Below are 116,141 nucleotides of genomic sequence, written 5' to 3'. Positions count from 1 at the left end.
GGATTAAAATCCTGCAAGGTCCCCCTGCTCAAGCCAGCACATGTCCAGGCCCGTCTGAAGTTTGCCAAAGAACATCTGGATGATCCAGAGGAAGCATGGGAGAAGGTCATGTGGTCAGATGAGACCAAAATAGAACTTTTTGGTATAAACTCCACTCTTACTGAGGGAAGGAGGTTGTTGCCCAAAGAGTATTGAAGATGGGTCTTCCAGCATGACAATGATCCCAAACACACAGCAAGGGCAACTAAGGAGTGGCTCTGTAAGAAGCATTTCAAGGTCCTGGAGTGGCCTAGCCAGTCTCCAGACCTGAACCCAATAGAAAATCTATGGAGGGAGCTGAAACTCCGTGTTGCCCAGCGACAGCCCCAAAACCTGAAAGATCTGGAGAAGACCTGTATGGAGGAGTGGGCCAAAATCCCTCCTGCAGTGTGTGCAAACCTGGTCAAGAACTACAGGAAACGTCTGACCTCTGTAATTGTAAACAAAGGTTTCTGTACCAAATATTAAGGTCTATTTTTCTATTGTATCAAATACTTATTTCATTCAATACAATGGAAATTAATTATTCAAAAATCATACAATGTGATTTTCTGGATTTTTTTTAAATTATATTCTGTCTCTCACAGTTGAGGTGTACCTACAATCAAAATTACAGATCTCTCCATTCTTTGTAAGCGAGAAAACTTGAAAAATCGGCAGTGTATCAAATACTTATTTGCCCCACTATATGTCCCTGATTCATGTAGTATTAGTCTTTTTATTTCCATACATGTTCAGTCATTTATCTTTTTATTTATTATTATTATTAATTTACTTATTTTGCATCAATTTACAGATTTGGTGGGGTTGTAGTACCTTAAATAATTTTAAAACAATGATTGTTTGAGGAAAATAATTCAAATGTGACCCTGGAGCACAAAACCAGTCTTAAGTTGCTGGGGTATATTTCTAGCAATAGCCAAACATATATTGTATGGGTCAAAATTACTGATTTTGCTTTTATGCCAAAAATCATTAGGACATTAAGTAAAGATCATGTTCCATGAAGATATTTTGTAAATTTCTTACCATAAATATATTAAAACTTATTTTTTGATTAGTAATATGCTATAATAGGTTTTGTGGTCCAAGGTCACACATAGTTTCAGAATCAGAAATAGCTCCATATTAAATGTTTGCATGATCAAGCAATCAATTCGGTTGTGTACATTTTGTCTTTTGAACAGATTTTGGGTAACCTAACTCGCTCATGCAAAATGATGACAAAATATAACTGCTGCCTGTTTAATCATCATTTGTGTCTTTCAGTCTTTAGTAATTACTTTGTGCACACACACACACACAAGTTCTTATAGTGAAGATGTAAAGAGGTAATATAATATTTCCCCCCCTAAGGTTGACTTAAAATATTGGTAAAGTCATAATTTAGTATTTCACAACCGTTTTTGTTGTTGGTGTTTCTAAAGACTTCTGTTTTTGAACATCCAATAGGTGTGCTGTAGTTAACGTCTAAGTACAGGTGGGCTGACGTTAAAAACCTGTACTGAATGAGGCCTTTTTGAAGTTTAGTTTCAATAAACTCTAGATTTTGCAGTATGTTTTTATGGTACAATGGAAACAGAAACATTTCATTCCTTAGTTTAAATGTCAACAGCGCTATGAGCTTCGACGGGTTAAACTTCATATCAGGTTGCTGCAGATCTCAGAGAGGAACACCGTGACTTGTGTGTGACTCCAGTAAGGTTCAGAGTGAAACTTATGCCATCACAAAAGCTCTTTGCTTTGGAAAGACGCGCTTTAGGGGATTTTTGTTTTCAACTCCACTCAGAATAGGCTGTATTTCTTCATTCAAGTACTGCAAAACATATTTTGTTCAAAATATTATATAAAACACCCATCAGACCACCACGAGAGCGATGGGTTATCGTGCCTCATGCACCTCAACTGCGACAAAACATTCTTTCCGTCTGTCTTAAAAAATAGCTTTGCGTATTTTGACCACAGCAGGATAAAAAGTACCATTTTAAACTAGACGAACCATCTTTTAGTTATGAGTCATCCAACCAGATCGTAACTTGGGTTGGTATTTAAGGCCTCTTCAAATGTAAGACCACGAAAGAAACTGAAAAAAATAAAAAATAAAAAACACCTAAACGAATAGGAAAAGTACTGCCAATGATGACGGCCGTTCTGCTGAAGTGGACTTGAGTCCCAGCCATCAACGAGGGAGCCCTGATGTCATTAGAGTGTACGCCTCCGTCACCCACTGAGGTAACATTATGTTTTGTTTATTTTTCTGAATGTATGCTTCCCCGCCTGCCCTCTGCGCTTCCTCCTGTCTCTGCAGGAAGTGGGACTGTCCACAGGAAGTCCAGTGTCTCTGGCAGGGTGTAGGTGGTGCTGTGGGACAGGTGCCACAGATTCAGTTCTCCACTTTTACTGGTCCACTGTCTGAAGTCTCGCTCAGTTCGGCCTCTTCAGTGGAAGCCCACGCAGAGGAGTCCTCTCCTCGCACGATTCGTTCCCATTGGGTCAGGTTTTCACTGCAAACACAGAGAGCTCTTCACATTATCACACCAAAAACATAACAGTTGGTCTATAGCTTAAACGTGGCAAAACAATTACAAAAAAAAAACACTAATTAAGTGACTACAGTGAGAAGTAGCATTTTTTCCTTTAACACATTTTCACCTCTGAACATAAAAATGTGTTCCTGCTTATTTTTTTTTTTTTTTTTTTAACATAGCAAAAAATTATAATAAGAAATGTTTATTGAGCATCAAATCAGTATATTAGAATGATTTCTGAAGAATCATGTGACACTGAAGACTGGAGTAATGATGCTGAAAATTCATCTTTGCATCATAGGAATAAACAGCATTTTAATACATATTAAAATAGATTGGTTAATTGGTTAAATAAATGCATATGAGGTGAGGCAAGAGACTTCTTAAAAAAAAAAAAAAAAAAATCTTACCAATCCCTAACTTTTAAAAAGTAGTGACCAATTTTAAATATATATGGCTATTAAAATATATTACAAATATTTTTAGTCAGAATTATTATTGCATTTCTCTGTTGTGCTCTGTTTGGTTATGAAGTATATGGATAGTGGTGATTTGATTAATGTTGCTGTGTTGAACATTTTTACAAAATTTGGTCCCACTTTATAGTAGGTGGCCTTAACTACTATGTACTCACATCAAAAAGTAAGTACAATGTGCTTATTGTGTTCATACTGCATTACACTTTTGCTGCTATTGAGGTGGGATACGGGGAAGGTTAGGGACAGGTTTGATGGTAAGGGTAGGTTTAAGGGTGGGTTAAGGTGTAAGGGATGGGTCAACAGTGTAATTATAAATGTAATTACAGAAATTAATTTCAGATGTAACTACATATGTATTTTTTAAAATATAAGTACAATGAAGTGCATTGTACCAAATGATTAATTTAAATGTAAGTACATAGTAGTTAAGGCGACCTAATATAAAGTGGGACCCACAATTTTAAATATTGAATGTAAATCATGTCAAACATTTAGACAAACTTGAATGATTTTGTTTCTTTTAAAATTTTACAAATGCATTTGTGCTTAAAATCATAATTTTCAAATAAAATATAAAGTGTAACTGTATGAAATTCCTCACAAAAATAGATTTTTTTAATAAAAATGTTTCACTTTATGTCCTTGTTATAGTGTAATTATACATTTAAGTACTGAGTAATATTAATAAACTACATGCATTTACTATGTGGTTAGCGTTAGGATTAGGTTTTGCCTTATGGTTACTTGCATGTAATTATGCATAATTGATTGTTATTATAATAGTAAGTACATGTAACTTGTGTAACAAGGACACCTTAAAATAAATGTTACCAAAAACAAACAAACATGAAAAGTAGCCAAGAAGTGTTGCTGAAATAAAAGACAGCTTTGGTTTGTTTTTTTGTTTTGATTTGTTTTTTGGTAACACTTTATTTTAAGGTGTCCTTGTTTTCACACCGAGAAACTTTTTTCTCGGTCACTACATAATTCTCAAACTTGAATTCATTATTGTTTTTATAATGGATACAACTAACTGTATTTGTATTTTTCATTATTGATTTTTTTTCAAATTTTCTTTATTAGTTGTTACAACCCTAAACATGCCATGTGAAGGCTGTCACTAGAGTAACAGAAGCTATGCTGTCAGGGCGATCTGACCCAGATAGGAAGAAAGCAGATAAACTCAAGGTGGTAAACTCAATTTGTCAACTCAATTTTTTCTGCATTTTTTGTTCCTATTAAGACTCTCCTTTTTCAATTAGTGATGCTGAAGTCATTTATTGGTCCCTCTCTGATCTCAAAATGACCAGGGCTCCGGAGCGTCTGGGCCGGCTGCCCACACATTCCAGTTGGAAACCTGGTGCTGACGCAGTGGCACGGCTTTTCAAATTGCGCCGTCAACTGTGTTTGCATTCCCCACAGATCAAGGTCACAGAGGCTCGCAAGCATTTGACCAGTTTAGGGGCACAGCGGGAGAAGTTTAGACACGGACCCATCCTCACATCAGAACTGGCACAATGGCTACATAATGGAAGCCGGTTAATGCGACCAGAGCAAAGCAGCGCAATTAACTCCAGTTTCAGAGCGGTAAAGAAAATGATGTATTGTACAAAGATGTGCTAAACTTATTGAACGAACAGTAACAAAAGGGAATTATTCTGCTGCTTTTATTCTGAAACCAAACAGGAGCTCTTTGAACATTGTTTAAAATGCAACTTTCATGCCACAGAAAGAGGTCAAAAACCTGCTGATATAACATTACTGTAGCTTTAAATATATATATATACCATATATGATAAAACGGTAACACTTTAGCATAGGGACCAATTCTCACTATTAACTAGTTACTTAGTAGCATGCAAGTGTTTATTAGTACTTATAAAGCACATATTCTGCATGACCATATTCTACATCCTTAATCCTAAACTTAACAACTACCTTACTATTAATAAGCGGCAAATTAGGAGTTTATTGAGACAAATGTCTTTGTTAATAGTGAGAATTGGACCTTAAAATAAAGTCTGACCAATAAAACCAAACGTAATCACAAAAAGATTAAATAAAAATCTAGCATAGTATTAACCTGAATATGCCAGCAACATGCAACTTTTACATGTAGTAATAAGCTTAAAATAGTAGTCAGTTGGTTAAATTTGTTTAATAAAAGTGCTTACGAACACGGATGATTATATCACAGCATTGGAGCATTCATGCAGTCAAACATTGTGTTGAGCGTGTGACAGACCTGCAGGCTGTAAGCAGAGGACTGGAGGGAGGAAACAGCTCTGACAGGGTGGTGTAACAGGGAATAGCCACAGCATTGTAAAACCCCACCTGAGAACATAACAAAAACAGGACTCAGATACTACAGAACATGGAAGGACATAAAAAAATGGCTTCTCAACTCAAATGAGCATTTACTCTACAAGTAAATATCACCGCTAACCTAATGAGCTGCCTACCTAGGCAACTTTAAGGCACACTTGGGATAGGAATAGGAAAAGCAACGTTCTTCTAGGAGCATGATAATGACAGAAAGTTCGGATTTACCTGTCCCTGGGGGACCTCATCCTTTTTATCTCTGTCCATCATAGGGATGGGCTGCATTCCAATCTTCTTCATTTCATCCCCCTATCATTACAAACAAGATGAACAATTTCACTGAATGTCCTTCAGAGGTCTGGCCTGCAATTTGAGATACCGCTCAAAACAATACAGGGACCTGTACAATGATTTACTTTATTACACAATATTGTTACAACAAAAAGATTCATGCTTGGTTTACAATGATTAAAGCTGACCTCAGCCCAGAACTCAGCATAGATGTCATTGGCCGTGAGTTGTGTGACGGACCACAGTTTGGTCACAGAGCAGAGATCACAGGCCGTCATCATCAGACCGATCACACGGTCCCTGCGGTGCACAAATAATCAACCAGCAATTCATCAACGGGATCAGATCAGGCTGTGAATTAATAACACATACTAGGAATTCTCTACATTAAGGTCTATTGCTTTGCTTGAATTAAGTTGTAATATGTTTCAAAAACGGTCATATAGCATTGACAAAGCACCCACACAATAAATGCTGGGACAGAACATTATGTAAGTCTCTTTTTCATTCACAGGTCCAATTTATATATATAAAAAAACGGTAACACTTTATTTTAAGGTGTCCTTGTTACACAAGTTACATGTACTTACTATTATATTAAAAATAAATTATGCATAATTACATGCTAATAACCCCTAAGCCAAACTCTAACACTAACCATATAGAAGTACATGTAGTTAATTAATATTACTCAGTACTTAAATGTATCATTACACTGCAACAAGGACACCTTCAAATAAAGTATAACCAAAAAAACAAACAAACAAGAACAAAAAAAACTTAAAACATCTAAAATTGTAATTTTGTGGGAAATTCATACATACTGCTTTTAATTTATGATGATTTAAGTTAGCAATGTCTGGATGCATTATGATAAAGAGATTTTTTGAAGAAATGTGCTTAATTGAAAATAATGTCACAAATTCACAATGTAAAAAAAAAAAAAAAAAAAAATTATGTAGTAAAAAAAAAAAGTGTGTGTGTGGGGGGGGGGGGGGCAATTATTATTATTATTATTATTTTAACCTGGATATATATTTTATTCCTGGATATACTTTACAACTGACTTACATGTTACATCATGTATGAACTATAGTAATAACAGAATAACAGAAAATTATGCATAATTGAAAGCAGCTAATGCTAAACCAAAACCTACATGCAGTTGGCCTTATGCGCCTCCTGGCACGGAGAGGATTAAGGTAAGATAAGTACATGCAGTTAATTAATATTACTCAGTACTTGTACAATTACACTAAGACAAGCTCACCTTCAAATAAAATGTAACAGTTTTTGTGAGATTCACTCAAGCAGTATGTTACTACTTCAGTTCAACCATAGCCTTTGTCACTGTTCCGGTGGCTCCCTGAAAATATCTCTGAAGCTGAGGTAAGATTTACAAGAGTTCTGTGATAATGGAGGTGAACTATGACCTCTGACCTGTGAGCACGGTTGTTCAGGTCCAGTGCACCTGTGGCCAGCAGTTCAGCCAGTTGCTTGCGGTTGCCAAAGTACAAGGCGAGGTCTGTAGCAATGATGGCCTTCCTGATGATCTCCAGCACCTGCTCATACTCACTGGAAGTCAGGTTGGAGAAAATATTGTGCCCTTCCAGCTATGGGAAAAAAAGAGATCAATAAAAAAGCAAAAGCTCCACTTATGAGGCGTCTGGCTCTGCTGGAGAGTTGCAGCAAAGCCGAAGGGGCATCCAAGAGATGGCTGACAACCAACTGACTCTGCTTAAGATGGGAAATTTCTTAAATATGGGAATGAGAAAAAAATATATATATATTAGCCCACTTTTTCTCTTTTTTTTTTTTTTTTTGTGGTCGACCTAATGCAAACTGCAATCAGCACAAATTCTGGGGGCATGTTTGCATTGATAATATTTATTGATTTATTGACTACCACTTGAATGCTTCCTTGTAATCTCAGTTTCTGTCAATATGAAATTTAAAGACAATGTGATGGTTTTTGCACGCAAGGCACCACAGGCAAAACACTTGTTTTTAGTCAATTTTATGATTTTGGGATATTTGGCTTTTTATAAACTGTTGTTACAGACTAGTAGAAAGAAAACATCAATAATACACTTTTAAGTGTTTATTATTTTATTCATGTTATCCATTTGCTTGATTTTAATTACAATACATATCTTTAAAGGGCAGTTTCTTAAAATGCAGCTTACAGCATTAGGTGTATGTAATTTACTATCTATTCCTATCTATATCTTTATTCTTATCTATATTTTGATATTATAACTGGTCTTAAATAGTGTATGTATTAAGACGTTTTTTCTGGCTGTTGACATTTAGGGAGTGATAAAAAAGATATCCAAAATCCCCTCTGTAAAAACCATTGGCTCATACATGTAGCCTTAGTAATGCAATCAGACTTTTTTTTTTTTTTTTAAATAGCTAGTAAAGTAACATATTACTTCTAAATTTACAAAAAAAATATCTTAGTTGCTTTTTCAAAAAAGTAGTGCAAGTTATTTGTCTTCCCATTGATTTACAGACTCCTCTCCTGTCCTGTGTTCAGATAAATTGGGAGTGATGTGCAGAGGCACCTCCTTTAGGCTGAAGCTTATTAATTGAACTTTTGGAGTGAAAGGGCCTTTATAGTAGCCAAAAATATAACTTTTGGCTTTTTTATTAAAAATATTAAGTAAGTCCAGCAGCTAAAGTTACAAAAAGTAACACAAAGATAACATATTGCAATACTTTCCATAAAAAGTAATGCAGTTAGTTACTTTTTATGGAGTAATGCAATATTGTAATGCATTACATTTAAAAGCAACTTTCCCCCAACACTGGACTCTAATATGCCAACAAAATGAACCATTACTTTTGAAACCGGCTCTATCCAGTGTTCAGATTTCTGTTCTTGGAATGAATGCAAATTAGTGCATTTTTAATTAGATAATGCATTATTTACATATTCAACATTTCAGAAACCTTGCAATACAAAAATGTTTGCAATCCTTAACATCATCAGTCAACTGGGGAACTATAGTGATATCTTTCATTTTTTTAATTTATTTTTTACATTATTCACCTGGGGTGAACAACAACATTTAGCAAGGACTATAGCTTTAAACAACAGGCACTGAAATCATATGACCAGTGCCCACAAGCCAATCTTATACCATAAGTGATATAGTCATTGGAGAATCTAAGGGAGTCTGTGCACATGTTCGTGCCCGTAACGGGTGGGTGTAACTGACCACATTTAGCATGTTTACTATCGTACTGAGCTGGCGCAGAGTGTAGGAGCTTTACCTGCAGGATGGACACCGTCTGTGAGAAGTGATGCTGTTCCATGGTGGATGTGGAATACAGGGCGGCCAGCGGATGGTCAAACTTCTGTAGATAACTGTTACTGTAGCCGCGGTGGTCCAGGTCATGACATAAGCAGGCAATTAGCAAGCCTTTCCTCTGTTTGAGAAGACATAAGCAGGGCAACGGAGTAAGTCACACTTTGGAGCTACTATCTTCTGCTAACTACATTTTTCAGTGACACTAAAGGACCGGTTCACACTAAGAATGATAACGACAAAGATAACTATAATGTTAACTACACACTATATTTTAAGGTCCAATTCTCGCCAATAGCAAACCGTTAACTACGACTTTTGCCTCAAACTCCTAATTTATGTTGTATTGCAAAACACTTTTGCTGCTATTGAGGTGGAATACAGGTAAGGATGTGGTAAGGTTACTTTAAAAGTTGGGTTAAGGGGTAACGGTATAATTATAGATGTAATTACAAAAATTAATTACAGATGTCATTACATGGAGCTATTTCTTTAAATATAACTACAATGTAAAAACATTACGTGCATTGTATTAAAAGTAGAGTGAGTGATTTCGGAGAGGCTGGCAATAGCGACCTAGCTTTGAAAGCATAACATCCCACCCTTCCTGTAAATCACTCTCCAAAGCCACTCCTCCTCCTCCAAAAAAAAAAACGAATGGGCACAGTTGGTGTTTCTTGCGGTTTACTTACAGATGGTCAGCCAGCAAAATAAACCTCTCTTAAATATAATGACTACCCCCCAAAAATGGAGCAATGAATTTAGTAATATAGAATGAATTGTGTAAGTGTATAATAGTTGCTGCAATCTTCAGTTGCTGTAGTTAACTTTTTGTTAGAAGCTCGTAGTTGAAATAACTCACTTTTGTAAGTTCACTGCAAATGCTAATGTGAGAATGACACTGACCTCAAGCTCAGTGAAGATCCCAGTGGTTTTTTGCAGGATGGCATACATGCAGTGTGCCACCGTCACAGCGTGTTTCCAGTTGTGATATGGAACTCGTCTGTAATTTTTCCGCACTGACATAGTGAAGCGACACAGTTTCTCCTGTTCAAAGCTTTAATAACACAAAGAAAGTGTTATTGTAAATCTTTGCCTTGTCACAGCAGTGCCTTAAGTGCCTTAACATGAATGTTTCTTCATTTACAGGCACAATCCAAATGATTGATTTTTATTAAGACAATAGATTTAATCTTATTGTTGAATGAAGATTGTTTATTTTTATTACTTAAATTACTTTTATGTATATATTTTATTGTTAAACCATGGTCCCAGACCTAGTCCTTAAATATGAAAATGATTGTAAAATATTAATTATAACATCATCATTAGTCATAGTTTAAGCAATTTAAACAGTTTAAATAAAAACAAATTATTTAAATATATTTGTATGCAAATGATTTCCCTGTCATTTACACCACCAACAATTTTGCCCAAATATAGATTTTAGTTAGTTTACTAAAATTATGCCAAATGTAAAAATCTGTTTTAATTGGTTGCATTTAGGATAACGCACTCAGTTACTATCGTAACCTCGGTTCCCTGAGATATGGGAACGAGTACTGCATCTGTAAGACGCTTGTATGGGAAAAACTCCTTTTTTCCTCTTCAACTTAAGCCTTTTCAATCATGCAGTTAAACTGCACGTCCATTGGTTCGTGCAGTGCTATAAAATCGAAAGGACCTTCAGCAAGAGGGGGTCCCTCCAACGGGTCAGGGCTGATACACAGGCCCGAGTCACCGTTATGCGACCGTGATGCCAAGCCCCAGATGGAACCCTCTGCTTCTGCATGGTCCACATGTGGAGCTGGCCCAACTGAAGAACTGGCGAAGCTGCTGCCATAAGGCCCAGCGTTTTCTGGAAAGCCTTGAGCGGGTGGACGGTCCCTTCCTTGAAGGAGGCCACGAGGCACTGAATAGTCATGGCTCGTTCCGCTGAGACAGTTGCTGTCATCTGCACTGAGTCGATAACTGTCCCCAGGAATGACACTCGTTGGCCGGGTGATAGTATGCTCTGGGCAAAGTTGACCCTGAGCCCCAGGCAATTAAAGTGGCTGAGGAGGAGGGTCTTGTGCGATGTTGAAACTGCCTCTGACCGGGCCAGAATGAGCCAGTCATTGAGGTAGTAGGGGATGTGGATTCCCATCTGTCGCAGAGGGGAGAGAGCCACATCCATGCATCGCGTAAAAGTGCGGGGAGCTAGGAACAGCCCAAACGGGAGGACCTTGTATTGATATGCCACCCCTTTGAATGCGAATCTCAAGAATCGTGATGGGGGGCTACCTGGATGTGAAAGTACGCATCTTTCAGATCCAGTGACATGAACCAGTCCCCTGGGCATATTTGCGAAAGGATTTGTTTCAATGCGATCATCCTGAACGACCTTTTTTTGCCAGGGCGTGATTCAGGAGTCTGAGATCTAGAATAGGTCACAGGCCACTGTCTTTTTTGGGGATGAGGAAGTAGCGGCTGTAGAAGCCTGACTCGCTCTGGGCTAGAGGAACGATTTCTATGGCTCCCTTTACCAGCAGATTCACCTCTCTGCGTGCAGGACTTGAGCGTCCTCGCTGCGCACTGTGGTGGCGACCACACCGCGGAAGCGTGGTGGTCTTCGAGCAAATTGGAGTGAATAACCTCGTCTTATCGTAGCCATTACCCACTCTGACACACCGGGGATGGCCTGCCAGGCATTTGCCCTCCTGGCAAGAGGTTGAATAGGCTCTTAAGACTGGCTGCGTAAGGGTAGGATGCTTATGGTAGGCAGAAGAGGATATTTGCTCTCTTTTTGAAAATGTATGTTTTATTTTTTCCGTTATCACAGCGGTCGGATGCCCGGGCGCTAGAGCGGGCCTGTGGGGAACCAATAACACACTTCCCTCTGTACCCAGTGCTGAGCGGGGTGACAAGAGGCACATTAGAGGCTGTTTGCGGGGTGGTCCGGCGGTAGCGGTGACAGCCTTCTTCATCACACGGATGAGCTCCTCGTCCGTTCTGGGTCTGGCGCTGCGTGAAGAGGACGGCGGCAAGAGTCACCGAGCCCGATAACTCCTCCGCGTCCGAAGCTGCCAGAGAAAGGCTGTCATCCATTTCGTCGTCACTCCCACCGAACAAGATCATGTTGCTCGCATCTGCAGAGGGACGCTGATCAGGTTGAGTGAAGAGGACCGGCGAATCCTCTCTGAGGTGACGGCAAGGCACGCGGGCACTGAACCGACGTGAGCTCGCTCGTCTCCGGCCACTCGAATCCTCCAGAGGATGGGAGGGGCACGAGGGGCGGAGTCACTTTCTGAAAAGAAAGCTATCCGCGAGCGCAGAGAGGCGAGACTGAAACTCTCGCAATGAGAGCAGTCAGTCCCGCTGAGTGCAGCGTCAGTGTGGGATTTCCCCAAGCATGACACACACTCAGCATGAATGTCATCAGCGTGCAATGTCTGACAATGACGGTACGGCATTTGAAACAACGCCACGGCTCTTTTAGTATTTGCTCTTTTGTGAGGCTCTTTTAGATAGTCGCTGGAAACTGTGAGCTGCGCGCTGCAAAGAGGTCCAATCCGGCTGCTGAGGCGTTTCAATGGCGAATCTCGGCGTCAGCGAAGAGTCAGCGAGGAAGAATCTTCGTCGCTAAAGAGAAGAAATTTGAGATGCGGTGGCGAAGCTTATATAGCCAGAGGTCCTGCCCATTTTGGCGGGCTATGGCGGGCTGCATAGTCATAGGCCATTGGTCCGATTTTATAGCACTGCACGAACCAATAGATGTGCAGTTTCACTGCATGATTGAAAAGGCTTCAGTTGAAGAGGAAAGAGTTTTTCTCTTCCTGGTTCTAGGATACGTTGTGACAAAACACACAGAGCTCTTAGAAATCTATCCTTTCTTACCTGTTTTTTCCACATGAATTGTGAACCATGTATACAAATATTGCAGGCCACAGTTCCTCAAAAGGAGCAATGTCAAAGTGAAACCTTAGAAAGAAATATGACAGAGTTTGTTTGCAATTCAAATCTGCATGGGTGAAATATGAGCCAAAAATGTATTCAATACATCCTGATTACAACTCGTCATGTCCACATGTGAAAATAATACCAAACCAATGCGCACGCTAAGTTTTTGTGGATGATGAAAAATTATAATACAAATATGGTATTAAAACAGTCACACCTACAATAAAAAAAACAAAAAAAACCCCACACTCAATAAGCAACATGAGGCTGTGTGTACTTTTTTGCTTTTAAAAACAAGTAGTTCATTCACCTAACTGTAATAAGACAATTGACGCTGTTAACACTTATTTTACAGATATTCAGAATGACTTGTCCACTCAGATTTTAGAGTTGCAAAATTAACCACTAAGTTACAGAATTACTGAAAGCCATTATGTAACAGTGATCTTCGATGCATGAGAGCGTAAACTCACAGTTCGATCTCTTTATATATGGCTGAAGGGAGGGCGAGTTGTGTGAGGGTCTTCCACTCCTCTGACGTGCAGATGCTGTGGTAAGAAAGCTTCTCCATCGTCACCCGGTAAATGCACTCTGAATGTCTAATCCGGTGATACATCTGCACACAAACACACATACACCCCATGTGTCTACGCAGATGCAAAATATACATGCAAAATAGTCTAACCCTTTGAAAATAATGTGGTTGTATTTATCTAAATGGATATATATCCTTCTATCTATCAGCTATGGTTATTTAGTGTCAACCATTCATGTTAGCAGATCATTTCAGCTACCGTAAAGTGTTAGCATCATAATTAAAGTTTATTCTTCCTTCACTCTACCTCACATAAATCACTGGCAAAATGTGAGGTGTAAATTCTGTCTAAATATAAATCCCATCAGCGGATGGCAGCAGAGCACTCGTGGTCTTTTAAATATTAACAATCCTCAATCATTTTAAAAGCTGCTATGTGAGGAGAATCATTTGTGATCACAGTGTTGCCAGATTGGGTTGACGTCTTCCAGCCCAAAAGCTCCAAAACCTGCCCTCTCCCCACAAAACACACCTAAAACATTAACATTGCGTTTTGTTTGTAAATAATTAAAAAAATTCCAAACTGACCCAAAACATCCAAAAAACCAATTTTGACCCACAACATCAAATTCAAAACCCAGGCACAAACCCGCCCAATCTGGCAACGCTGCGTGATCCCACAGAGGACCAAGTGACTGAAATCTCTGGTAGACAGTCCTCAGCCTGTTTCTTCCAAACATAACCATTCTCTAGGTGTTATTATAACCGACAGATGTTTTATTAGACTCCAGGTCCGCACACTTACATTTGCACAGTGTAAGGCCAAAGCACAGAAGACGGCGAACATCTTAAAGTTGTTCTCATCAGTTTTAGTGAAGGCACTTCCTCCCAGCTTGTTCACCATTTGTACAACACCAATCACAGTCCCGCGGCTGACTATGGGCATGCACAGGATATTCCGCGTCGTGTAGCCAGTGTAGAGATCTACTTCTCTGTAAAAAGCGGAACAGAAGAGAGAGAAATGCACAGACACACACACACACACATACACCGAGATGAACAACCACAGTGTTTGTATATGATTGAGCTAGGGATTGAGTTAAACACACAACGGTTTCAAGTGTTGTCTCATCTAGGCTTAACATAATCATTTTATTGCATCTCATTACTGTACACAAATCCAGAAGCCCTTTTTATATGACATGTCCACTTTAACACCTACAGACCACTGTGTGTCCACATGTCCAAATCAACAATACACCCGTATCATGCATCTGCTTGGTCAATCTCACCAAATGTTTCTCTCTTTCTCATTTTTTTTTTAAATAAATCAACAAATAATGCTATGATGCATACATATTTTAAAATAATATATTATTACTTTAACATTAGTGTAATGAGAATGATTTTTTTAAAATCACGGTATAAGAATTTGTACTTTATTTCTTTGTTTGTTACTTTTTTCTTTGTCTTTTAATTTTGGATTAAAATATGGGTTGTGCCTTAACACTGTAACTTTACAGTTCTAACAGCTGTCTAAAAGAGCTCCACATGTCACACTTCATAATTGTGTATTACTATATATTCAGTCATTCATCCAGCCTTAACTGCTTAATGTGTAATCTGGTTCTTGAAGTTGCTTAAAATAATCTCAGTTGTTTTGAAAATCTTCATTACCTGTTGAAACGGGGGTCTGCATAGGCATCCGGAATATTCAAAACTTCTCCTGTTCTCGCCACCTGACCTGCTATTCCTTTCTCTATAGAAAACCTGGGGGTGAGGATTTAAGATTAGTTACCAATTTATGAAATATGATTAAAATCGGATATTCAGGGGTGAAAACATGTCTGGGTCACATAATTTTTTTTTTTTTTTTGCAGTTTATCACCACTGAGCACATTTTGCCACAAATTGTTAATTACCACACACACACACACACACACACAAATAAATGTAAATAAAGAAATAAAAATGCTGTCCTTATATTTCACTTTTGAGGGTTTTTTAACTCTTTACTCTCATATATATATATATTAATTTGCATAAAATAATACTACCATGATATATAAATAATATACAATTATTATTCACAAAAATTATTTTTTAAAAAACCAAACAAACAAACAAATAAATAAATTCAGCTGGTAGTTTACAAGGATGTAAAGACTCAAATAGTGAGGATTTCTGGATGCTCACCTGATTTCTTTGGTTTTCCTAAAGACAGGTTTCCCTTCATTCTCCTCCCCGATATCAAACAGGTCAGAGTACAGCTCTTTGTTATTGTGATCTACCTGGAAGAGCGCACATCTGTCTGCATTAACCAGGTTTTTTGCATATATCTGAAACACAAATAAACAAGCATATTTCCTTAATGATATTTCCTCAAGACAGAATGCGACATGTTTGTTGAGGAATTAATTTGAAAAAGATTACTATGCAAGTGTGCTTCATCTGCAGTCAGTTTATCTGCATCAATAACAAGAATTAGTTTTGTTATGTATATTAATAGGCCACTAACGGTCGACCACTCCATGTGAGACTAGCAACTGAGGAACTTCTCCTTCCCTCTGGATTTCACAACTTGGTGGCATATTGTGTCTTTTCTCCTCTAAGATAAACTTCTGCTTTATGAAGCTACTGATGAGCGAGAAATCTATTATTCATTAAATATTACCTCCATTTTTGGAAGTATGTGCTTGGAAAAGCCTGAATGAATCCCTGAGAGGGACACCAAGAGCTCAGAGAGATGCTGGAGCGGTGTTAGACAGACTTTCTGTCCTCTCCCTGACCTATTTGCATCACTTCCCGTGCTGCTTTGCTCAACAGGAAGGAGGGGACAGACACACGAGGGGGCCAGAGATCTGATACTTGGAGTGTATGAATATTTGTGCTAGTGTGAGTGAGATCTAGAGAATGCAAACGTACGTAAATGAGAAAAAGAACATTTAACAACAAGCCCAAGGCTGGTGGGTTGAACACAGAACATGGCAAACAAATGAGAGATGGTCTTTCATAGCACACATTTCTCTGGCGTTGATGGTGACACAGATGAACAACAGAAGAACAGCATGTTTGTCCTCATGACCAGGCATGTGACCCTACTGAGAGAAAGGAGAGAACCTACTCACCATGATATGTTCAAGTAGAGAATCTATTGCCACTATGTTGTCAAAGTACGTTCTGTTTGAAATCAAAAATGAGGGAAAGACCTGTCATTTTAAAGGGATATCCATATGATACAAACACAGTATAACATGAATGCATATATATATATTATTCATACATAACATTGGCTATTTATTATAATGTTAAATACCAATAAACATTGAAATATTTCAATATTATGGAGTCTTGGTCATATAGGGGATTCTCAATAAAACATATCCAGTGCACATTTTACCTAAAAATCAAAAAGAAAAATGTAGATATTTTTGCATTGTTACATTCTTTTCATGATTATTTAAGCATTATTTAAGATTATTTATTATTTTTTTTTTTTAACTTTCATGAAAATAATGCTTAATTTTCTTTAGTTTTCTTATGATTTTTGGCATGAAGACCTGGACAAGTGTTTGACACATTTCACGAAATTCCCACAAAATATACTTTTATGCATGAACTCACTTTGAGACATCTAGGAGAAAGTCGTTGAGCTCTGTCTGTTTGGCAAGACCTCTGCAAACCTGTGAACAAAACATGAACAGGAAGCTTTAAGATGGCAATCGATCTTAAATCTTTTAGGAAATGACTCTCCATGTGACTTCTATGTTTAACTGATTATGCTGACCACAAGCCATCAATTCATTTTTTTTGTAAAAAGCTGACTAAGTTATCATATAGATTCAGAAAACATGGTGCATAAGTCATATGGAGTACTTTTACAGGGCTTTTCTGTTTCTGTTACAGTGCTCTTATGTAATTCGAGCAGCATCAGGGTTAAGACGAGGACAAGAGAACTGGCATTTTTGAATGACACCCCATGTAAATAAATAAATAAATCAATCATCATACTTCGCCAGTTGATTGATTACATTAAGAATTGCAACTGCATTTTCGTATTACAAGTTTTCTGAAATGTTATGTTTAAATATGCAAATGAGTCATTATCTAATTAAACGCACTAATTTGCATACCTTTCTATACCAAAAATCTCAACATTGCATGAAGACAGTTTCAAAATTCTTGTTTGATTTTTCTTGTTTGAACTGCTAGAAAAAAATTTATGTGCATCTTTTTTTATGAATTAAATGTTGAATAAAATCAGGGAAAATATATATATGAACAAACCCGTCTGTAAAACCCTTCAGAATATAGATGGAAATAAAACTGTATAGTTTGGTGAAAGTAATTGTGGCTGTAGTGGAAATTCGTGGCTCAGTGCAGCCTTTAAAATATATGTAATCAAAATCTATAGACACAAATAGATAAAGTGCAATAAAAGAAACACTTAAAAGTATGTTTTGGATGTTTTATTTCCAGTAGTCTGAAAAATTACTTTGTGAAAAAGCCCAAAATGTCAAAAATTGACAGATGCATGTAAAATATGTTACTTATGGTCCTCCTTTTCTTCTCATCACGACCATGTTCTGATGGCTCCTAACTTCTGAGAAGGTTTGTGTCCCAGAGTGAAATTTACTCCCAAAGAGCCCCGTGATGCACAGGGACATTAAAACCCAGAGTGGTGTCATTCACAGCGTACAACCGTTTACGTAAAAACAAGACTGCATTGTCATTAATTGCACCTCCTGAGACGAAGGTGTGTTTAATGTGTGGTCTGGTTGCTTACACTGGGCCCACCAGCAGCCTGGTCCATGTACACAGTGGATTACAGAAATCAAAACACGTGTGTTCAACCAAATCTGACATCTTATGCAACTGTCAAGCTGCAACAACAAGCAACGCATTGTTTTTCTTAAATGTACTCACCTGGACTTGGTGTATGGCTACAGATGCCCAGGCCAAATTTGCTGTTGCAACCTAAAAAACAGGGTACACTTAGTCAAAGACACACTGTGAACCTCAAGCACTCGACGAACAAGCAGAACTTCTTAGTCCTGTGTACCTCACCTTACAGCTGAGTTTCTTGTTAGCCAAAGTTTAAATACAATTACAGATTCTTTGTTATTACAATTTTCTACATTTTACAGCAGAAATGGGTAACTCTGGCCCTGGAGGGCCACTGTTCTGTAAAGTTGGGACATTACTGCACAAGCATAGTCCAATGAATTAATTTAGCATGACGCTTACAGTGAATGGGTATTGTCTGGTGGCTAGCCGTTGAGTGTACATCAGTTGATAACATCCACTATGGTTTCGGACACCACTAAATAGCTGTTCTCTGCACTATATAAGGGTATAGGGGGCATTTTTGGACACTTAACACTTAATAAAAGAACTTGAATATTACAGGCAGGAGTGTTTGATTAGGGATGGTGCTAAACTCTGCAGGACAGTGGGGGAAGTTGCCCATCCCTGCTTTACAATAATGGTAAAGTCATTAAAACGATTAAATAACGCAAACATAATTATTCACAGGAATGAATCAAATCCTTTATAATCAGTGTTGGCAATGTTACTTTGGAAATGTAATAGGTTACAGATTCCTAGTTACAAGAAGTGCAACTATTTCGATTAATTCATTTAAAGTAATGTAACTGATTACATTTAATTATTTTTTGATTACTTTGTAAATTTGTAAACAAAAAATTATTTTTTGATTAGTTGAATTTCATGGGCAAAAAAAGGTTAATTGTCTATTGTTAATAATGTAGTGATGCATGAAGCACAGCTCATACAGAAGTCACTTTCAAAACAAGCAGATTTCTGTTGGTCAACGTGGCGAATCCGCAAAAAACCTGCTGCGTGGGAAAATCTTTTTCCCCTGAAATTCCAGATTACATCAATTCTTATTGAAATGACTAGATTTTGCCCCAAAATGGATTTAACTACAGCTAGATAGGAAAGAATTGTCTGACCAATTGCAGATTGTTTTGTTTTTATGGGGAGTTAAGAGGTGGGTTTATCTGAATGGATGGACTAAAATCAGACTCAGTATCAGTCCATTTTTCATTCATACTTATCTTGAAATTAAAAATTATAATAATAAGTTGTAAGTAAGTGTATAGCTCCATGAGAACTTCTCATCTGTCAAATTATGAAATGTGGTAGTTGAGGTGGTAATTGATCCCACAGATGTTGTCCATAGACATTACATTCAACACAACCTAGAATATTCCTTTACTAGTCCTGAGGTCAAAATGCTGCCTGGCTACATAAATTGAGAGCAGAGGCACATGGGTAGATGTGTATCAAATACCAGCACTTTCTCCCTTAGAGTACCTCCTGGTGGCTGAGGTTGAAGGGCTCTCTGCCCAAGTGCCGGTGCAGCTCCAGGATAGCGATGAGGTCTCCGATGGCGGTGAGGATGGGTAGACACAAAGCAGAATGTACACGAATCCCTGAGTCCTGCCCTGTGCCATGAGGGAACCTCTCGTCCTGCAGGAAAAACATGCCAGTCGGATGGGAGGAGTTTATATATATATATATATATATATAAAATCAGTCCTAAAAGTCTTGAAAACACTTTAGTTTAGGGACCAATTCTCACTATTAACTAGGTGCTTATTATCATGCCTATTATATATATGCATACATATATGCATATTAAGGGTCAGTCGTGGTCTAATGGATAGAGAGTTGGATTTGTAACCTGAAGGTCATGGGTTCGAGTCTCAGGTCCAGCAGGGATTGTAGGTGGGGAAGTGAATAACCAACACTCTCTCCACCCTCAATACCACGACTGAGGTGAGACCCTTGAGCAAGGCACCGAACCCCCAACTGCTCCCCGGGTGCCACAGCATTGGCTGCCCACTGCTCCGGGTGTATGTTCACTACTGTGTGTACACTTGGATGGGTTAAATGCAGAGCACAAGTTCTGAGTATGGGTCACCACACACCACTTCCCTTTCCCCCTTTATATTCTGCATGATCATATTCTACATTCCTAATACCTAAACTTAAAAAAAAACTACCTTACTAACTATTAATAAACAGCAAATTAGGAGTTTATTGTGGCAAAAGTCATTGTTAATGGTTTGTTAATAGCGAGAATTGGATAGATAGATAGATAGATAGATAGACAGACAGACAGACAGACAGACAGACAGACAGACAGACAGACAGATAGATAGATAGATAGATTTAAATATATAATTTTTATTATTCATATGGTGGGAAAAATTTTTTTTGCCCACTGACAAAGAAATGATCAGTTTATAATTTTAAGGGTAGGTTTATTTTAACAGTGAGAGACAGAATAATAACAAAACAAATCCAGAAAAACGCATTTAAAAAAAGTTGGTGGCAAATCCCTTGTTGACAATCACAGAGGTCAGAAGTTTCTTGTAGTTGGCCACCAGGTTTGTACACATCTCAGGAGGGATTTTGTCCAACTCCTCGTAGCAGATCCTTTCCAAGTCATTAGGGTTTCGAGGCTGATGTTTGGCAACTCGAACCTTCAGCTCCCTCCACAGATTTTCTATAGGACACTCCAGGACCTTAATGTGCTTCTTCTTGAACCACTCCTTTGTTGCCTTGGTCGTGTGTTTTGGGTCATTGTCATTGGGTCATACCCATCCACGACCCGTTTTCAATGCCCTGGTTGGCTTCAATGCCTTGGCCCTGACGGTACATGACCCTGTCCATCGTTCCTTTGATGTGGTGCAGTTGTCCTGTCCCCTTAGCAGAAAAACACCCCCAAAGCATAATGTTTCCAGCTCCATGTTTGACGGTGGGGATGGTGTTCTAGGGGTCATTCCTCCTCCTCCAAACACGGCTGCACAGTTGAGTGGATGCCAAAGAGCTGGATTTTGGTCTCATCTGACCACAACACTTTCACCCAGTTCTCCTCTGAATCATTGGCAAACTTCAGAGGGGCCTGTACATGTACTTTCTTGAGCAGGGGGACCTTGCGGGCGCTGCAGGGTTTCAGTCTTTCACGGCGTAGTGTGCTACCAATTGTTTTCTTGGTGACTATGGTCCCAGCTCTCTTCAGGTCATTGACCAGGTCCTCCCGTGTAGTTCTGGGCTGATTCCTCACCGTTCTCATGATCATTGAAACTCCACGAGGTGAGATCTTGCATGGAGCCCCAGTCCGAGGGAGATTGACAGTTATTTTTTTGTTTCTTCCATTTGTGAATAATCGCACCAACTGTTGTCACCTTCTCACCAAGCTGCTTGGCGATGGTCTTGTAGCCCATTCCAGCCTTGTGGAGGTCTACAATCTTGTCCCTGGCATCCTTGAACAGCTCTTTGGTCTTGGCCATGGTGGAGAGTTTGGAATCTGATTGATTGATTGCTTCTGTGGACAGGATGTCTTTTATAAAGGGAACAAGCTGAGACTCCCTTTAAGAGAGTGCTCCTAATCTCAGCTCGTTACCTGTATAAAAGACACCTGGGAGCCAGAAATCTTGCTGATTGATAGGGGATCAAATACTTATTTGACTCATTAGAATGCAAATCAATTTATAACTTTTTTTAAATGCGTTTTTCTGGATTTTTTTGTTGTTATTCTGTCTCTCACTGTTCAAATAAACCTACCATTAAAATTATAGACTGATCATTAAAATTATAGACTGAGCAAACGTACAAAATCAGCAGGGGATCAAATAATTTTTTCCTCCACTGTATAAACCAGAAACACATCATAACACACATGCTATTTTTATTTTTTAAAAACTGTACAGCTTCTGCTGCCACTTCCTTTTCTCAATGTGTTACTAATATTTAAAAATCCTGTATATGCATTTATTTTTGATTCTATGAATTTATATATTATTTATTGAAATAACTTCTGACTGTAAATTCAAAGATGGCTTATCATATTTATGGTTCCTGGCCTTCTAATTTAAATTATATTTTATTTTTAACCTATGTATACAACGCTGTAGGAATGTAAGCAATATGTGAAAGATTCATTTGATACTCTTAAACAACTATACTGCCATGCACCAATAGATTTCTTCTGAAAATAAAGTATAAAGGGTTTTTTACAACATATTTTACTGTTGTTTAACTGTTGCTAAAGTACAGCCTCTAGCTTACGGCTGAATGGTGAATGGTGTTAGTGAACATTCAAGATGACGTGACGCTTAATTGCTCCCAGTGTCGGACAAACTGGATCTGGCATGACACATTATTGGTCACTTCCAGTGTAGACATGATGTAAGTGCAGTGAAACATTTCACATACAGTCCTAGCAATTTCATGAACTATACAATATTAAAGCATTTTTTGTGTAGTAGAAATAGCAGAATCAATTTAGTAAAACTTAGATTAATTCTAATAGCGTCATAATGAGCTACAGTGAAATAACTGTGAGGATCTTTGAAAACAGTGAACACAGCAAAACAGCATGCGGCTCACCCCCATGATGTCCTCTACAAGTAGTGTCTTGCGTGTCTTTGCAACGTGAGCGGCGATGGTGGTCCCAAATGTGATGGGACCAGAGGGGATGAGCCCAGGAAGCCCCTCTTTTGCCCCCGTAGGAGTGAACAAACATAAACTCTGTGACAGAGAAAGCAACATCAACAAAACAGCATGATGTTAAGGAAAACGTCCCGATTGGTCACTGTAACTATAATATTTGTCATTCTAGGCTACATTGCAGTTCTCATTATATGTACCTACCACTGCTAACAAATAACACTGCCTGAAAAACATGAATACTATCTTAATATCTAAAATAATTACAGTTAAACTTAGGACAAGCGGTACCCAATAAAACTGGCAGTTATATCAAATGAAAATAGCAAAAATTATAATTAAATAAATAATTATTACAAATAAAAACACCATAGATTGGAGTATCCATTCATTACTTTCCACATAATTACAGATCAGGCAAAAGAGAAGCCTGTGTTATCTGATTGGTCACAATACTTGCCATCCGAGTAAAACTACTCAAGTGGATAACAGAGAGGAAATGAACATAGCAGAGGTCTCAAGCGTTTTAATGCTATAGAAATTCCAGGCCATTTTGAGACAAACAGAACATGTATATGGCCAATCAAAGGTTTGCACTCGAGTTAATATTTGTTTCTCACGATCTAAAGACCTCTAATGCTTCAGTAAGTGCTTAGAAATTAGTTTTGTTGACACAATATAGATTGTTCTTAGTTTAAGCAGTTTAAGTTACTGCATTATTATTTTAAAAATGTGAATAAAGAGCAGCTTTGACTGCTTTTTGAGTGTATTTAACGACTTCAACATCTACTAAACACTTTTCAGCATGTATTAACTCAACCAGATCAGAAACTTACATTGTTGCATTCTCCAAGGAAGTAAAGTGCAAATCCATCAGCTTTTGTGGCTGTGACAAAGAAGAAAATAAATAAATAAAAGTCATGAAAAGTGTCACAGACTGATGTACAGTTTGTTAGACGTGAACATTCAGAATGGGACTGTACAGTCCCAAAACATTTAACTGGACAAAAAAGCACCCATAGATTCCGAGTCTCTTTATGGCATTTCTAGGAAGAAAATAAATAGCAAAGTGCTGAAACATATGGCTAATGGGTAAACAGATATAATGCTACTTGCTTTTGAAGGGGATCCAAAAATCCCAAAGGAACAAAAGAATGCAAAAAAACAACAACAACAAAAAAACTGTGTTCTAATTAAGCTATATCACTAAATTTACAGAAATTATTTTAATTAACTGATTCAATTTGTGAAATAATTTCTGAAATCATGAAATTAATGTATGACATAAATGGACAGAATACAGTGTGCTTCAGTGTTATTTTAACACCATTGGGATATTATTGTAGTTTTTGTTTTTATTTTAATATTTTCTAAAGTTTTAGTAATTTTGTTGTGCTTTTGTCTTTTCCATAGCTTTTTTTAAACACGATCACATTTGTATTTCCATTTTAATTGCTTTACTACATCAAGTTAAACAATGAAATTGAAAAATGTTACCTTGGCAACTAGCTGAAATCATATTTAAATTACATTTTTCAATTGACATTTTATTCAAAGTTAGTTAAATAATTCAAAGTTAAATAATATTTTATTTAAAGCAAGCTTTTTGATGGTTTTAGTTAACTATAATAATAACCCATAGTTTGAAAACAAACAAGGTATCAAATGCCCCTGAAAATCCATATCCAAATATCACTTCTTAATAACAGAAAAGTCCGTTTCTGAAAGTGGTGCGCACATGCTGGAGTCAGGTGTTGGTGTGTGTGAGACATGCAGGGGCCGGACTGAATCCCAGCATCTGCAGTGCTTCAGCATGCAGATGAAGCGTGGGTGGATGGGAAGTGACAGGCTGAGCACTGCTCCATCAGCGTGTGTGCGGAGGAGAGAGATGGGGAACACCCGCCGCACTTAGACCTTTTAACCTGGATTCACTACACCTCCATCTGTAAGGCTCTCTGCAGGCAGCTTTTATGCACTGTTTATGCCGACAGTGTGAACATTTGTTATTATAGTTGCCTAATACACTAATACATTATGTTAATTGCAAGTATGCAAATACTGCGTGGCATTTGATAAATATTTTCAGTAACATTTTACATATACTAAGGTTTGATAATATTAATAAGAACAATTACTTAAAAGTTATTACGTGTTATAAATGGCTGGACTACTGTTGACCTGAAGTGCATAACATATGCTGGTTAATAACACATGTGAGTGTTTGTGGATGAGACCTGTTTTGATGATGTTGCACAACTCATAGAGCAGTAGTTTGTTGTCTCCTCCAGTGTCCAGCCGCTGCTCCATGTAGCTGTTGAGCTCATATACGACGCTTTGCATATTCGTGTCCTGGTACTGCTGGACACAAGAAAGACACACATTCAAATGCACATGCACTGCATAGGCTACTACACAAGACGGACAGACATCCTTCTAATTTGATAGTATTAAGGTTGCTTTTCACTAATATTCTAATAATATGCATGCTAATAAGCAACTAGTTAAGAGACCCTAAAATAAAGTGCTACCAATTTTTATAACAATGTAAAAAACTTTACTATCACTTTTGATAAACTTAATGCATCCTTGCCGAATAAAAATATTATTTTCTGAAAAAACAAAACAAATAAAAACGTTCTGACCCCAAACTTTTGAACGGTAGTGTAGTTATTTTATTTTTCTGCTGACAGTTGAATATTTTTGGATGATCCACTGAATTACATGAAAGGTTCTGTACTTCATCTTTATGAGGTACTCATATTTATCCATCCACGCAGGATACTCAGTTTACCATTTAAATCAATAGAATTTAGCATTAAGTAAAAACACAGCAAGATATATATATCTTACACCCACAAATACTGCCATTTAAGCAGAAAATTGTCTTGCTTCATCCTCCATTCAGGGTGGATCTTTTTCTGACGCAATGCATTGTATAGGACTGCTTTAAAATTTTGGGTAACACGTTAGTTTAGGTAACAATTCACTAACTAGTTGCTTATTAGCATACAAGCATATTGGTTGTATATTAATATGCGAATATTAATGGCTTATTCTGCACTACCATATTTTAGATCCCTTAATCCTACCTCATACCAAAACTTAACAACTATCTTAATAAATACTACAACAAATTAGGAGTTTAATGAGGCAAAAGTCATAGTTAATAATTAGTTAATAGAGATAATTGGTCCCCAAACTAAAGTGTGACCAAATTTTGCCAAAAGAATAACAAAGCCAATCAAAATCACAAACATCCAATAAACTGTTTTTCCTCTCACATGAAATGTGAACAAAGATCACAGAGGCCATGGGAGGTCTGTGTATGATACATAAATCAGTTCTAAATCAAGCTTTTACATATTTTATATGGAGAGTGGCTCAAGCGAGGATGTCTATTTCTGTCCCTGTGTGAAAGGTCAGAGTGGGCCGGTGGATGAGGGGTGTGTGAGGTGCTACCTCATGGGAACAGCTCCCTACACATCCTGTTTATGCAGACAAACATGTGACGTCCCTGCTGTCCTTCCACAAAAAGTCCTTGTTTCCAGAGCCCACCCTCCCAGTCCTCTCAGACCCCGTCCCTGCACACTGTCTCCATCGTGTTCTGCTGTATGTCCCTCTCTGCCGGCCCCGTTTAACTTCTTCATCTCTGTCCCCTAAATCAGCGGGCCTAAGTGCTCGAAGCGGAGTGTGTGCTGGTGCTATATCAGCCCATTAAAGTGGCACTGATCTCATTAACAGGACATTGCCTCTCCTCATATAAATCTGTCACAGGATTTGTGTTCTCTATGCCGTTTGCGATTTAATAGACACCTTCATATTTAGCAGCTGTATGCATGTGTGTGTGTGTGTGTGTGTGTGTGTTGCTGAGAGATTATTAGCAGAAACTTTTCAATGTGAAACGTGTTCCATGAGCGCTTCTCCCTTGATAACTGTCCCCACTTGTGACTCGCTGCCTTTTGGCATTCACACTTTCACTATATACTTTAATAAAGGGGTCACATATTACTTCTAAAAAGAAAAAATCCCCTCCGAGGTCCACTCCATTTGTGACATTGATTTGTCATAATTTGATTGCTTTAAGGTTAAATATATAGAGCTGACGGTATCTTATTTGATGCACATTTCTAAATAATCAACATGTTCAAAACTCTTGTACAAAGTCTTACTTTCACTCTCTGTTGTTTAAAGTGATAATATATAACTTAATTCCAACCATATTTCTGGTATTATCTATCAAACTAATTTGATCGTTTGCATTTTAAAACAGTGAGTGCAGCGCGTTACCATTCGTTAGTCAGTTAGCTTGTCACTCGCGGTTCCATTCGCGTTTCTGTTTGCGCCTATTATTGTTTTATTTTTTCTCGCTCCGTTTTTCACGAGTTCATCAAACAACAGTGGTAAGCGAATCATTCTTCAATCACGGTGAGTAATGGCTTCTTCTCCTGCTATTGTTGTTTGCAGTGTTTGCCACATGTACAGTTTATCTCTCTCTGTCAGCAACGAGGGATTCACATGTGATAAATGCAGGGAAATAGTTAAGCTGACAGAGAAGATTTCAGAATTAGAGAAACGCATCCAAACTTTAGTTGAGGACAGTAAGAATGTGAGGGCTGTAGATACTGCTCTGGATGCGACTAGCTCAGGGAGTCCTGTACATTGTTCGGTTCCGGTAGAGCCCGTGCAGCAGGGCAACTGGGTGACTGTGAGGCGGCCTAGTCGCGGGTCAAAACACCAATCTTCCGTTCCGATCAAAACATCAAACAGGTTCTCCCCACTCAGTGACGCACACACTGAGAAACCTGATGAAAGTGCTCTAGTTATTGCCGATTCTATTGTACGGAACGTGAAAATAGAGACATCAGCCACAATGTCCAATGTTTACCGGGAGCCAGAGCGCCGGTGCCAAGACTTCTTGGCAAATTTAAAAGTGCTGGCTAATGCTAAACATAAATTCAGTAAGATTGTTATTCACGTCGGCGCTAATGATGTTTGACTTCGCTAGTCGGAGATCACTAAATATAATGTTAAAGAGGTGTGTGAAATTGCAAGTACGATGTCAGATACTGTTATATGCTCTGGCCCCCTTCCTGCTTACCGGGGTGATGAGATACATAGACATCCAGCCATTGAGTGACAACAGTCTGCTAAGTGGTGCCCGCAGAATAACATAGGTTTCATAGACAATTGAAAGAATTTTTGGGGCAGACCTGACCTGTTGAAAACAGATGGTCTTCATCTCTTTTGGGGTGGTGCCGCTCTTCTCTCTAGAAATATGGCACATAGTCAGAGTTCGTACTTGACTAACTGGGGCCCAGGTCAGGAAGCAGACAGACTGGCTAAACCGACCGTCTGCTAGCCACCTCACGTCACAGAAGTCAGTTAATTCTTAGCACATAGAGACTCTTTCACCTAGATATCACACTATAGAGACTGTGTCTGTTCCCGAACTAGAAAATACAGAAAACATCCAAACCAAAGTAAGAGTAACAATTTAATTGATGTTCAACAAATAAAAAACAGATATAATACAGACAAAGAAATTATAAAGCTTGGCTTATTGAATATTAGATCCCTTTCTACAAAAGCACTTTTTGTAAATGATATTATCACTGACTATAAACTAGATGTGCTTTGTTTGAGAGAAACCTGGCTAAAACCAGATGACTACATTACTAAAGTGTACCCCCCAAGATTACAGTTACAAACATGAACCGCGTCCAAAAGGTAAAGGGGGAGGTATTGCCACAATTTATAGCAATATTTTCAGTATTTCTCAAAGGTTGGGTTTCAAGTATAATTCCTTCAAAGTAATGGTGCTTCATATAACGTTATCCAAAGAAACAAGTGTTAATGATAAATCCCCTGTGATGTTTGTACTGGCTACTGTATACAGGCCACCAGGGCACCATACAGACTTTATTAAAGAATTTGCTGATTTTCTATCTGAGGTAGTGCTGGCTGCAGATAAAGTCCTAATTGCTGATGATTTTAATATCCATGTTGATAATGAAAGAGATTCGTTGGGATCAGCATTTATAGACATTCTAAACTCCATTGGTGTTAAACAACACGTTTCAGGACCTACTAATTGTCAAAATCATACTCTAGATTTAATACTGTCATATGGAATTGATGTCAGTGGCGCTGAAATATTGCAGCAGAGCGATAATATCTCAGATCATTATCTAGTTTTGTGTATATTCCATATAGCTAAAGCTGTAAAGCCAACTCCTTGTTACAAATATGGTAGAACCATCACTTCTACCACAAAATACTACTTTATAAATAATCTTCCTGACTTATCTCAATTCCTCAGCATATCCAATAGCTCAGAACAACTTGTAGTAACAGTAATAGTAACAGAAACTATTGACTCTCACTTTTCTAGCACTTTAGATACGGTTGCTCCTTTACACTTAAAGAAGATTAAGGAAAAGAGTCCAATGCCGTGGTATAATGAGCACACTCAGGCCCTAAAGAGAGCAGCCTGGAAAATGGAGCGCAGCTGGAGAAAAACAAAATTAGAGGTATTTCATATTGATTGGCAGGAAAGTACCCTATCCTACAGAAAAGCATTAAAAACTGCTAGATCTGCTTACTTTACGTCTCTTTTAGAAGAAAACAAACACAACCCCAAGTATTTATGTAATACAGTGGCTAAACTAACAAAAAATAACATCAGCAGGTGCAGACATTACCCAGCAGCACAGTAGTAATGACTTTATGAACTACTTTACTTCCAAGATCGAAACTATTAGAGATAAAATTGTAACCATGCAGCTGTCAGCCACAGTATCGCATCATACAGTGCACTATAGATCCCCTGAGGAACAATTCCACTCATTCTCATCTATCGGCTCGCGCCATTCATAAGTAAATAACCACGTGAGCCGCGCACACATGGAGACACCCAACATAAACAAAGAGTCAGGAGGTTGCCCATCGCAGCTATACTGTTCATTTCTGGAAGAAGGCGCGCTGAGTAAAGGCTGGATTTCCCTAAAAATATAAACAAGAGTTCATCCAGAAGAGGAGATCGATCTGATGAGTAAGTAATGTTTCTTTTTTGCATTAGTTAATTTGTTATTGTGACAAACTTGAACACGTTTAGTTGGGTTTTTCCTAAACGACAATGTGATGAATGCTACGCATCTACGAATGTTTAGAAGAATGTTTGGTAACACTTTAGAATACTGCTTCTTACTTACTGCATAACTAATAAAGAATTATTGAAGAACTAACAGGTAATTATTCATTAACACTTAAATCACTACTGTTAACTACTAAGGAAGATGTGTTAACTAATCAGTTCTCTCTTCAAAAAGTTAGCAGGCAGAGGGGGACATCACAGCATTATCCGTTGTGCCAGTGGAATGTCAATCTGAATAAATAATCATACCAATCACAAGTGCAGTATGGAGTACCTCAAGGCTCAGTACTTGGCCCCTTACTTTTCACGCTTTACATGTTACCCTTGGGAGATATCATTAGGAAACATGGTGTTAGCTTTCACTGTTATGCTGATGATACCCAGCTCTATATTTCTTCGTGACCTGATGAAACTTACCAATTTGCAAAACTAACGGAATGTATAGTTGATATCAAAAACTGGATGACTAGCAATTTCTTACTGGTAAATTCTGAAAAAACAGAGGTGTTAATTATTGGACCAAAACCCTTTGCATGTAATAACCTAGATCACTGTCTAATACTTGATGGCTGCTCTGTAAATTCTTCGTCATCAGTTAGGAACCTAGGCGTACTTTTTGATAGCAATCTTTCCTTCGAAAAACATGTTTCTAGCATTTTTAAAACTGCATTTTTCCATCTTAAAAATATATCTAAATTACGACCTATGAAAGGGGAAAGGGAAGTGGTGTGTGGCGTCCTATACTCAGAATTTGTGCTCTGCATTTAACCTATCCAAGTTTAACCCACACACAGTAGTGAACATACACCTGGAGCAGTGGGCAGCCAATGCCGCAGCGCCCAGGGAGCAGTTGGGGGTTCGGTGCCTTGCTCAAGGGTCTCACCTCAGTCGTGGTATTGAGGGTGGAGAGAGTGTTGGTTATTCACTCCCCCACCTACAATCCCTGCCGGACCTGAGACTCGAACCCACAAGTCCAACTCTCTATCCATTAGGCCACGACTGCCTGATTCTCTCAATGTCAAATGCAGAAACATTAATTCATGCATTCATGACCTCGAGGCTAGATTATTGTAATGCTTTATTGGGTGGTTATTCTGCACGTTTAATAAACTCTAGCTGGTTCAAAATGCAGCAGCTAGAGTTGTTACTAGAACCAGGAAGTACCACCACATTAGCCCGGTTCTGTCAACACTGCACTGGCTCCTTAATAAACATCGTATAAATTTTAAGATCTTTCTAATTACCTATAAAGCCCTGAATGGTTTAGCACCACAGTATTTGAGTGAGCTCTTATCGCATTATTGTCCTTCAAGTCCGCTGCGATGTCAAAACTCTGGCCATTTGATAATACCTAGCATATCAAAATCAACTGTGGGTGGGAGATCGTTTTCCTATTTAGCGCCCAAACTCTGGAACAATCTACCGAACACTGTTCGGGAAGCAGACACACTCTGTCAGTTTAAATCTAAATTAAAGACCCATCTCTTTAACCCGGCTTATACATAATACACTATCCCATTTCTATAATTCAAATCCGTTAAAGGATTGTTAGGCTGCATTAATTAGGTCAACCGGAACCGGGAACACTTCCCAAAACACCTGATGTACTTGTTACATTGTTAGAAGAATGGCATCTACGCTAATATTAGCCTGTTTCTTTCTTATTCCGAGGTCACCGTAGCCACCCAGATCCAGACTGTATCCAGATCAGATGGTGCATCAGCACCTAGAGATGACCTCTACACCTAGATGAGCCCCAGAGACTGATCCCCAGTGAAGACCCTGTCTCCAAGACGGCCATCGGGACAAGACCACAGGAACCAGATGAGTCCTTTGCACAATCTGACTCTGCTTTAGCCTAGATTTAAACTGCTGATTTTGTCTGGCCAGAGGAGAATTACAATATTTCGACAAACTATTTCCCCGTCTAAATACTGTACTTTATATATATACTTTATATCAAGCCGATGTAAAGCTGCTTTGACACAATTTGCATTGTTAAAAGCGCTATACAAATAATATTGACTTGACTTAATATTTCACGATGAACACATGTTAAAATAATGTATTTTTAACTATATCATACAATATGTGACCTTGGACCACAAAACCAGTCATAAGGGTCAATTTTTCTAAATTTATACATCATCTGAAATCTTTCCATTGATGTATGGTTTGTTATGATAGGACAATATTTGGCCGATATACAACTATTTCAAAATCTGGAATCTGAGGGTGCAAAAAAATCTAAATATTGAGAAAATTGCCTTTAAAGTTGTCAAAATTAAGTTCTTAGCAATGCAATTTACTAATCAAAAATTAAGTTCTGATATATTTAGGGTAGGAAATTTACAAAATATTTTCATGGAACATGATCTTTACTTAAAGTCCTAATGATTTTTGGCATAAAAGAAAAATCTATAATTATGACCCATACAATGTATTTTTGGCTATTATTACAAATATACCCCAGCGACTTAAGACTGGTTTTGTGGTCCAGGGTCACATATGGTCCATAAATCTTGACACATCAAACACATATGCAAAACTCTTTTCTCTTATATATTATCATATTATCATATTTTGGCTAAATGTTCAATAAACTGATCCATTTACAATTATTTCATTTGTTAGGCAGTGTTTAACAGTGTTAAAGAAACACACAAACACAAACTCACACACACAAAAGCGATGCCTCACTTACCCTGCTAACTTCTTTAGCTGAAGATTCATCTGTTGAAATACAAAAGAAAACCAAGTCAAAACTGATGAAGGTGAGCATATACTGTAACACAGTGTCACTTGGATGACTGGACAGAATGTCCGTTCATTTGTATAAAGCTTATATTTGCCTTAGTCTTGTGAATTTTCCTTTTTTTTTATATTTAATTTATGTTTATGTTAGATGAACTAAATTAAATAGAGGAAAAGAAAAGAGAAAACAGTAAAACACAAGAAACAGGATCAAACCCGCATGACCCAAATGAGCAACGGCTCCATACACAAACACACAAACTTCAACTTGATGTGTTGAACTTCAACTTCAACTGAAACTGACTCTAATGTTCAATGTTCTAACTGGATGCCATGCTATACATTTTAACTGTCTGAAAGCAAAAGCTGCTGTATTGCAGTCAGAACAATATACAAAACCCTGAAGAATTCTGGGCCGATGAGAGTCAAACAGAGCAGAATAAGAAACCAAGCAACCAACAAAATGTTCTGACACTTTCCAATTGTCACATTTGCAGCTGATTAAAACAAAAACTGTTTTTTTTTCCCTGCCTGGTTGGAACACAGTGTTAAGGAACATTCAGTGAGTAACTCATGCAGCCAAACTGACAATTTTCCACTTTAGTGATGAGCGTTCTTTCTAAGCTATGCAAGCTTCAAAAATCAAGCTTCAAAGTAAAAAGTATAAAGTTTTTATAAACTGAAACCCAAGCCCTGGCATTTACTTTAAATGCAAGGCTGCAAAAGATACAACGGCTTGCAAAATCTCCATCTACCTACAAACAAATGACATCCGCAGCTATGAACACATGCAGATAAACATTGTGAATATGCCATCTCCTCTTGTTCTCCTGAGAAAACACCTGCATCTGAGGTCAGCGAGTTTGCAGAAACCTGGAGACGTTCAGCAATTCTTCCTCAGTGGCTTCCCTCATTCAGAAAGAAGCGCAGTCAGAGTGTGGAACACAGGAAGTGATGCAGATAAACACTGTCCTCTCAGAGGAGACTGTGCAAGCATTACAGCTCACTCATAACAGCAGGCAATATCACATACATCAGACTGCTCACAGGTACAGTTGTGCTCATAAGTTAAAATAAAATTAGCATGACCCTTAGTAATATTTTGCAGAATCAGCAAGTAGAAGAAAATAAAAAGAAATTGATGGTGCATTTTTTCAGGGAACAATGAAAGACACACTTTGGTATGTTTAAAGTGAAATTTTTTTATGGATGTACAGAGGGGTCAAAATCATTGTAAGTTATTAGTTTCTTGAAACTTATTTAAATCCATGTTTATATATATTTTCCCTACTGCTGTCACCTGATAGAGTTTTGTTGCCTTTGTTGCCTGAACTGAATTGAGCTGGATAATGACACAAACTCTGCAATATGAAACTGAATCAACATTGAAAATTATTTTATTATATATATTTTTTTATATTTTATTACATTACTATATTATATATTATTAAACAAACTGTCATCTTAGATACAGATAAATTTTCTACTAGGCCTACATGTTTGCTTCTTTATCTTTTGCTGGTTTGCGCGGCACACGCACGTTTATTTAGTGAAGTTAAAAAAAAAACTCGCTTAAAGAGTTCTTCGTAATGAAAATGTGCACATTGAATTAATTCAGTCGTGTTCAAATGATCACTAAACGTTTGTCATGACATATCTCTGCTTGTATGAGAATTTTTGGTAACACTTTAGAATAGGGAACACTTATTGACTATTAACTACGACTTTTCCCTAAATAAACTCCTAATTTGCTGCTTATTAATAGTTAGTAAGGAAGTTGTTAAATTTAGGTATTGGGTAGGATTAGGGATGTAGAATAAGGTCATGTAGAATAAGGCATTAATATGTGCTTAATTACTACTAATAAATGGCTAGTAATATTCTAGTAATATGCATGCTAATACGTGACTAGTAAAGAGACCCTAAAATAAATTGTTACAGAATTTTTCTTTTTAGAAATTAATAATTATTTTAGTAATAATTTACGGCATGTTTGTTCACTGATAACTACTAAAAAAAGATAGTCATAACGGTCTTATCAAGTAGGCTAACTGTACGAAGTTCCACCTGTTTTTTTCAGAATACCGATACGAATAATTTTGTGATTGTTACAGATACAAATACAGATACAAATACTGGTTGTTACATGAAAATTTAAATATGTAATATCATAATTATAAAGTTTTGACAATTTATGTATATTATGTAATTGTTACATTAGGCTATGAATTAATAAACGTCTATTGATGAGAACTATTTAATGTCTTTTCATTTACAGTAGCATGAACCACGAGTAACTTGAGAATTTTTTTATAAGAAATCGACAAGCTGAAATCAGTAGTCATGCAACCCCTAGTGTGAATGAACATTTAGACTAGAGGACAGATCAGCAGTTCTAACTCTCATAAGCAGAACCATGCTGGGTGATATGAAAGCAGTTTCTGACTAAGAATGGCAGTGTCTCCTTCTGCCGTTGCTTCTCACAAACCAACTGTAAGGACAATATGGTCGAGTTCCTGGTTTTTTGTCTACTCCCTACATAGGCAGCTTTATTTTTAAGTGAAATAGAGCCACATGAACCAAGTAGTGACTGATTTGGTACACTCCACACAGGCAGCAACTTGCAAGTCAGACAAAAATCCCTTGTGACAACAGATTTCAAAATAGTTTGCTGATAGCATTTTGCTAAGCTAATGATGCAATTCTCTAAATTTAGCTTTAAAGGGGACATCAGAAGCAAAATTCACTTTTACATGGTGTTTGAAAATAAATGTGTGCTGGTAGTGTGTGTACACAACCACTCTATAATGATAATTATTATTATTTTTTTGAAAATCCCCTCAAATCATCATCGTCTCAGATCAAGCTGTTCACAGATTCTTGGCAGAGTGACGTCACACAGACCCAGGCCCCTCCCACGTCTGTTGATGGACACTGCCATTCCATCACAGCTCCGCCCTGAGTGAGCTTTTAACAGTCAGCCATTGTTTTGAAGCCGGAGCAGGGGTAGACAAGAATGTCTCCTAAGCGATTAGATCCAAGATGGCGGCACGGTCAGACGCAGCGGCTACTCTGGGTCCCAAAGACGGTGCTTTTATGTTTTTTAATGTCTTTAATGGAGTCTGTTCATCTCCAAATAGTGTCAGTTTACCGCTAACTCATAAGGAAATCACTCCAAATCTCATCTATGATCGCCAAAGTCTTTTGAATATCGGCAACGCATACAAACCCCAACTCTCACCGGTGGCTACTGAGCAGCTATGAGGCCTTTATTTACTGCTGGAGCCGGACCTCAAGACCGTGGCCTTGTCTACTGACGCTACCCGCACAAGGCAGCGTCGCACGCGGTGTGAGAGAGGACGGAAGCACGGTAAGCATGGAGGTATAAGAGCTAGGCTAAGAGCTAACCCCACAAGACCGGCTCTTCCAACACTCATGCTCTCAAACATTCGCTCTCTGGAAAACAAACTGGACTTAATTCAACTCAGTCGGTCTACACAGCATGAGGCAAGGGATTGTTGTGTGTTTGTTTTCACCGAAACATGGCTAAACGACAACATCCCGGACTCCGCCATTCAGCAGCACGGGCTAACCAGCTACCGAGCGGACAGAGATTCATCACTGTCTGGTAAGACCCGCAGAGGTGGCTTGTGTGTGTATATCAACAAAGGCTGGTGTAACAATGCTGCGGTATTATCAAAACACTGTTCATCGCTGGTGGAGTTTATGTTTGTGAAGTGTCGACCGTTCTATCTGCCGCGGGAGTTTACGGTCTTGTTATTGTCGCGGTCTACATTCCCCCGTGTGCAAACGCTAAGGACGCGCTTCTTTAACTGTACAGCGCCATCAGTGAACAACAAACAAATAACCCTGACGGCTTTTTCATCATAGCCGGTGACTTCAACCACGCAAACTTAAAGACAGTTTTGCCAAAGTTCTACCAACATGTGAACTTTGCAACAAGGGGAAACAACACACTGGACTTTGTTTATACAATAGAGAAAAACACATACAAAGCTGAACCCCGCCCCCACCTCGGGTACTCGGACCACATCACTGTTATGCTAATACCAACATACAGATCACTTCTCAAACTCGCCAAACTGGTTGAAAAGCAGATCACAGTATGGCCAGACTATGCCACCTCAGCACTGCAGGACTGCTTCCAGGACACAGACTGGAACATGTTTAAAGAGGCAGCCACCTACAACAACCACACAGACCTGCAGGAGTACACTGAAACTGTGACTGCTTACATCAAAAAGTGCATAGATGATGTGACAGTCACCAAGACCATTATTACCACACATGCCAACCAGAATCCATGGATGACAGCAGAGGTTCGTGGGCTGCTAAAGACCAGAGATGAAGCATTCAGATCAGGAGACAAAGCAGCCCTCAAAACAGCAAGAGCCAATCTGTCTCATGGCATCAAGAAGTCAAAATAACAATATGCTAAAAAAATCAACAACAACAACTTCACAGAGAGTAAAGACACTCGGTCCCTGTGGCAAGCCATTCAGACCATCACTGACTACAAGCCCCCACCACAGGCCAGTGACGATGACACATCCTTATCAGATGCACGCAACCACTTCTACTCACGATTTGAGATACAGAACGATACATATGCACAGAAACTACTCACATCTCCAAACGACCAGGTACTCTGTCTCTCTCCAGCTGACGTAAGGAAGACCCTGTCCCGGATTAACCCACGAAAGGCTGTGGGCCCTGACAACATACCTGGACGTGTACTGAGAGACTGTGCTGTGCTGTCTTAACCTACGCCCCCATTTTGGGCCTCACAGGTGAAAATAACCTACCTAAATTAAAACGGTAACAGTTCCTGACATAGTGTGCTACACAAACAAATTAGGTATCTTTGGAAAGAAGACACTCTAGGCTTTACTATCCATCATCCAGAGTTGATAATGCTCAAAAAGATAAAAAGTTATAGACACTGACGTGCCTTGAAAAATATTTTTCCACACTGAATGTTTTTTTATTTCATATACAAATACATGAAATAAGTCCTGGAGCAATCCAGAAAAGTAATGGATGAGTTTATATTTCAAATTTGAAGAAGATACCATGACAAATTAGATTCCTGCAATATTTTTTCTGAAACTATTTATAGTCCTCCCACCCCCCCTGTTTGAGGAAAAATAACCACCAAATGTATTGCAGAATTATACAAACTATTTTAGTCATTATACATATTCCTGCATCGTTTTTCAATTATAAAATAATAGACAGAATTTTAGACATCATATAAGTGATTTATTTGAGCACTAAAAAATACAAAAATAATTATTTGAGTAATAAAAAAAGGAAACAAAATAGAAAAAATTGCTTTGTATATAGTATGTATACTGAAGTATATATTCTGATTGCCAGACATGAAGTGATATTGGCAGACATGGGCATATAGTCAGTAATCACACGCTGATGTGCGTCCATACAGATGATAATCATAGAGATGGGCCATATAATCAATAATAGCTGATCATTGAATCACAATGATAGCCGTTATAGAGTCAGTAATAAACACGCTGATGTGCGTCCATACAGATGATAATCATGCAGATATGGCCACATTCCCCACACACACATATAAAAAATTTTGAAAAAAAAAAAAGAGAAAGTTTCTTTATGGAAAAGGCAGATCGCTAAGTTACGCCCCGCTCAGATGACAGCTGCGTCACAGCGTGCGTCACTCAGGAGAGAGCGCCAAATTCAAATAAACTATATTCCGCTTATCTGAGACTTTTTTTTCCCGTGGACGGTCTCATTCTGTTTGTAAAACTGTATGCTACAACACCGTGTTGTTTTTTACCACCAAGACGCTGTTTTTGAGCGTAATTTATTCCATAACGGACGCGAACAATAACTGTCACGAAGAAATGAAATGTAAACAAAGGAATAGTCATCCTTATTACAATGTTATTGTTTCGCTGGACTAAAAGTGCTCGCTGGGATGTTGTTCTGTGGACCCTTACCTCTCTAACTAAACTGGGATTTCAGCAGTGGACGCGTTTGTGACTCGTTATTACAATGAATCTGGAACGTACTGCTTTTTTATTCTGCATGTTTTGATGTGTACTGCTTACACAAATGTAGCAAATACATTCCTTATAAGCTTTCCATCGAAAAACAGCAATCTGTCATCGATGCTTGAGGCTTAGACCTTCAGAATGATATATAGTTTGCCAAAATTAACTTTGTCCCGTTTCATTTATTCTATTAGAAAACAAAGAGCGTTCAGTGCGTCATCGCTCTGGCAAAGGTTAACATGTTAAGTTAAAAAATTAAATAAAAAAAACATTTCAGAGATGCTGCTGAAGGAATAATCTCTATTTCCCTTTCAGTCGGTCACTCCGAGTCACGTCGGATGACCGACGAAATTGGGATCTCACCAGAAGACCAATCCACTTCGAGTGTAACTAAACGAGCCAATGGACATTGGCATGCCATCATTGCATCCAGCTGCAGCTGATCACAGCGTGAGTATAAGAGGCAGCAGGTACACTACAATAATTCATCCGTTCGCTTCAGAGCCGAGCGGTAGTGGTGAAGCTACTGCTCTCCCCTTCCAGAGAGTGTTTCTGTGAGCGAGTACGGGCGTTACGGCACAGCAGCGGTGGTCACGTTGGACGGGAGAAAAATATCGTCTTCCGGCTGACAACCACACTAAGAGTGTGCGGTGGCCAGCTCCCCTGTGTGCTTCAGCACTAAAAGAGCATTTCTCTGAAAGAGCAACTTCTCTAAAAGAGTAACACGGGTGATCGCGTCTTTTTAAAGATGTCTTATCACCCGTGCGTTTCTGGGTGTGGTCGTTTCCTGGCGCCTGAGGATGGTCACGATTGCTGCCTCACGTGTCTGGGCATTCAGCACGCTGAGAAAGCTTTCGTGGATGGTTCATGTTCTTCTTTTGTGGACATGATCATCTCGGAGTTGCGTAATAGACTCCGTTATGTCAAACATGGCGGAGTCCCTCTGCCTCTGCCGCGATCCAGCGTTCGTCCTGGCACCCGGGGTGACGCTGCCTCTTCGGCGACGCTGTCGAGAGCTTTGCCCAGCAGTTCTCTGCAGCACAAAAGCAGACTGAGGCGATCAAACACATCATGCACCGGAGGAAACCTGCTGCTTCCACCCCGGCTGCAGCCCCTCAGCCTGCTCGTTGCCGTGGGCACCCCCCTGCAGACACCCCCGCTCCCGCGCAGCAGCCTTCCACCAGGCAGCGTCGTGGAGCCGGTCACAGGCAGGATGCTCAGCCCGTCCAGGCCCCCGCCAAACCTGGCGGCAAGCGCAAGTGCAAGAGGCCCTGAGACGGGAGACCCAGAGATGGAGGAGACTGCTCATTGGGAGATGGTGACCGCACCACTCCCTCCCCCGGAGGAGGGCCGGGTGGAGAATCTTTTGTTTCGTTTTGCTTTTGTACCCAAAACATCAATAAAAGAGCGATTTCCTCAATCTCTGGGTTTCAAGAGGAGGAGAGTGGTGAACCGTGCATCACGGGATCACTTCCCTCCTCCTCTCTCGGCAGGCAGCGGGTGGTTGCCCAAGAGCACCCCTCCTGCCCATTCGTGGAACCAGGTAAGGGCGGTAGCACTTGAGTCCCCGCTTCAAGTCGTCAAATGCCGGGCTGTCACAAGTCTCAAGCCAGGTTCCTGTGTTTCCTCCCACACGAGGAGGAATCAGGTGAGTGTTACACTACACACCCAGACCCCACCCCCTGCCCTCACATGCCAGGCCGTCACAGGCCCCAGGGCGGGTCCCTGTGTTCCACCTCGCTGCCCCTCCACGGGTACGTCGGTGGCCCTGCTGGTCCCGCTGACTCGGTCTCTCGGAGCCTGGCTAGCGCTCCCCAGTACATCTCGGTGGCTCCTGCGGACCATCAGACTCGGCTACGCGATTCAGTTCGCCCAGCGTCCCCCAAAGTTCAGGGGCATGCGGTTCACTTCAGTCAAGGCTGTCAATGCCCCTGTCTTGCGTGCGGAAATCGCAGTCCTGCTGGCGAAGGACGCGATAGAGCTGGTCCCTCCAGCCGATATGAGGTCGGGGTTTTACAACCCTTACTTCATTGTGCCCAAGAAAAGCGGTGGGTTACGACCGATCTTGGATCTGCGAGTTTTGAACCGTGCACTTCACAAGATGCCATTCAAGATGTTGACGCAGAAACGCATTTTCGGGTGCGTCCGTCCCCTAGATTGGTTTGCAGCGATCGACCTGAAGGACGCGTACTTTCATGTCTCGATTCTCCCGCGACACAGGAGAGCGTAATTTATTCCACGACACAGGCCATTCCTGCGGTTTGCATTCGTGGGTCGGGCAAATCAGTACAAGGTCCTGCCCTTCGGGCTGTCCCTTTCACCTCGCGTCTTCACCAAAGTCGCAGAGGCGGCCCTTGTTCCCCTGAGAGAACGGGGTGTGCGCATCCTCAACTATCTCGACGACTGGCTCATACTTGCACAGTCTCGAGAGCAGTTGTGCGCACACAGGGACCTGGTGCTCAGGCACCTCAGCCAGTTGGGCCTTCGGGTCAGTTGGGAAAAGAGCAAACTCGTGCCAACGCAGAGGATCTCTTTTCTCGGCATGGAGTTGGATTCGGTCAACCAGACATCACGCCTCACCCAGGAACGTGCTCAGTTGGTGCTGAACTGCCTCAAGACTTTATCAGGCAGGGCGGCGGTCCCACTGAAACACTTTCAGAGGCTCCTGGGGCATATGGCTGCAGCTGCGGCCATAGTTCCGCTCGTTCTGCTCCATATGAGACCGCTTCAGCACTGGCTCCATGGCCGAATCCCGAGGTGGGCGTGGAAACGCGGTACTCACTGGGTTCAGATCTGGTGTGAAGCTAGTGCCCATATGAGAGACCCTGTCGGGATCCCATATGTGTGTCCCACGGTATGCTTATTAGAGCCATGTTTCCCCTGGCAGACCACGTTCTGCCATTTCTGATGATGCAGCCTAAGCCATCTCAGAGACTTCCATGTGCTATAGGGCCCCAGTGTTATCCAAGTCCTACTGGTGGGTTGCTCAAGGAACAACAGTAGTTGACCTTCTCTGTGTAGAGCCCAGTCCTATCGTCTGCCTTATAGGAAGGATCAGGAGGCCTACACAGGGCACTGGAAGGGGCAGCTTCTGTGGCGCTTTGGTAGGGATCCCAATTTCGTCGGCCATCTGACGTGACTCGGAGTGACCGACTGAAAGGGAACATCTCGGTTACGTATGTAACCCTCATTCCCTGAAGGAGGGAACGGAGACTTCACGTCCCGTCGCCACAGTCGCTGTACCACCGCTGAGCTGCCGGGTCACCGGCTCGGCTCCTCAGCGAAAGCATAAATTAATGCGGTGCACCTGCTGCCTCTTATGCTCACGCTGTGATCAGCGGCAGCTGCATGCAATGATCGCATGCCAATGTCCATTGGCTCGTTTAGTTACACTCGAAGTGGATTGGTCTCTCTGGCGAGATCCCAATTTCGTTGGTCATCCGACGTGATGTCTCCGTTCCCTCCTTCAGGGAACAAGGGTTACATACGTAACTGAGACGTTCCTTATATTCAACTATATTCAAGTATAGCCTATTCAGTACATTCAGTGAGCCTGCTTTTCACTGCATATCTGTTCAAAGTGAGGCAGCAGCTTTGATATTGCCACTCTTAAGTCATGTTCAATGGTGAGTCTAGATCTGTGCTTGGTCTTCATTGAAGCAACAGCAGAGAACCCTGTTTCGCAGAGATAGGACGTTGCAAAGGGGAGCAGAATTTCAACAGCCTTCTGGTCTATCAGTGGGAACTCCCTCTCCACACCAAGCCAGAATTCACAAAGTGTTTGTGATAGGAACTTTAGCCACATGCTTGAGTCAGACGTCATCTCAATGAACAGCTCTTCTTCTGAGGAACTCAGACCATCAGGTGCTGGAGCAGTGAATGGATCTCTCACCCAGTCAAACTGCACACTGTTGTCAGGGAAGTATTTCTGAAAATGACCTCTCAGAGCAGAGATGTGTTCCAAAAAACATGGGATCACTGTGCTTTCTGTGAGCTTGTTAGTTTTGAAAAAAGTTGTTAGATTTTCAAAAGACTATTCCTTGCTCGACTATTTCCTTGCTCGAATTTCCTGCCCCACATATCCAGTTTTCGGATGAATGAACTGACTTGGTCTGCCAGATGTGGTAGGTATTTGTCTTTGCCCTGCAGCTGGAGGTTTAGATGATTAAACTTGAAGAAAATGTCACTGAGATATGCCAGCTTCATTAGAAATTGTCCATTACCAAATTTGCTGGCAAGCTCGTTCATGCCTTCTTCCTGCAGAAAAATTAGAATTTGCTCCCTGAGCTAAAACACTCTGGACAGCACTTTGGCACAGGAGAGCCATCTCGCTTCATTGTGAAACAGTAGTGTGAGCAGAGCCCATCTCCTCACAGAGCGCAGAAAAAAGTAGTGATTTCAATGGTCTTGTTTTTGTGTAGTTGACCGCGATAACAACCTCAGACAAAACATAATTTATCGTAGGGCTTAACTGCCGTGATGCAAATGCTTCCCAATATATAATGCAGTGCGTCCACTGCGCTTTCGGTGCGACTCTCTTGGTGAGCGCCTGCAATCCTCCCCGTTTCCCCGCCATGGTCTGTGCACTGTCCGTGCAAATTCCCAAGCAGACCTCCCATTTAATCCCAGCCTCTGTCAATTACGAATCAATAATTTTAAAAAGTTCATCAGCCATTGCTCTTTTTGGGATGTATCTGCAAAATAGTAGATCCTCATTCAGTGACTCGAAATCAATAAATCTCACATACGCTATTAACAAACTGTCCTTGTTACTATCAGTGGCCTCGTCGACTTGAAGAGCATTGCACTTTCCTCTCATTTTCTCAATGAGCTGTTTCTCAATGTCATATGCAATATCATGAATTTGTCTTGATATGGTGTCATTCGACACTGTGATAGTCTTTAATTCCGCGACACTCGCCTCATCAAGCATAACTGACACCATATCTATAGCAGTGGGAAGAATGAACTCTTCTGCAATAGTGTGAGATTTCTTGCATTACGCTGCTTCTGTAGTGGCTTTTACAAAACGTAATTAACGTAATACAAAACGTAATACAGAACATAATTCGGCATATAATAATTAAGGAATAGGACACACATGTAGGTCTTTCCTCCTCACCAACGACATTAACAGTGAAGCCGAAAGCAAGATATGCTTTGTCATATTTTCTGCATTTAGCTTTTGAATGACCTGCCTGGGTCTGTGTGACTTCTATGGCTTTTCTCTTCCCCTTTTACAAACCGATCCATCTCCTACTCTACATCTGTTGGCTGTTTACAGTTTTTTTTGTTCTTTTCTTTTTCTGCTGATGGCCTGCGCCCCTCCACATTGATAACCACTGGGCTAAAGTCTAAATAACTGCCTAAAGAACTGCGCATCACCCCACGGAAGAGCGAGGCAGGGTGAGCAGAGTTCATTAGCATTTAAAGGGACATGCACCAAACGGGTCGCTGTGAACAGAGCTGTTTATTTACACGCTAAGAAGGGTGTTGTTTTACACTATCATTGAGAAATGTTAACCAAAGTATGTTATAGAGTTTTCATGAAGACCCTAAATAATCATATGAACTTGTGGAAAATGGGCATCCGATGACCCCTTTCAAGTGTACACTATAAAATTGAATTAGTCATCCTTACTTTAAAAAAGCATGCAAACTGATTGCCTTAAAAAAAAAAATAAGCAAAGTAAAAAAACACTTTTAGTTTCAACAACTAATTAATTCTAAGGTTAACTAATGTAAAATATTGTCGCCACGATAGCCTCGTGGTTTGTGCACCGACATATGGTGCAACTGTTCGCACAGCGACCAGAGTTTCATTGGTGTCTGAGGGTTTTCTGAGTATCAGAGGCACAGTATGCAAATTGTTAAGACTACTAGATTTTTTAAATTAAAATCAACAAATAGTTGTCAATAGTAAAGTCAAATAAAAATGTTAGTTAGGAAATTTGTTAGGTTTTACATTTTTGAACATTTGTACAGACAAATATGAGTGAAAACAGCCCCAACTTTTTAAACTGACATCAGTATCACTTTTAATAATTAATAACACTGCAAATTAACACTTCTGTTGCACTTCTCACAAGTGCAACTTGTCACAATGCATTATGGGATTTTCTTTTATCTGAAAGGTTTCTAGCTTTTAAAAGCAGACCTTTGATGTCTCAAAATGCGGTTACACTTTATTTCAATAGTCCACTTCAGACATTCTACTACAAGTAACTTTGCAACTACTGTATATGTGAACTCAATCTGTAGTTATACTGTATGTCAACTAACTCTCTAGAGTTTTAGTAGACTGAAGAAGTTGACATGTACTTGCAAAGTTACTTATAGTCAGTAGAATGTCTGTTGGGGGATCAAAATGAATTGTTAGCAGATAACAGGCAGACTACTAATACTCTAATGACTGCCAGTTGACACGTAATCCAAAGTTACTTATAGTCAGAAGAATGTCTAAAGTGGACTATCAAAATAAAGTGCTCCCTAAATTCTCTAGGTTTTAGAACAGAGCCTAGAAGTGTCTCTCTTTCCAGGTTCTGCTGGGCAGCTAAGAGAGGGCAATATTCCACTTTGCGCCACAGGCTACCTATGCTCACGTCATACTCCTTCCATTTCTGGTATTCCCAGATGAAAATGTTTGGTAATCAATGCAGGGACTTGCAGATGTGTTGCTGTCCAGCTCTCTGTGGGCAAATATCAGCTCCAGATCCTTTGTGTAAACTGAAATGAAAATTCTCAATTCAGCATGAAAAGTAAAGCAGATATCAGCAGTTTGATCAAAATGTCAATAAGTACCTTATTGTGGTAGTCAAAAATGATGGTTACAATAATGCACCTACAATTAGGTAAGGCATTACCCACAATTTCATATAAATTATTCTCAGTGGCTACAGCATGCCACAGATGCTGTCAGTACAGCTTAACTTGTATTGAACACAGGGCTTTCCTTTCAAAAAAATACTTCCACTTTATCCTAGCTTAATGTGCAGACACAGCTATGTAAGCCATTTACAGACTGATTTTCCTACTGTGACTTTATAGTGCTTTCAGAACATCTTTTTGAGCCAAAGAGGTCTGAACACCTGAATAAAGCTGTCAGCATTCCCATTTATCTCAATGGCTAGTGCATATATCCCCTAAATTACACAACCTAGACACTGGGCACACCGTTACAGAAAAAATAGATAAAAAAAAGGACAAAAAAAAGATAAAACAAAACAACACTACTAGAACAAAGCACACACACACACACACACAACACAACAAAGCAAAACACAAAAAAAAACAAAATGCAACAAAACAAAAAACAACCAAAACAAAGCAAACAAACATTAAGATGTTTGGGAGTCCCATTTGGAAACAATTTACAAAAGCAATTTTGGCATAGAAATTATGCACAGAAGTCAACCATATGTTTATTTAGTTTATTTATTAATTTGATCAGGGACGATACACATTATCATTAGATAACACGTAAAATGTGCCAGATGTAGCCAAATTGGCTAATTTTCAACCGTAGTCCTATTTATTACTATTTATTTTCTCAACAAATAGTAACAATCTTTGAAATGATATCATTTAAGTTCTTTTATTTTTCAACCAACCCTTTGACCAATTTCATCATACAATCAATTTCCGATGGATAAAATCCTGTCTAAGTTTCACATGCAAATTTGTCAATATATGTTATTACGGAAATAATGAAATGCCGTTCCATGTTGAATAATGGATTAATGGTTTAATAATGGAGTGCTGGGCAATGAATCACACTGATCCAATAAAATTACAAAATGGCAAATTCTATTATACCATAACTAATTTGATAAATTAAGTGAATGTATTAATAAATTCTTTGAAGTGTGTCCAGAGGTTCCCTGTCTGGCACCGAGCTGGACAAACTACACATTCAAGCAGCCTCCTCTTCTGTTATTGAATTGCGGCATATTTCAGGATTTTTAGCCGCACGTCATCCCCTGTATGGCTTGGGTCATCAGGGCCACTAGGCTAAAGACAGACTGAATGAGTAGGTCATGAATCATACTGTGCACGTGTGTGTGTGTGTGTGTGTGTGTGTGTGTGTGACAGCGAGGCACAGGATTTGTCCAGATGTAGGATTTCTCTGGAGGCAGAGCGGCGAAAGGTTTGAGATTATCAATTACTCGAAGATCGCATGTGTGTGAGAAGAAAACAGGGCCAGGGGAATGCTAGATGGGAATGAGATGGAGGGAGCTGACGTCACCGGGGCCTTGGGGGTCCTTGTTAGTCTCACAGACACATAATCACATATTGCACACACACTATCACACACACAGTGATGCATCATTAGTAGTGCTCACTAATATTTAGAGTTAGGGATTTGAACAAACCACTACGCGTAAGTATTAAAGGATTAGTCAACCCCAAAATTAGAATTCTGTCATCCTTTATTCACCCTCATGTCATTCCAATCCCATGTTACTTCTTTACGGTCACTCTTTTCCAACAGTGGAACAGAGCTTTAAGGCTTCACAAAAGACACAAAGCACCATAAAGATATGCTAAAGGAAGTATACATGATTTACTGATTTAAAAACAAATAATTTTTAGTAATATTATCGCTTTAACTACATTGATTCTATTGGATGAGAAAAGCAATTTGAACTGAATTAAAGGATTAGTTCACTTTTAAAAAAACTTTTGCTGATAATTTACTCACCCCCATGTCATCCAAGATGTCCATGTCTTTCTTTCTTCAGTCGAAAAGAAATTAAGGTTTTTGATGAAAACATTTCTCCATATAATGGACTTCAATGGGACCCAAACAGTTCAAGGTCCAAATGACAGTTTCAGTGCAGCTTCAAAGGGCTTTAAACGATACCAGACGATGAATAAGGGTCTTATCTAGCGAAACGATCGGTCATTTCAAAAATAAATAAAAAAGTTTAAGTTTTATAAGCACAAATGCTCGCCTTGCTCTGTTCTGTGATGCGCGTTCGTGACGTCACGTTATACGCAATTACGTTGAAAAGGTCACGCTTGATGTAGGCGGAAGTACCGAGTCAGTGTTTACAAATGTGCAGAAGGAGGACCATATACATATATTCAAATGTCTTTGTGTCCGTTTATGGTTTAAAATGCCCATTTCGTGTGCGTATCCTGGGTGTTTTAATATTAAAAAGCCTAAAAGAACATTTTGGATTTTACGTCAACCGTGACCTTTTCAACGTAATTGCGTATTACGTGACGTCACGAACGCGCATCACAGAACAGAGCAAGGCGAGCATTTGTGCTTATAAAACTTAAACTTTTTTATTTATTTTTGAAACGACCGATCGTTTTGCTAGATAAGACCCTTATTCATCGTCTGGTATCGTTTAAAGCCCTTTGAAGCTGCACTGAAACTGTCATTTGGACCTTGAACAGTTTGGGTCCCATTGATGTCCATTATATGGATAAATGTTTTCATCAAAAACCTTAATTTCTTTTCGACTGAAGAAAGACAGACATGGACATCTTGGATGACATGGGGGTGAGTAAATTATCAGCAAAAGTTTTTTTAAAAGTGAACTAATCCTTTAAGCTGGATAGTGACACTAACTTTGCAACACCATTGAACTGAACTGAATCACCACCGACAGGCTTGAACTGAATAATGACACTCAATGCAGAGCTGCTCATGGCTGAATTGAACTTATTTCATAATTGATGAACTTTGCAACATTGACTCAGTTTTTGAACTGAAATGAAACAACACTGAATTAACCTGAGCTGAATAATGACACTATTGTTTTCTCCACAGCTGCTCATAGCTGAATTGAACTTGTGTCATAATTGATGAACTTTGCAACATTGACTCAGTTATTGAACTGAATCGAAACAACATTGAGCTAAATTGAGCTGAATAATGACACTTGTCTTTTTAGAGCTGCTTTACATCTGAAATTGAGTTTATTCCATAACTGATTAATTTGATAAAACTATTGTTTATTTTCAGTTTATTAATGCAAAGCTGTTTTGAAACAATCTGGATTGTATGAAGCATTATATAAATAAATGTGACTTGACCTGCACCCATATTCTAAGTATTCTGAAAGCTTTTCATGATGAACAGACTGAAATTTAAGTCGTTATTATAGTGATAACAGTCCTGCTGAGACTGTATCAGTACAATTTATGAATAAATCTTTCACGCTGCTATACAGTGCTGCTCGACAGTTTGTGAACCCTTTAGAATTTTCTATATTTCTGGATAAATATGACTCAAAACATCATCAGATTTTCATTTAAGTCCTGGAAGTAGACAAAGGGAACCAAATCAAACAAGTGAGATTTTTTATTTTTTTTTGTCATTTATTTATTGAGAAAAATGATCCATTGTTACATAACTGTGCATTGCAAAAGTATGTGAATCTTTGCTTTTAATATCTGGTGTGACCTCCTTTTGCTGCAGTAACTGAACGTAACGTTTCTTGTAAATGCTGATCAGTCCTGCACAATAACATGTAGGAGTTTTAGTCCATTCCTTAGTGCAGAACCACTTAAACTTTGTGATGTTGGTGGGTTTCCTCCTATGAACTGCTTGCTTAGGTCCTTCCACAACATTTTAACTGGATTAAGGTCTGGACTTTGACTCAGCCATTCCAAAACATGAACTTTGTTCTTCTTTAAACATTCTTTGGTAAACTTGTGTGCTTGGGGTTGTTGTCTTGCTGCATGAACCACGTTCTCTTGAGACTCTTTTCTTAAACGGATGTCCTGACGTTTTCCTTTAGAATATGCTGGTATAATTCGGAATTCATTGTTCCATCAATGATGGCAGGCTGTCCTGGCCAAGATGCAGCAAAACAGGCCCAAGCCATGATACTACCACCACCACCATGTTTCACAGATTGGATAAGATTCTTAAACTGGAATGCAGTGTGTTTTTTTATCCGAACATAGTAGCTTCTCATTTAAACCAATAAGTTCTATTCTGGTTTTATCCATCCATTAAACCAATAGTCTCCAATAGTCCTCTGGCTTGTTCACATGATCTTTAGCAAGCAATTTTCTTTTTGGAGAACAGTGGCTTTCTTCTTGCAACTCTGCCATGCACACCATGGTTGCTCAGTGTTCTCCTGATGGTGGGTTCATGAACATTAACATCAGCCAATGTGTGAAAGGCCTTTAGTTGCTTAGAAGTTACCCTGGGAACTTTTGCAGCCTCGCAGACTATTACACGTTCTGCTTTGGAGTGATCTTTGTTGGTCGACCACTTCTCGGGAAGGTAACAGTGGTCTTGAATTTCCTCCATTTGTACACAATCTGTCTGACTGTGGATTTGTGGAGTCCAAACTCTTTAGAGATGGTTTTGTAACCTTTTCTAGCCTGATGAGCAACATCAACTCTTTTTCCGAGGTCTTCAGTAATCTCCTTTGTTCGTGACATGATTCAGTTCCACAAACATGATCAGACTTTGATAGATCCCTGTTCTTTGAATAAAACGGGTCGCACTGAACTGGATCAACATATTACAACATCATTACATTATTATTATAAGATTTATTAAAGCATCATGAGGTTTAGGTATGAGGAACATGAGGTAAAGGAATGACAGAAATACTTCTTTAAACTATGATATCCAACTCATCCTGCACCTTGTGCTACAGACATGTATGTACATGTACATTATTACTTAAAAAAAAAAAAAGTAACCCAACTCATATCTACAGACCAGAATGTCCTATAGAATAAATACACAAAAATATAGACTATTTGTTTAAAACAGCTATCATAAAACTAGTTTGAATAATTTAAAAGTCAACAAAGAGATAAAGGCTAGAGTGTTGGGAATGTGTGCTTCCAGGGTAAAAAGCGTCACAAGACATAAAACATGACCGATCCTGTCTCACAAAAAAAGCTGCACCTTCAACAACAAGCACTTTTCATCCTAAATTTCAAACCAAAGTATAAAAATAAAATAGGATCTACTCAAAAGTGACTTATTGAACAGATGTTGACCTTTGAATTGTAAGTCTAATCATTCTCCGTCACCAGCAACAAGATCCATCCTTGAAGGAGACAGAATTAGAAAATAGCTAGATGTCACCAGTAGGTCTGGTCCTTTAGCCTATTGATTTAACAAATCATTCAGGGTCACATTGTCAGAACTGTTTATGTTGCAAACCTTATTGTTAATTCTGAGGTACTTCAGAAGCTAAGACTACCATATTCAGGATAAGAGACAGAAAATATACACTAGAAATATTCACATGCATATGTATATTAATACATATACAGTAGCCTATATCCTGTATGATGGGTGAGACAATGCTCAAACATACACACACACACACACACACACAAAAAGACTGATGGTACTTTGACTCTAGAATCTTTATTGATTGCAAAGGGGCCTGACATGCTAGAGGTATTACAGGTCACGGTATTTGCAAAAGTTGGAACAGAAAGATATGAAGAGCATCACATGGACTGAAGCCACTGGCCCTGCTGTTAGGCCTGTAATGAGGCTCTCACATTCACAACAACAGAGGAATCATATGATGTCCACAGCTCAAGACAGTGTGGAGCACACCAGATTAGGACAACCTATTATTAAACTTATCAGTGATCTCACAAGTACACTTGTGACCTTTCGAATAAAAGATGTTCAGATTTTACTTTGAATTCTGTGAAAGCTTTGCTTTTGTTTTTCTCTTTGGAAATTTGCCTCTTACTCACTGAATTTCATGAATACAATCATTTAAAAAAAAAAAAAAATCTGTCATCATTTACTGTCATTCCAACTCTCGTGAAAAAAAAAGTTTATGTATGCATGTATGTACAGTCAATGCAGTTTGGTCACCAGCATTCTTCAAAATAGATGTTATTAAGTTCAGCAGAAGACAGAAAGTCATACAGGTTTGAAACAACAAGAGGAACCCATGGAAATGAGAGTTTTAAGACAGATGTTTAACTAGGGTCTCAGATTTAAATCATACAAATTTAGTATGATTCATTTTAATTAACTATCTTTTGCAATGAATCAACATATTGATATTGTGCAAAAGTACATGCAATCATTCTTAATTTTGTTAATTTAGTGAATAACAGTGAAAAACCTTTTACAATTTTGACACCAAACTTCAAAATCTGATATACTGCAAATGGTTTTTGTCATTCTTTGGAAAACAGGGAGAATTATTAGGATTTAAAAGTTGTTGTGCCAAAATGTCAACACAGAAGAGGCGTCTAAGTCAATTATTTAATAAACCTTGAATGTTATAATTTTATTTTTAATCATTATAATTGAAAAAAATATATATGTTTCAGCATAATCCTGACCAATATTCTCAGATACTGCAATATAACTACTACTAGTACTGCACTTGACTGTTTAAAGGACTGTAGCTGCTCACAGACCTTATGTAGCTCCGCCCCTTTTGCTTTTTAGTTTTCCACAGCGTGATGGTAAGATCTTATGGATTTATGAATGATCTGCTAATTTTGGTTTTAATATTTTTATTGATTTTTTCTGATATACATCACATTTAACAATCTCCCAACCCTTACCAACCCCAGAGTAACGCTCATGCTGTCTAATAATTCAAAAAGGAATTACAGGTTTAAAAATAAATAAATAAATAAAAATAATAATAATAATAATGATGATAGTAATTGTAAAAAAGAAAAAACAAATCAGTGCATACATAAATGTCTACATCAGGGAAAAGAGGGAAATAAATAGATAAAATACAAAAAAAACAATGTAAATTCAAATCAATGAAAGGGTATTATTTAAAATTGTCAACATAATCAATAAAGGATTGCCACATCAAGAATTGTTTTCCCAATCCTCTTAATGAGTACCTAATCTTTTCAAGGTATAGACAAAACATCGTTTCTCTAATCCATTGAATGTGTGTGGGTGGGAGAGAATTCTTTTTCTATTTTCATAGAATGGCTCTACGTGCTAACAAAGAGGAGAAGGTAAGAATTTTACACATTGATGCAGACAGCTGTAACTCCTCTGGAGCAACTCCAAACAATGCCACAAGTGATTCTGGTTCTAATCTGCACTGAAGAACCATAGAAAGGGTGTTAAATATTGACAGCCAGAAACGCTCTAGTTTGGGACATGCCCAGAACATGTGAATTAAAGTACCTTCAGCACACTGACATCTACTGCATAAGTACATTTGAGCTAATTTAACTTTGAATATATGAGCTCTGTGTACTACTTTAAACTGAATAAGAGAGTGCCGAGCACACATGGATGACGAATGAACCTGTTTATGTACACAGTTCCATGTGTCATCCAAGAGTGGTCCGCCAAGGTCTTCCTCCCAAGCTCTCTTGATGTTGTCTAAAGAGGAAGATGCCTGATTTATCATTAAATTATAAATTATGGAAATTGAGCTTTTAGCTAATATGTTGCACGAAAGATAGGATTTTCAGGAGGGATCATTGGAAAATCAGATAAAAATTACCTAACGTAATCTCTTACTTGCAAAACTCTAAAGAAATCAGATTTAGTAAGACCAAAGTGTGACACTAACTGTTCAAAAGAAGCAAATAAATTGTCGATAAATAAATCTTTTAAGCATGTTATCCGCTTGTCAGACCAAATCTTAAACCACCCATCCTGCATTGAAGGTAAGAAAAAGTGATTACGGGCAACAGGGCTAAGAAGAGAAGGATCCCTAAAACCAAATGACCTCCTAAATTGAGTCCAAATCCTCAGCGAGTGTTTCGCCACTGGGCAATCGACAAAAGTATAAGAAATTAACTGTAATTTGGTTGCAACAAGTGCTGGTAGGGAAATTTGCTAATGGGCATATAATTCCATGTCCACCCAGGATGGTTTATTAGGTAGAAGGTGATAATGCCACAATACAGTGTATTTCGTATGTTAGCTGCCCAGTAGTAAAATTTTAAATTAGGTAGGGACATACCACCATCTCGTCTAGGCCTCTGAAGGTATAACTTACGCAAGCGAGGATGTTTACCATTCCAAATAAAAGTAGAGATAACCGTGTCCAGAGATTTAAAAAATGACAATGGAATAAATAGAGGTAAACACTGAAAAAGATAAAGAAATTTAGGAAGCACCACCATCTTAATGGAATTAATGCGTCCAATGAGAGAAATCTTTAAAGGAGACCATTTAGAAAGATCCTTCTTAATTCGTTCAAGAACCATACCAAAATTATGTTTAAAAAGATGTTTAGGCTGGCGAGTGATACAGACACCAAGATAAGTACATTTATTTTTGACTATCTTCAGTGGTATGTTGGAGTACTGTAATTGCATATCTACTTTATTAATCGGAAAAAAATCACTCTTTTGCATATTAAGTCTGTAGCCAGAGAGCTGACCAAAATTCTCAAGTAAGGTTAGAGATGCACGCAAAGAAGTCTGCGGGTTAGAAATAAAAAGCAATAGATCATCTGCATATAGTTACTTTATGCACGGCCTCACCACGTGTAATTCCAGTAATCTGCTGACACTCACGTAGACCAATTGCTAAAGGCTCAATAGCAAGGGCAAATAATAATGGGCTCAACAGGCAGCCCTGCGGGGTTCCGCGATGCAAGTTAAAAGGTTGAGAAGATAGACCATTGGTCAGGACTACAGTGGAGGGAGCGCTATAAAGTAATTTAATCCAAGCGAGAAAGGCCGGACCAAATCCAAATTTTTCTAAAACTAAAAAAAGATACTCCCACTCCACCCTGTCGAAGGCCTTTTAGGCGTCCAAAGAGACGACACATTCTGGAACGGACTGATGTTGAAAATAACGATTCTTTATAAACCCAGTATGATCAGGAGAGATGATGGTAGGGAGAACATCTTCAAGCCTTGAGGCAAGCACCTTCGCTAAAATTTTCACATCACAGTTAAGCAAAGAAATGGGCCTATATGAAGCACAATCCAAAGGGTCTTTATCCTTTTTAAGCAATAAAGAGATACATGCTTGATTTAAAGTTGGGGGAAGAGTTCCAGTCTTAAAAAACAGTCGTCAGAAAAGGAGCAAGCTGTACAGAATTTTTTTCATAAAATTCTGACGGAAAGCCGTCAGGTCCTGGGGATTTCCCAGATTGTAGGGAAGTAATGGCAGCTATCACCTCCTCCTGTGAGATTGGTTCTTCTAAAAGGTTACGGACATTAGATGATAAGGTGGGGACATTTAATCGACCAAGAAAATCTTCAACATCCCCCCCACAGAAAAGAGTCAGCCGCATTCAAAGTAAAGTTAAAATCTCTAAACTTTTCATTAATAGTACTTTGATCAGTTGTTATTTCTCTATTATCTAAACGAAGACCACTTATAATTTGTTTTGCCTGGAACCTGTGCAACTGATTAGCCAATACTTTCCCAGATTTCTTCCCACTTTCATAAAAAACACTCCTGGTTCTCCTCAAAAGGCCCTCTATCTTGGTCGAAAGTAAATCGAGCTCCGACTTCAATTTAAGACACTTCTTATACAGATGTGGGAGACTTAGCATATTGTTCATCCAACCTAGAAATCTCATTAGCAACTTCATTAGCAAATTCATTGGCGTTTTCTCTTAAGTCAGAGATGTTTGGGGCTTCCAAGTAAATCCCCTATGTTGTCATGACATAACGTCTCCGTTCCCTCCATCAGGAAATGAGGGTTACGTACGTAACCGAAACGTTAACTCTACAATAAGTAAATACACTTCACCATCTAATTACTCTTCAACAGTGATGCCACAGATATATACAAATTTCAAACAAAATTCTATAGATGGCTCTGGTGCATAAGGTCTATAACAACCAAAGAGAATTAAGCTTGAAACCCCATTATTCCTTAGTATGATGTGGTAAGTAAGCACTGTGCATACACACAGTCAAGTACATGACAGAAGACAGCAGAGGTTTTCAGCTCTCACAAGGAGGGCCTGAAGTTCATTGTTATGGTGGAAGCTGTTCAGAGAGTTTATTGTCTACTAATGACCAGGCCCACACAGAATCTACATCCTCAAAACATGAGAGTGTAGCACTGGCAGTTCCATTGAGAGCAGTTTTTATATGTATTTATATGCAGTTTTTTGTATGTTTACAGAACACCAAAAGTAACCAAAACATTATGAAAACTGTTTTTAAAGCAGTGTTGTGTAAAATCCCCCTTAATTTATTCCACAAAATTCTAGAAAATTATATATTTTTTAATATAAATAGATTATAACTGGAATTTGACTATAAAACTTTTTTTTTTTGCCAACTTATTTTAAATACCATAATCGATGGTCAGTGAAAAAAAAAAAAAAAAAACTTTGAGCATTGACGTGCACAAAGAATTTGAAAGCTAACATGCATGCTAATTCAAAGCACTGCTTGATATGCATCACAGGCCAAGACAGAATCTGGCACACGTGGTTTGTAGAGAGGCTGATGTTGAAATGGTGCCTGAGAAAAATCCTGCTGCCCAGCCGAGGTTAACCATCAGCCGGCAGCCTGTGAGAGAGCTCTGCTGCACTCATGCAGAAAACATTCCCAAAATGCGACACATTCACCCTCCTCCAGTCCCCCTCCCGACCGACTGCATGCCCCTGGAGGTTGGCTCTGACGTCAGTAGCTGTGCTGGGCCGGGCGCCAACCCTGTGGGCCCTTGATGGATGTGATGGGTCGAGTGTAGCAGGCCGCGGCATGAAGCATGCAGAGAAGCCAGTCCCGCTTAAACAACCCTAATGACCCGTAAGGACCCAGCAGGCCCCCTCTCCCATACTTTCACCAGTGCACTAACCCTTTAGCCTTCTGCAATCTTTGCTGCTCAGGTTACATACACACAGACACATGCACAGGAGAAGTGTGCACATCAAGTGGATTGATGTAGTTGGGTTGATGCAATGACTAATGTTACACCAACCAATAATCTAAAACAAAACAGAACTTTATTGTGCCATATAGATTCCTGTCCATATGGAAAATATACAGTATATGGCTATTAGATTAAGATATTAAAATTGAATTGAATTATTACATGTTTTGCCTTAGATGTGTAGAATATTTGTAGTAATGAGCATGTATTACATTTCTGAAATGTACAACCAATATCTATCCATATAGAAATATGCAGTGTGTGTATGTTACTATAAAGAGTAAAAGTTTAATATAACTTTAATTATACATTAATGGTCTCAATCACTAATATGTTCTCAGTTCCTTTAGGATCAGTGTTATTTTAGTATCCCTGATATACTAGTATATTTTTATTAATATTTTAAATTAGTTTTTATTTGTATGTTGTATTTGTATATCTCAATTAATCTTTAAGTTATAATATTTAAAGTATAGTACAGTACCGTGTAGAATATAATAGAATGGAACAGAGTAGTATTTTTGTGTTCTGTAATTTTTATTAGCTATTGTTTTTAAAATGTCTATATATTTCATATTTATTTTAATTTCAGTTTTAGTTTAGTTGTTTTAGTACTAAAATTAAACAAGTGTTGACACAAAACAGTAAAAGTTTACTTTATAAAAGTAAAAGGACAAAAAATGTGCTCTTTAAATTTAATTTTGAAATGCACTGAAATGACCATAAATTGCTGAGGCCCAGCCTAGTACACAGAGCAAACACAGGGCCAGATATTATACTAGTACTAGCCATATTACCAACGGACAGAATTTGTGCCAAAATACCATAGTTTGAGTACACTGTAAAAAAAAAAAACGTTGAGCCAAATTAAAGCAACCAGCTTCAGCAGATTTTTGAGTTTTCTCAACTTGTTGTTTTAGGTTTATACAACAAAAAGTTGAGAATCTCCTACAAAAGTAAGTTGAAAGAACTCAAAAATCTGCTGAAGCTGGCTGCCTTAAAATTTTAAGTTGGCTCAACTATTTTTTTTACAGTGTGGATAAACAACCTCTTAAAAACCGATTTAAAGCATATTATTATATATTTAAGTCAATTCATTTTGATATGTACAATTATACGGCTAGCTGTATTTTATCTCAACTAATTGTTTCATTTTTAGATTGTTTTTTAGGACCAAACCAGGGACCCATCAGCTGAGAACCACTGTTTTATGGTTATATACTTAGCATACAGTATGTTAAGCAGCAAATAAGCATAGAAAGAAAACGCATTCATAATATGTCCATAATATGTCCATCCCCAAAATTAAAGACATTGTCAAAGCAAGTAAACAGCATTATTTGTAGAGCATAGGCCTCTTACTGAAGAATATTGGAGCACACGGCCATGAGTCTGTACCTGCAGGCTGGCTGCTGTTCTTCCGTTTCAGCCATCTGTCTACGGTCTCTGCACTCACGCTCTCCAGCACAAACTCATCCAGCATCTGCGGGTGGAGGGAGAGATAAGCCTTCACTTTCTCATCCGTCAGACCTGCAACAGAGTGATCAAGATTAGTTTCTTCCCCTCACATTCATTCACAAAGAAAGAACATTAGATTAGATTAGATTCAACTTTATTGTCATTGCACATGTAAGGTACAGGGCAACGAAATGCAGTTAGCATCTAACCAGAAGTGCAATAAGCAGAGGTAGAGGATATACAGTGCCTACAATATGTACAGAAATATACAGCTAAGGCAGTACTATGGACATAATTTACAAATTTTAAATACTATCAGTATGATATACAGATGGGTGATATGAACATATTATACAGATGGATTATGTAGTAAATGTATGTACACTATGAGCAAAAACTATGAACATATTTACAAATGGATATGAATAAGCTATACATTAAGATATATAAACACTAGTGCAATGAACACTGAAAGTGCATAGAAAATAAAAATTTCCAGTACATAGTACTCTGTGTGTAGATGGGTTATTTTTTTTTTTTAACCGATTTAGTCATGGGGAGGGGTGGAGAGAGAACATCAGCCCAGTGTGAAAATATCAGGATCTTGTCACTGCATGTCCCTGTCGCGATTCTACATGGTTGCATGTGGTTGCCCATCCATTGTTCTTATTTCTAAAGAGAACATACCCATACTGGCAAAATATATGTATGGGTTTGTTCCATTATCTAGGTTATACAAAGCTGCCATTAAATGAGGGGTGAAATAATAACTGCATTCGAAAAAAAAGGCAGGCTTGATAACTGCATGTATTTTTCCTTGTAAACAACAACAAACAGTGTAACTTAAGTGAGATTCTAATTCACAGAAAGTGTATATAGTCTGCCAGAAGGACACTTGAAATGGCACAGGGAACAAGTTTGCAAAATATCACTTCACTGGAAACGGACATGGAAATGGACAGATGGGCTTGGCATTTTTATTCAGCTTCATTCATGATGAGACTCGAGAGTTGTCACTGGATTGTTGTACTTGACTATATAGGACAGCATACACATGCAAATTACACAAATTAAATTATATTGGCCTGTACTGTATACTGAAACCTGTTGGTGCAGCTGCATGATATTTTTATTTATTAGACTTTTTTGTCTTTTGATCTGTTCATAATAAAGCGATCATATGAGAAGAAGATTTTAAGCTGTTGTTCACATTTAATTTAGCCAGTCAATTAAATTAAGAATTATTTTCATATTTACAATGACGGCCTGGCAGCTAAATATACAGGTAAACATTTATGCAACTTTCTTACTGTTTTTTATTTTATTATTATTTTTTTTTCAGTTTACCTTACTATCTCCTTTAGTTAACATAACAGACGAAAGATGATAATATGGGGAATGGCATGAAAGTCCATGATGACATCTGCATTTTTGAGTGTATCATGACATTTAAGTAAAATTGTCATGTCATTATAATCACGAACAAAACCAATTTGCAGAAGCTAGTATGAAGGAGGTTTAGAGGATTCAGGCTAGTTTGGAAAATGAAAAGATTGAATGAATTGAATAAATCTAATACATGGTTTGGTTATGTGACAGATGCAGGCAAATTTTTTTTAAAATGTACCTGCCTCAATAACTATTTTTAATCACCACTTATGTATTGGGGTGCTGCAAGGCTCTGTGCTGGGACCACTCTTACTATGCAGCGAGTGTGTTTATAGTAATGGAGTCGTCTCCAGCAAGCAAGAAGGCCCTTATAGAGACACAGGAAGAAGATAGACAAGCTGGCGGTGCTTAATAGGCAATTAAGTGTTCGAGAGCTCACTAAGTGCTGTTGTTTATTGTCTTTGTTGTTGGGGCAAACATCCATTTACTAGGCTATTGCTGAAGCCAAGCACATTTCGGTTAGTGAAAAACAAAACAACCCATGCTTTTGTGGGTAGTTCTAGGAGAACCCATTTTATTTTTTTAGGGTCTGCTTGTACCATGCTTAGCCCTTGCAGCCCATGCGCTCCTTCCATAAGTAATATTTAAATGTGTTCTGCTAAATTTAACTTTCTGCTAAATATAAATTGCATTTATTCATAAGCTACAATGGCTAAAACCTCCAGGAAAAACCATATTTTGTATATATTGTTCTCTTAAATTTCTTTCTAGCCTTCATAGACCCACTTCTACAGTCTACATCAGCGATCACAAATTAGTGGTGTCTTATAGAAAATGTATTTACACAGAAATTATGCTGGTTTTCCTGTTTAAGATTTACTATATACTACATTTAAAAAGAATTACGGATGCTAGTTTAAACATAATTCTGAGAAATTATATGTGAAGTTCTTACATCACACACACACACAAAAAGTGCAAGCAATGATTGACTTTGCGTCAGTGGAAATATTAGATACTGGACCTCCAGGAACTTTAATTAAATACCCCTGTTCTACGCATTTATATTTTTGTTTTTTGTAAAATGCCACGATGGACTCAACTAAAACCAAACACTTTAAGCATATGTGTGGCTTGACTTAATGTGCAAACTCGGGGGAAACACAGCTGGGAGGCATGTGTTCCACACTATACATACACATACACACACACACATACGTTAGCAGGAAGATATTGAGACCCAAACTAGCCCACAAGAGCTCCCACAAGCAGACAAAGGGTAGTAAGAGGCTACAGAGTGTTTTGGTGCACAACAACAAAAGACAAAACAGATGAGAATGGCAGAGCCTCCACTCTTTGAACACTAAATCCAAACCAGATGTGTGAAAAATATTCATATCCTTACTCAGCCTCAGACACAAAGAGCTGTATACAGTATCTTGCAGAGGTTGCACAATTATACGTCATTACACGTCAGACTACAACCCTCACCTAATTCCACCGTGGCTTATCCCAGTCTCAAAGCGGAAGGAGTTGAATGCAAAATTTTGAATAATATCTGTCCACAAAGTCTGAGTGTGATGCAGCCTGGAATCATAAAAAAACTGGACAAAGGAGAAATGGTTTTTCACTACTACCGTCACCTGATGGACTTTTGGATGGACTGGGTTGTAAATTATCTGTTAGCTATGTGTTACTTTTCAACAATCACAATATCACAATTATGTGAAAAGGGATTAATTAAATTAAATGTACATTTTAAATCTATTTTGATATTTTCTAACTTCTAATATAAAAACTGCTAATTTATTAATCAAATAATCATAATGTAACACTTTAGAATAGGGACCAATTCTCACTAGTTGCTTATTAGCATGCCTAATAATAATATCATGGCTGTTTATTAGTGCTTATAAAGCACATATTCTGCATGACCATATTATACATCCCTAATCTTACCCAATACCTAAACTTAACAACTTCCTACTAACTATTAATAAGCAGCAATAGGAGTTTATTGAAGAAAAAGTAAAAGTTAATGGTTTGTTAATGGCGAGAATTGGACCTTAAAAATAAAGCGTGACCAATCATAATATATTTTTAGAAGAGTTTTTTCACTTTCCATCTTTTTTTTCTTCCATCCTGTGTTTTGTAATGTAACACCAGAAACTATTAACAATGCATTTGATTAATTAGACTATGTGATGTATTAATTGTATTGTTTCGCTCTATGCATCCTGTTTGACAAAATTACAGAAATGATATTATGAAAATTTTAAAAGTTGTTTAATATTTAAAAACTGAACTTTAATTCTCCATCTTTGCTCACTGAGAAATGGCTAACTTAGCTCTTCATTACTATCCTACATCGTGTTTATTTTCTTGATATTTTGTAAATAATCAAATTGTAATAAGTTCGCATTAGTTAAACAAAATGCCTGAATTTGACCAGATTTTTCTTCTGATCTTTTGGTAAGCCCTTTTACAGAAATACTTTCTTAAATTATAACACAAGCATATTCATATTGCAGAGGCACTTTAAAATGTTATTTTTTTTAAAACTGTCAATTCTAATTCCTATTAGAATTCTTTTACTGTTAGAATGTAAATTAAAAAAACAGAAGCACGGTAAACACTTTATTTTAGCTGTCAAAATGCTGGAAAGCATTTCGAATTATCTGTAAAAAAAATAAAATAAGTTCTGTAAATTAAGGAAAATGTTAGGTTAAAGCAACCTTTGATAGCTAGTTTTAGCTCAAGAGGAAAAAAGCATGGTGATGTATAGAGGCACATGTCTGTATACGCAGAGAGAGAGACAGCAGAAGAAAAAAAACAAAACAGGAGGGGGCTGGGGGCTGCTGCCGACTGACGCTGTCCAGACACGAGACACAGCTCTTCAGCAGCGCAACGCCTCACGAGACTCCCAGAGCCAGTGCTGACGCACATGGGCAGAGAACACTGCTTCATAAATCAGACACTGGAGGGGACACAGACACACAGGCTGAGTGCGAGAAGAGAGAAATTACACTCGCTGGCTTTCTGTGAGGTTTGCTGCAGCATGAACTCACATTACACAGAGAATCACACCAGATAATTGCTGTTTGCGTCTCTCTTCATATTAAAACATATACATGTTGAATGTTTTATGACATATTAATGAGAAGTGAAATACTTTTGGGAAGGCAACTATATGCTATATGGCATGAAATTTCTATGGCTTATTCTTTTACTATTATTTTGCATGCATGTTAACAATGATTTTAACAATGATTACATGGAATACTTGTTCCTTTAAAAATGCATGTCACATCACACCAGAAAGGTGATTAAAATTGGGAAATGTTTTAATTTGTTTCATTTGGCACCAGTAGCAACATAAAATTGATTTATGCAAAACAATGAAACCCTTTACTATTGATTGGCAAAGCCCAAACTTGTGCCATTGGTTAAGCTGATGTCAACATGTTTGGTTGGTAAGGATGCTCAAACTAACAGAGGGATGTTTTAAAAGTGCCACATACTCGAAGTGTTTATGGAAATATAATTCTACAAAACATTTGTTTTTGCATATTAAACAAACAAACAAACTGAAAACATGAACGCATCCGAGCTAGTTCAAGTGAAAATGATTCCATAATTTCTTCCATCATCAATTGTTTCAAACCTGTACAAGTTTCTTTCTTCTGCTGAACACAAAAGAAGACACTTGTTAACCAAACAGTTGCTGGTAGCCATTGACTACTATGGATACCACCCCCCATACTATGGAACTCAATGGCTTCCAGCAACTAGTTACCAAAATTCTTAAAAATATAATATTTCATGTTCAACAGAAGAGAGAAAGTCATACACGTTTGAAGCAACCTGAATGTGAGTAAATAATGACAGAATTTACATTTTTTTTGGGTGAAGACAAATGGAGCACAGTCGCATCACATATTTATGTACACATAATTGTAAATTCTAACCTAAAATCTTGATGTTAAACCCCCATATGAGTCACCACTGCTTATAATAGTTCCTCATTATCCTAGTCCTTTTAAAGGCTGCATAACAGAAAAAGTAGGGCACATATCAGCAGCCCTTTGGCACCCTAATACAACGTCCACCTTGCAGTGTTCCTGTACCATTTTTATTTTTTTATTGTTTGTTGTGCTATGGCAAAAAGAGCTGTAAAAACCTATTAGTGGTCTAATCACATGCAACATCATCAAAGCTTCTGCATGCATCACATGACGCCAGAGATCACGACAGCAAACCAATGCAACAGCCCAAAACCACAAAGCACTCAAGACTCACCACCCTTTCTATCCCTGCATAACACATTAAATGGCCAATAGCGATCACTGGACTGCCGTACCCCATGGGGTTTTTTCTCCACGAAGACAAAAACAACTTTTTCACTTCTCCAAACTGAACTGAACTTTAACGAATGTTATCGTAGCAATACTGGAATGGAAGTCAGCTTTAGTTTCTTGGTTGCACATGTGAAGGTGAAGCCACATTTAAAGAAATACTTAGTGATATTTACTGTACGGTAGTGTATAATTATAATTTTATAGTTATTAGTGGTGTTCGCTTTACTACAACGGCTCACACTGAGGGTTTGGGATTTTACTGCACTCTAAGTATTAGACTTCAGCATCATCCCACAGGAATCGCGCGACAGACATGAATGGAACAATTTACAATTAAAACATGTTGCCTGTTCAGAAGATGTGTGCTAGACATACTTTTCACCTGGCACATTATGAAACTAGGCAAAAGTCCATAGATTTAAACTGAAGGGGGGACCCTAGACATAGGCGATCTTCAGACAGCCAACAAAACCATGTGTTTTTGCACTATTTAAAACTGAATTACAATCGTGAGTTTATATCATGCAATTCTGAGAAAAAAAAGTCAGAAGTGTTAGTTTATATCGCGCAATTCTGACTTTATAACTCGCAATTGCAAGTTTATATCTCACAATTCTGTGCAAAAAATTCAGAATTGTGAGATAAAGTCGCAATAACATTTTTTCTTTTTTTTTCAGTGGCGGAAACGGGCTTCCATAGTTCTGTTCAACACAGATGGAAGTCAAAAAAAAAAATCTAATAATCAGATAGAACTATTAAACAAAGGAATTAAAATGTATACAAAAAAGTATTATAATGATTGCTTAAATATTGTTAGTAATAAAGGCAAACATTATAATTTATATCATTTAAACGACAAATGAACATTTAATTTAAAAAACCTTGCAAACTTAGTCGAATCCAGTTGTGAGATCTTGTGAAGTGTGCATTTATATCCTGCATGATCGCGTGTTCTCTGTGTGACGGTCGGTCCGGATGAATTCAATGCTGACAAGAGGAGAGTTCAGCTTCACTGTATGTTTATTTTACACATTTATTTTTTAATCCATTTTCAAATGATTTCAAATATCTTGAATATTAATTAAAATAAATAAATTAAAATCGGCTTTATATCGGCAATCGGCCACCCTGCTTTCCAAGATATCGGCATTAAAAAAAAAAACTCATATCGTTCGACCACTACAAAACACACAGCTGTCGATCATTCAGGTAACAACACAGTATTAAGAATCAAGTGTATGTAAACTTTTGAATGGTGTCTTTTTTATAAATTCAACTATTATATTCTCTTGTGGACTATATATAAATGTCTTTAATGTGAAATATCTTATTCAGGTCATTCAGGTTATTCATAACATGAATTTTGTATGATCCCTCTTATTTTGGTAAAATAATTAACATTTTGCAGATTCAGCAAGGAGTATGTAAACTTTTGACTTCGACAATATATATATATAAACTATTTAACTATTAACTTTTAAATTTACAGTAATATTATGTTTAGTGAAAAGCACTATACAAATAAAATGGAATTAAATTAAAAAATAATATGCATAATCATAATATTAATAATAATTGAAATTTCAAAGTTGTCCGGCACAAACCTAGCATTAAATAAAATTTCGCTATTGCATGCAAAATTCCGAATCAAATTTAAATTCAACATCCTGTATGGCCAATTCATTTCAAATCTACTGTATAAACTGAAAGGAAGCCAATTCTTAAACTCTGAATTTTGTCCAAGCACCCACAACACTGTTACTGTGAGTTTTTGCAATGCCACCTAAAATATTCTTCATAAAATGTAAAGACATAGCTTTATGTTACTGCACTATTTTCTGCCATATGAAGCCATGGCACACATTATTTATTCATTTGCTAAGAAGATTCACTTATCCAGGGCGGCTGACACTTTTCACACTTTCTCTTGTGTGGCATCTTCCAGACATGGGGAAGTGATCATGGCATAACTTGGACAAAGAAAAGGTTCAAACAAAAGAGCGGCATTCGTTGCGGCCCCTGCCAATGGTTTTTGGAAAGAGCTGGATACACATCAGTCCAGAACATTACTCTTGGGTTGCAAAATCACTTACTTCACACAGTTGAAGTACAAGCAAAGCTCTGGGTCTGTATTTTTTTCACAGTGGGCAAAGAACAAAAACTAGGAGAACTACGATAAAATGATGAGAGGTGATATGTAGACGTAGGCGCTGATAATGTCTCTTAAGCAGCCCACGCTGTCCTTGAACACAAAGAGCATTTGTTCCTAATGAACATTTGAAACTCAAGCAAGCAACTATAAACTGTAGATAAGTGACATGGTGATGTTATGATACCAGAGTTAAGACAGCGATGTGATCTTACAGATATTCGTCTTTCAGTTTGTTCTTTTAAACAACAGTCATAGAAGTGAATTTGTAATATCAACCAAGCCTACATTTTGATAGCAATGTTTTCAAGTACCAGCTAATTTGTGGCTAAGCAGATCTTCCAATTTGAAATTTGATTAGAATTTCCTGAATGAATAGTGTTAGTCAGAGTATATTTAGGCTTCAGACTTTGCCTCTATATCAGTGAAGTGCAGCAGTTGTAGTAGCACAAAGCGTGGCAAATGGTGACAAGAACGGCAAGAACACAAAATGTAAACACAATGTAATTCACATCAATTTGTATAAAAGTGACTGCCAAATGCACAACTGTAAATGCTTTTCTGGTATCATAAGTGTTTTATGATAGAAAAGTTAACCCAACAGTAACATCCAGCGATGCAAGCCACTCAACCTTTTCCTCAAATATGGACATTTTGAAATGAAAACAAGGCATTATTTGTACAATAATTCCTAACTGAAATGTTTTGCATTTTCAACATATTAGGTTTACAAATAAAAGTGCATGTGCGCACGATATTATTTGCAATGTTTTATTTGTAAAATGTTATTTGCAAATTAGTTCAAAATGATTACTTCCCAACTTGAAATAGACCTTCACCGTTCAATTTCTTTATGCTTTAAAGTCTAAATTGACAGAAGTGTAAAACGTTATTAAACTGCATATTATGTACAGTTTGAACATGATTCTAGAGCCTACTGTAAGTTTAATGTTTGACATGATAAATACAGAGCTACTTTGAAAACAATGGAATGAAAAACTTTTTTTTTTTTTTTTGAACTTTAGATCTGGCTTGTGGGAAATCCTTTCAAAGGGATCTGGTTTCATCTGCTGCTTTAGTGACATTTGCTGTTTATTTCATCGACCCAAGATTCCTCCGAGCAGCTCTTCATCTCTTTGCACATGCAATAAGATTACATGTGACGTGATTGAACATCAGACCTCTGGGACCAGTACTATCTCACGGGCTTAAAACAGATGCCTCTCGGCCCACGCGGCTCCCAGCTGATGTGGCCCCTTGCTGCTTGGATCAGAGATGGTACGCATACAGTTGGCCCCTAATTAGGAGACAGACTGCTTTAATGCAGTGAGGTTTAAAGTTCAGCTTTTGTATTTGTTCAAAAATCACTCAGTCAAAAGTGTTCCCACTTGGGATAACGATATGCCTAAATGACGTCACCCTTACTCAGTATCCTTCTGATGAATCAACCCATCGTCAACAATAAGTCATCAAATTATACTGTGGTTGTGACCTAAGAGAGCTGGAACAAGTTACCATGTTTGGAGTGTGTAATAGAGTGTAGACTGGATATTCACAACTGCTGTCTCATCCCCTCAAATAAAAACGTAATTTGTTTATTTAGTGGAAATGGCCGCATGCTTCGATGGATGGGAATATAAATATTTAGTTTCATATTACATGGCTGATACAGGAAGAATATAGATAGAAAATCTATATTAATAGTGACAGATGGTGCTCTCTTTATTTATACACCTCAAAGTAATGTACATATTACGGTAATTTGAGAACTGGAGGGTATATATGACCATAAGTATGTGGAGACCCAAACACCACACCCATATGTGCCTGTTGTGTATTTTATTTGAAAGCCATTGGCAGTAAGGTGCTGGTCCTCCCTAACAGCTTCCACTCTTCTTGGAAGGCATTCTACTAGATGAGGGGCTCCCAAACTTTTCTGCTGCCGGACCCCTTAGATGTAAAATATTGAACCCAGCCTCAGGCTTGTGGTGAAATTTCTGCAGTTTCAAAGTGAAATGTCCAGTGAGTGGCGCTAAAGCCCGTTTTCAATACGTAACCATGGCCACGTTTTAATGACATTTCTTCAGGTACATATTGTGGTGGTTCAGAGTTCAAATGTCTGGGGAGTGTTGCTACCCAAAAATGAAAATTAGCTCATGTTTTACTCACCCTCAAAGCATCCTACAGTAGGTGTATATGACTTTCTTCTAGTCAAATAAAGCATGTACATCTGTAATAAAACGTGCCTCACATGGCTCCGGGGGGTGTATAAATACTTTTTTCCTCACTTCTGCTGACTGTCGTACGTGCAAGCCGTTCTGGCGGATGGTGATTAGTGACGCATGCAGAAGCACGGAGGAGAGACAGCAAAACAAAACACCAGTCACGAATTAGAAGCACAAAATGAGGATTTGTAAAGAAAAATGTTGGAAGATTTCGATATAAGCCAAGAGGAGACTGGTTTTCCTTTGGTAAAATAAGGAAACTTTGCTTCCTGTGCTCCTGTAAACAAACTCGTAAGACAAGTATATCTCAGAGGCGCGCACGCGACACATACGTCCTCCATCACCTGCCCGGAATGGCTTGCAAGTATACTTTTAGTTTACTTTTTATGTACTTCTCAGAAATGGGCTTTATGTACTTCTCAGAAATATACGGTACTTAAATTGACATTTAAGTATACTTGACTTATAATTAGAAAAAGTCTAAATATATTTGAGCTATACTTGTGCTCCTAGAATGTTCACACATCTTCTATACAGAATTTCCAAAAAACCCAAGTGAAGAAGAAAAAGAAACAACAGATGCTTCCACATGTAATCTAACACGGTCATCTAACATTAAACAGCATCAAAACTGTGTAACGTTATGAAATAAATGTCGACCAATGAAGAGGTAATAATGACTGTCAAGCTTTGGAGTGTCGATTGACTCCATCTACGTTTTGATTATCATTCTGAATCCAAGTCATTGTCTTTTTTTAGCTTTTATTTATGAAACGTACCCACATTCAATTGTTTAAAAAAAGGATGCATGAAGCTAGAATAAAATGTTTTTGTTTACAAGCAGATACCCTGTTCTTTCTTTGGATGTTTTGTATGTTCAAATATTCATACAACAAAATATATACAAATTAATACCTAAATAGGGACATAGTAGTATACTTAAAGTATGATGTAAAGTTCACAAAGAAAACTTACGAGTATACTAGCAGTTTAAAACTCCTAAACTGGTAGTTTACTGAGACTTTACTTCAAAAAGTACTAAAAATAATACTACAAGTATTTAATTAGTAAACTATCAGTATACCTATAAATTCACTTTTAGTATAGTTGCAGTACAAGCTAAACACATTGATGTAAATACATTGTGTACTCAAAGTTTACTACTTTTATAAATATACTTAAGTGTATTTTTATATACTAGAAAGTGGGCCAATTTAGTCCCAAGGAGTATTGAAATAGTACACTTACAAGTATACTGCTAGTACACTGATATTAGTATACTTACTGAATAAAGTATACTTAAAATATACTTGAACTTAAGTATACTTAATCAAATTTTAAGTAAGCTTTACTTAAGTAGGATACTTAAGTAAACTTTAAGTATACTACTTTTGGGTAAGGGAGTCAGCAAAAGTGAGGAAAAAAAGGATTTATAACATTTTAATTATATTTTTTCTCACAAAAATGCATTGATTCGCTACAGGAGGCCTTTATGCACCCCTCCGGAGCCATGTGAGGCACGTTTTATTATGGATGCATGCTTTATTTGACTATTTTTGGACTGTTGAACAAAAACACCCACCTATTCCCATTCTAACGCTTGGAAGAGCCAGGATAATTTTTAATATTACTCCGATTGGATTCGTCTGAAAGAAGAAAGTCATACACACCTAGGATGCTTTGAGGGTGAGTAAAACATGGGCTAATTTTCATGGAAAATCTGGCCCTGTAAATTATAAGTTTTAATGCCTCTAGTGTTCATTTCAATTGGAAACTGCAGTGATTCAAATGAATTTGGCTTTCCAATTCATCCTAAAAATGTTCAGGTTTCTTCAGGCCAGTCAAGCTCTTCCAGACCAAGTAAAGCTTTCTTCTGTGCAACAAAAAACAAGATATTTTGTAGAAAGTCCAAGTACCACTTATAATCATTTGTTTCCCTTTGTTCCCTCTTATCTCATTCACACTTACATGAACGGTCACACAAGAGCCAAAAATTAAGTGTCTTTAGCCACCGAATCTGAATATTTGCAAGTGCAAATGAAATATAAGATGGATGACAGTTTGCTGTGGTCCTCAGACGAAGCTACTGTACTGTGTGACTTTGGAAGATTTGGAATACAGGACTATTTTATGGCATTTTCTGTCTTTTTAAGAGTGTGGTATCTGTCTACTTTTTCACTGTATGGATAAGTTGTTTGCCAAACATCTCCCTGGTTCCAAGGAAGCGAGAAAGTCCATACAGGTTTGGAACATGAACTATTACTTTACAACACAACTTTATCTATCATAGATTTTAGGACACTTTTTGCCCCCAGGGACCCTCAGTCTCAGACAGCACCGCCTACAAGCTGCCCACTATCAATTCACTGACCATCTGATGCATACTAGACACAAGCTTTTAAAAAACAACTACTCACTGAATTTGCCAAAGTATGCCAGGTTAGTGGCTTCAAATACAGTATATGAAAGATATTCAGAGTTCTGTCTAAGGCAGACTGATTCAAGTAAACTAGAAATATGTAAGTAGAATTGCAAAGTCTTTTCTTTAAACTTTATGAAACAATCAGTTCAAGTCACAAACATTTTCCACTTTCCCTTTTCTGGAGTCCCATTCATTTGTATTTATTACATTTATTATTGTGGTATCACCTATTTAAGATCAATGCATCCCAGAGCAAAATGTAACAACAAAAACAAAACTGTTTAGTCACTTTACCTGTCGTCACTACACTACACTCATTTGTACAGAGAAGACAGCCATAAGAGTATCTTAAGTACACTGAACATGCAAAAACTGATTAAATATATAAGCACAGTATACCGATTTAGTTTTACAGTAGCACGAATATGCTTGTAAACCCTTAATAATATCTGAATTTCTGGATTGATTAATCATAAAATAACTAATAACACTTTGTGCTTGTTGCCTCAGGGTCTTGACACTTTGCGATCATTAAAGGAACATTGAATTCAAATGTTTATCAAAACATTTTAGAGGAGAATGTCAAGACAGGGGTTCATGATGTCAAGCTTTAGATAAGTTGAGTGATACAACCCAAAGCACACAAGTAGTTCAAAAAAATAAATACAAATATTTGTTCTTAAGCCAGCTGAGATGCAACACTGAAATTTGTGGGGAGGAATGGTCCAAAATTGGCCTAAAGTTTTGCAAGCAGGTACAGGAAATGTTTGGTGGAGGATTTGCCGCTAATGGAGGAACTGAAAATTACTAAATTCAAGGGTTCAGTTATTTTATTCACCCCGTACTGTGAGTGATTGCTTATTGTACTCAATATAATGTGAAAAGTACAGCTGTGAGTTATTAGTTTAGACAGATTGACCACATTTTCTGAGTGATCTGGATATTTTCACAAACTTTTTCTTGCCACTGAATAAAAACAAACTGCATTCATGCCAGATATACTCTGACAGCACACGTCAAGAGATCTGGGAGAGAATCCAGGAGAACTGTTAGTCCCTATGACCGGCTTGATATGCCTGTGGATTACACTATATTCTATCTTGAGGAGCCCTCATTTCCTTTCTGCGTATGTCCTTATTCTATAACGCTGCTCCTTTTACTTTTTTAGATTAGTTCTGCACAGTATCAGATCCCCCTAGACACTTTAATTGCGTCATCCAAGTTTTTTTTCTTCTTTTTTAGTTCTGCTTTGAGTGAAAGAGTAATGCTTCTTGAGAGAGGGACCACGGACATCAGTTATTTACTGTGACATCTGATCTTACTTTACAGTGTCATAATGTTTCATTTATTCAGGTCTGAAATCATGGCTTATATTTGAGTATAGACAATTAGGACATGGCCCTATTCAAAGAAGTGTTAGTAAGTGTTCAAGTTAGTTTTGTTAGGTGAACACAAAACAAAACATGACAAAATAATTAAACTCGACTTGAAATTTTGTTTAGTTCAGTTTCTAATTATATATATATATATATATATATATATATATATATATATATATATATATATATATATATATATATATATATATATATATATATATATATATATATATATATATACACACACACACACAGTCAGGTCCATAAATATTGGGACATCGACACAATTCTCAAATTTTTGGCTCTATACACCACCACAATGGATTTCAAATGAAACGAACAATATGTGCTTTAACTGCAGACTGTCAGCTTTAATTTGAGGGTATTTACATCCAAATCAGGTGAACGGTGTAGGAATTACAACAGTTTGCATATGTGCCTCCCACTTGTTAAGGGACCAAAAGTAATGGGACAATTGGCTTCTCAGCTGTTCCATGGCCAGGTGTGTGTTATTCCCTCATTATCCCAATTACAATGAGCAGATAAAAGGTCCAGAGTTCATTTCAAGTGTGCTATTTGCATGTGGAATCTGTTGCTGTCAACTGTCAAGATGAGATCCAAAGAGCTGTCACTATCAGTGAAGCAAGCCATCATTAGGCTGAAAAAACAAAACAAACCCATCAGAGAGATAGCAAAAACATTAGGCATGGCCAAAACAACTGTTTGGAACATTCTTAAAAAGAAGGAACGCACCGGTGAGCTCAGCAACACCAAAAGACCCGGAAGACCACGGAAAACAACTGTGGTGGATGACCGAAGAATTCTTTCCCTGGTGAAGAAAACACCCTTCACAACAGTTGGCCAGATCAAGAACACTCTCCAGGAGGTAGGTGTATGTGTGTCAAAGTCAACATTCAAGAGAAGACTTCACCAGAGTGAATACAGAGGGTTCACCACAAGATGTAAACCATTGGTGAGCCTCAAAAACAGGAAGGCCAGATTAGAGTTTGCCAAACGACATCTAAAAAAGCCTTCACAGTTCTGGAACAACATCCTATGGACAGATGAGACCAAGATCAACTTGTACCAGAGTGATGGGAAGAGAAGAGTATGGAGAAGGAAAGGAACTGCTCATGATCCTAAGCATACCACCTCATCAGTGAAGCATGGTGGTGGTAGTGTCATGGCGTGGGCATGTATGGCTGCCAGTGGAACTGGTTCTCTTGTATTTATTGATGATGTGACTGCTGACAAAAGCAGCAGGATGAATTCTGAAGTGTTTCGGGCAATATTATCTGCTCATATTCAGCCAAATGCTTCAGAACTCACTGGACGGCGCTTCACAGTGCAGATGGACAATGACACAAAGCATACTGCAAAAGCAACCAAAGAGTTTTTGAAGGGAAAGAAGTGGACTGTTATGCAATGGCCAAGTCAATCACCTGACCTGAATCCGATTGAGCATGCATTTCACTTGCTGAAGACAAAACTAAAGGGAAAATGCCCCAAGAACAAGCAGGAACTGAAGACGGTTGCAGTAGAGGCCTGGCAGAGCATCAACAGGGATGAAACCCAGCGTCTGGTGATGTCTATGCGTTCCAGACTTCAAGCTGTAATTGACTGCAAAGGATTTGCAACCAAGTATTAAAAAGTGAAAGTTTGATTTATGATTATTATTCTGTCCCATTACTTTTGGTCCCTTAACAAGTGGGAGGCACATATGCAAACTGTTGTATTTCCTACACCGTTCACCTGATTTGGATGTAAATACCCTCAAATTAAAGCACATTCGTTTCATTTGAAATCCATTGTGGTGGTGTATAGAGCCAAACATGTTAGAATTGTGTCGATGTCCCAATATTTATGGACCTGACTGTATATGTGTATGTATGCATATACACTCACCTAAAGGATTATTAGGAACACCATACTAATACTGTGTTTGACCCCCTTTCGCCTTCAGAACTGCCTTAATTCTACGTGGCATTGATTCAACAAGGTGCTGAAAGCATTCTTTAGAAATGTTGGCCCATATTGATAGGATAGCATCTTGCAGTTGATGGAGATTTGTGGGATGCACATCCAGGACACAAAGCTCCCGTTCCACCGCATCCCAAAGATGCTCTATTGGGTTGAGATCTGGTGACTGTGGGGGCCATTTTAGTACAGTGAACTCATTGTCATGTTCAAGAAACCAATTTGAAATGATTCGAGCTTTGTGACATGGTGCATTATCCTGCTGGAAGTAGCCATCAGAGGATGGGTACATGGTGGTCATAAAGGGATGGACATGGTCAGAAACAATGCTCAGGTAGGCCGTGGCATTTAAACGATGCCCAATTGGCACTAAGGGGCCTAAAGTGTGCCAAGAAAACATCCCCCACACCATTACACCACCACCACCAGCCTGCACAGTGGTAACAAGGCATGATGGATCCATGTTCTCATTCTGTTTACGCCAAATTCTGACTCTACTATCTGAATGTCTCAACAGAAATCGAGACTCATCAGACCAGGCAACATTTTTCCAGTCTTCAACCGTCCAATTTTGGTGAGCTCGTGCAAATTGTAGCCTCTTTTTCCTATTTGTAGTAGAGATGAGTGGTACCCGGTGGGGTCTTCTGCTGTTGTAGCCCATCCGCCTCAAGGTTGTGCTTGTTGTGGCTTCACAAATGCTTTGCTGCATACCTCGGTTGTAACGAGTGGTTATTTCAGTCAAAGTTGCTCTTCTATCAGCTTGAATCAGTCGGCCCATTCTCCTCTGACCTCTAGCATCAACAAGGCATTTTCGCCCACAGGACTGCCGCATACTGGATGTTTTTCCCTTTTCACACCATTCTTTGTAAACCCTAGAAATGGTTGTGCGTGAAAATCCCAGTAACTGAGCAGATTGTGAAATACTCAGACCGGCCCGTCTGGCACCAACAACCATGCCACGCTCAAAATTGCTTAAATCACCTTTCTTTCCCATTCTGACATTCAGTTTGGAGTTCAGGAGATTGTTTTGACCAGGACCACACCCCTAAATGCATTGAAGCAACTGCCATGTGATTGGTTGATTAGATAATTGCATTAATGAGAAATTGAACAGGTGTTCTTAATAATCCTTTAGGTGAGTGTATGTGTGTGTGTATATATATATATATATATATATATATATATATATATATATATATATATATATATATATATACCTACAGTATAAATTCTGTGAATCTCTTGTTCTTTGAAACCACAATAATGGGGAAGACTGCTGACTTGGCAATGGTCCAGAAGGGTCGCCAAGTAAGACGTGTTCATCTTTTGTTGATCCTGGATCAACATTACTGTCAGAAAATATAGACTTAACCCAATCCCTACCCCTAAACCTAAACCTACCCATAATTTATTCCTAAAATCAGTGTGAAATGATAGCTGATTAACAAGGGTGTAGAAGCACCTAACTCTGATCATAAGCCTAAAACAGATATTTCCTGAAAAGTTATCCCTTAATTCTGATTGATTGGTTGATTGGAATGACGTTCCAGGATCAACAAGGATGTTGATACAGGAACATGCTGTACTTGGTGAAATCACACTCACTGGTCCAGAAGACAATCATTGACACCCTCCACAAAGAGGGTAAGTCACAGAAGGTCATTACTGAAAGGTGTGGCTGTTCACAGAGTGCTGTATCAAAGCATATTAAATGCAAAGTTGACTGAAAGGAAGAATTTGGGTAGGAAAAGGTGCACAATCAACAGGGATGACCGCAAGCTTGAGAATACTGTCAAGCAAAGCTGATTCAAACACTTGGGAGAGCTTCACAAGGAGTGAACTGAAGCTGGAGTCAGTGCATCAAGAGTCACCACGCTCAGACGTCTTCAGGAAGAGGGCTACCAAGCCACTTCTGAAACAGAAACAACACCAGAAGCATCTTACCTGGGCTGTGGAGAAAAAGAACTGGACTGTTGCTCAGTGGTCCAAAGTCTTCTTTTCAGATACAAGTACATTTTGCATTTCATTTGGAAATCAATGTCTGGAGTCTGGAGGAAGACTGGAGAGGCACAGAATCCAATCTGCTTGAAGTCCAGTGTGAAGTTTCCAAAGTCAGAGATGATTTGGGGTGCCATGACGTCTGCTGGTCCATTGTGTTTTATCAAGTCCAAAGTCAATGCAGCCGTCTACCAGGAGATTTTGGAGCACTTTATGCTTCCATCTGCTGACAAGCTTTATGGAGATGCTGATTTCCTTTTCCAGCAGGACTTTAGCACCTGCCCACAGTGCCATGATATTACTGTTCTTGATTGGCCAGCCAACATGCCTGACCTGAACCCCATATGGAATCTATGGGATATTTTCAAGAGAAAGATGAGAAACAGTCGATCCAACAATCCAGACGAGCTGAAGGCTCAATAGTGCCTCAGCAGAGCCACAGGCTGATCGCTTCCATGCCATTCCTCACTGATGCTGGAGTTTGTGCTAAAGGAGCCCCCACCAAGTATTAAGTGCATAAATGAACATACTTTAAAGTACTTGAACTTTTCTGTTTTGCAAATCCTTTTTTTGATTGATTTTAGGAAATATTCTAATATTTTGAGATACTGAATTTTTGACTTTCATGAGCTAAAACAAAAACAATTTTGAAATGCTTTACTTTACATGTAATGAATCTAGAATATATGAAAGTTTCACTTTTATAAATAAGTTACCAAAAAATGAACTTTTTCACGATATTCAAATTTTTTGAGATGCACCTGTAGACCATCAATTAAAATCATAATTGATGGACTGCATCCTTTGTGAACCTTCCCTATGTCTGCCTCAGATAAACTAACAAACAATTTTAAATGGATTGCTGAGGATTATAGGTCACTAATTGTGATATGCTCAAAGATACAGAAATAAAACATAAAAGATACTTCAAAAGCCACTGTCTATTCAGTGATTTATCCATTCATCTCAGTGTGCTAGAATTATCTTCATTTGAGGCTTTTCTGAAAGTCAATTAACAACACAAATCAAAAGAAAACACTCCCGTATCTGAAAAAAAAACCACTCAAACTTTAGTTTACCAGAAGTCTATTCAGTAGGGTGTCCTGCATGGGTCACTGGGAATAGAGAAGGAAACTGGTATTCTTCCTGAATTTAGGCGGCTGCTCAGAGTTAATGTTTAACCAAAGATCACGGCACATTCAGACTCTGCTGGAGGACTTACAGAAAAAGCACATGACTTCATACACACGCTATAAAGAAACTCTCTTATCACTGAAGAATGCAGATGTTTGCTTACAGTAAACAGAATTACAGTTGGCACCTGATTTGTCCTGAAAATGAGTTTTATCTTCAGTTTGACTGCAGTAATAAACATTTTAAAATGAAATCCAAACTATTCTCTCCTTTCTATTCTTACAGGCTGTTGTGAAATAAAACAAACCATAACTTACATCACACCTGGCCGGATTCAAACTTTGGCTGCCCACATGTCTAATACCTGTTCCAGAGAGGCCTATAAACGCATGGGGTCAGCCTCTCACCGCTGGTGTCCAAAGAGTCAGAGCTCTCAAAACCGTACAGTTACCAAAAGCAGCAGAGAGCAAAACCGAAAGATCATCTGAGAGAGAAGAGCTGGTTTATTGTGAACTGCTCTCTTCCTGGAGTGGTGTCAAGGGCAGATGTGGGACCCCTGCCAGAAGTGGGAAGAGTATCTGAGAAAGAGTTTTGGTGTGGCTGGGACAGTGATGGACAAAGGTAGACGGATGGAATACACAGATAGACTGAGAAACAAAAATATTAAATAATAATATAAAAACAATCTTTTTATTTATTTTACATTACAAAAGACTTTGTATTGTGCTCAGCTCATTATAAACACTATAACCTGTCTGATTTAGCTCACTTTAAGGTTTAAATGTGTGCCCAAAGGATATGGTTAAGTAAGTACACATACAAACACAGACAGACAGATGCAGGCACACGCCAGGAAACAAACGCATATAGTAGATTTACAGTAACACCACACACAAACACACAGTAACTTTCATGGAAAGGTAATTTGCATTATTTCCACTCTCCTGGCTTTGGTCATTAGGAGGAAAGGGTACAGGCTATAAATGGCCAGTTAAGATTAAGATAAGTCACTGCTGTAACTGTGTGCTCCCCTAACTAGAGTCCTTTTCGACAGGTTCACAAGGCCTTGCCCTTTATGAATTCACAGCCAGCTTATTGAGAATATGTTACCACTGTAAATCGATCTCTAAACTCTCACGATTGGGAAGCTCTGATGTACCGTGGAGTAAGTTTTCCATCAAATATGATGAGAGTGAGAAATTAACTTTTTGCCCACAGGCAACATTGGCAGTGAAAGCATTTTTTTTTAAAATAGTCGATTCAGATATTTCAATGATGGCCAGTGCTGGGAGTAATGCATTACAAGTAACGTGTGTTACGTAAAGAGATTATTTTCAAGTAACTACTAAAGTAACGTATTACTTTTTCAAATAAGTAACGCAAGCTTTGTTTTACCCATTTATTCACTGACACCTCTTCTGTCCCGTGTTCAGAGAAATTGGGAGTGAGGTGCCGAGGACCAGATTAATTTCCTTTACAGTTGCCAAAAATATAACTTAGTTTTTTTTGTTATTAAAAACAAATAAGCAGGCCCAGCACAGGTGACAAAAAGTAAAGCAAAAGTTGCATAATGGATTACTTTCCATAAAGATTAACTAACACAATTAGTTACTTTTTATGGAGTAACACAATATTGTAATGCATTACTTAAAAAAGTATATTTCCCCAGCACTGATGATAAACACAAATGAGCATTCATACTTCCTCTTGGGGTTTCTTGTCCACTATAGTTTGAGCCGAAGATTAGCTTTTGAGCTGAAGTCATTGTATTAGCTTTCTTGTACAATGTTTTTTTTTTTTAATGTTTTGCCCACTCTGGTTGCAGTGCATAAAGGAGAACAACTTAGTGTCAGAAACATGACCTTTAAACGTCTGTCACCACAGATCGATACAGATCAATATTTTAGCTAACTTTGATTGATGTGTAAATAACACTAGAAGGCACATTGACAAATTATGATGACAAAAACAGACCTTATCAAGTGTTCTGCAATTTCAAGGAACTTTTGTAGGGCCCTATGGTTTCTGTGATATGGGAAATGTGGATGGAATCACAGAATCCAATCATAAAAATGGAATTTATTGTATATCACGGAATGTCACAGAATTTGGCAAAATTCTGATAAATAAATTAAAAGTAGGGCTGTACACTTCATCAAATCATGAAATGGACTACAGCCATTGAATATTGAAGCGCAAAAGACCGCTATTTAAATATGACTGCATGTTTCTCAAGCTGCCTTTCCATTACCCTTCAAATGCGTCAATTTTGCAAAAACTCCCATATATCACAAAAAAGTTTTAACGCTCGCATGTGGTGGTTTTTCGGGCAATTCGAAAAAGGAATATTTAGCAAAACTGCAATGGAAACTGATTTTTTGCATTTACAGGTCACACGGCTTATGTAAAGTCACATGATCATTCTTCACTGTACTATAACATCCAAGAAACACTTCACACACTTCTTGTGTGTCATTTGTTTGGGAACAGAGCATGTTCTGTCAGCACTCAAGGGTGTTTTACAGAAGGGAAGCTCCGCTCCTGCCTGCCTCTCTTCTCAAGGAATGGGATTCAGGCTGCAACCTCGGGTTTGGATCCCACGTTAGCCAAGGCGGCATGTGGATTATGCTTGCAGTTTTAGGTGAGAGTGGGGCATTGCCCTTTTTCTCTCTCTCTGCAGCTACATGCAAACAGTTCCCGACATACAGTGTTTCTACTTAAACTGGTAGAAACATGCACTCAGTATATCCTTCAGAATAGGTAACAACTGGTCTGGTTGATTGTACTGACTGCATTTGAATAGGAGTTAGCAATTGAATATGCATTTGGCTTTGAAGAGCTAAATGTTAGAAATGCATCCAGCTCTGAGCAGTTAGACCTACAGTATGGCGTAGTGGGTATTAATGTTCCATAGTATCAAAAAGGGAACATTTTATGGTTCCCTGAGAAGGGAACGAGACGCTGTGTCTTGTAGCCATACTTTAGTGCATCTTCCTTCAGACAAATTGAAGCTGATGATGGTTTATGTGGACACTCTCCATATTCCAGTGACGCCATATGACTGCCATAGCCAATGGCAGTCATATGTGTCAATAAGTCAATAAGTGTCTTTTCATGTGCCTCACACACTGGCTCACGTGAAGCTTTTCTATAGCGTCAATGGCTTTACGGTGTCACTTCACTTAAATAAATAAAACTATCATCAGATACACAGAAATTCAAAAATCTTCACTACAAAATGCCATAAAAAACGTTTAAATTCAAGAAATCGTGACTTGAAGACATATATAGTAGAATGTACTTCTTAAAATAAATAAATAAATAAAAGCAATATAGTTTATTAAAACATTCTCTTTGTTATTGTCCTCTTGCATTATTTTCCTGTTGAAAATGTAAAGCTACTTTGACACAATCTGTATTGTATAAAGTGCTATATAAATAAAGGTGACTTGACTTGAAGAATATCACAATTTTTCATCCATGTGTTAATTTAAACTGTAAACTCTGTTGTGCAATATTTTGTATCCTGCCTACTTTGTGCATTAATTTCATTACCACCATTTTGGTAATAAATTTGTATTAAAACACAAAAGACAGAATCCAGAAAAAAAAAAAAAAAAAAACAGAATTTGAGAAACAATTAAACAGAATGTGGAGGAAAAAAATTAAACAGATTTCATGGGGCCCTATTTATGAACAACTACCATAGCCAACTTATGTATGACAATAGGTTTCCAAGGTGTTTTGACTGGTTTTTTTTGGTAGGGTGTCAAACGAGCCCACCCACAAGTATGATATTCTGAATGTAAACTTACAGGATATTTCCTATCTATCAGCAAGGCAAAAAAATATAAGCCTGAATTCTTTTGAAAGTAATGTCACACTTCTCAGCAAGCCATATGATTTAAGCAATCACTCATTTCTGTAGCACAAACCATGTGGGGTGAGTTATGTCCCAGATGTTACCATTTAAGGTTAAAGATTTGCTTAAATCCCCAATTCTGAGTATGAGAAACAGTAATAGTGATGTTTGACCTAGCAAACACCCATGAATGCATTTACTAGCCAAAGAGTGCTTTATGACTAAAAAAAAAAAAATTATATAATAAAACATGCTAATTCTTAGCCTTGACAAGGTCATGAACGTATATATAACATATAACTGTATAGTACATACATAGCAGTCGTCATTTACTCCCGACATCTGAGCCTCTGAAGATACAGAGGATTAACGTTACTTTCGTTTCGAAGGGAATGCTATGATCCCCGATCTGCCTAAATGCATCTATGTTCACGCAAATCATTCGTGATCCAGCTTCATCTACAGAAGAAGTGAGTATAAGGGTTTTTATGAATCTTTGCAAATCGCCTTTCTTAATGTTAGCCAGTTTCGCGGCTGAAGTTTACAGTCTGCTCGTCACTCCATGGAAGAGAGGGACGGGGTCAGCAGAGCTCATTACCATTTAAAGCAACATGGACTAGAATGGCTTACTGAAAACAGAGCTGATTTTGACAGGCAAAAAAGGTGTTTTTTACACTACCATTGAGAAATTTTAACCAAAGTATGTTATAGACTTTTAATTAAGACCCTAAAGACTCATATCAACTTGTGGAAAATGGGCGTCCGATGACCCCTTTAAAGAAACTGATTCATTAAGTGGAATCAGAACAAGAATCGTTAAATTTCTCACAATTCCCATCCACACTTCCTATACGCCTCTGTTAAAGTGAGGGGGAGGAGTGTTTGATCTGACAGCGCTGCTCTCGCAGGAGGCCAAAGATGCTGATTTTCACCCGCCACATCTGGAGAACTCCTGTTTCCAGCAGAGCAATGGGACCAAAGGAAATCTCTGATGAGAACAGCAGTCTCGCAATCTGCTTTTGGAGATTCCTAACACAAGGTCATAAAGGAGCGCTGCAGTTCAGTGTCAGCTGACACTATCAGAAGAACAGGCCGCTGAGTAACAGACAGAGTGAGCTCATGCCATGGAAATTTTATATGATGACCCAAGAGTCTATCCAATGAGATTCCTGCTTAAGTTTTCCACATTTCAAATGTTCTTCTACTGTCATCACAATGTAGCTCAAATATATTTGAGGTTTCAACAGTAAGGATGGCCCTGGGCAGATGTGAGAAGTCTTCAGGAATGGAACAGAATGCAGGGGTCCTGAGACATTTTTTTAACTTGACACAAAGTATTAAAAATGGAAAATGTTGACAGTTTGATGAACTTTTACTAACTTGCTCAACAAGATTCTCTTAAAACAGTTGCTCTTCCATGACTGTAGCTGACCTGAAAGAGAGAACTAACCATATAGGAAGAATGTTATCACTTAGCGGCCCTTGTGACAGTGAGAAAACAAGCTCATACTTGCATTGAATTATGTGTTGCACATACACATTGCAACAAAAATAATTACACTTTAGCATAATAGAGTACAAAAATACAATAATTTAAAGAATACACTTATGTGCAAACTGAAATATTATGTTTTTGAGACACTTAATTGCATGTTATGCAAGCAAATAAAAATGTTTAAATATAAATAAATACAATAATAGTTTGAATGCATATTTACATGCAATTGGTTGAATTTAAGAGTGCTTTTTAACTCAATTAAGTAGGACTTAAGTACATCTTTACATGTAATTTCATTGTTACTTCTATTGCCTTTGAAATATGGTTAAAGTGTCCTGCTGAATGTAATGACAGGCACTGAAGGTAAACTAAAATATACTTTAAAGTCATTTTTATTAAACCTTATAAGTCATGCTAAACATATTTGTAAAACATGTAATGATGTTGCAAATAAAATACTTTTGGCCAGTTACCCAACCGCTGGGTTCATCCATATTTTATCCAGCGCTGGGTTATATTTAACCCAGCATTTTTTAGGGTGTAACGTCTATAAACTGAAGTCAGTGGCACTTTTTGTGTATTAAGGCACATCCTAAAGAAACTTCCATACAATGTCTAACAATCCAATGTGTTGTTTTAATGATAAAACCAGCTCAAGTGAGCGTTAAACATAAAAAAAAACAGTAAAAAATGCTGGGTTAAATACAATGGACGAACCCAGCGGTTGGTTACTGCCCAGAAGGTTGGGTTAAACATTTAACCCAACTGTTGGTTGAAAACAACCCAGAATATGCTCTGTCCGATATTTACCCAGCACTGGGTTGTATTTAACCCACCATTTTTTAGAGTGTATTTTTAACTGCTCCATCAGACACCGTTTTTATTCTTTCCACCAAAACGTGAACCAAATCAACAGGATTGTGGGATTTTGCAATTAATAATGCCTTCAAAAGACCAGATAAAGACATCTTAATAGACAGGACATTATGCAAACATTGGATTCAGACATGCCTTAATGTCTTGCTACCTCCATAAATCAAGAAAGAAAAGATACATTTGAAAACTTGTCAAATTGTCCAATTGTCCACTGGCCGATGCTGGACTTTCTAATGAGAATTTCAAAAGTGCCTCTCGACATTCTGTATGTCTGGCAGACAGCTGAATGTATATCACGCGAAGCAGTTTAATTCAGTGAAAGCCCGTTTGAGAAGGGAATTCACTGGGATGATTAAATGACATCCAGCTGGGGGAGGAAGTGTCTTCGATGAGCACTTCCTGCATGACAATGCAGCGTTCTTCATTGAGTTAAGCACTCTGTAGATGGCCTGTCAGATCACATTAGTGCTGACCTGGAGTGGCCTCAAAAACTGCCTCTGTGGAGAGGTCCATCACACACGCTAGGGCAAGGCTGATATAAAATAACACCAGACCACCGGTAGCATGACTCGTCCCAGACATTCCCATAAAATGCCGTCATAAGACCGAACAACTTTTTCAGATCTAATCTGTTGCACGGGTGAGATAACATCTTACTACATACTGACAAATTACATTTTGGTACACATTTGTTTGTTTGGCGCTTTATTCAGCACATTTATTTAACTTTTACAGTGCACTTAGTATTAAAATGTTTTTGAATATAATGCAGGGGTACTATTTTAAAAAATAAAATTAAATAAAATTAAATTCTAACCCCCAAAGTCACCCTTAGAGGGAATCATAAGAAATTATAAATAAATGAATTACATAATATGAATTAAATGATATACTGTATAAATGACTCAAGACTGATTGGTAAGACTTTCTAACTATTTCTTTAAAAGTAACTGGCTCATAAGAATCATTGGTAATCCTTTACAATTAGGTTGTGTTTGTTAACAGTTAACTATATTAGTTAACATGTGCTAACAATGAAAAACACTTCTAAAACGGATTAATCTTACTTAATGTTAATTTCAACATTTATAATATTAAAATCAAAGGTTGTGTGTTAATATTATTTAATGGACCTCAGCTAACATGAACAATCAATAAACAGCTGTATTTTGATTAACTAATGTTAACAAGATAAATACTGTTAACAAATGCATTAACTAACATTCAAAAATGGGACCTTATTGTAAAGTGTTATGGAGTCATTCAATTGTGAATCGGACAAGTAGACTGTGACTAGAGTAGTCGTGATCAATTTGCATGTGAGTGACTCCTTTTGCGTGATTTAACGTGACTTCCAAAAATGTACATTTTGAAAAAAAAAAAGATACCTGCCAAAAAATGCTAAGTAGAAAACAATGCTGTATTCCCATTGTTTGCGTGTGGTGATCTGCTGATATCAGCAGCCTTGCAGACAGCAGCAGGAAGCCCAGACTCAGCACTGCCTCTGAGAGATGCAATGACACACCAGCCGCAAGCTCCCTTCAACACACCGAACATCTTCACCATTACAGTCCTGCACTCTTACCACAGAGCACTGCAGTAACACCAATGTAAAATAATATTTTTTTCCTCCAGAATGAGTCTTTTTATTCCATTACTCCTGACTGATATTGATTTGGAAGGTTTTGCTGGGATTCTCTGTTAATATTTAGTTAAATCATGCTGCCTGTGTCATGTCCCAGTCTCTTTCCCCCTTTTCTCTCCCTCCACATTCCTGTTATTTTAGAATATCCTGTCCAATAAAAACAAAAGTGTCCATACAAATATGCAGTGCAACATCTAAGTATAGTATATAGGTTGTGAATTAAAGTTTATTGTAATCTCTGTCCTGCAAAACAAGAATAAAAATAATATAATACAACAAAAAATAGGCTGGAGGTCTTTTTATTTTTATTTGTGGACTACATGAATAATATAAAATAAACAGGATATCCCATATCTGTACTGCTGATGTCAAAGACCACCAGTCGAATCAAAATCGACAATATTTTGAAAAAAATTAATCTGTCACCAGGTAGAAATTAGCCAAATTCGTGAAGACGCCAACATGGAGAGGTTGCATGACATGCTTGAAAACCATGAGTAAAACTACACAAAGTAAAGAAAAATACAACCCAGACTACAATAAATACTGCTTGACTTGCAACGTGAATAAACATGGTTTGTGCAGACCACAGTGTGTCCTGTGCTGCAGATTATCAGCTGCCGACAGCATGAAACCACCGTAATTCATGAGACATTTGGAGTCCAAAAATATCAGTGTTCCTATTAAGCCTATATCTTGTTATAAGATTTGCATATCGGTAGGCCTGTACAGTTAACTGTAATATTAATAAAGTTTAATGTGTAGATTTCAATACCACTTGATTTAAAACAAGAAATCTGGATTCTGAAGCAAACCAATTAAGACCATTATACTGATTTTTAATATTATAAAGTCTATTTTCTGGAAAATATGATGATAAAGCCCATTAATAAACACATTGTACCTCTTTGCCTCTTGCTGGATGAATGCACATATAGTACTGTATAGATGCATGGTAAATACAGAAGTTTATAGAGAGTTTCTTTTCTGGCCTTTTATGCCTGTTATTTGCCAATAACATTTGAAAGAAAATGTTCTACAATATGAATTGTATGAATTTTGCATTTATCCACTGAGACTGCAATACATTACAGCGTTCCTCAGTAAAGCCTGTGACATTCTTGCTAACCTGTCACCAGTAGCACTGCACACAGCTTACACTGTGCTCTCATGTCAATGCATTCCATGCTAATTCTGTCATGATATCCATCAGAGGAGGTCACCAAAACAACATCTCGACACTATTGTCCTGCACGCACACTTTGAGATACTATGCACTGAGAACAACATCAAATAATTCATCTGCACGTGAAGTCTCTTCCTAAACATTTTCATTCTGATAGATTACTGTGGCATCTGATCAAAGTGTGCAACAGAGAGCACTGATTAAGTGTGACCTTTAACTGTTTATCATCTTTACATTGTGACTACAGGATGGTTCCTTATTTTCCAACTAACTGCTTGGGACTTCTGAGGATTTTTTTATTTTTTAGTGACCGACATAGTTTTCAATGGACTAGGTTACTAAAGCTTTAACTTGGAAAGATTAAGCTTTAGATACATTTACTGCTTAACCTTATAAATAGAATGCATGCAAAAAGAAACAGCTTTGCAACTGCTCAATATGGTTTCTTTCTAAATAATTGTCATTTGTGTATACTTGCATTGAGAGGAACACTCAGTCAAGCTTTATGTCTTTGCATGGTAGCAAAAAATATGTGCATTTGATTTTTTTCTTCCTCCAGCAAATAGGCAAAATGCCACATGAAATTGTAATATCATATATAAAATAAGCAATTAATACAACTGTGGTGAATTTATGGGAACAGTTAGGAGCAACAAATCTCTGAAATAAAAGTGGCTAATTTCAGAATCGTGCATACATTATTATTGCAGCTCATTTATCTCCAAATGTGTATTTCTAGACAGTAGACACTGAGACTAAACCACGTTACATCCAACAAGTCTTGCTTCATCTATAAACATTTTAAAGATCCTTTGTGTGATTTATACTTTCTACATCTGCTTACTATGTGATATAATAGTACTATTAGTAAATGTAGACATATAACAACAAGGTAAATACTGCTACTCTGCCGCTGACTGGTAGCCTAATCAAAGACTAAATTAGCCAGGGGAATTTATTCACTTATTTTTACAAACAGGACCACAGTTTAGTCTCTGCATTTCTTGGCTTGCTCCTGCATATGATTACTTAACAACAAAAAAGAAAGAAAAAGAAAAAAAAAGACACTGGCTTATTTACATTCCAGTGGCCAACAGTTGACACTGTGCGTTTTAAATGAAAGAGGAAATCACAAAAACAAATTCATTCTAACACTTAGTTCAAATGATGAGACATCCCCCTCTCTCACATGCATGTTCCCACCCAGCTACTGCACTAAAAACTTCATCTAAACACACATAACAAGTGATGACAGACAATTATATAAACAACGTATGGGCATAATCATTCACACTATCTTGCAGCCGTTGCGCAAATATTGCCAGCCAAACTTCACGTTGGAAAATAAATTCAAAAGTTTGCCAATATGTAGCCGCAAAGCAGTGCAAGCGCGCAACAAAACGTTACATTTTGCTACACCCTTCCTTACTAGTAGGCAAGGGAAATAATAAGTATACCTACTTGAGCCAAGGAAACAGTCCGTGAACCTTCGGAAACAGCTTGTGGAAGGCGGACCATCTTCCATGTCTGACCGCAAGCGAGGAATGATAACTCTTGATATGATATGCGTCTAGTTTAATGTCGACCCGCTGTTATAAATGAAACGATCCGACCCTGAACCGCCGGATGACATCAAAGCGCGTCAAGTCTGTATGGAGCGCCGTGTTTTACGCGCCCCGTATGCGCGCGGTTGTGTCTAGGTCCAGTGTGCAGACGCGCCCGTCCTCTCCTCCTAGTATAACGTTGGGAAATGAAGGCAAGAGGCGAAGAGGGCTCGTCTCGAGTAGAGCCGGAGAACGGCACTGAGAGCGGCGGCGTTCGCGTATCTCCTCCCCGGCTGCGCCGCACTCTGGCGCAGCTGCTCTGCTCCGGACTGCTGTAGTGTGTTTTCCCACTGCTCAGGGGGGTAATGGGGGCGTCATTTCGCAGGGTTGGACATCCTCTTATGTTATAGTGTCGAGGCAGGACGTCGGGGAATTAATATGAAAGCAGCGTGTAAGGACAAATGGGTGTTTATGAGTTCTTCCACTAGAGGCCATTCTCCGCTATAAAGACATGTTGGTGCATTTACGGTTCTTCTGAGTACATACAGTTTGGATTTGTTTCTTTGGCTTCTAGATCTCACAGTCACCGAGAGTATTTTGACACAGGTAATACCGTTTGTGCGTAAAAATCACGCTGTCAGGAGCCATAAACCACCGCATATAGTGTGATGAGGCAGGCGGCAGAACTGGAGAAATCAACTGTTTGCTGCTGCGGACTGACGCGCTCTGACGTCAGCACGCGTCAATGACTCTGTCTCTCTCTCTGTGTGTGTGTGAGAGAGAGAGCGCACTCGTGTGTGTGTGTGTGAGAGAGAGAGAGAGCGCGCACTCGTGTGTGTGTGTGTGTGTGTGTGTGTGTGAGAGAGAGAGAGCGTGCACTTGTGTGTGTGTGTGTGTGTGTGTGAGAGAGATAGAGGGCGCACTCGTGTGTGTGTGTGTGTGTGTGTGTGTGAGAGAGAGAGCGCACTCGTGTGTGTGTGAGAGAGAGAGAGAGAGAGAGAGAGAGAGAGAGCGCACTCTCTGTGTGTTTGTTCTGTGGGTTGAGGACAAACCTCAGTTTTTCGTTTTGGCACAGCTTACTAATGACAAACTACTCCTGCAGCAACGACGTTTTTCCCCTCCAAAAATGTGTATCTATATGAATATATAAACTTCAAATAGACCACTGTACCATCAGATATTGTATTAATGCTGTACAAACCCTTATCTGCAATTTTTCTGCAAAACTTCAAATTGACATTAAAATACGAATCCCATAATAATAAAGGTAGCACTTTATTTTAGATGTTACTCATGTACATACTATGTTCTTATTTTAGTAATTACAATAACTATAGGTAAAAACTAGGTACTTACCCTGAACCTTGCCCTAAACCTAACCCTACCCCCTGTACTTACCTTATATTGCCAGTACTTTCTTAGATAGGTACACCGTGAGTACACTGTAAGTAAGTACACGTACTGTAAAGTGCAACCATAATAATAATAATTTTATAAATCTGCATAACGTCCAGATGTAATTTTGTTTTCTCAAATGCATAATATGCTGTATTGCTCCTAGTCTACAATTAAAATGCTGTAATTAGCTTGTATAGTGGATCTGAAAAGAGCTAAAACCTTTTTTAAAAATATCACTATAGCTATTATTCCATTACTAAAAATAATTGATATTCATATTTATTTCTATTCATAAGGGGAACAAAGACTGGAAACAGGACAGTTTATGTGATTTCTGTTTGTTTGTACGTTTTTGCTAGAAACCTTAGTGCATTATTAAGTATCACATCACCTCTATATTGTCCAAGCTTATCACAACCAAACAGTATCAATTACAGCACAGAGAATATTTAAACTCCAGCAAGAGTTACTAAATAGCCTTTTGAATATATACCCTATATAAGTTAAAAATCTGTACATTTCTTGATATGTATAGCTTGAAATGCTTTAGGTGCTTCAGGCTACGGAAAGGACAGCATTTAAGATGCAAAAATCATGCATAAAAATAAATATTAAAGCTAAATCTCTGTTTACTCTGGGATTGTTTATATCATCTTGAATCAATAATGCACCTTCACCTTTGTGATGTTTTAGTTCATTGCTCCAGTATGGTATGCACAAGTTTGCAGCACAGTTCTTTGTAATTATTACAGGAGTTGGGTTTCTTTTCCAGAATCCTTTTTTACCCTGAGGTTTATTCAAAGGATTTGCTGTATCATTTTGACGTCCCATTGACGTCTGTTGGACCACACACTTTCCAAAACTTAGAAATATTTCTTCATCTGGTGACTGAGCATTCAGATTCTTGAGTCAGAGAAAATAAGAGCATGCATATTGTTTCTTCAACTAGTAAGAACTAGGCATTTTCAGACATGGTTAATCTATTAGACTTGTAGTTAATTTGTTTAAAAACTTTTAGAAAATTAAAGCTTTTAGGATGCTTTCTGGGTTGTATGTCAATGTGAACATTTCTAGAGCAGTATTTCACAGAAAACGTTCATAACACGTCTGCAAGAATTAAAATTCTATTTGATGCTGATTTGCAATGTTATGTTTGATCTGTGATGGACTGGCCATCTGTCCAGGGATGTGTTCCCAATAACATTATTAGCCAACTCGAGTCATTACCCACATTGATCAATGATTTGGTGTTTCTTGAAACCGTAGTTCCAACATACAATGGCAAACAGAATTGCAAACTTGTGTGGTTAAAACTTGCAGCTCTTGACCTGTGTTTAGAAGTTAGTATGCCATGTGAACTTACATAGAACTTGCTCTTGGGCACAATAAGCAAATCAACATTCTATACCCTCCATTCTGTTCTTCATTAATTCTATGCTATATTTTAGAGTAGTAAGAATCAATGCCATTTCTAAAGAATGCACATGAATGCACATTAGGAAATCCAGGAGAATGAGAGAGAACCTGCAATGAATCAAACATCAAATAAAGCAAAATGCCAGCGAACAAAAATAGTGAAGTAATCCTCAGATACCTTGTTTGTTATAGCAGCATCTCAGAAGAAATATGTCGTGATGAAAGTTGTTGAATGAACCACACAGCTATACAGAGATGTACTGCATGTTCATAAAATAAAAAAATAATATCTTTTTATAAAATAATCTGATATTAGTTATTACCAGCGTTGGGGAAGGTTACTTTGAAAACATTTTTAAACTCCATGAAAAAAGTAACTAATTGTGTCACTGCGTTACTTTTTGTAGAAAGTAATGCATTACATTACTTTTGCGTTACTCAGATATTTTGTTGGAAATTTAAAAGTAATGTGTTACTTTACTAGTTACTTAAAGTAATCAGATTACTTAATCTGATCAGAAACGTAGCAAGGACATCGTTAAAATAATCCACGTGACATCAGGGGTTCAACTGTACTTTTACGAAGCTACGAGAATAGTTTTCGTGCACAAAGAATATAAAAATAACGACTTTATTCAACAATTTGTCTCATCCGCATCACCCTGGCGCCCTTTTGGAGAGTATCCACTGAACGTAAACAGCGTAAACTGTTCTGTGTCAGCTATGCGGATACGTTTTCTGCGTTGTTTGCGCTTTGCTCTGAACAAAAACAATGTATCCATGTGACGCAGCTGACACAGAACAGCATACGCTGTTTACGTTCAGTGGATACTCTCCAAAATGGCGCCAGGGTGACACGCAGGAGAAGAATTGTTGAGTAAAGTTTTTTTTTTGCGCACAAGAAGTATTCTCGTAGCTTCGTAAAATTATGGTTGAACCTCTGATGTCACATGAATTATCTTACCGATGTCCTTGCTACGTTTCTGGACCTTGATCGTGGCAATTACATTACTGTCTATGGAGGGTCAGAATGCTCTCGGATTTCATCAAAAATATCTTAATTTGTGTTCCGAAGATGAACGAAGGTCTTACAGGTTTGGAACGACACGAGGGCGAGCAATTAATGACAGAATTTCCATTTTTGGGTGAACTATCTCTTTAACAGCAGTCCTATATATTGTTGAACCAACATGGTTCAAATGATGGGCATGCCCCCAAAATAGTTTTGACTAGCTAGTTAGGCTTTAATTTCTCCGTTGATGCATCATACTGCACTGGTTTAGCAGCGAGTTTAGTCATTGTACAGGAAACGCACCCCAGGGTGTTTTTCTTGCCTTTGGCCCAAGACACTGAATAGGCTCCGACATCCCTGCAATCCTACATAGGATAAAGCGGTTTGGCAATTGAATGGATAGGTTATTGGACATTGCACTGTATCACAGGACATCTCAGACATCACCATAAGATGATATACTGCATGGGGGAATAAGTCCACATCGAGTCAAATCTTCATTGTACGATAATCCTAATGCATTTCCTCTCTGACATTATGAGGGAACATAGTCAATTTAAACTTACAAAAACTAGGTCTTTCAAACCAGAGATCCTGTGTCTGTTTGATTTGACATACGGCAGCTCTCTAGTTCACAACTTCATTGCTTTTACCACGCAACCACACTGTAAATAGCTGTGTATACCCTGGCAGAGCGAATTACAGGGTAATAACCGTATGAAGGAACCTGCCCTGTAACACAGTAAGACGCCACATCAGAGGAGACCAACAGTGACGTGGGTGGGGAGCTCAGGGCTTATGAGTGCTGATCCATTAAGAAAATGTAAAGCAGAAATGTCAGTCGGGACTTTGTGGACAAGACGTAAAAAGAGTCATTTTACAGCTACCTCTTTTTCCTATTCTAACCACCCTGTGTTTAGAGCCTGGAGGCAGAGGAAATATTCACAGACCAGACTGCGGTTATTATGTCATGCGGCTTTTAGGGATTTCCTAAGCTCTGTATGTACAAGTGGTATTACTCTTAACATCAGCAAGCTTAAAGGTGCTGGAAATGAACATTTGTATGTCACAAAGTTTTATTGGGATCCTGTAACAAAATATTTTTTGTCTCAAATTTGAAGAAGATTTTTTTTTTTTGACCAGTTTCTTGCGAAAGTATAAAATGTTTCTGTATTCAAAAGTATCTGTCAAATACAGTGTTGAGCTGTAATTTTGTTAATGGGCCAAAGGATTATTTGAAACATTGTTTTGCTTATAATTTATAATGAATTTTGTATTAGACGTAAAACAGGAGCATTTTCGATTAGTGGACCCCACTGTAAGTATGATCTCATGTTACAATTTTTGTTATATTTAGTAAACAGAAAAAATCTGATAACAGGCCAAAAGTATTTGAGAAATGGACAATTATTGTAGCTCATCTGCTTGTATTGTATGTTATATTGAAATGTGGATTAGGTAAACAGTAAACAGTGGAAACACTGGGAACGTTGTAAAAAGTAATCTTCAGAAAATAATGCAATTAAGAAAAAAGTAATATATGCAAACAATGTATTTATGAGATAGATGTCATAGACTTGACTTCATGCTAATACTCACAAATTAACAATACAGCACTTTTTATGGGCATTTCCTTACTGTAAGTGAACACAAAAATGTAATAGCTGAAACGATATATGTTTTATTCTTAGATTTGTATCCACTGGAAAAAAAAGGAATTCTCCCTAAATATACATTCTCAAAAGTACTTGTGTACCTTGAGTCCCTTTAATACAGGCTATGTTCAAAATGGAATGTTAGCATACTATTTGTGCAGTAAATAAGCCTGCTTTGCTGATGCCTTATACTGTACAGGTACATCTCAAAAAATTGGAATATCGTGAAAAAGTTATTTTTTTCTTGTAACTTATTTCAAAAAGTGAAAGTTTCATATATTTTAGATTCATTACATGTACAGTAAAACATTTCAAAAGTTTTTTTTTGTTTTAATTTTGATGATTAGAGCTTACAGCTCATGAAAGTCAAAAATTATTATCTCAAAATATTAGAATATTTACATTTGAGTTTCAATAAATGACCATCTCTACAGTATAAATTCTGGGTATCTCTTGTTCTTTGAAACCACAATAATGGGGAAGACTGCTGGCCTGGCAATGATTCAGAAGACAAACATTGACGCCCTCCACACAGAGGGTAAGTCACAGAGGCTCATTACTGAAAGGTGTGGCTGTTTACAGAGTGCTGTATCAAAGCATATTAAATGCAAAGTTGACTGGAAGGAAGAATTTGGGTAGGAAAAGGTGCACAAGCAACAGGGATGACCGCAAGCTTGAGAATACTGTCAAGCAAAGCTGATTCAGACACTTGGGAGAGCTTCACAAGGAGTGGACTGAAGCTGGAGTCAGTGCATCAAGAGTCTCCACGCTCAGACGTCTTTAGGAAGAGGGCTACCAAGCCACTTCTGAACCAGAGACAACATCAGAAGCGTCTTACCTGGGCTGTGGAGAAAAAGAACTGGACTGTTGCTCAGTGGTCCAAAGTCCTCTTTTCAGATGAAAGTAAATTTTGCTTTTCATTTGGAAATCAAGGTCTGGAGGAAGAGTGGAGAGGCACAGAATCCATGTTGCCTGAAGTCCAGTGTGAAGTTTCCACAGTCAGTGATGATTTGGGCTGCCATGTCATCTGCTGGTGTTGGTCCACTGTGTTTTCTGAAGTCCACAGTCAATGCAGGCATCTACCAGGAAATATTAGAGCACTTCATGCTTCCTTCTGCTGACAAGCTTTATGGAGATGCTGATTTCATTTTCCAGCAGGACTTGACACCTGCCCACACTGCCAAAGGTACCAAAAGCTGGTTCAATGACCATGGTGTTACTGTGCTTGATTGGCCAGTAAACTCTTCTGACCTGAACCTCATAGAGAATCTATAAGATATTGTCAAGAGGAAGATGAGAGACACCAGACCCAACAATGCAGATGACCTGAAGGCCGCTATCAAAGCAACCTGGGCTTCCATTACACCTGAGCAGTGCCACAGGCTGATTGCCTCCATGCCACGCCACATTGATGCAGTAATTCATGCAAAAGGAGGCCCAACCAAGTATTGAGTACATATACAGTAAATGAACATACTTTTCAGAAGCCTGACATTTCTGTTTAAAATATCCTTTTTTTATTGATCTTATGTAATATTCTAATTTTCTGAGACACTGAATTTTTAAGCCATAATCATCAAAATTTCAAGAAATAAAAATTTCAATATTTCAATAATGAATCTATATAATACATGGGTCTACTTTCTGAAATGAGTGACAAAAAATATTGACCATTTTCACAATATTCTAATTTTTTTTAGACATACTTGTATATATGGATCATTCTCAAAAAGAGGCATTAGTAAATTACAAATTAAGAAATTCTACAATTCATGCTTATTTTTCAGCTAGACATTTCACGTAAATTGTTTTGCGGATTATTTTTTATATTTTTAAATCTTTTTTAATTTTGTGGTAAATTAGAAAAATGCAAAACAGATGCATTTTCACAGTGGTCTCAGACTTGTTTAATTCTGATTGTTTGAGAATATGCCTTATGGTAGCCTTACAGCACGATAATTAACCAAAATATAATAATAAATTAACACACAGGGTACTTTAATGGGGTATAGGAATGGAGTTTTAGAATAAAAGTTAGAGATATCTTTTTTTGTTGTTGTTCATTTGTTGCAAATTAAGCTTCTTAGGTGATTTGAATTTGAACTTTGAAATACAAAACCATGCAGTATCAAGAAACAAAAGTAATGGTGCCATTTCTGAACATTTTCTGATCTTCAAAACATGTATCAAACGTAATTTGTCTTAGTTAAAATATGTTAGACTGTCCATTTTGAGAGTAGCCTATACTGCGTAATACATAATTATGCAATCACTTATTTTTTAATTTTTTACGTAGAGCTCTAGCACTTACTGTATGTTTTAGCATGATTAGTCGTGCTGTATTTGATTGTTTTTAATTGTATTTTTCCATTTACCATTTGTAGGTTTTTTTTCAAGGTGTGGAAAATTAAATTCAAATGCACATTCAAATGCAGAATTTTGCCCAAGCCCTATTTACAGATACAACCACATGCACATGTACTTAAAACCCACAAACACAACACATATGATTTTGAACTCCTCCTCTACGTATTGCTTTGCAAGGTTACAGGCTTCTGCTGCAGTCTTTAAACACACACACATTCTCTCTTTCTTTAAACGTCTGCTGTGACAATCCACAGGACAGCCGGGGCATTGACGTCAGAGACAGGCCTATGAAAAAAAAATGGGTCCCTGGAGGCTCGAGGGAACTTATACTCATCTTCACAGCTAGTAACTATTTCAACAACGATGATAAGAGGCAAGCATTTAGCCCCTATTTACACAGCGCCTGAAAAGAAAACCCCAGAAACCATCCAGACTACAAAGACATGCATGAAGGTGCTTTCATACACACACAGTTTGTGGTTTTCTTATTATTTATGTTCTAGTTTCATCTGATCGTGACTGTAATTTTTCTCTGGACAGTTTTGTCTTTGTAAATAAGCTCCACATTGCTGCCTGTGTCATCCGAGTTATCCTTTATGCAACAAAAGAAAAGCAATGCTAGATAACCAGCAAATACAGATAAAACCCTGTTTTTTTTAAATGCGTATAGCTGGTACTGTATGCAATGCTGAAGCTGTTCAATCTCAGCGATCATTGGTTAAATGAGATTCACTGACGTACGGTGATGCATATTTAGATTAGAGTGACGTTAGGGAAGCATTATAGTGTTGCGTGAGCAGTGCTGTAAAGAGAATATGAGCAGAAGGTGCCACAGTAGCAGAGCACGGGGGGAGACGCCACATTCATCTCTTTCGGACCACCGTTATTAAACCGATCTAGGACAGGACCAACCTCAGCATTTGCATTCTATTAAAAGAATACTTACATTTTAAATATTTATCACAATCAATATGACTCATTTTTCTTGGGGTGTTTTTTTTTGGGGGGGGGGGGGGGGGGGGGGGGGCAGTAAGCATCCGCCTAGCAACCGCCAAGAATACCCTAGCAAGTGCAATGAGTTTTGGAAACACTGACACTGTGAAACTTTGCAACATTGACACGGTTTCTGAATTAAATTAAATCAACGCTGAACTCAGCTGAGATGAATACGGCATCTTTTGTTCTCCCTAGAGGTGTTTTACAGCTGAAATTTAATTTGATACATCATTTATACATTTTGCAATACTATTTTCCTGTTTATTACTTTTTGATGCACTCTGTATTATATAAAGTGCTACATAAATAAATGTTACTTAAATTGACCACTCATATTTTCAGTAACACTTTATTTTAACGTGACATTCTGTAGTTACACGTTGCATACTTACTGTAGTAATAACAGTAAATTATGCATAACTACATGCAACTAACCATAAGCCAAATGTTAATTAATATCGCTCAGTACTTATTTGTGTAATTACACTGTAATAATGTCACTTTAAAATAAAGATAACCATAAAAAAAATCTAAATTTTGTATTTATTCATGCAATAATAACATCCTAGGCAGACAAGAGTAAGACCCCAGGGGTAAAAGCTGAAACTACGATAAGATTTAAATGCATGTCGTAAGGTCTGAAAGTGCTGTTAGATTGAGCTGAAGGCTGCAGTGAGGGGAACTGCAGAAAGCACATGAATCAAAACACCATCTAAACAAGTAAAAAAAGATGGAAGGGAGGGTGTTTATCTGTATCAGAGCTCTATCCAATATAGCGGCCGGGTCCAGCACCAGACACTGTTTCTGCCACACCACCTATCCTGTCCCCCACACCACTGAACTGCCAGGAATTATTTGCTGCAATATCTGGTGGAACACCACATACATGCTACAAAAAAACATCTTGTTTAATTGACAAATTTACAGTGAACTACACTACCCATAATCCTGAAGAGAGATCCACCAATCAGAAGTCACTGTTGCCATGGAAACAGTAGTCAGGAAAAAAGCTGACCACTCCTATGATGACACACTGAAAATGACGCAAGCGAGCGCAACTTAAAAAAGCAATAAAATATATGATTTATGTAATTAAAATGGACTTAATAGATACAGTATATGATACCATTGTTGTTGATTATACATTGGCAGTGCTACATGTGATAAGAGTTCATTCATAAAATTAAGAAAAAAAGTATTTCTTCTCAATTTTAAAACACTTTTGCTTCAAACTGAAGTTTTTAATGCTGGGATTCGTATTTAACATGGGGTGCGTTTCCCAAAAGCATTGTTAGCTAACTATGGCCGTTAATTCTATTGAACTCTATTGGTAACAACAGAACTTGCGACCATAGATGCTTTTGGGAAACTCACCCCCGGTTGGTTTCCCTTATGGCTTATTTACTGAAGAATTTACTGAAATAATTAAGAAGAAAACTGAGGAGGAAAATACTTTTAGAACCAAGTCTTTGTTGTGATCTATAAAGCTCAAACACTGGTGATCTATTAAGCTCAAAAATGTTAATACCATCATGAGCACTTGCAGAATCCACTGCCCTGAGTACAGACTCAGGAGGAGAAAATGCCAACTTCAGTTTTTAAGTTTTTGTCCATTTGCTTTTACAAAACTTACACCAGAAATGCCCAAACAAAGGCCCATGATGACCTTTGATTTACCCTGCTGTGTATAACAAGTTATTTTTTATTTTTTTGCACTGCATTGCATTGCAATTTACGCTCTTATAAAAAAAATACTATATACTTTATAACTGGGCTGGTACTAAAATGTAAACTGGTACTAATATGTACCATTTAGAGTTAAATAAAGCACACAATGATGGACCTTTTATTTTTTGTACCTTAGGGTATCGTCCCAATCACAGCTTGTACCTTTTTTTCTGAGAGTGTATATAAGTGAATTTGATTTTGAAAATTCAAGAGGCACATACAGTGGCATTGACAGTAACACTGACAGTGACAGTGAACATGCAAAAATGAAGAGACCAGGGTAATGGCACACAGACATTATTTTAAATTATTATATATATTTTTTTTCAATAAAACAGTTGTGCTCATAAATTTACATGCCCCTTGCAGAATGCAAAATGTTAATAATTTTAACAAAATAAGAGTGATCATGCAAATTGAATGGTATTGTTTATTTATTGCTGTCCTGAATAAGCTATTTCACATAACATATGTTTATATATTCTCCACAAGACAAAGTAATAACTGAATTTACAAAAATGACCCTGTTCAAAAGTTTACATACCCTTGAATCTTAATACTGTGTGTCGTTTCCTGGATGATCCACGACTGTCTTTCTGTTTTGTGATAGTTGTTCATGAGTCCCTTGTTGGTCCTGAGCAGTTCAACTGTCTGCTGTTCTTCAGAAAAATACTCCAGCTCCTGCACATTCTTTGGTTTTCCAACTTTTTCTGCATATTTGAACCCTTTCCAACAGTGACTGTATGATTTTGAGATCCATCTTTTCACATGGAGGACAACTGGGGGACTCATACATAACTATTATATAAGGTGAAAACATTTACTGATGCTCAAGAAGGCAACACAACTGTATTTGGACACAGGCTCAATTTTTATTATTTTAGCTTCTGACCAAAACTTATTCAAGTTACAGTTATGTAATGAATATGGGCTTAAAGGTGGGGTAAGCAATTTCTGGAAGCCAATGTTGATATTTGAAATCACCAAAACAAACACGCCCCTACCCCAAAAGGGTCTCGCCCCTATTTTGATAGCTCCGCCACTCACATATGTAGCTTACACAACCCAGGCAACGATTAGTTCTGTGAAACAAAGCAAAACCAATGTTACACCGTGTCTACACCAGACGCATCAGTGATGCCGTCTACACTGGATGCGGCGCGATACGACAAATCTCTGACAGAAAACTGCTGCCGCGTTCTATTTATGTCGTGCTGACACAAATTTCAAATGATTTTCAACGGTCGCTTTGACACGTCGTAGGCAGACTTTAGCTGTTGCGGCGTGGCAGGTCCGGTGTAGACACGGTGTTACTCACATATCGGGAAGAAACAAAGCAACCGCGGCGTCTGATCGAAGGCCTTCCGCTCCATGAGTTCTCTCCAGCGCTGGAAAGCTGATCCGATATTTACACGGGTCCTACCTCTTGCCTTTTCGTTCTGCAGACGTTTTCCTCTTTTGTTTTTTTCCCCACCATCTCTATTTTTCTGTCGCTCGGCTCGGCTGTTCACTGAATGCTCTCTTCTCCATATCATGAGTAGACACGCCCCTTAATGCTGATTGGCTACAAGTTTGTTTTGGTACTCGGCCCCGACTCCACTTGAAAAATTACATACCCCACCTTTAAAGTGTGCACTCTGAGCTTTAATAAGAGGATAAATATTAAATAAATTGGAGGAAAGGTTAAGGAATTACAGCTTTTTTATATATTTCAACATTCACAATATTATTTGTATTAATCTTATAATGACTTTATTTATTAAAATATAATTATTTATGCTGTTGTAGTTGCAGTGTAAATGCATTCATGCCATCTCTGAGCTGCAGTAAACTGTGTAAAAACATCCAAATTCCTCCCCAGATGCAGCTTCCGCAGTGCAAAACTGGCTTTTGTTGATACTGGTTTCATTTGATTGGTCAAAGCCCTATAGTTTCTTATTATTCTAACTGAATTTATTGATTAAATGTAAGATTTTAACATAAAAGATGACTCGTGCATTTGAAAATTTAAGAAAAAATTGCCCTAACTAACCACCTCACAGAATATGAAGTACATAAAAAAGGAAGTAAGCTGTCCATGACAGGCCTAAACTAACCAAGGTACCAGCACAAAAACACAAAATATGTCATCTAATTTATTATAAGTGATAACATCTGAAAAAGTATTGAGATCTTTTCTCTCTTTTTTTGCCAATTTCGTACAACCCAAGTTGTAAATATTTCATTCTTTGCAGTTAATTTCAATGTTCCCACACAACACATATGTTAGTTAGCTTGACAAAAGCATTATACAGTGTATGTACAGCTGAAATTGGTAATCTTTGTCTTAAAATCTGCAACTCTAGGTTGTTGCCATTTTCTCACTATGCTTCAGTCTTGTTGTATCTTTTTCCATGCTGTTGGAAAGCGCTAATCCTAAGTGATCTTGCTAACTTGGCTAAAGCCAATGAAAATAAGAAAGGGCTTTGTGGCACATTGGCTTCATTAGGCAAGTCGAGTCTGAGCATCAGAGACAAAGGACGCAGGAGGGGGGCCTTGCCTTTCCCATTTTAGAGAGCTTCTGTGCTTTTCCATACAGACTCCATAAATTTTGTTTAAGTGGTCTGGAGGATATAAAGCAGAAGCTGCTTTCTTGGAGTTCACCTCAGTAAGGAGAATTGTCACCACCGATTTCAGCTGAGACCTGAACCCACACATAACGGCTGAATGTCAGACGATTCTCATAATCAATCAGCCCAGAACACCTGACACCGTTTTCCATAAACATTCCCTGTCTACGTCACTCTGACACACTCTGAGGACAATATGGAGGACGACACACACACTTACACTCCCGCATGTGACATCCATTGAGACCAATGACCTGGAATTTCAGAGAGGCCGTTCTGAACCTGAATCATTGCCCTCATTAACTCCAAGAGCCGATTACGCTGATAAATATAACACACGTCACCATCTCCTGGGCTCTCGTGAAGAGGGAAAAACACAAATGATGAAAAAATAAAACAAGCACCGAATTTAGGCACTATATATTCCACACTGTGGTCTGCTGACGTCAGTGAGGGACGGCTAAAAGGGCTCACTGTGCTGTAGCATCAAAGCGCGCGCAATTACGTCTCCACACATTCTCTTTCTTCACACTTCTTCTTAAGCGTGTCACATTAAACCGAGCACACATACACACGTAACACACCCCCTGCGCTTTTCACGTCTCCTTCCCAACCCTCCATAGAATTCATTAACACAGCACGTACAACAGTTTTGGATCGTACAACAATTACAGAACAATATTATTTAATCCGTTGTTCTTTTTTGATCATTCTATTAATAAAAAAACTCACAGCTACAAATACTGATATGAAAACATGATATATAAAGAGCAGTACAAAAGTCTGAGAAAATGCTGGAAGTAAAAATAGCAAAAATTATTTTATTTTGCATTTTCTTATGTAATTTGTTTCATTACAAATTGTATTATTAGTATATACACCCACACACACTAAACCGTTATTTATGCCTTTTTAGCTTACTCAGTTACTTGCAGTTTTTTAAAAACTGCTTACACTCTAAAAGTTGTACTTGAGGCACTCTCCGTGAAACCAAAAGTGTCCAAAACTGCAAGCACATTATCTGCTCTACACTCAGAGTCAAACAAACATTTGCAAATTTCGGTAAATATAGGGACAAATTCGTACTATTAACTAGTTGCTTATTAGCATGCCTATGGCTGTTTATTATTACGTATAAAGCACATATTCTAATCCTACCCAATACCTAAACTTAACAACTACCTTATTAACTACAGAACAAACAGCTAATGTTAATTTTTTTATGCTTACAAACAGCTGTTAGTTTTGAATTATGTGTGTTTAGAGTTTTCAAAAAGTTTGATTTACAATAGTTTGATTTTACAATAGTAGTTTTGCAGACTGAGTGAATGAGTGGGCCTTAAGTACTTTACCACTTTTAGAAAAAAAAAAAAAAAGTAAATTATATGCTTATTTATTGATTACCTACACCTTGTGTAAAAACATTTATACATCATTTGTACACTTATAAAAAACTAATTCGTTTTTAGTTTTGAGTAAGAAATACATTATTTCTATCCCCTTTGCATTCTTTTTTTTGCGTAAATATACCAAATTAATCACTTAGAAGTCAAAGTCAGTTGATTAGTTCAGTTCAATAACTGTAAAATTCATCAATTGTGCATATTTTTCACTTATATGAACATGTGAGTGCTATGACAAACTGAAATAGAGAAAAAAGCTAGAGAAAAGGAGCCATCGTTTCAGAAGTTGTGAAATAAATTATAATAAGCTGTAATAAACATAATCTTAAGTATTTGTAAATGTATAATGATCTTAAACTTTTAATACAAGCTTTATTAAATTTTGGAACAACAACAACAACACAAATTGTGTTACTGTTACTACAATTGTTGCTTTTTCTTTTAATAAGTGAGAAATGATTCTCTTCAGGAATCAAGTTGATGCATTTTGTTTATTTTGCACGTAACCCGGAGCACTGCTATAACTTAAAATGACTGAACTCAGCTTGATATGTAGGTTTACACCTAAAACACTCAAATTCAAAAGATTAAGATTTATTTTACACTCAGCATTTATTAATCAAAACATATCAATTTAAAAGAACGGTTTTCTATTTTGATAAATTCAAAATCAATTCCTATGTTCAAAGCCTAATATCATTCCTCCAGTCTTCAGTGTCACATGATCCTTCAGAAATCATTCTGATATGCTGATTTGATGCTTAAGAAACATTTCTGATTGTTATCAATGCAGTTGTGCTGTTTTAATGTTTTATGCTGTTTTCGGGGTTATTTGATGAATAGGAAGTTTAAAAGAACAGCATTTATTTGAAATATCTATTTTACTTTATGTCTTTACTGCCACTTTTAATCAATTTAATACATTCTTATGTAATAATGTGCCAACATTGTTGATTCTTATTTCTGTGTATTATGTGGTACACGTGTGTTTCATGTGTTCAGAGATTTCATTACATAATGCATATAATATATAATATGTGTGTGTGTGTGTGTGTGTACATCTATATATGAGGCTTTACAGTAAATGATAAATACTAGCATAGCCTCTTTTCTCTTAATAATTGTATCCGCTTTTTTCTCAATCTGAAAAACAGGGGAAAAAAGACGTCTTCAAGAGGAAGAGTCTGAGGCTGTCAGCAGCACTCAGCACTGTACGTCCTGCACAAAAGCATCCATTTCAACCCCCACCTACATCTGCAGCCCTGCTTCACACACGAGTGATGTCATACGGCCTGTGCGGGGCCTGTCTGTCTGCTTCAGGATATTTTGTGTACGCATAAGGGCTCTGAACAGAGGCGTCGTACGGCCTCCTGTATCTTTCTAATGCTGGCTCACAAACCCCTGGAAAGTACATGGCATTCTCGTGGAAGGGTGCCGCGTTCTGTGCTTAACACAAACTTGGGTTACAGGACGATCTCAGAATAATGCATTTATTCTGCAGAAGTGAATAGCCTCTGTCTAAGTTGAATTCCTCATGAAATTAGGCCAGCACAATAATTGCAATGAAAATACACACGTATAATGGACTGTCCTGTTAATGCCATTAGGTGTTTCCTCAAATATAGGCACTTTTATGTTCCATGGGATCATCTTGGAAACTTTTCACTTCGCCTTCAGCATTTGTTTTTGCAACTTTGAAAATGTTCTTTTTATAAGAGATTTTATGATTTTACCACAGACCCAGATATTTCATCTTAAAATATGAAGATCCATTATTTAAAAAAAAAAAAAGGAAAGAGTGAAAGCTATGGAAATTGAAGCACAATATGAAATACAAAATGATTTATTGTGCAAAAATTATTAACTCGATCTTTTAAGACAAGACAGTATAATTGCTTTTATGTTCAAGTAAACTTTAAGATTTTGGGCTATTTGGCTTTTCATTATATGCCGTTTCAAACTAGCTGATGGAATACATCCAAATACACTTTATTTTATTGCACTTTACCTATTTGCTTCTGAATATTTCAATTACCATACATATTTTTAAGGCCGTTTTCTCAAAATGAGTTGTTTTTCTCTTTAATTGAGCCAAAAATCTCCCTTTCAGCATTTACACCAAACTTTACAGTTTTACAGGTTTTTACAGAGGTGTTTGTTCATATATCATTTACCTGATTTTATTGTAATCCTAAAAAATGTGTGACATCTGCTGATTTATGGAGTGATTAAAAAAAAGGTAAAAACCTATGACTCTATGTCATCAAAATGAAAAGAGATTTTCTTATCTGCAAATGTTTGCAGATTAGTGCACATTTAATTAGATAATTCCTCATTTGCGCATTCAAATATCACATTTCAGAATGCAATTATTAATTAACAATCAATCAACCAACTATGGTTTACTCTTGAACTTCAATAATGTGGCCCAAACCTTTGGCTCTCGTATGATAAATTGCTTGTGCATTTCCTCTTTTGCAATTCAATTTAGATAATGTGCTAAATAATTTCTAAACGTAATTTCAATCAACTATGAATTTTTTGAATGCGGTGCATAAAATATGTATTCATAATTTAACAGTAAAACATGCAACATCATTGGGATTAATCTGGAAAAACGTGTTATAATAACATCAGTTATAATACACAGACATTCTAAAATACCAGCTGCAAGAAGCTTTAAATTAGGAATCTAATAACAGTACAATTGTATAAGCCTATAAGCAAAAAATGTGATTCTCAGCTTACAGGATGGAAATTGGACAGAGGGCAAAAGATTACATTCTCCATTAAGAATATGGGCTGGGTCAGATATTATTTTTAGGCTTCACTCGATGCAACCCATATATTGTCATCCATTGTTATAATATGTGTACATATTACCATTTTAAAATAGAAAACAATATAAAAAATGTATATTAGACCAGTTTACCATACAAACCCATAAACAAAGCTCAAATATGACACCAAATGTGGTCAAACATGGCAGTGTTTTAACTGATATTGTACTGGATATCATTAAGTATTATTACTAATACTATTTAGTTTACTAATCAGCTAAATTTACTTCTATTTTTCCTTTCCCTTTATTGAGACACCTAAGCTTGACTGTCTGTTTCAAGGTTTGAACAGTTCTGGATACAAATGTATCTGCCATTGTACTGTTTAACGATAATACAAGACTCAATATTTTTATTTCTTGACTCCACTGAATTTTTATTTATTTTTTAAAAGATACTAACGTCACGTAACGTTCTTTAATTCTTTCCTTCATTGTTATATTTCATGGTTCTATTATCTTATTAGTCTTCTATATTCAAATTGTGTGTGATAAGTGTTAGGGATGGATGGATGTCATTGAGATGAGACGCAAAACTTTAATGCCATCTAGTGGTTATAAGTATTAACTACGACTTAGTTTTATTTATCATTTATATATTTTCTTGGTACCACCGGATAGTATCTTCTATTGATAAGATAAAAAAAAAAAACTATTGCATTATGTTATAAATTAGTTTCCATATCCTGGGTTTAATGCACTATAGACTTAAATTTGTTTAATGATGATTTTATGCATTGCAGAATCAACAGCAACAACAACAACAACAAAAAAGATATATTGAAATATTAAAAATATATATTTTTAAATCATACAAAGATGATTTTTTTAAAGAAATTTATATGTTTATCTGTTCACAGACCCACAGCGGTGCCTTCAGATAGATATATATATATATATATATATATATATATATATATATATATATATATATATTTTTTTTTTTATGATTATTATTTTTTATTTATTATATATCAGCCAGGCCAATTATCTGCTCAATATTTGACATCATCGCCACTGGCCATATTAGAGGTGGTCACTGGTCAGGTCCCAAATCTACCGACAGTTTTTTAGGATTATATTTACATATCAGTATTATATCAGCCACCCTGCCCAGTGTTATTAGCCATATAAAGACCAACAACTATACATCATCTAAACAGATCAAACTATACATCACACTTGAATTTAATGTTTTTTCAGCAGTCATTGCTCCAGTCTTCAGTGTCACATGATCCTTCAGAAATCCTTCTAATATGTTGATTTTCTGCTCAAAAACATGTCTCATTATTATCAGTGTTGAAAATTAAGCATCAAAGGGTGGCATGGTGGTTCAGTGTGCAGCCCTGTCATTTCACAAACAGATCCAGTTGGAGTTGTTCTATGTGGAGTTTGTTTGTTCTCCCAGTGTCTGTGTGGGTTTCCTTTGGGGTGCTCAGGTTTCTACAAAATCCAAAAACATGCAGTATAGGCGAATTTGATACACTAAACTAGCTGTATAGGTGTGAATGTGAATGTGAGTCCCAAGCTGTGCAATGGGGAAGATTGGGAAAAGACCTGGCAGCTTACCCCAGAAAAATCACTGCCATGAAAATGTGTGGACAGACTCTTATATTTGGAATGAAATGGCCACAAAATCACCCCAAAAAAAATTCAGATATGATCGAATGGGTAATGGCTGTATACACTCTAAAAAATGCTGGGTAAAATATGGACAAACCCAGCGATTGGGTTGTTTTCAACCAACAGTTGGGTTAAATGTTAACTGTTGTATTTAACCCAGCATTTTTTTAGAGTGTAGATTCATCAAAATCATAGAAAAGAAAAAAGTATCATGGATTCCACAAAAATATTAAGTGGCAAAAACTGTTTTCATCACTGATAATAATAACTACTATAATGAAAACCATTTTTAATAAATGAGCACCGCATCAGCATTTTTAAATCATTTCTGAAGGATCATGTAACACTGAAAACTAAAGTAATTATGCTAAAAATTCAGATGCGCATCACAGGAACACATTTTTATTGAAATAGAAATTGTATTTCACAATGTTACTGTTTTCACTGTATTTTTGATCAAATAAATAAATGCAGCATTGGTGAAAAAATCTTAATTATTCAACCTTTTGACCATAAGAATATACATTTTATTTTTAATGCCACCATATATATTAACCTTATAGCTATATGGTATATGGTTATATATGTTTTTTAAAACTTTTAGAGTTATGTAGTTGTTAATTGTTTGTTTGTGAGTTTATGATGGACATGGAGCACTGTGTACAAGCCTGCACAGTTACGCAGATGCCACGCTCCACAGGCTAAAGGAAGTGCCTGCTTCCCCATTCGTGCTAGCCAAGGGAAACTCGAGTTCTGGCTCACACTCACAGAACGCGGCCAGCAAACCTGCTGCTGGGTCACATAATGTGTGTAAACAACATGACAGTGCTCCCCCAGTCACCCCGAGAGAGGCATGACCTTCACATGGATTTAACCCAGCAGCACATAGCCATGTTAGCAGCAAAGCTGGGCTTGTGTGTTTGTTTATTTGGTGTAGGGATTAATATCAAAGATGCTTATGGTGAATTTGGTAAGATGCATGCAGCAAACCCAATATGAATTGGGATAATAAATTTCCATGTAAATACCATGTGAGAGGCTTACGTTCTTAAAAGGCTCACATCAGTGCAGAGCACTGCATGCATGGACTGCTGTGCTAATATGATGCATTATAAATGCAATGTTTTGTGATGCCATGGTACTATGAAAGAATCCAGTGTTTATAATTTATTCAAGCAATGCTTGACATTTCGTGCTTGACAACGAATGATTGAATTCATGCTGTGGGAGCCAAAGGATGTACTCCACCTCCAAGTCCTTCTCTTTCTCATGCATGCCATGTGGCCTTAAAATAGAGCGGTTTACTCAAAAGTGTTAGGACTCTGACAGAATAAAGTAGCTGAATGACACAATTCAGCGCAAAATCCAAATGAGTTCACTTCTACCTAAAGTCTATATTAATTACCAGTAGTTTTAATGTAGTTACAATCTATTTATGCTGTGACTATATTGGACAACTATATGAGGAACATGTTTGTGAAAGTGTGTGATTAGAAGCATGAGTTGTGTGATTTTGCATGCAGCAAGAGGCGGGTTTTTGAAGTCAGCATCTGTGTTTCCTCTCACTCACTCTGAGCGGGTTTCTCTCACGAGTGAGTAAATGGAAAACATGTAGTGGAGCTGGAACCAGGAGATCACAGAACATTATGCCACTCGACTCCTGTTTGCTGCTCCAACCCCAGCTGTCAATCAGCGAATTGCTTGGTGACAAACAAAGATTGATGCTGACAACAACCCTCTTGCCAAAATGTGATTAGAAGCTGTAAAATACAGTTTTCCAAAAAGCAATCATACAACGCTTGGCTTGTAACATTATTAATAAAAAGTCCTGGCAACCACAGTTACCTGCATTTTACTCTATCTATCTATCTATCTATCTATCTATCTATCTATCTATCTATCTATCTATCTATCTATCTATCTATCTATCTATCTATCTATCTATCTATCTATCTATCTATCTATCTATCTATCTATCTATCCAGCAGTTCACTCTTGTCAGTCTATTTGTTTTTCTAAGTTCAAATTGTCCTTATTATTTATCTAATACAAAATGGGTTAAAGTATCAATAATGTCTGCCTACTGGATTCAGAGGAACATATCTGGGGGAAAATAAGAGATTAATTTAGAAAATACTGGTATGTTTTGGCTTGTACATTCTTGAGGTCTCTGAGACCCCAATCATGACACTAAGTCAATCTCAACAATGGCTTTGAAATACTGCGTAAGCTGCATGTTAATGTATGTGCTGGTGCAGTCCACAATTTTCTGAAATGACCCCACCATGAGAAGCCAGTCAAAGGATGGAGGAATTAGCTCATACCTTCTTGAAGGGGATCCTCGCCGCCGCCGTCGTCTGGAGTTTTGCGTTTCTTCGGCATTGGCGGTCTAATAGGACGCGTTCTCTGTTGTCTGCTTGTTCTTGGCTCAAAACGGATATAGTAGGAATGAGGACGATAAACACTCACTTGTCTGGACAAGAACATAAAATTGGCAGGATGTCGAGAGTTGAAATCTTCACAAAGCACGATCCCCATTCATTCAGGCGTCCACAGTTTCCAATTCTCTTCACTACGAGACAAACGCAACGCGAGCAAAAGTTGGCATGGTGCGCGAGTGATGATGCTGGTAAAGCAATGTGTGAATTACAAAACAAACAAAAAAAGAAAAGAAAAACCCTCAAATATGTTAAGCCTCGGGCTTAAAGCATAAGAAACACGCACGGATTTTCCTCTGACAAATGAGAGATGTTGCTACAAAAGAGGTTTGCGCATCACGTGTTCCCGGGATTGTACCGAAGAAGAAAAGTACGCATCCACGACAGTTTGCTACTCAAATCGCGCTCGTCTCTTCGCAGAAGCACGAACACCCGGGGTGTTGTTAACCATGTTTGTGTGATACACATCAGCAGTAACATTTCCAGACACTCTGGATATCTCAATAACCGCTGTGTCCAGCTGCAGTCAACCGAGATCGCCTTGAACAAGAATGTGAAGGAGTTGCAAAGAGTCACCGTTGTCTGCCACTCAAGTCAGCGCATAAACAAGGGTTATCCAGGGACAATTTCTCTGTTTCGGTCTGGGTCCAGTTTAGAGCGCTAATAGACCACCAGCGGAGAATGACACCATTTCCCGTCTAAATACTGGAACGCTGATATAAAGCCACCCATCTTTTATATAAAGTTGTTTCCTGACACAATTTGCATTGTTAAAAGCGCAATACAAATAATATTGACTTGACCACCAACTCGTCAAATACTGGCCGGACGGACAGAACAAAACACTGTACCTTTGCTCTTACACAGAGATCATCTGTCCAGCGATGCATTAGCGATGGTCGCCGCTCTTCTCAAAACTTCTTAGTCCGGTTGCTAGGAAACCACGGAGTGACCGAACGTTTATGATTTTGGCGCTTTAGTGTCTTAAACTTTGCGCAGAGGTAGTTTTCGTAGCTTCGTGTGTGTTTTGGTGGCACGAAACAGTTCAAGAGTTCTGTATAAACAAAGGCTCCATCAGCAGCATCAGCATCAGCTCGCGTTTCCATTCAGGAGACATATGACGTCAGTAGCCTCCTCCGCAAATTATGAACTCGCGTATTTTACGCAAGCAACATATAGACTTTAACATTTGAAATGAATCGGTTGTCTGTAAACCTGTGCTGGGTCCAAAACAAAATAAAGCAACGAAAGTTACCACCAGTCAGTTACTTTGTTTGCAATAATTACACTGGAACTATAATTTAAACATGGTTTAGGTCTCACGTGAGGAGTTGCATTGAAACGACTTTACAGTTTTAGTACAACATGTAATCTAATGCTTAATCAGAACAAATCTTAAGGCAAGGCATGAAGAAGAAGAAGAATTAAGTCTTGTAAACACATGCACTCATAATTGCTGCAGTTTCGAGTTTCTGCTATTCCCAGACCCTCACTGTTTTTTTTCTTTCCCAGAAAAACGCACAAGAAATATGTATTAATTGATTTGCATTATATCATTGCACCTCAGGATTTTAGTGACGTGAAATGACAGCTGTCACAGCGTCACCATTTTTGTGTCAAAAATGATCCGATATTGTCTTAAACGTGTTGTCAATATTTGCATTCCTCAGCATAACAATTTAGACAAGTTCCCCAGTTCAGTAAGCGAACACCTGTTGAGGCGCAAAGCAGCAATAATTCCGAAATTGCATATGCATACGTTTTAACAGGTTTGGTTTATTTTATGCAACTGTGGGGCAAATAATTTCTGATCTTTAGCAGCAGTCTAGTCGGAAATACACACATCCCATCCTAAAAAATTAATAAATAATAAATTCTAATGAAAGCTGCTGCTGTGTAGAGTAAAGTGGACATGACACACATTCGTAAATCTAAATTTTGTATTTAACAGGTTGCATTGCCATTTTCTGCTCGAGGACTATTGCAGATCACTCTAGCACTGCGAGAAACATTCGCCTTCAGTGTTTTCTGTGGGCAAACAGGCTGCAGGCGCTCCCTCCATTCACTGCAGCTCTATTGACGTCAGAGCTGCTTGCGTCAATGCTCTCTCTTTGACAGGAGTTTTTATCCCCCTTGGATCCTAATAGGATTATTATAGAAAAATGCCCACAGGCCTTTTCAATGCTAGTAAAAGTACATTTTCAGCCTCTCGTTTGAAGCATTATTAAAATGTGAAATATAATGTATAGTCTATTAAAATTTGAAATATAACTATAATGTATCTAGTCTGTGTGATCCACATGTAGATAAGACATCTACTATTCGATATACAATATAATACAACTAAAAAGCTAAGGCACATATTAAAAAACATAAATACCCTATAAGTATAAATGTTTCATGTGTTTAGAAGAGGGTCAGCTATTTCCCCCCACCCCCCTTTGAGAGCACATTAGAAAGCAGAATTAATCCTTTCTGTGTTAGCACAACACAAAGCCATGACGTCAATTGGTTTTTGAGGCTTGACTACTCTCCAGTGCAGCACCATACTCTTATTTGCTATTTTGACCAGTTCATTAGTGATTTAGCAAACTAGTCTATCCATTGTTCATAGTTCTTAGCAGTTGCCTAATTAAGTTCATATTCTGATCCTAAATACTACACCACTGACAGTTAATTTTACTGATTTTCCAGACAGGCTTGTTGTAGTTTATAGTTTATTGTTGTTCCATCTTTTTTTTTTTTTACTGTGAAACAACTGGTTGGGAGAACACGTGGTCATAAAAACCTAATGTACATCACGCACATTTTGTCCATACTATGCTCAGTAGTAAACCATGCAATCGCAGGGAGTTTAATTGATAGATAATCTGACCAATCACAACGCTGAATCTGCTATTTTTGTCCAACAAACAAACCAGACAGGACATTTAGTTATGGCATGACATCTTTCCTCGGTTGAAGCAAGATACCTTCTGATGTTCGTTCGTGTTTATGTCATGCCATAACTAAAGAGGAAGAGATTGGTTCACATGCCGCTTGAACTGAAGCTCTACAGTGATCTGTCACAAAACATTACAGAGCCACAAAATGGTATTTATTGTTTGAATTCTTAAAAAAAAAAAAAAAGACAAAATTTAAAAAGCTGAGACTTTGTTTTATACCTAACGTAACCTGCTCTGTCTTTCCTGTCGGCACATTCTCGTGCTGCAGCGTGTTACCTGTCTAGGATCTAGGTTCATTGGACAGGCGTCCGCACAAGCACTCACGTGATGGTCATGACTCCACACACAAGCCGTGAGATTGTGGTTGGGGCAACTAAATGCCCAACGCCAGCTCCGCCAGCAGAAGCTGGGAACACGGACACTCAACTGCAGATCCATGTGGCTATTTAGAATTAATCATGGAAAATGGATCGAATTGAAGCACTTCGGTCCTCCTCACATTTTCTACCTCCCCATAATGAATGCATTCCAACGATTGGGCAATAGGAAACTTGCTCTGAGGAAAGTGCAAAAGAATGCTAATGTATTATCTCTTCTTGCACCCCACTCTCTGTTCAATGACTCAATGACAGTCAGAGGGTGCCAATGGGAAGAACCCCATTTAGATTCTGCAGGAATTGACGAGGAAACTGCAATGAAGGAGGAGTTTCCTTCAAATACTCTCGTTACTTGAGTATTTAGTGCAGCCAGGATTGTTGGCTTGCAGTCTCCATTGCCTGATCCAGCTCCTGTTGAGGATGTCTGGGAAGGCATATCACGCACTAATTATCCACCTTGCATTCCAGGTGGCAGATGATTATACTTCAATGTTGAGAAAAGCATGGAAGAAACTGTCTCAAATGCCTCAATTTAATGCAGGCTGTAGATGATAGGCCAATGCCCGTTACCCAACAGAAACTAGACTGAGGCACATGCCACCAGTAGAACAAGCGATAGCTTTCTGGACTTCCCTAGGACCCACCCGTGCTTCTGCTAACCTTTGCTGTCCCAGGAAGGAGTGCGCTTAACCTGTCCATCTGATCTCATCATTATTCTTTAAAGCTGCTGCATGCGCAGCTCATACAGGCAATGCTTTGGCTATCATATCAGCAGCTTTATGGAAAACAATAAGCACAGATGACCAGGTTTCTAAGAACAGAGTTGATTCAGCTTTGGCTGCTCACTCTCAATTGACACGCGATGTGGGAGAGGCGATGTCTTTGGCTATTTTATGTCATAGACAAAAATGGAGGGCACAAACTGCTTTCCCTGATGCTATAAGAGGTGAACTAATGAGCCGGAGGTGCCTGGTCACATCCTTCATTTAGACTCTCAAAAGATGCTGGATGGGGCTGAGCACTCACACACAATGAGAGAAACTGTCCAGTAAGCCGGTCACAAATCTTCCCTATTCTTCAAAACTTAGGGAATCCCAGAGAATGCAACAACCTGCTTGGTCTATGAACACAAGTGGTGATCGCCTGAGGGGCAGGGCGATCGTGTCCGAAGGCAAAATCCTGTCACATATTCTCAGAGGAAAATACCCCCCCCCCACCTCTTTTTCAAACATCTAAATTGCTGTCATCAAGGGCCCACTATTGAAACCAATACTGGTAGAAAGGTAGAGAATCTCTTACAAAAAGGAACAATTTCAAAGGTGCCTTTCAACGCACAGCAGACTGGATTTTATTCAACTTAATTCGTAGTTCCAAAAAAGGACGATGGTCATCTGCCCATTCTCGACCTCAAGCACCTCAACCAATCCTTGAAAATTCTTCTATTCAAAATGATTCATACGAAGATGCAGGAGAATAGTTAACATACCTGGATTTAAAAGATGCATATTTTCTTGACCCATTTGCTCAGAGCATAGGCCCTTCCTTCACTTTGCTTTTCAAGGCTAGGCCTTTCAATTCAGGGTTCTAACATTTAATAATATTAATAATAATAATACGTTTCATTTATATAGCGCCTTTCCCAGGCTCAAGCACACTCTACAAGGTACATCAATACAAAAAATACTCATTACAAAGAAACAATTACAATGGACATTGGACATTTGCCCAATTCAGTGACAAAATAACGCACATGCATTTAACACAGAAAATGTAGTAAGGACATATAAATAGAAAACAAATGGGACAAATACACAATGCAATTTAGTGATAGTGTTGATTAAACAAATATGTTTTAAGCTTTGATATAAATTCACTGAAAGAGGTGACTGTTGTGAGTGCCAGGGAAAGCGAATTCTAAAGTTTGGGTGCCGTGACAGAAAAGGATCTGCTACCCATTGAAGATAGGCGGAACCTAGGCATGTCAGAGAGTCACCACAGTCATCGCAGTCTCCACCAACGACACTCACCAGATCCCAATCCCCTGATTTCTGATCACCGCCACCTGTCAGCACTAATCAGCAGCACAATATCCCTGCACTCCTCCAGTTCACTCACTGTCTGGTCTCAAACATTCTATGTTGACTAACCTGACCCACTTACCTTTTGTCTACCTACCAGTTGCTCGTCCACAGTCTCGATGCTCCGCTGTTCCCTCTGGATCCCCTGGATAAAGAAACAAGGACATTAACACTCAGATAAGCCCCAAGAGACTTTCTCATTCCCCGCCTGCTTACCCGGACTTACTGTTCATCTCATTCCCCTCTGCTACTTTTCAATAAACCTGTTGTTTCTATTGCACTTATCTCTGTGTCCCGTGTCGATCTGCTGACAAAGAAGTTCTGAACTAGAAGACCGGTGTGAGCGAGAAGGAATATAAAAAGAGAGTAACTCTGAAAGATAGGAAGGAGCAAGATCTTTGAGTGCCTTAAAGGTGACAAGAAGAATTTTGTATTGCACATGAATAGATAAATTTGACCTGTCATTAGCACCGAAAGTCTTCACTTGGGTGAATGCAGTCACCCTAGCTCCCCTTCAGTTAAACGGGATCAAAATCCTGCCATATCTGGACAATTGGCTAATTTGTGCTCCTCTCTAGGGCAGGTGATTCAGAATACGGAGGAAGTTCTAGCCCATATTCAGTTCCTGCAGTGAATTGGAAGAAGAGCAGTCTCCAGCACAAACAGCAGGTAGATTTATTGGGTATGAATTTCAGTTCCATCACGATAGAAGCATGTCTCACTCCCCAAAGAGCAGACAGCCTCATAAAAGCAATAAATCACTTCCAGACAGGGAAGCTTGTGACAGCCTAAGGGTCCAGAAACTGTAATACTATAGTAATAGTAATTATCTTAGGTCTGCTGAGGGCACACTCTATACATTGATGGTTCAGTTCTTTTTGCCTTCATCTGAAAGAAGACTGAAGGAAGATACTGTTGGTGTCACAGGCCTGCACCCTGGCCTTACCCCCCTGGAGGGACAAGAGTTTCCTTCACAGGGGAACCCCACTGGGCAATCTTTCCCACAGGAGATCACAAAGATCACACCGGATGCATCACTGACAGGTTGGGAAGCCATTTGGTAGGGCAGGTCAGAACATATAAATGTGCTCAAACTGAGGGCTGTTCATCTTGCTGTATGCCACAAACATGTACTGATAAGACTGAACAGTAACTCTGTATTTTAGCGCATAAATCACCAAGGAGGGGTGAAATCACTAAGATGCCTTCAGGTGGCAACATATATTTTACCATGGGCATGGCAACACCTGTCCTCACTGAGACCAATCCACATTGTAGGTGCAGCAGTCATGCAAAAGTGGCCGCATTCTGTCCAGGACCGGGCCTCTCCCAGGGGAGTGGCCGTTACACACAGAAGTGGTTGACCAAAATTGGGCCCGATATGGGATAGCCCTGGTAGATCTTTCTGTGTCCAATTAAGGAAACAACCCATTGCCAGAGATGATTGTCTCTCACTG

The 116,141-nt window shown here is 38.0% G+C and overlaps 1 protein-coding gene across 3 annotated transcripts; it reads right to left on the bottom strand.

Moving 5' to 3' along the window:
- Positions 1-619: 619 nt before the first annotated feature.
- Positions 620-88,159, bottom strand: LOC306882506 (cAMP and cAMP-inhibited cGMP 3',5'-cyclic phosphodiesterase 10A-like). 3 transcript variants are annotated; one of them, XM_079437169.1, is made up of 22 exons: positions 87,718-88,159; positions 58,099-58,230; positions 32,788-32,816; positions 25,165-25,285; positions 23,767-23,816; positions 22,871-23,011; positions 19,787-19,942; positions 18,374-18,424; positions 17,072-17,130; positions 16,576-16,627; positions 15,644-15,786; positions 15,125-15,217; positions 14,253-14,439; positions 13,386-13,528; positions 12,850-12,933; positions 9,880-10,030; positions 8,939-9,094; positions 7,100-7,272; positions 5,848-5,959; positions 5,597-5,677; positions 5,292-5,380; positions 620-2,543 (listed from the first exon to the last, which is right to left on the bottom strand). In XM_079437169.1, the coding sequence occupies exons 1-22, from the start codon at positions 87,779-87,781 to the stop codon at positions 2,423-2,425; spliced, it is 2,388 nt and encodes a 795-aa protein (XP_079293295.1). In that variant the 5' UTR covers positions 87,782-88,159; the 3' UTR covers positions 620-2,422. The 3 variants fall into 3 exon arrangements, with proteins under 3 accessions (XP_079293295.1, XP_079293294.1, XP_079293296.1); XM_079437168.1 differs by having other exon boundaries at positions 25,165-25,288; positions 87,718-88,131; XM_079437170.1 differs by having other exon boundaries at positions 19,764-19,942; positions 87,718-88,121.
- Positions 88,160-116,141: the final 27,982 nt, after the last annotated feature.

This window comes from Barbus barbus (genome assembly GCF_936440315.1).
Source record: "Barbus barbus genome assembly, chromosome: 16".
Lineage (NCBI taxonomy): Eukaryota > Metazoa > Chordata > Actinopteri > Cypriniformes > Cyprinidae > Barbus > Barbus barbus.
Note: the sequence above shows the minus strand (reverse complement) of the source record. Positions and strands in the feature narration are given on the sequence as shown.

Coding starts and splice junctions, on each gene's coding strand:
- LOC306882506 (XM_079437168.1), bottom strand. CDS start 87,781: ATGGAAGATGGTCCGCCTTCCACAAGCTGTTTCCGAAGGTTCACGGAC. Junction 7,273..8,938: donor AGACGGTGTCCATCCTGCAG/GTAAAGCTCCTA, acceptor TTTTTCCCATAG/CTGGAAGGGCACAATATTTT. Junction 5,381..5,596: donor ATGAGGTCCCCCAGGGACAG/GTAAATCCGAAC, acceptor TTATGTTCTCAG/GTGGGGTTTTACAATGCTGT.